The sequence below is a fragment of the Vigna angularis genome, chromosome 6 (genome assembly GCF_016808095.1).
Source record: "Vigna angularis cultivar LongXiaoDou No.4 chromosome 6, ASM1680809v1, whole genome shotgun sequence".
Taxonomy (NCBI): Eukaryota; Viridiplantae; Streptophyta; class Magnoliopsida; order Fabales; family Fabaceae; genus Vigna; species Vigna angularis.
The window spans coordinates 23,166,776-23,289,931 of NC_068975.1; the positions used below are offsets into that span (position 1 = coordinate 23,166,776).

Consider the following 123,156-nt stretch of genomic DNA (forward strand, 5'->3'; position numbering starts at 1 on the left):
CTATGTTATCACTTTCTTTCTTTTCTCTCACCACACAATAGATACATGCGTAAATGGTTTAAAAATTTAAAAAAACTAAATATATAATTAGTAAAAAATAATTAATGTGATTTTAAATTTTAAAAATCACAAATGAAATAGAAATAAATTTTCAAATTTCATTTTAAATAAAAACACCTGATTTTCTATTTTAAAAAGTTTAGTCTTTAATTTTGCATGTTGTTTGTTATATTTATTTCGATTAATTCGACTCCAAACTTAATATACTTATTTAAATAATTATTAAAATAAGTTTAATTGATTGAAATAAAAAAAAAAGAAAACAAAGTTAAAAATAGACAAAAAAAGTGTAGATATTTTAAAATATCTACGTCTATTTAAAACATATAGAAAAAAAACTGTGGATTAATATATAGAGAGAGGTGGAGAGATAGAATTTTTAACACCATAAACACCCTAAGAAGAGAAAGAAAAGTGATAAATATGATAAGTAATGTATGATACGTAAAATGCACAAAAAGATAAATATAAAAATAACAAATGTTAAGAAAGTTTTTCACATTATTGTTTGAGTCAACGTAATGGGAAAAAGTGATTTTACATTATGGTTGTTGACTAATCATTTATCTTTTAATCGTAATGTTAAATATTTTAAATTTTAAATTACTTTTATTAGTTTATTAATTAATTTGTAATGTCTTGTGTTTATGTAATATCATGGTTAACATAAGTTCTTATTTTTTCTTTTATCTTTTTATACAATCATTTCACTTTCATTTCTAATGGACTTAAACTTATAAATGCTAAATTATTAGTGTAAAACCAAACTTATTTAATGTCAAACTAACTCTATAAAAAAAGCACAAAACAAATATAGATTTACAGATTCAAACTAATAAAAATATTCATGTTTATCAGCTAGTTTTGAAGTTTTAAAAGCTACACAATCATTATTAAGCTTAAGATAAAAAAAGTCTATATATTATATATTAGCATTTGACTTTTGCTAAAATTTTCATCCCACGCGTTTTTTCTCCTTTGCCTTTGTCCCTAACACCAAGTCCCAGTTTTCTAATAATTATAGTTAATCATGAACATATACGAAAAATTCTACGTACGAAAATTGACTGCTTATACGTCACTCATACGTGGATGATTTTGAAAATTTGTATAGAAGCATATACAGAATTATTCTGCCATAGATGTTAAGCCTAACTTTTAGAGTGATGGTTAACTTGTTATCTAATTTTTGAAATGTGAGTGGGAGATATTTGAATAGTATCATTCTTTCATATGTTTTGTAAATCTACCTAAAAGATATGCTAGAGACATAACCTTTCAACTTTATAAACTTTTGCAATATTACTAGTTCACGTAATCTTGCAAGTATAAACTAACCAACATTAATTATTCATTACTAAAATAAATGTTTAGTTTATATAAAATTAAATTCATTTTCAATTTAAAATTTATAAAAATTAGTTTTCATTCCTCAAAAATTTAAAATTTTTCCTTATTATTTTAATAGTTCAGTAAAATGGTATTTGCACTCAAATTCTAACTTCATATATATTCTTCTTCTTCACATGGACAAAATTAAATATTATATAAAATAAAAGACTCATAAGTTTATTATTTTAAGATTTTGAATTAAAAATAATATCAAATATTTTATATGTGTTAGACTCAAGTTCCATATATGTATATGATGATTCTCATAAGAAAAAATCAAAATCAAGTGACTCTTTTAAATAATATATGATAGTGATTAGGACTTAATTTTAAAATACTTAAAATAGAAACTATTTATCCCCTGGAAAATGAATTTTGAGAATTATAAATAGTGATTTAATATTCGAGAGAGATATTAACATTAAATGGGTTAAAAGTCACATTTGTAAAAAAAACGAAAAAGTCAATAAATTTATATTTTAGAAGGATAAAACGTGAAAAACAAATTATATTGAGCAAATACAAAGAAACTAAAAATGTAGTTAAATCTTTAAATGGATGATGAGCTTCCTGGTAGCAAAATCCGTGGGTGAGTTTTTTTTTTTATTTATTTAAAATGAAAAAGGGGTAGTTAGGTGTTAATTTTTTGCCTAATTAAAATGTTGTCCCTATCATCCACGAGTGGAACATGGAGAAATAGGGCAAATGAAATTGATGGAGTGAAAAACAAGTAGGAACAAGATGTTGGGGTTGGATGTAGGAATGGGATGAAAGTTTTATACCAATTAAAAATAATAATAATTTATAATATATATGTAAATTTCATATTAAATAAAATAGATATATATATTGAAAGTTTTGTATCGATTAATGATATATAACATATTATTCTTTAAATATTAGAAAATATTGTAATTGGAAAAAAAAAGAAAAAATTAGTTGAACATTTAAATAAGATAATAGTTGAAATTTTATGAATCCACAAATTTGTAATAAACAATAAATGTTTAAAAGTTATCTTTTTCTTTTTTAGTTTTACATATGTTTTTCTCTTTTAGAAAAATATATGTTTTTGGCACTCAAACGAAAGAGTAATTATCATAAAATATTTTAACAAATTTATTCAGACACCCTAGCTTTTAATTAATGAATGTTCTTTTAATATTTTTCTGCAAACACTATGACATAATAACAATTCCACTTTCTTAGTGCCGAAAAACCAGCTTCACAACGACATCAGAATTACCAAGAAATTGATGCTCCACCCTGTAAATTAACTGAGTAATTAAACACTAATTAACCTAAATGAAGGTGGTGATGCCAATTTTTTTATAGCAAATAAAGATTAATTCTGTTCCGTTGAACAAGCCGTTCCCAAGCAAGATTAAATGGACCATATTTTATATATGTTTTTCTAGATTTGAAAATAATCTCTGACCCAAATATAAGAAAAATAATTGATTAAATTAGTTAATGCATTTTAAGTTCACTAGTTTAAATTTCAAAATGTTTTTTTCTCTCTCTCTAAAGTATACCTAATTAAAAGTTGACTTCGTAAACAAAAGTCAGAGAAAACAGAAATGTATAAGATTACATAAGATGAAATCGATAATATTTGCTAATAGGTCTACCATATATAATTACTTTTTTTTATTGTATTTGAGTTCAAAGAGAACATAAACTTCAACATATGTAACTATTTTTTAATAATGAAAAAAATATATCATGTTGTTTCCAAATAAAACTATTATAAACACAGTAACATTTTGCCAACCAACTAATACAATCTCTAACTAACAAATCCATGAGTTTTAACATGTGCAGTTTAAAATGTCTGAGAGCCACAAAATACAATAACGTGATGAAAATTTGTCGGTGAAGCATGTTTAATTACTTAATTTACTAATTAATTAATTAATTAGTGTTTATATATGTTGATGACCTTAGTGGATTTATCAGCGAATGGACAAGACAACCTCTTTGTTTTAGCAGAAAACGGCATACAACCTGTTCTGAATGCGTCGGCGTCACGTTAAGTTATCTCCACTCTATAGCCAAGTGCTTGCATTTCCATCACATCAAATTATTGTAATCTCAACATCATTTTGTTTTATATTTGTTTTTAGCTAGGAACAATATTATGCAGCTTGAGAAACCTTAATTAATTTCCTAACTAACACGGTTTGAATGTTCTAGTGCATCAAAATTTATTTATACAAAATTGATATATTAATTTATTAAGTCGTTGCATGTAATAAAAAGTAATACTTTAGCTTATGATAGTAAGGTCAAATAATTATTACAAAACACCTTTACAGTTTTTTTTTAAAGTCTTTTAGATAATTTTATCTTCGTTCTGTCTTCGTCTGCACTCTAACATATTCGGGTGTACCTGCCAAAGACACTCCGATACTTAAGTCAATAAATAGTTCGTACGGGATCAAAACAATAGTCTTAAATACACAATAAATACGACCACCTACCTCTTACCTTTAACCTCTAGAGAGCTTCTCCCTATACCACCACATTCTTCTCCCTACACCACCACATTTCTTATTTACCCTTGCATTTACTCTCTTGTTAGAGAGTTAAAAACGGTGGTTAAAAAAATTTGCTTTTCATCCAACTTTCAACCTCTTAATAAAAGTGGTCCCCACTATACATTCATATGCACCCCCACAAACGGAAATTACATTTGTTTCTCCTTCATTGTACTATTTTTCCTTCACTGCGTGTTGTTCGTTCTTGTGCTTCTCTGCTTGTTTGGAGGTACCAGCTTCCTAGAAGTGGTGCTAGAAGGTGGTCCGGTGGTAGTGGTGATGGTGGAAGAAGAGGTCTGATGGTGGTGGTGTTGCAGCAGGAGGAGAGATTCGTCTCAAATGCGAAAGGAAGAATGAAGAACTCTTCAGCGGGTATGAACATCCGTTGACGAGAAAACGAACATCAGTATTCGTTAAAGGACCTTCAGATTCCCCATTTTCGTTCCCCATCTCCGTTGAGGCCTTCAGCAGTTTCTCTTGTTTGTTTTCATTTTTACCGCACTACAAACCACATACAACAACAACACACCACATAACAACACATACACAGAGGTTAAAAATATACCTAAAGCAAACCTACATTAACGATCAAAAACCAAACATACCAATCAAAAACGAAATTATAATAACATGCATTAACAAAGAAGGAAGAACACACCAACCTGGATCGCAGTGTTTGTAAGTGTGGAACACACAAACGAAGCACCAAGCACCACACTCCTCTTCGCAAACGAACGAATGAATTCAATGAAAATGGGAAGGGATGGAAATGGATGCAATTGGAAATAGAAGAAAAGATGAAACAGATATGAAGAAAGGGAGGAAGAAAAGGAGAGAACGAAGAGGGAAAGAGAGAAATGAGCGAATGAGATGTGGGGTTGGAGTTGGAGGTGTGTTGTGGCACATGTGAAGAGAGAAAGGTAAAGTGAAAAAGTGAAACATTTTTGGGTTTTAAGGTAAAGTTAAAAAAGGTAATGGTAAAAGTAAATCATATTTTACTAAGGATACTTTTGGAAAAAAGAAAAATTGGGGAGGTGCAAGGAGAAGGATGTGGTGGTGTAGGAAGAACCACCCTAACCTCTATTTATAATTTTTGAGGTGGGCCTAAGATTAACAGAACCTTAATCACGGTCCAACCTCGGTCCATTACACTAATTAATACTTACATGTAAATATGCTTCTTAATGTCTCTTTAGTGAGAATGTTTTTGGAATAGGTCGTTCGGCCTCTGCTCATAGCAGGTCAGATGAGTCTTAAGTTTATTTTGGTTTCGTCTTGAGTATCTACTAAGTTGGGTCGTCCGTTTCTCTCTTGGCATGTATTGTCAATGGAATTGTCTTGATATTATTTCGTTTTTTCGAGAGTTAAACAGAATACCCTTTGGGTATCATATACTTAACGCATTTAGCTTCAATTCTTTTAGACGTTTTTTATTTAACAATCGTTTAGCATTGTGTCTCAGCGTTTTGACTTAGTTGTTTTTATGTTTCCTAAAATCTTAAGTGTTTTCTTAAGGTTTTTCCATGTTGGGGATTTTGGTTCTGAGTCTTATATTTCTTCCTATGATATTTCTAGATTATTATTTCGTTTAATGTTATTTGGTTAAACTTCAAAACATGAAAACGTTTAAGTATATAGATAATTTTGTCTTAAAAGACCTATGAAATGAATTCTCCTAATCTCCTCATCAAGTAAAATGAAAGGGATCTGATGGGGTCAAGGTTTGAAAGCAAAGCTATTGGACATATTTTGAACATCAGTGTTCATTCATGGAACAAAGCACCAAACCAATTCAGAGTATAGTACATAATACTACATATATTTAACAACGACACAACAAATTCTTCATCAGCCCCTTCATCAATAAATTCTTCATCATTCAAAAATACACAACTTACCTCCACAGCGGTCGCCTCCAATAGCCTTCATCACGATAATGGAAGCCTTCCTCATGCAACGACAACCCCTTCTTCACACATCCTTGGAATAGCCTCCTCAGATAACCGAAGCCCTTCTCAAGTCACGACAACACCTTCGTCATGCTTTGACAACACCCTCGTCAAGCAGGCCCTTCAAATACCACCCCTCCCTCACGAGACACGTCAACCATTATCTCCCTCAGATGCATTTCTTTCCCACGACAAATGCGTAATGGAGAAAGGAGAAGACTGCGATTGAGGAGAAAAAGAAACCAAGAATGGGGAATGTCGGACTTCAACTCCAATCACTAGTACAAAAATAATGTACAACGTCGAATATTTTTGGTCTTTCACGTCGAATTCGAGAACGACGTCATATTGAGAGACGTTAAATTGACGTCGAATTTAAAAAATTCGACGTTAATTTAACGTCGAATTTTGTCAATATACAACGTTAATCAATTTTTTTTATTTTTTTTTTAATTAATTGTAATTCTTTTTTACAACTCTACGAGACCTGAAAAGCATAACTATGAACGGTAATATAGAACCAACAACAAATAACAATAACAAACAACAAACAAGTTCAATCAAACAACAAACAAGTTCAACAAATAAGTTCTTCAAAACAAAAACAAAAACTAACATTTAAAAGGTGGGTTCATCGGAATAAAGTGTTGACACCAGTAAGAGAAAAAGCAGAATGCGCCTATGAAAGACAAGAACACGAAAATAATCGGTGAAAACAAAATAAGAATCATACCTAAAGTAGTTTATTAACATGCATTTGTATCAAATGAAAGAAAGATTACATGTGATGGTCGTCAAACTTCATTCGAGAAAAGTTTGAGCAGAGAAGAGGGTTCCGCGCACTAAGATAAAGTGAATGAATTTTCAATCTCCCACTCAAATTTTTATTGAATTGACTAACCTTTTGACGTCTAACTGATAACTTTTTGGCAAGTATACCAAATCGTTCCAAGTAATATATAGTAACTTCAGAGTATCGTTCTCCCAAAGGACTTGTGCAACACATGACAATTCTTCCTTTTATAACTCAATTAGACATCAAAATGCACAAAACAACACAAGAAACTTTTTTTGGTATTTTATCAAACAGTTGGTGTGCAAGGAATTATATTTAAAAGAAACTTTGTTGGAATTGGGTTTCATGAATCATATGAAGATAAAACTTTATACAATATATCATTATTTCATTCAAACATTCACATCAAGGCATACTAGCCCTAATCCCTTAGCAACTAGTTCTAAATTTATATATCAAAATGCTTCTCTTAGTCAATTTAACATACAATTTGCATTAAGTCTGATGCTAAAAATGACCAAGTTATTGAGTCTATCCCTAGATCCCAAATCACTTAGGTGCTTTATCTATGTTTATGTTCATGTTCAAAATTACTTTCCAGTAATTAAAGACATTCAAATAACATTATATTTCCATACAATGATAGTAAATTCAAGAAAGAGCATATGAACGAACAACGATATATTGAACAGGAAAATTACATTATAGTGAGTTCATTACATCCAATTCCAACGAAAGAAAAACTACTCCTAGTCATCTAAACATACACATTTGAAGCAATCCCTTGCAAAAATGGTGTCTTGATGCCTTGAAGTAGTCTCCGGAAGTTCCTGAGATGTTTTCATTTCTTTCTTTTGTCCGAAACTTCTGTCAGAAGAATGTTTCTGTCTTTCTGTCACGTCTTTTAAAGCCACTTAACTTCATTAATTTGCTCAGCGCACATGTACTGGTGCGCTATGCGAATTTTCTTAACTGCTGCACTTTGACTAATGTTATTCGCTCAGCGCACAGGTACTAGTGCGCTATGCGAATTTTCTTTTTCGGGCAGTGCGAATTTTGGCTTTCGCTTTGCGAAAATTGACTGAAAGAGTCCAAATAATACACTCTTTCCTATACAATATTTTACATAACAATCTACTCCCTATTACAACTTTTAACTGAGGAACAACATGAATAATTACAAGATTGAGCTCATTTATAAGTCTTAAAACAACTCTTTTTCACACTTATCACTAACGTTGAGGCATTCGACTTTTATATCCTTTTACGTCGAATTATAATTCTAAACGACGTTTAATAATTGCATTAATTTACAAAAATTGTCACCAGTCATTTTTAACATTGGCTATTGAGTGGTTAGACGTTGAACACGTGACGTTATATGTTTTTTTTCACTAGTAAATGGAGGAGTGTGGAAGACAGAATCGCAATGGTAGTAAGGGCAAAGGGTAGTAAACGAAAGAGAGAGATTACGGAGGAGAAGTTCTCGATATTGTGAAAGAAGGATATTTACTAAACTGAAATTGAGAGAGGAAAATCTTAATTTCTGATTTCATATACTTGATGTACATACCGACGATCACATTCCCTCGGTAATGACTAATGACCTTTACCGACTGTATTACCGACAGATATATTCGCCGATAACTTACCTACACTATTACCAATGCATATATCCATCGATAAGAAACAAGTATCATCGATAAATCTGTTGATAAATTGATTTAAATGTGGTTCATCATTTGGTAACTATCTATTGAAAATTAACCTCTTTTTTAGCAATGTTTGTTTATAAAAAATCATTTATCAGTTTTGAAAATAATATAAGAAAAAATATAATATTATTTATTTATTTAAAGAAACTAATTCAAATGATAAAAACAATTAGACTATATTAATGTTTGTCAAAATTGGTTAAATACTTTTAGATCAAAATTAATTAAAACAGAAGAACTCGTGAACATTAATTTAAATGTGAATTTGATTTTTATATTGAAAAAGTTAAATAAAATACAATAAAAAAATTATAAATGTTTTATATTGAATTAAAGATAAAAAATATTTAAATATTAGAAGAAAAATCATAAATTGAGAATAGTAAATGGGAGAAAGAAAGAAATTATAAATTATATGAATAAGTATTTCAAAATAATAAAAAAGTTATTTTTTCATTAGATGAAATTAGAGGCATTTTAACGTTAACTTAATAAATTTTTAAATTAAATTAATTTTATTATTAATGTAACATCCCAAAAATACAGCAATAAACTATATAATAGAATAATTACATTTAATAATATTTCAGTTCAGTCTTATACTAAAATGGAGCGAACGCTCATGGCCGAACGGCCTTACATAACAGAGTTATAAAAGTAACTAAACATGTTAAGAAAGTTTAACCGAACGGTTTACAAAACTCATATCGAACGATCAAAATGAAAACAAAAGGAGAGGTGATCGAACGACCACATTTCTATACTAAACTACTGACCGAACGTCCTATTGTTCGGTCTTCACTTCTACCTCTACCAAATTTTCTTCTTCCAGCAGCTCGTCGCCTTCTACTCACATCCACGCGGATGATCATTGCAATAATAAGGACGGACGTACAAAACAAGACATGACAAGAAAAACACAGGGTAAACTTATGTAATTTAATTCATGCATAAACATACATTTCAACCAATTCAACACACAAAGTACATTTCATCATACATATCATACGAAGCCTATTACTAGACTGACTGTCCGGACTGTATGGAATCAGTGTAGCTACGACGTTCGTGCACCCGGGTGATGTAGTAACTGGAATACCCTCATCAGTTGCCACCCGAGGTTAGTCCTATCTGTCCAAAGTAACCCTAAGGATTAGGACCCCTTGTCGTTCCCACACATGACCTACTCCCCTCTACGTGAGGACGAGTACTCACGGAACATCAGGATGAACTGCCAGCTTAGCATAACCACATTCATACTTTACCAATTTCAATATTCATTCATGAGTCGTTCCTCCCCGGAACGCTCGTCCAAAATCAACATTTTTCCATCCATATCATATTCTCTTTTATTTCATTAATTATCATCTCATTTAATATTTCACCCAAAAATTCGTTCGGATACAATTTACCGAACGTTCAATCCTGACTCAGAACGAGATCGCACAATTAGAGCTAGACCAAGGGGTCTCTAGTTCCAGAATGGATTTAGACCAAGAGGTTTACTATCGGTTTGAGAAAGAAACCGAGTACAATCATACATCACGAGAAATAAATAGAATGAACGTAAATTACAAAATGAGCCAATTAGATGAACTGACTCTTAAGAGTTCCAACCGAACACCTAAATAACTTTGCTCAGTACTAAGGCTTTAGGCCGAAACCAATGGACACAGACACTTCAAGATATTCAAAGAATAGTACGTAGAGGAATTTCCATGAAGAAACCGAACGCTTATGAAAACTTAGATTATTTAGGTTTAGTATCAAGAAATACGAATGCCAGTTAAAGACTGAACACTATAGTGAGCGAACCCTAGTGGGCTTGAACGAACGCTCTTATTATGAAGTTTAGCTTGAGGAGTTAGAACGAGTGTCTGGTGTAAGACCAAACACTTGTTTAGGACGAACACTTGGTATAATACCTAGTGCTACTAAACCTTAAAGAAAGGGTCTTGATAAATATACCAAAATATTATTGAAGTAGTGTTTAAGAATAACTAGAATATACAAATACATATATATATATATATATATATATATATATATATATATATATATATATATATATATATATATATATATATATATATATATATATATATACTTAAGCTTATCACGGAATATCGAGACATAACCATGTTTTGGCCGAACGCTCAAACATAGTATTACAACACGAAGACACTCGCACTTAACTAGGATTCTTCCCAAATGAAAGAATCCAATTCTAACCAAGTTCACTTAGAAAACCGAACGGTCAAAGACTGTTCAGTAACGAACATATACTATCTTAGGGGAATTTCATATTCAGAATTCATATATATTCAAACTCATTTCTTAACATATAACTTCATAACTTTACACATTCATATCATAATCACTTTCATATTTCATACCATCCAAACATAGAGATTTCATACATTTCATGCATCATAACATAACTCAATCATTTTTCATATCAAATCATCTAGTCAACGAACGTTCATACAGTACATAATCATGTAAATTAAATTAATAAGCTTCTCTTACCTCTAGCGTGAACGAACGTCCTAAAGACAGATTTTGGTTCGCCTGATTACAGATCTTTCTACTCTCAACGCTCAACAACTCTTCAAACTAAACCAAACAACATAAAATTAATAATGGTTCAGACCAGATGACAGCATGCAACCAGAAATTGGTTTGCATATACCAGAAAACGATCGGCTCAGATAAGGAGACTTATCGGTTTCAGAACTCGAAACTGTTCGGTTCAAAATGAAGCTCTGGACGTTGGAAGTGTTTCTACGGTGCCTAAACGGTGATCGGAGAAGAGAAATGGTGAGTTTTCTTAGAGAGAAGGGAGAACTTTTAGTGAGAAGGAGGAGAAAATGAGAAGTTCAGTGTTTTTGGGGAAGGGTGCATGCAGAGAGAGTGAGACGGAAGTTTCAAAAAATTCAGTTTTGTTTCCCACGTCAAAACGAACGTCCGCTCATCTACTGACACCTATCTTCCACTATCTGATTTCCAAATCCTCGTTGCTTAACACCTGGCGTCCGTTCAGAGAGGTTTTGGATGCGTTTTAATGAGGTCTGACAATTAGAATTAGTTTAATTGACTTAAGTATAAAATAAATAAAAAAATTAAAAATTACGAGTTAGCATCAATTAAATCGATTTCGATAATAAGTAATTTTAATTTTTAAATTTTATTAAATGAGTACCAAAACAATTCTAAGTAAAGTCTATTAAACATTGTAGTAAGAGTTCATTCTTGGTGTAATCATTACTATTATCATCCTGTTAAAACCGATTCTAAATTTTAGAAATTAATTAACCGGATTATTGTAGTGAATTATTTAGAATAACGTCTCACAATTTGTTTTTTAAATGAATACCCAAAAATTAAAAAAAAAAGGAAAAGAAAATGTCACACCAAAACTCTTCCCCAATTTTACGTTTTATATTAATGTAAAATCTCTAACACAATCTGATTATCTCATTCAGAAAAACACACTCTGCTACAAAAACAATCTCTGAAACATGTTCAAATGACAAGAAGATGCATCCGACAAAGATTATGCCTCAAAAATGTGCAGACAAGTTTTCTAAGTATTGACAAAAGCACATCTTTACACACTCAAATAGAAAGAAATAAAGCAGCTTCGAAAACGAACCATCCAATCCATTAACACTTACAAGTTATGAACTATATCTACAAGAGATGTATAAGTACCGACAACAGCAATAGTAACCCCCAATACTATTATTGAATAGTTGATGATCATTTCAGAGCCAAATGTCTTGTATGCTCCTGAAATCTTCAAGTAGCACACTGATGGTACTAAAATTGAAGCTGACACACTTAGCAATGCCCCAATCAGTGACATCAGATATCCAAACATTGGTATGGCCACAGCTACAATTAGAGAGCTTACGAGAATGGAGGTGCTAACAAATGTGTGTGTGAATCTTTTGTTGCAGTGCCATGAAATCTTGTTTTTCACAGCATTTATTACTGGGGTAAGCATCAATGCATACTTCGTTATAGGATTCACCAAGGTCGTGAATATTGCCACATGTGAACTGAACTTGCTTGTTGGTAGGTTCAATGTCACCTGTGATTCAACCTCTTCTCCAAACATTAGGTACCCCAAAACACCTGCTGCTGCATAACCAAGAGTGCATACTGAAAAGCACGTAGACAGAACCTGCAAAATCAGATAACCACTAATTCGTGTTTCTTTAAGAATGTTGGGTCTTCCAACAGAACATTTATTTAACATGAGAGTATGTAAGTGGTGCAAGAGAACTACCAAAGTTGTTGTGTTCTTACCTTGGAGAACTGAGTTTTGTCTCTCATGGAATTGTAGAGAGTGGGAAGAATAGGATGTGCACTATAACAGAAGGCATATAAACTGGCAGCAGCAGGTATTCCGGTGAATCTGAAGAGTTTTCCCTTTGCATGAAATCCAGTGCCATCAATGGTACCATTCCAAAACAGAGAGAGGAGGAAGATGGAAGAAGCCAAAGCCCCACTTGCAGACACATAAGACAGCATGCTCAAATCCTCTAACAGAAGACTGGGAAGAATAACAAGGGCAGCAACTATGGTAAAAATTGTTGCACCACCAATTGTAACCCCTGCAAGGTTAACTTGGATATTTGGTACTAATTTGTTAAGATTGTCACCCTCTAATATCAGAAAGCCTGTTACAACCAGATAGAGCTCAGAATTCATGGCGATCGATACCATTAGCCTCCCCTTGTATCCAAATGCACGTTGACCTATGTCAGGGAAGGTTCTGATATCAGGGTCCATGTCCATGCATCTTTTCACCAACATCCCAGTGTAACAACAAGCAATGGCTATCACAAATAGTAGTGATATGCTTAACCATCCACCAGATGCCAGAGCATAAGGCATCGAGATAATACCAACCCCTGACACCATCGCACCACAAATCACTCATGTAAGCTTCCATAAAAAAGAATGATACTTTTCTACACATTATCATTTCTCACTTTTTCTCTCTTCTTTTCTTAAAATATACAAAAAAGTTCATTTTTTACTAGTATTTAATTATCACGGTTTTCTTCTTCTTCTATAGTCCTTAAATTATTGAAATTTAGTCGCTCTATTCATACATTTTATCAGCATTGATTGAGTTTTTTGGATGCTTATGTAAAGTTTTACACTACAATACATTGAGCTTTACTTTGTCCACATCATTCTTCATCTAAAGAGTGTTACTTGACCAATAAAATTAAATATAATTTTGAAAACAATCCTTATAAAGACCATAAATTTATTCATAATATAATAACATATAACTAGATGAGAATATCTTTTAAATAGATTTGATTATTTTACGATTTTGTTTTATTCATTAACACGTTATACTGTATGATGAATAAAAAAATACATTCACATGGATGTAAATTCTTGTACCAAAAAATGGGTATATGTTAAATTAATTTATTAAAGAAAAAATATTATAAATATAGTTTTTACACTATTAGTCAATAAAAATTATTATAGATGTAATTCTTAAAGTATTTGATAAGAAACAAATTAATCATATATATACAACGTGTTAAATAGCACGTGGTCTAAACATGAAACGTAATTTGTTCACACGGAGAGATAAAATTGATATATTAGTTTTTTAATTTAATTTTCAAACACACTAATAATACACATAATTGTTTACAGTCATCCAATTATGAAATGTTATGTATTGGTATTTCTAATTTCTTTTTAAAGTCATATTTACAATATGTTATGTATTCATATTGAAAGGGATTTATATTATCAGTGTATTTAATTAATTGTCTGTAGTTGGAAGGGGAACTTCACAAATCCTGTCCATTTAATTTATTATAAATTTATATCTAAAATTAAATCTAATAAAATTCCAACGGTTGGATTTGTAACTGTACAGTGTGCAGCATACTTCAAACTTTAGAGATAATGGAAAATAGCATTTATGTATCACTGAAACATCTGTAACACAAAGTCACGTGAGTGCTTATTCTGTGCTAAATGAACACATAGAAAAGCTACATGTGTTACATGTATGGACAAAAGTCAAAACCAGAGCAGGTATATCATAAAACAAAATTATTATAATTTTTCTGTAATATTTTTTTATTAATTATTGTATTTACTATATACAAATATTTTATGTTTTAGAATAATAAATATTATTATTTTCATTTAATTCATTTTACAGCACTTATTAAGATGATATTATGAAAGGATTCTGCATTATTTAATAACTTTAATTATCAATTTACACTTTTTCTCAGTTTAAAATTATTACACATCATATAATTTTAAGTTTTATAATAATTATTTCAAAATTCATAAATTACATTTAATTATTTAATTAATAGTATATAAAAACTTAAACTATAACATTGTATCCAGATCAAACTCTGAGTAGGGATAAGAATTTATGACATTACTCAGATTAACTTAATCTGACTGAATATTTCTTATTATATAATTTAGAGTAATTTTTTTAATTTATAATTCAACCAGTAAGTTAAAAAAAACAAACAAAAATTAAATTTTAATTTATAAGTTAACTATTTAAGTAAATAGGCAAAAATATTGTTTATAGTATATTGTTTTACTGGATTTTTAAAGTGATGCGAACCAAAAATAAATATACTTTAGTGCCTATGATTGAGGCCTTTAATATGTTCATCAGAATGTATGTTTATCAATTTACACTTAAAGAGTACCTCTAGAAAGATTTTACATCTATTTTAAATAAAATTATATACTTTAAGAAAAAGTCAAGTTCAAAAACTAAAAGCAGATGCCATGTAAATAAATAATCATTTATTGAAATTTTCATAAACAATGTCTATTTAGAGTTCTCCAACCCAATATTCTTTCCCTTATTATAGTCAAGTAGTTACAGAAGCAAAACTTTCTAACCCAGAATCTGATGATTTTTTTTTCCCAGATTAAAAACTTCCAAAAGCAAAACTTTCACACCTCCTTCTACTATTGGAGAAATCTTAAGTTTTAATTATAATTAGCAATAGTTTAATATACGTCTAAAATCTTCAGACGTTTTTAGACAGAAAAAAGATGCTCACCCAAGATGCATTTTCCCTCACTGTCAGACAAATAACCATGAAAAACTCTAAAAAATGTTATCAGTTTTTAAGGCATTCATGTAGCAATAAGATCTTCGATCCTTAAAGAAAGCAAGATACCAAAAAGGACCAAAACTCAAGAAAAAGAAAGAAAGAAAGAGTGCATATGTATCATCGTGTATATATGGTATAACAATGATTCTGCAACCCACCAAATAGAATCTAACAAGATTCAAACTTTCATTAAAAAGGAGCATTTTTTAATACATGTGAAACGAAGAAAGAAAGAAAGAAAGAGAGGGCATGCAAATTACCTGAGAGGGCATTAATGAGATTGAAGCAGGTCTTGAAAAAGGAGGTGTTACCCTCATGAGATGTGTGCAGATCCCAAGTTTTGGCACCCAACACCTCATCTGAGCCGTTCAATCGGTGCACTCTTTCATCTTCCAAAAGGGGTATGGTGATGATGGAGGAGCATCTGTCACCTTGCTCAGTACTACCAGCCATGGACATGAAAACCAGCTTGTGTGTGTGTGTGTGTATATATATATATATATATATATATATATATATATATATATGTTTCAGTGTTTGTGAGTACAACGAGATTGTACTCTCCCTGTGTTTCTGGTGAGTCTCACGCAGAGAGTTCAAAGGTTTCTTCTCTTCTTTTTTTTCTTCTGAAAATGTTTACACAAAAGGCCCTTTTAAAATAATTCTTTGTATCTATCCAAGAAAATTCTGTGATGGCTGGTCTGTTCATAGGGACTCGAGTTTCAAAATTGTTTAACTTTTATGCACTTGTGGTTTAAATTTATCTCTTACATTCTGAACCACTGAAGAGTGTCTTTAATTATAACTTTTTAAAGTATTATGGCATTTAATGAAAAATTATCATGATAATAATACTTAAGGAAAGTATATGAATATTGGGTGACAATATTTCAAGACTAGAAATTATATTTTAACATCATATATTAAATAGTTACTATATTTTAATAATATAATAATGTGTATAATTTAATTTAAAAAATGAAAATATAATTAAAATACTAATTATGTACAAAAATTAGTTGTTTCCTTATAATGGGGCGTCAAGATGGGGAATGTTCTCACAAATTTGATTGATCTGATTTGTCTATAAGGAAGTATTTATTTTATATCTTTTTATTTATTTTACTTCCCAAAATTGTTATGGTTCCCTTGTCAAAATATTAATGTTCTTTAAAAGATTTGATTAATTTGATTTTTTTAAAATTACTTTACAAAATAAATATTATTCCGAGTAATATATTTTAATTTGGTTATTACCATATTGAACGGGATTCTTAACTTAACACTGTCATAAAATGAGTAAAGACTAGACTTCGTATTGTTTGAAAAAACACATTAACATTGTCATAAATGTAACTTTTCAAAGACTAAAGTTTATGTTGTTTGAAACAGATCATGAAAGATACCGAACCAACTAGAAGCATCATGCAAAGTTAATCACATGTATGACTTGGACTTACTTTTTTTGTTAACTACATACACCGGAAAGTGTAGAGAGAAATGAAAGAAACATGTTGCAAAAAGTAGAATGTTGATTTAAACAAATTAAGTCTTCCTTTTTAAAATGCCTCATGAAAGATAAGAAAAGTTAGTTAAGTGGATTCTACCATTGTGGAGATAACCTTAAATGGTGATGGGTATGTGGAAGATGCAAGTGCATAGGCCTCTTATGAGGGAACCATTGTTGATAATAATGATGTGTTTGTATTTGTGGTGAAGTTGCTAAGATCTTATACTATTCTTAGCAATGAACAAACCATTTAAATTGATTATATATTTTTGTATTTGTATGACCGTTTAAACGATTAACCATAGTTTAGATCATTTAATAAGTTATTTATAAACTTAAATAAATCGGTGACGAATCAGAGTATATTATTTTTAATATTGATCAATTTAAAAATAAAGTATAATTATATACAATTAAGTTAATTAAGTTTATCTCAAAATTTATAAATAAAAATTTGAAGTAAAAATGTAAGTTACCATTTGTTGTTGTATTGATTGTTAACAATCAATGTTAATCTAATTTTGACGTCAGGATGTCTTATATAAATATTTTCTAAATCCTTTAGTACAATATTTAAATTTCTAGACATAATTCAAACTTTGAAAGAAAAAACATAACTAACTTAAACCGTTAACCTCGATCCATTCTCGAAACAATTTTGATATGATAAAATGTGACATATATTAATGAAAATTGGTTCATTTTATGTCACATTTATGAGGTGCGTGCATTCAACATGAAGGTGGAGCAATGTGAGGACACAAGAGTGATGAATCGAATGTAAGGTATGTAGGTCCTATTCTTTTTATTTTCGTCTTCTTTTTCTATGTTCTTTCTTTTTCTTGTCCTCCATTTCTCTATGCTTTTCTTTATGTGAGTTTCATCTTTTCACAAGTGATTTGGTGATGATTCAACAAGTCTCTAAAAAGTCTTAATGTACTGTTGTTGGAGACATAAAACAACATTAGGTAAGAAAGTTATTTTGAACGAAATTGAATTATGATTATAGACAATCATTTTTTTCTCCCTATTTTACTGTCATATGCCATTTATTTTATTTTATATTTCTTAGTATGCATATTTTAAAGTCTCGCATATTAGTTTAAAATCAAGGACAAACATCTTTTTCCTCTTAATTTAGTGAGTAAAGTGATCAAATTTGAAAACATTTATGATTAATCTAAATAAACTATTTTAAATAGTTAAGTTTTCTTCTTAGTTTGTGTCTCTATAACATGTAATGAAAGGTGTGGATATACTTTTTTCTTATCACCAGTTGCAGCACCTTTCCCTTTCATTCTTTATTTTCTGGCAGTGGTGCAGAGAGCAAAGCCAAACATGATTATTTCTGATTTTTTATTTTTCTTTATGCTTGTTAATTATCACGTCAGAATGTATGATTAGCTTTTACTAGTCATTTAAGGGCTTGTTTGGTTTTACTTTATTTCCACTTTCCTAATTACTTTTAAAGGAATGCTTCTGACTCGTTTCGCGTGCGCCCGCCGCACTCGCCAATCAAAAGAAAACTTTTGAAAATAGCTTTTTATAATTTAAATTTCGTTTATATTTAAATGTATGTAAATTTTTAATTAGATTTAACATAGTTGTATATTTAAAATTATAAATTTAATTAAGTGATATTTGTGACTTAATTTTTGGTTTTATCTTAGGTATAAAGTGTGTAATAAAATGGATAAGAGAATCCAGTCATTGATACGTTGTGGTTTAATGACGTATGGGATTTCTCTTCAGAGATATGAATTAAAGAATTGAGTAATAATATGGAGACATTTTTACAAATATTTCACATAAGATAACAAAATATAATTTTTTTTAATAATATCAAATAAACGTAAAATATTTATGTGTGTCAAAATATATTAATTTAGAAAGTTTTATAAATTAAATGTAAAAAGATAAACATTTTCGAATTACACTTTATTTTTAAAATAATTATTTTATATTGTATCCGTAAGTGCTGGATCAAACAAAGTTGCATTAATCGGAGAAAAAAGTATAATATTTTTTATTTAAAAACTATTTTTTTTAAGTTTACGTAATTTCTTAACCAAAAAATTCTTATATACATAACTTTTACACAAAACAATATTTCGCTGTGCATTCTCATATTTAAAAATATTACGCGATTTTTCATTATCAGTAAAGTAAAAAGTACATCTTTAATTGAATAAAACAAAACAATCATTCAGTATTTCTCTTACAAATGTGCATTAATATATTTTTTCTTTTACGTTTAGTATTTGAGAATAATAAAAATTAAAAAGTATGTAATAAAACTGTTATTAATTAATTATTGTGTGTCTTTTTTAAATTATCTTACAAAAGACAACACTTAATATTTACGGAGGAAAATATTTATCAAGTATATTTACGTAAAAAAAATATAAAACCTGTTACAAAAAAGTTATTGCCATTAAATAATTGTCGTTAAAAAATAAATTATTGTTTTTGTGTAATAATAATAATAACAATTCAATATTCGAAAATTCAAAACAAAGGAACGTGGTGAAATAAAAAGATCTCTATATTTGACGAAAGAAGGTTTTTTCAAAAAAATAAAGTAAAAATAAAAAGTGGAAGAAAAATAAAAATATAATTTCTTTTCCTACAACGCTAAATAGTCTTATATTATTAAAGAATAAAATCATAACTAATTTTTATTTTCAAAACAAACAATATCTTAAATATAAATTTTAATAATCTCAATTAACAAACTTAAAATTTATATATATTTTATATTGTTTTGTCTATAAAAATTGTTCTCATAAACTTTAAAAAAAAATTATCATCCATCTTATTAAAGTTATCTAAAATATATTAAGAAAAATTAAATAATAATGCGACTATAACTTAAACTAATAATCGCATATTAATTAATAACTTTATTCACATTTTTCTTAAATTCTAAATCCTAATTATAGTGATGTACGTGTGTTAGGATATTATATGACTTAGCAAATTTTAATATTAATGTGTTCTCTAAGATATTCCTTAACATAGATTAATGTTGATGTTAGTGGAAGTATTAAACATTCTTCTAGTATTTGATATATACCTTATCAAAGACTATAAACACTAATAATATATATTAGTGTATATCTTTCTCGTAAGTTGACTTTGCATTCCTTGGTTCGTATACGCAATCTGAGTAATTATAGTTTTTTCACAGATGTCTTTATATAACAACGTCCTTATCCTACACAGAAAAAATAATACAGACGAGTGCAGCTTATACCTCTTTCCCTTTCGTGATTCCATTTGAAGACAGCACAACCTATGCAGACAATAAAAACAAGAAAATGAAAACTTGGCTATCATTGCATTGGTATATGCTCTTGAAGAGAAAACTCCAAACACATAGATATTATAACCCTGCATGTTTCTACCACAACATTGGGTTAAACTTAAAATTAATTTATTATTATTCGTTCAACAGTGAAAATATAAGCTAAAATGACTGTGCTTAATGATAAAATTTTGGTACAGGCTCTGCTGAGATTAAGAAATTCATGTGAAGAAAGTGTGATACATAGGTTTTGATGAAGAAGTATAAGTGTGAGTTGGCAAACACTGTATATGCACTTTTGAGTGAGGGCTTCATGGTGATTACATTGTTCTGTTGTGGTACTCACCACTGACAAAGCATGTGGAGCCTCAAAGATTGAAGCTCAGAGGGAGATATGCTGTCATTGGTTATTCCTTCTGTGGTGCATTTCAAGCATTGTATAAAGAATAACATCTTTAATAATGGAGATATAAACTTATAACTCATGCTCATATGGACCACTTTTATCATGTTCTTCTGTCTTTTTAACTGTAATATTGATCAAATCAATGCATTCATTATAGAAATTCAAATTAAATTGATTCTCCTAATAATAATATTGCTTACCAAGAACACACTTTGAGATTATTTCGTGTAGAATCACTTTAAAAATTTATTTATTCATATATTATAAATTATTATCTTATTTTTAATTTACATTGTATTTCTAACATATGTGAAAACATATATATCATATTATATATTGATGAGTAATTCTCAATAGTAAATTATATGATAAATTTAATAAATAATAAATCTGATTAAAATAAATTTTGAAGAGTTATGATATTATTTAAATGATAAACTTTAAATAATATTATAAACTTAATTTATCAAAAAAAATTGGCCTAATTAAGTTTCAATTTCCTTTGTTTATTTGTTTTTTTCTTTATTTACTGAGTGATTAGTGATAGGATTGTTAAGTGACTAGATTTGATTAGTGATGGAATTCTTAAATGACTAGATTATTATATTATTCTTTTACTTTGTTGAGTTGTTCATTACGTGTTATTTTTTTTTTATAATTTATAAATTTATAAAATCTACAAGTTTATAAAAAAATTTAAGTTTACATTTTAAAATATTAAAATAATAAAAAATATGTGACATTAATTAAAAAATATGATCATTTCAATCACTTAACAATCATATAATTTATTTACTAGAAAAAACTAAATTTAATAAAAAAATATAAATTTAAATAATCAATAAATCATAAAAATTTATTAAAGAATCAATTAAAACTTATCAAAAATTTAAAAATTAATTAAATCAATAAAATTTACAAAGTTTATATACTTTACTTAGTAGTCAATGTAATATCTTGTTTGAGGTTTGAGTTTGAGCAATTGTGGAAAGGTTTTGCCACCTTTCTAAGTGCCTCAATTATTAATCCTCTTTTCAGGAAAAAAGGGTCTCTGCGATCTTTCTAGCACTTTTTTCTCACCAATAACTAATTTACAAATGTTAAAAAAATATTTTATTTAATTCTTAATATTAAAATTGTGTCTATGTTTTTTAAAATTACTCCTAAATAGTAATGTAAAAAAGATAATATAATGATAATCAATTTTTAATTTTCAAAACTGAATAGCTCTTAAATTTTTAATCTAAGAGAAAAAAATAAAACTATAACATTTATTTGAAAATTACATCAAAAAAATAAAAGCTCACAAATATCTCAAATAAATTTTTGTTTCTCAAACAACTGTTTAATTTTTTTAAAATAATAAAAGTTGAAAAGAACATATATTTTAGTTATGATTAGAAGTTATTTCTAAAACTTCTTCGTTAAATAATTTACCTCTTTTCGAAATACTTAATTTTATTATTGTAAACAGATATACCTTGTTTTGTTATGAAATGGTCATTATAATTAGATAATTATAACACTAAAACCCTTTTTCCTAATCCTCAAGAAACTGATTCCACTGTCTCACGCATATTTTCTTTATTAATTTCCTTAATAGTGCATATTATCATTTATTTGACACTCTTCCTTATCTTACCATACATGGATTTATAAGAGTACTCTTCATTAGGATAACCTTAAAAAAACATTGTGCTAATACTTTCTCATTTCAATAAAATAAAACACATGTACAGTACCAAGGTTCACTACTTTTTTTCTAGTGTTGTAGGTCCACATTTCAAAGTAAACATATCAATGCAAATGGCAGACAAAAAGTAAAGAATATTAGAGAAAAAGTCATATATGGGTTTTTATACATGCATCTTTTAAAAAAAATAGTATTTTATAATTATTTGATGAAATTTATTTATTGATATTGAGAATAACAGCATGTTCATCATTTGGATGAAGACACGTGATGATGAAGAGAATACAAATACTCACACACTTTATATGTTTTATCCTAAGATAATGTAATAATGAATACTCTTTATCTACTGTCCAAAGAGAATGGGTCTTTTTAACTTATTATAATAATTAAATTTGGAATTATTTCGAAAATTCTCATATTGATAGTTCAAATATGTTAGCCAAAATATAAAATGTTTGGAGTTTTTAGAGTTTACAAAAGCTTAGAAAGTTATTGAATTAATAGTATTTAAGGAATTAAATGTTAATTATAATAATTGAGGAAGTAGAAGTTTTAATTATTTTATCAGCAAGTTTAAGTTTTAATGATTATTGAATGACTAAATTTATATACATTAAAACGTGCTGATGATTTATTAATTTTCCTTCAATTCCGTGATGCTACACCCTACCTCATGCAAAAGATAATCATCTTCATTTGAAAGTTCTGTTTTCATAATACAACAATAATAGTTTTAAAAATCATATCTCAAACTTGTCTGTTTGGTTTCTGTTCTGATTAAAAACTATTGTTTTTATGAGCCTATGGTCAATAAATAATCTAATGAAATCAATCTAATAAAATCAATAAAAAAAAGTTGGTGTAAAGATTGGCTTCAACTGATATTTTTTATTTTAATGAAAGGAATTTTATCTAATGAGTGATTTGATCTCTTAGAAACTTAACACTATAATCCTTATTTAAATATTTGTCTAAGGAATTATGACTCACTAAGGAGTACTCATATTACAAAAGTTCTTAAATCTAACTCAAAAAAATATTTCTCGTCAAGTAGGGTTATTGTACTCCATGTTAATTGAGATCTCTAATGAACTATATTATCTTAAAAAAAATAAACAAATTCGTGAGAATCTTAAAAAAAAAAGTTAAGAAAGATGATAAATTGTTTAAAATAATCAACTTTTTTTATTTATAAACTTTATAATTTTAATAATAAAGTATGCAAACTTCATCTCTATTCTTAATTATTTTATATATCCTTATAATTTTGTTTTACCTTTAGACTTCATTTTGTATTTTAACATTAAAAATTATAAAACGTTATTTTAGTTTATTTTTAATATATTATAAAATGATGATATTATGTTTAATTAACATATTGCATATTATTTCATTAAAATTAATTCCATTACAGTTTAATGTTGAATTATCAAATTTTGAACTAATTATTTATTGTTAGAAAATTTGGAAATAATGTAATCTAGGTCACGTCTCTTCCATTCTCATTCCATTTCATGTAAAGAAGTACAACATTTCAAAGTTGTGAAAGGAAATAAATGGGAACATGTTTTTCTTTTCTAGTAACCCTACCATTCTTCACTATTATTTCATTTCCCCACTTGCTTATGTCCAATCATGAATAGTACATACTATTATGTAATTATCAGATCCTAATACTTTAGGACAATTACAAACATAATGGCATGTTTGTAACGAAGAAAACAAGGTAGAAAACAAAAAAAAATATGTAAAATAACTTATTTTTATTATTTAATTGAAGATAAAAAAAATATCGACAAAGACAAAATTTCACTTTAAATGGAAAATAAGTTAGATCAATTCACTATCAAGTGGACAATGTAATTTGAGTGAAGAAAGAAAAAAAAAAGAACGCTTCAACTATTTGGAGAGAAGTTAAAGGATTTTTAATTTTAATTAGGTAAAAGGTTTTAGAAAAATAAAGAATAATTTTGTTTTATATTATACAATTTCTAAAGAAATAAAATATTTATTTTCAATTTATTTTAAAATTTCACATCTATATCCATAAAAATATATCTTTACACATAATCATACATTAATAAGATATATGATTAATATGATTTCACATTTATATTCCATTTTCAATCCAACCACAATATTATTTACTACTTTCACAACCATTTTACATGTCACAAATTAAAATCATAACATTTGATTAATTTATGAAAAGATAATTTCATCATTTTTTATTTTTGAAAATTTTATATTAAAAACATTATAAGACGACACTATTAGTGGTACAATGAATGTGGTGAGCTTTTTCTTTAAAAAAATAAAAATAAATAGAAATAAAAAAAATGTAAAAAAGATACGAAATGAAATAACAAGAAAAAAGAAAAGAGGATTGAATAAAGTTTGAAAACTTTTTGCAATTAATGCTAGAGCCTATTTGCAGGAGTTAGACCGTTTGCAAACACTATTGAATATTTAAGATTTCTGAAGGCATTTAGAAACACGACAATAGATAGTAGAGATGAAAGCTCATTTTTATACTAGTTTACTCAACCCGAGTTACATTCAGTTTTCTTTTAAGCACTCTTAAACGATTCCACTAACTTTAACAAGTTACAACGAATTTCACCAGTCTTGATTTTACAATAACCCAATTGGCTAAAACCGTTTAAATCTCTCGATTAAATAAACCAAGTGTTTAAATCACTTCCGATTATCAAAAATAACAAAGTAATTTTAAAACAAGTACATATGAAAAGCTCTCTACTTAGAAAGGATATTTATCAATACAAAGTAGATACGGAAAGACTTGTTACAAAGAAATGTTCTCAAAGTTAGATGACGGATTATCGAAGACAGAGAACTTCGACAGTGTAAGAACATGTACAATTAATTCTTGTTTCTTGTTGTTTTCTCTTCTTCATGCAGTGTTTTATTTATAGGTAATTTTGAAAAAAAGATTCCTTACTCTGGAGCATTGACTTTGAAAGAGATGTTATAGCCTTTTGTACATTGTCAAATGTTACTTTGCTTGTGCAGAGAAACTATCTTGTTGTACGAATTGGTCAAGGCAGAAACATTGAATAAACATTCTTAAAATGTCTTTATATTTCTCACGTCTTTCTAAATCAACATTGAACTTTTGAATAAAACATTTGTTCTTGAAAGCATTGCACATATAAAGGAAAACTACACATCACAAAAAAAAGAGTATCCATACATTGGATTTAAAATGTTAGACATTTATTATAGTTTTTTGCATAACTTATATACTATAGCGTTTAGTATGGTCTGTTCTTTATATTGTTTAGGATAACCGTATTATGTTTAGGATAATGTATTATGTTTAGAATATTATTTAGAAAAATATGACGTTTAGCAAGTTATTCTATATGATTTTTTAATAAAATTTATATATGAACTCTCTGACAGAACAATATTGATAAAAAATACTTCCAAATTTACGTAGTGCATATTGTAAAGACAATAGAACTTTTATGTGTATTAAAATTAAGGAGTTATATATATATATATATATATATATATATATATATATATATATATATATAAAAGTTTATATTTCTCTTCTGAAAAAAACCAAGTATAATTTAATTATCCTTAAATAATAATAAAATAAGAAATTAAAGTATTTTACCATAAAAAGTTTTTATTTATTATAAAAAGTTTTTATTTGACGAAAGAATTTCTACCGATGAAAAAAATTGAACCGTAAACTAAAAGTTACCGACCAACTTATATTTTTGTCAATAATGTATTTGATGGTCTATTTTATTAGTAAATTGCGTCAATAATTTGTTATTTCTATTACCGATGTGACAATCCAAATTAATAGATAATATACTATTAATTACATCATTTTATAAATTATCATTTCATAAATTTTAATAGACATTTTATTTATATTACATATGATAGTTTTCACCAAATCCCTAACTCGGTATAACCAAGTTACTCTTAATATTCAATACATAAATACATTTCTAATTTTTAAAATATAATACATGTTTACAATATAACAGAAAATTATTTTCACTGTCCTTCAAGATTTCCTACAGGAACCTCCATCTGATTCTCTGCTAGCATTTTTACAAATTTATATAATCATTGCATATGAAAACCACATCCACAAAAGTATAAGGTAAGCAAGTGAATTTTGTTCGAAATTCCAACAATAAAAGACTCAACAATTCCAATAAATATCCAACATATTATACAATTTTCATAGCATAAAAAATTAATAAAACAATTAACTTTACTTCACACATAATATTCGTCATCCACTCTTAGATTAACAATTCAACAACAATCACCATATATCTATATAATACAATCCTCATGGCTTAAAAACACAAATAATTTATAACATAGACATCTGATTTTTTTTTTTTTCTAAAAGGCCAATGTATTGAATGACATAGAGATTCTACACCTTTCATGTCTCGCTCCTACCTTATAGGAGTTATAGTTATAGGTATGAGAATTTGAATGACAGAAATTCTACACCTTTCATGTCTCACATAGTTTACCCTACCATGATATTTAAAACAAAAGTTTATTGTTTAAGTTCTGACAACATGTTTTTAAGATTAAGACTACGAGACAAATATCTCCAACCAAAGACCTTTAACTAACAATATCAATGATTAAAGTAAAGAACTATGTATAAAAATTTAAGCCTAATTCAACAGTTGACTAAGTAAAAACAGGAGTTTTACCATGACTAAACAAAGTTACCTTCATATTTCTCTCAAAATTGTGAAAATTATTTTTCTAACCACATACCTCTAATTATCAATCACAATGATTAGATTGAAGAAATATGTGTTATGGACTATGTGTAAAAATTTCAGTTTTCTCCAATAGTTAAAAGTAAAAAAAAAAATTATCGAGATCACACACAAATCAATATTTAAGATCTCATTCCATTAATGCATCAGGATTACTAAAAACAGGTTTTACTATCACATTTTTTTCAAGATAACTCATAACTTCAATTAATTGAAATATTATGCAATATAAATAAATAAAATAAAAATATATAACAAGAATCAAATAACACTACAATAACTCACACAATACTGATTAAGAGAAAAATATATATAAAAGCATATAGATATCAAACACATTAGAATATATCGAATAAACTTAAACATGTATCATATGATATTTCTAACTTCTCCTTAACTTAAAATAATTTTCCCAAGTTAAAACTTTAGAGTCATTTCCAAACTATTTATGAATTTTGACCAGTTCAGAATGTTCCTTATTTTTTCAGTTTTAACTTGATATAACTAGTTTTTTTAACAAGAGGAGTAGAAACAAAAATGAAATAAAAAGAGAAAGAGAAAATACATTTCGTTTATGTGATGGCACGTTAGTGGAAAAAAAACTTCCCTTAGTAACCTTACTTCCTACCACTACTTATATTATATTAATTTATTATTATATGTTTACTGTACACTCATGAAGAATTTGGTAAAGGAAGAAAAAATAATTTTATTACATTATACTTATTTTACTATGCATACACAAGAAACATTTGACGTAACTTCATATGACAAACTATACTGAACAAATTATTCTCTAAGAATCAGGTTTAGATGATCTTATATAACTTCTAACATCAGTTGGATGATTCATTTTATTTACATAGCATTATTGGAGTGTGAAGCCTTATGAAAATAACTTTATCTCTGTATAGTTTGGAGGATTTTTTTTGTGACATTAAATTTAGGGAGAGTTTAGTAGAAGTATAAGTAAAAGTTTAGGTAAGGAAAGCTATGATTTACTCTAAATTTAAATTTCAAAATTTAGAATGCCCTATTTTAGTTTTGATGGATTAAATTGGATGCAAAATTATGGAATATGCAATTCTTTAAAAGAGTTGATATTTTGATTTGATTAATTGTGCTATGTCGGAGTTTGAAGTGATTATATCAAATTTCTTTCAAGAAATAATTGTTAGATAAACATTTTTAAGCTCCAAACATTGAAGTTGCCAATTATTGTAACTTCTAAAGCTTTTCCAACTTCCAGCAACATCTGTAAATGATGTCAAAAGTGTCAACTGAAGCAAAACTATTCACTTTTAAACAAGATAAATGAATAGCTTTTAGTACTTATAAATCAGTTTAATTTATAAATTAATAAACTTGATTCGTTTTTGTTTTCATTTTTTTCAAATAAATACCAAATAATTTATTTTATCCAAAGAACAACTAGGAATTTTTTAGAAAAGTTTCTTTATAAATATTTTAAAATAGACTTCACCATTTTAAAATCTCGAAAACCCTCTTTTGACCACAAAAAATGGAGATTTCCGTTTCTAATATTTACAAATAAAAGTAAAGTTAAATTAAAAATATAAAAGTTGTCAATAATTAGAAATCCTGTAGAAAGAGTGCCTTTGCTTATATTTTTCTAAATTCTGTCTCTAATATGCATTGTTTGATTAGAAATCTGCATTGTTTTTTACTTGCACAAAATTCAATTTTTTTTAGGATGACGTAAATAGCTTACCGCCAGTATAAAATTATATAATCATTGAGTTAAAAATTATAAAAAGTTACTTTTCTTTATACCTTTATGAAATTAAATTTAAAAGAGTTAGTCAACCTATATATTAAACTTATATAATTTGCAAATAGAGAAGGTTATTTTCCGTCCCTCTCCACTTTTTTCCTTACACCTCTACGTTCCAAAAATATATATCTTCAACGAAAATTCGTTAAAACTTTCAAAAAATCACTCAACAGATTTCAAAATCTGTTTAAAAAAAAAATATTCTAACATATATCAAAATCTGTTAAAAAAACTTCTTTAATAAATTTCAAAATTCGATAAAAATTTTTTTTGAAAGATTTAACCAATTTTAAAATTCACTAAAATTTAAAAAAGAAATTTAACAGATTTTGAAATCTGTTGAAAACGAATTTCGAAATCCTTTTGAAAAAAAAAGAAATGTATGGTCTTTTTGAAATATAAGAATAGTTTTGGAATGTTTAGAAAATATGGAAGTGTAGGGAAAAACATGGTGGTGTAGGGAGTAACACTATTAGTACACTTGCCAATTAGCCTCACACAGATAAATGGACCCAACTCTTCTTTATTTTGGGTCTATTGCTTCCTGTAACCCCATTATTATTAACAACACCCCATGATAATTGGAAAAAGTTCAAATACTTTCCTGCCGCCATTTCCACCTTCACTGCTATAAAGAAAGAAGAGAAAATATGAAATAAAACTCATCCTGAAAATTCTCTTTTTATTTCAAAAACCTTTTCTCGAAATATATTTGCAAATGTTTCGAAAAAAATATTCAGAAAAATATTAGTCTAAAAATCCTTTCCCAAAATATATTTCATACGCTTTGAAAATTTTATTTCAAAAATATAATTTCAAAAGTGCTGTTTCAAAAAAGTGCGTAGAAGTTGTTTTGGATTAGTTGAAGCCATTCTTCCTTGAAAAGATCGGTCTTTCAGGACATATTAAAATTAATTAAAAGAATACGGCAAATTTTTCTTTTAACAACTTAATTTTAAAAATAAAAAAGTAATTTTAAATATTAAAATAACAACTATTATTATGTATTATTACTTCGTCTAAATTAAAAATATATAAAATTGAGTTGGTTAAGATTTTTTTCCTTAGAACATAATTTGTAAAGCTTATATGACTTCAACATTAAAACAAAATTTGTAAGAATATAATATGAGCAAAGTAAACGATGTCGTTTGCGTACAATAGCCCATAGTGTTGACTAAGGACCGATTTGAAGTTTGGAGTATAGTGGTACATTATTCTTAGTTTCTAAAACCATAGAAATAAGTAAAAATAAAAATATCACTAACCAAAGATAATCACTTATTTCTTTTATTCCATATATTTAGTTCATTTCCACCCTATAAAACCCAAACTTTGGTTAGAACTTCTAAATAATCTCTCATTTTTCTATTAATTGTATACATTTGAGGATAAAAACGAAATCATTTATTAGTTGTTACATACATAAACTTAGTTTTAGTCCATTTTTTGATTTCTATTCGAAGATAACATATAAACGAAGGAAAAACAGAATGTGATTACGTAAAGTAAACAGCATAGTTCAAGTTAGCAAAAAACTCCAATTTCAGAGGCAGAAAACTCAAATCCCATTCATCTACACCTATTGGGCCTAGACATTTCTTACAAGCCCATAAGACTATAAAACTGAATAAGATAATCCACAAATCTACACATAAATGTTAAAAAAAATTGATTTATTATTTTTTGTTGACATAACTGACACCTCCATTCTCTATTTTGCTATTTTTTTAATTTTAATTATTAATTAGGTGTCACTCCCTCACTCACACTGGGATGAGAAAAAGATCATCATGAATCATGAGGGAGAAAAAGAGAAAGAGGTGCAGGTGCACATGGTCAGCAAGAACAAGAGATGCACCTGATCAGGCCACTCTCGTTGCACGCCGTACACGTCTTGAACCCACCTTTCTCCGCGTATACCTTGCGCGCACCGGAACATTCCCCGCACAGCAGGAACCTGTGATCGTCGCACACGTGGCAAGCGCGCAGATGAGAATCTGTTGCGGGCAGACCTTCGAGGAGCTTCCTGAGCTCGCCATTCTCGTGCAGCCACCGCACCTCCTCGGCACCACCCACGTACCTTCCGTTGACGAACACACGAGGAAGAGTCAGACCCGTTTTGCGACCCGTGACCCGACGGAGCTCCGCGAGAAAACCCGAGTCCATTGAAACGTCGCGCTCGTCCAGCGCGACGCGGAATCCGCGCAGGATGGAACGCACCGTTTTGCAGTCCTCAAACGTGCCGCGGACGACGCGCAGGCTCGTGAAGTACACCACTACGCGCTGCTCCGAGCGCGGGATGGACGGCAGGGGTTGCGGCTGGGCGGCGCGTGGAGCCTCGTCGGAGGCGCGTGCGGTAAGTTTGGGGTGATTTGACCACGCTCGGAGGAGCTTGTTGGCGAGTGTGACCCGGTGGAAAATTGAGGGTTTGGGTTTGGTGGTGGAGGGTTCATCTAATATTAGGGTTTGAATGTCTTTGAAGGAAGAACATGAGAAGGAAGATGAACGTGGTTTGTTCCAAGGTTGCCACATTGAAAGTGGAAACTAGAATAGAACAAAGGTTGCTTTTTTTTAATTAGGGTTGTGTTTTTGTGGAGTTTGAAGGGGAAAGGTGGGGTTTTGAGAGGAAGGAAGAAGTGGGGGTGTTGGATTTTGTTTTGTTTGTTTGTTTGGGAAAAAGGGTAGGATTTAGTTGCTCAAAAGTTTGGATTTTGGTGAATGAGGAAGGAGATGGAGAGGTGGGAGACTTTGCATTTTGTTGCTTAGGAGAGAGAAAGAGGAGGGTGAGAGTGAGAGAAAGAGGAAATGGTGTGAAAATGGGGAAGAGTGGAGAGGGAGATTGTGGTGGTGGTTATGGTAGTTGAGAGGTTGGTTTATTTTGCTTTTAGGAGAGGGTTAAGAGGGAAAAGGAGATTCATTGTGAGAGATATTAGGATGTTCTTATTTAATGTTTGTATTAATATGATTTAATTATGGTGGATATTTAATCTCCATTTGTGAGTTTAAAAAATATAATAAAAAAAAATTAAAGCATATTCTAATTAGAGTCACTAGTGAGAACACCTGTTGCAGAAGCAGTTAAGTCTTTGTCACATCAATTAGTATGAGAGTACATGTAGAGTTACTCCCTCTGAGGAACTTCCATTTATATTATTATTACGACCTTCACTTGGATAAGCTTTTTATCCATAATAGTGAAAGTGTGCAATCAATCAGCATGGTATAATGTTATTGGCAGTAAATTTTAATAGCATCGTTAGAAAATTGATTTATATGTAGAAAAGTAATAATAAGTGTTTTCGTATAAGTGAAAGATATAAGTATTTATATGTGATGTTAATTTTATACCTATAAAAATGTTTGAGAGCATGTATAGTGAATTTGATGTAAAAAAATGGTAAAAACATGCTCTAATTATCTGTGCCCAGAAACCTATTATGTGTAACATGATTTTAATTTTGTTTGTCAAACTTAAAATTTTATTAAAGTAATATGTATAGTTTCTTAAATTAAAAATATATAAAAAATTATGATAATGATGAAATTGAGTATTTAAAAGGGTAAAAGATATAGAAGGGAATTGCTGGAGGGTGAAGCAAAAGAAGAATGACTTTGGTTTGGAGGGTGATGTTTTGTTTTGTTTTGTTATGAATTGTGGATTCATTAATTACAGAGATGAAGACTTGCTTGCACCATCCTCTCTACCAGCAGACACTGGCAGTGCAACCAACACCAATTACGACAGCATTGATGTTCCCTTTTCTCATCAGATCTCTTCTTATTGTACTAACTTTCACTGAGAGAACATAAATACTGCAAAAATAAGTCACTCTTTAGCAAGCATATACATAAATTAAACAGTGCATCAAATTCTATTGGTAAAAAAAATTGCTAAAAGTACATTTTCAAAACTCTTGTTAATCTTACCATAGCAACATTACATTATTAGAATATAAGATTGAATTATATTTAAAGTTGATTTTTGTAAAGAATATACATAAAAGGGTGACAGAGTTGGACCATATGCAATTATAAGAAGATGAAGAAAGGAGCATGCTTGATAGTACATAATGAATGGGTTGGAAAAGATAAAGGGTTTTACTGAAGAAAGAGGAAGTGGGTGGAGGATTCTGAAAAGTTCCACATGGTAAGAAAAAGTGAAAGGAAGGATCCAAGAGAGATATAACTAACTCCAAACCACATGCCATGTTACAATCCCTTTTTCTTCTTTTTTTGTTCACTCATGTCAACCGATGTTCTGTTCTTTCTTTCTTGATTTGGGTGCAGCATTTCTTTCCATCACATACCCTTCATTTTCTTCTCTCACTGCTCATCCACTCTTCTGTATGTTTTTCACATTTAAAAATGCTTTCACACTCAACCACGTTAAATTAGTAGTGAGACTGAACCGTGACAAAATCTGTCTACCACTATTCACTGCACAACCTCGTTTCCTGTTCGAATCACAACCTGTCTGCACAATAATGTTTAATTTAACTTTCATTAATTAATTATCATCATTTACAAAAAAAATTCATTCAACTTTTTACCTTTTATTATTGTTCAACTTTTTGTTTTCACACATTGTCAAAAAAATTAAATGACTAATTCCTTACTGATCTTTACGAAATAATATTATTTTCTTTATGTATTTTCCATGGCATGTTAACAGGTCAACATACCGTTGAATATTCAACTAATCGATCAAATATATCATAATAAAAAATATATGATGAAATTTTGTGAAATTATATAACTGAGTGATAAAATGTGTAATTAAAAGGAAACTTAAATTACACTGTTTTTCAAGAGTATAAAATTTTTATGAGATTAAAACCGAGGAATATCACAGATAATTTGTTAAGAACATTGCGAGTATAATTTGTTTTTCTATTCTTCAATTCAATATCAGACCTGGTTTTCCTTTTTTTTTTAATTTCAAATTTACTTTTTTTTCTCAGGTTTTTGTTTTTTTTATGGCAGCTCTTTTGTGTTTGGATATGGATGTTGGATTATGGGATGTTTTCAGCCCAATTGCTAAAAAAAGAAATAAAAGTACAATATTATAGTGTACAAAAATAATAACACAGAGCAATAAAAAGAAAAGAAAAAAAAATTATTTCTTCTTTCTTTTTTCTTGTTTAAACTCTTTGTTATTCGATTCTTCTCTTTAATTTAAATTCATGTTGTAGAGTTTTTTCTTTTTTTTTAAATTCTTAATGTTCTTATTCCTCTCTTCTATTTAAATTCATTTTGTTTGTCTTTTAAGAGATGTTACTTTTGAAATTAAATATCATTAATTCATATAATTAAATGAGTTTGTGAATTTTTATTTTTAATATTATTTATTTTGCTCATTTCTAATTGGTGTAGAACTTTTAAATTTATATTTAATTCTTCTTAATTTTTCTCTTTAACATGAGGTATTTATACCTTGTGATATGTAGTTTGGAAGATTGAATTTCATTAGTCATAAAGTGACTCGTACAAGAGGTATAATGACACATTTTACTCAAAATCATAAAACAATTTTATTTTTTATATATTGTTCAACTTTTATTGTTTTTAGTTAATGTAAGATCTAAACTCATACTTATATTCTTAACTATCTTTATATTAAGTATCTTCTATATTAATTTACTCTTTCTCGATTTTGATCTTTATGAAACTTATATATTTATTTAATAAGTTGTTTAGTACTTTTAAATATTTGTTTAGTGAAATTCAAATTCGTTTTGATAAATTTCATTTATAAGAACTAATTTTTTTCAAGCTTAATCCACAGAGATGTTAAACAACTCAGTGGGTATTTCTTTTTTCATTTATTTAGAGCAAAAATTATTTCAATAAGCAACTTTTTAATCTAATAAACATAATTTTTAAGTAAATTTTCTCTTTAAATATCACTTCAAATTCATTAAACCATTTTTAGAATTTTAAATAGATTACACAATTCAACCCGACCCACTTCCAATTCAACCTACTATTCAGTAAGTTAAATTAAGTTGGATCAATTGAGTTAAAATTGTAAAAATCTTTCTCTTTTCCCTTTTGTTAAAAAAATATAATTTTCAAGTGTTAACCTAATTAAAAAAAATAACACTACAAAAATTAGTAGAGTTAATGTAAACACAAAAGTCAATTTATAATTGTATAAACTAGTTTAAGACATGAAAATTAAAACATAACACAATTTGTTCACGTTAAAAATATACAAATGGGTCTTAAATCACATATACTAAACTCATCGCATAACTCAACAGTGAATTAATTTGAATTGTGTCATATTTGACCTAACTATAAATGAAACTTAACATAATCTAATTGGATTGGGTCTGATTAGATAATCAAATAAGATAAACTAATAAACAACCTAGCTATTAAATATCATTTTTCACATTTTAATAAAGAGTTAAATACTTTTTTTGTTTATATTTTCATCGATTTTATTTAGTGTGGGATTCTTTTTAATATGGTTTCAATTTTGGTAATTTATGTTCAATTTAGTTTTTTTTCATGATGTCGTCAAAATTATCAACAACAGACTATACACATTGGCAGTGTTATAATGAGTTCAATTTTTTCTTACATGATCTGTCCAACACAATGTACACATTATTGCAACATCATCTTAAACCTCCCAACGCATCAGAAACCCTAGTCACCATGCACCTCCACTACACAACGTAAACAACGCGTCATCTTCATCCAAAATGTAAACCCCGCACTTGTATCTTTCTAGAACGCGCAATATCAATCTCCACCACAAGTCTAAATCTCTTCACCTTGAAAACGACCTCACTAACCATTCTTGCGCACCATCATGATCATTCTCACTAAATCACCTCACAAACAACGATGAAATATTTGCATAAAATTTAAAGTTCAATAAAATAACCAAATTTTAAAACTTATATGATGCATAAAATTCAAATTTCAACAATAATCTAACTTTTCTTACCATAATTATTGTGCTCAATAATCACCTAAGTTCATCCGAAAGAACCTCATTTACAAACAAAACGAAATACAAATTTTTACCAATCACCAATTCCATGAAATAACCAAGGCAATAATATCGTAATCATAATTACTTACACTTTTTTCAACCAAACATCAAGATCTACTTAAATATTAAATCATTATTTCTAAACTCAATTTTAAGTACAACAAAGTAATTTCCTTACATAAAATTAGACTCGTCAATTTGGTCCCTCTAATATGGTTTGGTTCTCACTCACGTGGGTTGGGGCCAGAAAAGTCCACAGACCAAAAAGTCACTCATAGAAAAAGCCCATAGGGCCAAAATATCTATAAAAGCCCTGTGGGTTATGACCAACTCATGGGCCTTTTTTTTAGAAATTTTTTTTATTTTAAATACAAGAAAAAGTGTAATTAATTCTAATTTGTTGCAAGTTATAATTTCTAAAAATGATTCAATTATATTTGATAGACCAAAATTACCTAATTATATTTTTTATTATATAAAATAAATATTTATTTTTCATACTTAAAATTCTATAAATAATCTTGTTTGAATATATAAACTATATATTGAATTTAAATTATGATATAATATTTCATTTTTTTAGAAGTTCTAATCTTCGATAACAATTCCATTTTTCCACATACATTGTTTCACACCTATAATAATCCAGATTTCTTCTGCCAAAAATTAAACAAATAATTAATTTGGCCCAAAATACAAACAATAAAAAGATAATGTAAAAAAACAGAAATTCAAAGAAAACTCATGTTGAAAGGCAAAGAAATAGAAAACTCCAATAATTTAAGTGACTACTAATTAAATTCTTTCAATTTATTTTATACTTTGCAAAAAAAATTGTCATGAGAATTATCTTATATCATTAGCAAATCAAATAGAAAAATGCATTTGTACAAGCCAAATTAAGACTAGAAATCATCAAATATATATTAGAGATCCTTATTTGAATTACAACTTATCATTTACTATAAAAAATGTATTTATAGAAAATAATTATATCTATCATCCATGAAACTCATATTGCAATGAATATAAATAATTTTTATGAATTTTGTAAATAATTGTTTGTTATAAATAATTATTTTAGTTTATCAAAATAGTAAGTTTTAGAAATAATTAAATAAATAATAACATTTAATTTACAAAATATTACCAACATAATGAAATTAATAAGATAATTATTTTAATTAAAATATATATTTAATAAGATAATCACTTTTAAGCTAATTTTAATTTATGAAAAACAATTATTTTTACTTCTCTATTTTATAGGTATATATATATATATATAAGTATTCACATTAGTTTAGAAATAAGTAAAAATGTAAGAATAAACTGCTGAAAATTATTAATGAAAAACTGATAGATATTAAATGAATTGTTTATAATTAATTAACATATTTCTGTACTTGACTGGCTGTTTATAAGATTAAAATGTAAATTTCCAATATTAATTTTTTATATCAGCAAGTTTAATTTAAATAAAACCTCATTTTTTATCTTTTTAATGTGGTTATTTGACCAATTTGATTCATAAATATTTAATATATATAATATAATATATATAAGAGAGCAAAATTACAATAAATTATGTATATATAAATTATATTGTTTCTAAAATTTAATTAAAGTTTTGCGAGACCTTAACGTACTTGAGAGGGAGTTTTGGGGGTTGGAACTTTTTTTCTGACCCCTACTTGGAGGACCTCTTAAAATATGGCTTTTTCAATAATGGGTTGGGGCTAATCCTGAGATCATGGATTAAATTGACATCTCTGAATAAAATTATACTTATTTCAATTAAATCGCCAACAAGTTTTGTTTAGCGGATAAATCTCTAACATGCTCATGAAAAATACTGATTAATGAAAATAAAAGTACCACTACAATTTTTTTACTAGCATACATTCACATCTGTCCACCAACTTAGTTTATTTATTTATTTTTAAAAATATTAAAAGCATCATTTCAACTTGTTTTTGTAAAATTGAAACAGTATATTAAATTAGTATTTATATCTTTTAAAAGTCATATTTTAAAGAAAAAATTATTCTATTTTCTAAAAAAGTAAGACTTACGACCTATATAAAATCCTAACATTTCTTCAATCATTTTTACCTGTGAAACGCTTGAAAAACAGTTACTCACTGCAGAATCTATTGTCATTTGAATCACTCCTTCAAAATCCAACAAAATCATATAATTTGTGAAATTATGAAGCTCTTTAACTTCCTTCGTAGTACACGCTCTTCGTCTTGAAAACACTCATAGCAGGAATCGATGAAATGGAACCTGATTCGATTGCCACCACCATAACCGTAAACGTCAAGTTCAATGGCGTCAACATACCGGTCTCAATTTCACCCAACTCTACCATCAAAGACCTCAAGTCCCTTCTTCTACCTTCTACCAATGTCCTCCCTCGGGGCCAGAAACTCATCTTCAAAGGTTTCACCTTTTGCCCCTTTCTCTTTTTCATTGAACACCCTTATGAAAGAACCCCCACCCCTTTTGAATTCGTGTGTGAATCAAATTAAAGAATGATCTTACAGGTAAGGTTTTGGAAGACCCCGTGACTTTGACTGCATCCAACTTGACTAATGGATCCAAACTCATGCTTGTGGCTTCTCAAGGTTTATATCAAGGGGTATTGTATATTGCTTCATCAATCTCTTTCTCTGTTCTGGGTTTTGTTAGCTACGGAGATAGTGTTCAATAAAATTAGTTTTTATTTTCTATCAGTGAATTTAAAATGCATACATTTTACATGAGAAATGCTAGCAACATAGTCCCTAAAAAACACTTTTGGAGAGACTCTTGGGAAATTTATGCAATTAATGAACCCTACTTATATTCTTTTAGTTTTCAATAAATTTTAACAAACAGTGAAGAATTTGTTAGAGAATGTATCATGGTGTATGGTAAGATTGTTGGCTTTTTAAATTGGCAAACTGTGTAAAAATCTTAACATGGTGCATGAAAATTAAAATCAAAATCTTAAGTAAAAAAATCTACTTTATTGAAGCATGACGGGTCGTTAACTCTGCTGTATGATACTATGATTTCATCATTAAGTTAAATTGTGGTTTTATGGTTATTGGGTAACCCAAAGGAAAATGTTTTATACGAATGCCTTGCCAAATTGGTATAGACAAACTAGATGGATCCTTTCGAATAGGAGATGAATGGAGCTACTTAGAATGGATATTATACAATCAGACAAGTTTGATGAGGTTTATCATGCTTCTCATTGAAAATAAAAATTATGTTTAAAGATGTGCCTGTGTAGAGTTTGCTTGTTTCTATGGCAAACAGAAAAATGTAGCTTGAAGATTTTGATTCTTTTACAGGATGGACCCATCTTGAAGAAAGCTCATGTTGTTCCCAAATCGAGGAAAGATAGTCGCTCAGGCTCTAGCAATGACGAGAAGAAAATTCCTATTAAGAACAGGATGGAACGGTGGAAAGCAACCGGAGTTGTAGCATTATCTGAAAGCAACTTAGAGGTAATAATATTTTTTTCTTATATTCAACTAGACGCTTGGTTTTGTGTCAAATGGAAAATTAGAGATGAGGAACGTGGTAAATTTTATTCAATGGCATGATATGAAAGTATCCACTTTTGTCTTCTTTTTTTCATGCCATATGTGCATATGGAATCTATTTTGTAGTTCACATGTTAGGAATGTGTAGGTCGAGCCAGGCTATAACATCATTTACAAAACAATCCATCAAATCATTACAATTCAAAGCAGATTTCTTTTTCAAGTATAAGAAAGTTCTTGGTGGAAGGGAAATTTTCATTCCAAGGTTAAGGCATGTCACAATACTAAGAGTTTGGAATGACGGTTATGACAAAAGAGTGAACCCAAGACCTTTGCATCAATGCTGTTTGATCCTAGCAATTTGGCCAACTGCTGTTGTCTAATTCATAATTCATGGTAGTTTCATATGATTGTGTATAAGTAGGTTTTTGGTGCGGAGCAAGATGGATCACTGATTATTATGATTAAAATTAAAATAATTTTTTTGTTTTGTCTTTTTTGTCCATGTAATTGTTGGTTGTCCATGTCCAGACCAGAAGAACTTCATACTGTCTTGTTCATCTTTTTTGTCTCTTCTGTCCATTATTTAACCATAAAATCTTATTGAACAACCACACATGTGGTATGTGGTTATACCACAAAACAAATCATACAGGAAAAGGAGATTCCACACATTACCTCTCTGAAGACAATATGCCAGAATAAATCACTGATTTCATGTTCATATCTGATGTGACTCTCAATTTTATGTCAAATACCTGCTGAGGTCAATATTTTTTATAAGCAAATAATTGGAGTTCCAACTCTAGTTACTCATTTTGGATTAGGCATAGCGTTAGACAACATCATAGAACTTGGTTGAAGCTACATATGCAACTCTGCACATTATACTTATTAAATTGTTATTAGCTGTGTAATACACGTGTTTTAGTGGAAGGATAGGCTCCAGTATCGCTGTTCACTTCAGTCTTGCAAACTGTAAAACCTATCATAACCTAAGCAACTTAGTGTGCCAACAAGAACATGTCAAGTTTGGGTTACAAAATAGGGAATTCTAACAGCTCAAGTTCTAGGCTTGAAATCATTATAGAAATTATTGCTGAAAATCCAATAATAATGGTGACTGGTCCTTTATTGTTAAACGTAGCCTACATTAGTTAGTTCTGATAGCATGCTCTGTGCCTTGGTGAATCTAGAAAAGAAGTATTTAAACAGCCAATGGAAACAGAAATCAATGGAAAATAAAATAAATTTTGGTAATATGTAATTATTATCAGTTTCGGAAACACTCATTTTTTCTAGAAATTTTTATTTAAATAGGCCATACCTGAAGAAGTGTGGGTTTGTGGATCTTCTGCAAGAGTTCTAGATTGCAAAACCAATTCAATCAAAAGTGTCCCTGTCGAAATTGCACGTCTTACAAGTCTAGAGGTAAGCTGAATGTCTCTATAGGTTTAGTTTCTGCTACATCAAGTTGTTTTCATTGAGCAATAATTAACACTGCTTGCTTGTTTTGAAACACTGCAGAAACTATTCATGGATTCAAATGAGATAGAGGATGAATCAATTAAGTGGGAAGGACTAACAACTCTGAAGCACATAACTGTATTAACATTGAACTATAACAAGTGAGCAGATGTTATCATTTGTAATTTCAATGTGTGCCTGCTTGGATTTAGTTGCATAAAACAACAAATGAATTTATATAAATATTTCTTTCAATATGGATTTTTGTTAGTCCCTCTAAACCATCATAATTTCAATAGTTGGTTCCCGGCCCAAAGATAATGGGATGCAGTAATTATATTTCTTGTTTATGTTTCCTAGCATATTGCTTGTTGAGTTTAATGTAAAAGGCCAAAGGTTACTTGCTTACTAACCATTATTTCAGGTTATTCTGGTTTAATGTTAAATCTATAAAACAAATTCTTTGCATATTTGAAAGAATGACTTCAAAGTTTTAACTAACCTTAGCTTCTTGGTCTTTGTATTGAAAGTTGATCAAGAAGGTTGTTTCTTCACGTAATTTGGTTGTTTAACATGATTTCTATGCAGTTTAACTACTTTGCCGTCTGCACTTGGGTCACTTACCTCTTTGAAGGAGCTGCATGTTTCCAATAATAAATTGGGTGGCTTTCCTGATGAAATAGAGCATCTGACTAAATTAGAAGTCTTGCAAGCCAACAACAATAGGTATTATTTAAAATTTAGTACTTGATTAAGTATGAATATATTATTGCAACACATTGTAAGTTTGGTCAAATCACTAAAACCCTGTTTAAGGATTGTCCTGCACTTGGCTCGTTTACTACTTAGGTAGTTGAGTTTACTACTTAGCTGAACAAACCAGTTTATTCAAAATCCATCTACTTCTTGCAGTAATTACCACTAACAAATTGCTAACTGATGTTGATTAAAAAGTTGTTATTTTTATTGATGTGTATCATCTTCTCAGGATAAGTATCATCAGTGACACTATTGGGAACTGCCATTCTCTTGTTGAGGTACAATTGCTGGTCTTCTTCTATCCTTTCCTTTCTCTCATCTTTGTTTTCCTTTTTCAGATGGGACTTCCCAATTGAGACAGGATTGAAAAATTAAAACGCCACTGAAAATAATCATTTTTCTTCGATAATTTATACTCTTAAATATATATGCAACTTTTCTTGTGACGCAGGTTGATTTGTCATCAAATTTTCTGTCAGAATTGCCAGAGACATTTAGTAGTTTGAACAATTTGAAGGTACCCTTTTCTGACCCATCTTATCTAACATGAAAAGAAAATGTAATGTGGGTTTGTTTCCCATCACAAGTTATTTATTAACGATTTGGTATGTTATCTTTAAATGGTTTTGAAGTTTAAGAACTGTAACTATATACTGTTGCAATTTCACTCCTCTACCTTAGTACTACATGAGGACTACTTCACATTGATGTATCATTTTAAACACTATCACTTTAATCCTATGTTTTTTGGATGTTGGACTAATCTGATTGTAGATTTACACATTCAAGTATTTGTTTGAACTTTTTTAAATTCAGAGACTAATGTGACAGTTTCAAATTCAGGGGCCAAAGTGAGCATTTACTCAATATATTAATCTCCCATACTTGGTCACTCATGTCTTGGTAAAAATGGATATAACTTTTCCTACTCATTACTCCATTTCTCTGTGAATTATGCAGGCACTGTATCTCAGTAACAATGCCATGAAATCTCTTCCATCAAAACTATTCAAGACCTGTTTTCAACTCTCCACATTGGATCTCCACAACACAGAAATAACAATTGATCTCCTTCGCCAGGTGTGCACATTTTTTTTCGTCAGAAGGGTTGGTTTATCATGGTTATGTCAGTTCAACTGAGCATGTAATTTCTAAGAAACAAACTGTTACATGACAGTCAAATATACATTGATTGATTTCTTGCAGTTTGAAGGGTGGGACAATTTTGACGAGCGCCGGCGTTCAAAGCATCAAAAACAAATTGATTTCAGAGTTGGAGTCTCCAGAGATTTTGATGAAGGTGCTGATAAGAACTAAAATTATTTGTTATAAATAATGCAGTTCATTCAGATAGTATTCATGAAGTTCATGTCTTTGGTGGCAAATAGGAAAATGGAAATTTGTGATACAATGTTTTGGATCTGATGTCTGGTTTGAGTGACTCGTGCCATAAACAACGCTATAACTGTCGCTGTTTCATCTAATGGATGTTTTTGTCAAGGTGAATCAATTTATTATAACAAAAATAGTTAAAACATAAAACGTTACACCTTCACCCTTTTTTCTTTTTTCATTGCAAACTATATAATCTATTATGGATCCTTGGACTAATCAATGATATGTTTCAAAGTAAATAGTTTTGTTAGTATAGATCATCCCCTTACACTTCATGGTTGTAGTTTTAGCAAGAATAAAATTAGTGAAAAAAATGTGTAATATTTTTTGACAAAAACAAAGTATGTTACAAGGTAAGAGATACCTTTGATTAAGGTTTAACGAGGTAGAAAATGATTTCTTATATTATCATGGAAGTAAAGCTTTCTCACCTTCATCATGTTGAAATAAATATAATGTTGTTAACTTACTGCAAATGAACAGTACTCCGAAAATAATTTCTAAATTTTAAGCAAGCAATGGAATGTTAAATTCTCAAACTTATATTTTTGAATTGAATCTTTAATCACAAAATCAATAATTTTGTCATCCATATAAATCTAATTTGATTTTCTTTTTCGGTAAGTCCTTATACGACAAGAAATGGTCAGGAACTGTAGTGGTCAGGATTTTTTTATTATATAATTTATTTTATTATACATTCAATTTATAGATAGTAGATTTGTTTTACTTGTATTATTTTTAGATTACATTTCAAGATATTTTAAATATTAATTAATATAACAAAAGCGTGATAGTCATTTAAAAATGTTATTTTACTTCATTTTAAATTGTAAAAAGTATTGAAAATATACTATAAAATTTATAAAAACAAAATATAATCAACAATTGAAAAAATATGAATGTGATTTAAATTATTTATCTATAAACAAAATATTATAGAATTGAAAATTCATTAAAAACATTTTCGAAAAGTATTATCAATAAAATAAAATTGAAAATTATATAAAAAATTGTGTATATATTATATATGTCTAATGTGCTTTTACGAATAATTTCACTAAACATCTCTTAACAAAACCATAGCTCCTTCCAAGCTACTCTCATTTCAATGATGACGGGACCATACTGTAATGTTTAATTTATGAAATACAACAAAAAAAATTGCTTAGACTGACATAATTTAACTACGCATATTAAAGATGTAATTATATTATTACAGTAGAAAGTTATTTTAGAAGTATCCACAATTTATCTTAAAAAGAAGTGCCTAAACTGAAATATAATCTCAACTCTTAACTTAATAAACAGAGACCGTAACAACATAATAGTATATGCAAATAGAGAAGAATGAGAGGAGGAACAAAGTTGTTTTCTCAATTCACATGAAAATTGACAATGTTTTCCTTTTGTATGAATTATGAATATGATGCATAAGTCAAACATGGTGTCGGTCTGTGTCATTGACCTAAGTCTCAAACACGGAATAGGGCTCTATCAACGGAAATAAATGGATATTTGAGGGATGTCAATGTCATTATCATCATCATCCTCACATGCCACAACAACATCCAAATGACGACGGTATGAAGGAATGTCCAACTTGGCTACATCCCTTCCCAGATCTGCTACCTTTTTGTCCATTCGCTCTTTATGCTTAGGGAACATGCTATTATAGAGCAGGCAACTTCCACAGGAAATACTATAAGCATTCAACCCCTTTGCCTTAAGCCACTCAAGAAGTTCTCTCAGGGTAGGATTATCTCCAACAATCCATCTATCCCAAACTGTCCAATTCATATCTTGATGCTTGATAATCTTCGGTGGAACTGGTTCAGCCATTGAAAACAGAGGCAGTGCCAAATTAGAAAATGTGTTTCTGTAGTCTTCAACTTTCTTCCCTCCATCCAAAACTTTGTAAAGCTCCAGGCAGACAAGACCAGTGGCCATGGCGGTCGAGGTTGCAATTGCAGGAATGATCCGTCCAGCAATAAACTTGGCTTTGAGCTTATCCACCTCAGGAATGCTGTAATTCCGGGCCCTCATGTTGGCAAGCCCAGCAATCACGTCCATATGGTAGTTTGTATCATCATCCTGTAGTTAACATGGCAAAATGGTTTGTTCTCAATTGGCGAAAACGACTCATTAAAATATATAAACACAATGCAGAAGAGTCACATCAAATAAATATAAAGGCAGGATCATCGAACATAACTACAAAATATACAAATTGATGAGATTACATAACTTTATCAAGAGAGTGAAACTAGAAGGAGCGTCAGAGAAAAAAAAAATCAATCGAAGTGACAGGAAATGCAGTACCTTCTCAAACTGAATTGGTTTCATCCTGAACTTTGACGGCAGAGTAGCGCGACATCTCTCTAACTTGACTATTAGATCATTAATAACTGCTGCATCATCTATAGAAGCTGTGGAGAGACTGGTAGCCTTCTCATCTGTCACTATTTTCACACCTTCCTTGGGCTGAAAGTCAGGTACTATCACCCTATCCACAGCTTCGGCCACCTTCCTAGTGTTCTTAACCCAATCAGGGATTGGGATACCAAAGGTTTCTGCACGCAAAATTGAAGCTGCCAACACAAAATTTAGATGACCTAAATCAGACGATGAGAACTGCAGGGGATGAGGGAATCTTTTTGGCGCGGACCAGAAAGGAGCTCCAGTACTAGTAGAAGCATCTTCGGGGAAAGTGTAGATCAACTGCTTCAACCGGCTAGCAAAATAATCCTCAAACCTGTGGAGAAATATGTGTTTATAAAAGGACACAAAACTAATATGCTCACACACCATTAATATAAAAGTTAATAGAGAGTAGCATATACTGTCAAAGGCACGTACTTTAGCCGAGCCCAAGTGATACAATCTTCAAAAGTTTCACACTTGTCACTGTCCAGGCACTCAAGAACACGCTCCAAGTTATCCCTTGCTTGAGCATCTCCAGCGTTCCTCATTGAGGTGGTATATTCACTTGGGTTAGACAAATATGCATTTACTTCAGCTGGAGTTTTCTCTAGCAAACCCTCAAATTCAGATCGTGCCCATGTCAAGCAATGGTCAATGTTGTGTGGAAACGAGTGTACAGTGCACATTGGTGCCTGCTTCTCAGGAGGATCTCTTGATGCACCATAGTTTTCTGTCAGGTGAGGAATAACCATCTGTGTATTGCATTTGGCTCCAAGAGTTCCAGACTCAAGAAGAGGCTTTTGGAAATACAAGCATCTCTGATCAACATATAATCTTGCATTAACATTGTCTAGGGCATTTATAACAACATTCAGGTTTTCCCAAAAGGTATCATTGAACACATTTTCAGTTTCTGTGCCAACCCGATTTTGTAGAGCTTCAATATTAAAACCAGGATTTATGGATGCAGCAGCTGAAGCAGCAACTGTGGACTTAGCCTGTCCAATATTCCAATCACGAAAAAGAAACTGCCTGCTTAGGTTACTCTTCTCTATCACGTCATCATCAGTAATAGTGAGTTTACCCTGACTTCCACACGAAACTCCCATGAGAGCAAGATTTTTTAAAAACTCACATCCCAAAGCACCAGATCCAACAACAAACACTTTAGCATCCTCTAATTTTTTCTGTAATTTCCGTCCAAATACTGAAATCTGTGCATCATAACGGCTATTTACTGGTTTGAAATCATTTGGGTCCACTGGTTCTGAAGGGAGTGATTCAACAGAGTCAAAGTAGAAGAACTGCAGAGGAACCAGAAGTTAAAACCATAACACATACCAAAGACCAGTGTTATTAAGTGCCAATTGTTTTCTATTCTTGAAAGCTATGTTCTGTTACTTAAAGAAAAAACTGAATTGATAAGTATAATTTCTTAATACTGCTTTTAAAAGTAATACCAATTTCTTCCGTCTTGAAAATAAAGAATTCAGAATAAATTGTATTGCCTTACCCTTACTATTAGTTATCTATCCGGATCCGAAAACTATTTTTAAAATCATTTGAAAAACCTGTAAACTATCAGATCCTTCTTCCCTAGGATACGATTCTAATTAAAGAGGCAATTAACAAAAGTTTAGAAAACATCAGTTCCACAGAACAAATAAACAACATATTTATACCAATAGCCTATAAGCCTATGTGATTGCTGAGTATCATGACAAACCCAACTTCAAAACAGAAAAATATCAGGGCTACTTTATCTCACTTCATATTTATTCTTTAATCTTAGCTACTGTATATCTAAATTAGCCACTTGGCTAGCATTGATTGGAATATACGCACATTATCATGTTTCTACAATGATACGGATTCTAAAACTAAAACATACAAATGTGAAAGAGGGTGAGTGATCACAGAAATTATCCTGGAAAAACAAGTGGACCACGACTTAAAAGGGTGATGAAAACATGAATTTCATATCCCAGAGTTGTGTATGCTATATAGAGGCAATTTATCAATATTGACCACATTGTGGCTTAATCAGCACCAGCTTCTTCCTCTCCCTTGCTCTTTTTAATCTTTGCATTAATCTTTCATTTCTGATTGACACTAGTCATATGATTATATCACGGTTCTTACTGGTACATAGTTGGCCAGGGTTCAAACCAATGTTGTAAAATTTGAGGATCTGAAGGGGATTAAAGATCATAACTTGACTCATATGAGCTATGAACATACAAAAATAAATCATAAATATTAAGATCTTATAATACAACTAAGAATAGGTTCATATGTCATAAAATGCCTTGAACCACCTTCATTTGACTCCAATTTTTCTTCAAATTTTAAACAGAACAAAACACTCTACAAGTCTAAATTGAAGCACGAACAGAAGAAAATATCAAGAAAAATTATAGAGACGAAGATGAAGGCAATTATCAACAACGATGAAGGGAGAACCAGCAAGGATCATGAGACTCAGATTAAAGACCAAGCAAGTGTTGAATATAGCAACATGAGCGCTGCCATGGCAGACAATGATGATGATAATGGGAGATTGAGCATCATCGTGCATAGCTGTTTAGCTCTTATATTTTTCTGCAATTAGGAGCCTAGGAAAAGAGAGCAATATTTCCTAAATTAATAAACAAGGTCTTCAGAAACCCACATCGAAAAAACAATACTATGGGTCAGTTAACTAGAACCCCAAGCTCTGCACAAACAGACTAACACAGTGCACAATCAGAGGTATGATTCTTCCCATCTACCTTGTGTCTAAGCTCGCCACTGTCTCCTTCAACAGTAGAATCACACAAGTTCGCAAGTATGCTGACAATTTCGACAGCATTGGTCCAAACTTATGACAATCGTTACTTTTTAAATATTTTTGTATGACCAAAGAAGAGTAGGATAGAAGCTAAGATTTTTTTTTAACTACAGGTTACTTAGCTTTGAATGTTGTGCATTAGAAACTTTTTGAAGTCGGGTAATACCAAATTGTAGTCAAGATCATATATCATTATAAGAGTAGAGTTCACAGGTCTTGTTCAACCAATGGGAAGGGAGTTAATCTTCAGAAACTAGATCGGTTAAGTAATTAATACTATAAAAGAAAAAACAAACTGAACAGACAACATCAATCAGATAAGTACTTGAAAGGGAAATAAATTTATCAATAAATGATATTACACAAGCTTGGTTTCACCTTGCACAACACAATTTCAAAACTAAGAAAATTTCGAGCCACAAAATATTCTCACCTGAAAAAGTGGATGAAATTTCCCAGAGCACGCTTTAACAACCTCCTGTCCAACAATTCCACCAAACATAGCAGCCATAGGATTCAATACTGCCCTGGCACCAAAGGCAAAGTTTCTTAAAAGTTTTGGATTAATGTCTTCTAATTTCCCATCAGTAGTGTTGTCATTAATTTCACTGACAATAGATACAAGCTTTTGTGCATCTTCCTCCGAACCAGCAACAGGTAAGCGACCTAGCTCAGATATGAATTTATCCAAACCCTGGAATGCTAAGTGAAGGAGAGGAGGACGGTCAAACTTAGAAAAATCACTTAGAAGAAAATCACCAGGATCACTGAGTGCTTCCCTAAGTGATTTAAAGTTCAATACCTTTGATTGTTTGACCTGTGTAACAATTCCACCTTTCTCATACATACCATAATTTGTAGTGTTTTCTTCGAGAGTAAACGAATATGCTCTAGCATTTTTAATCTTTCTAGGCTTTCCATCATTCAGTTCTTTCATACCATGAATTTCAGAGAATACAACAAGATCTCCATCCTGAAACTCAAGCCTCTCATCATCAACACATGATACTAGAGCAGGGTTGTCATTGCTTATGGATGCTATTATGCCACTATGGGGTTCTTCCCCATCAACATCAACAACAGTAAACTCAGGCCCAAAATCACAGAACACGGAACCAAAAAGTCCTCTAACTTCAGTTTTAATAAAGGCAATAGGAGGCTGCTGACTGCGGCAATAATCATTAAACTCACAGGCTTTCTCAAGACTGATATCAGTAAAAACAACAGCCTACAAATTAATGAAATAAAAACAGTAAATATATTATCAAAACTTCCATACAAATGAATTTATAGTTAAAAATATGAAGAATCCAGTTTATTTACATCAATGGAAAACAAACATGAAAAATCTCAGCATTAAATTACTACAGAATTATACAAATCAAACAAGGACGTAATTTATGCAAAGTTACAAGAAAAAGGACCTAGAGGAAGGTGAGTCCATCTCTGTGATTCGTTTACTAATAGAAATTTATATTATAAATGCTATACAATAACAACAATCACTATTACAAGTGTGACCTCATTTGTAGCTTTCAAAATCTATGTTCATAAGAATTAATTATTGAAACAGTATTCTTTTATGAAAGTGAACTGACTGGAACTTACTAGTTATTAACAAAGTGTGACATGACAACCATAAAAACAAATACATTGTAATAGAAAATAAATAACATGAAAGGCATTTTGAAAGGGAAGATTAGACAGCAGAAGTAGGTACTTGAAAATTAGAAAGCTGCTCTTTTGTCAGATTAGTAGTCAAGCTTTGGACAATCACAGCATTGTTGAGCTCCTGTAGCTTACTAACAGAAGATGTTGCCCTGTTTTTACCAACATCATTCTCTGAAAACACAAAGTTACTGGATAGATCCCACAGCTCCACAGTCCCCTCATCATGCAAGGTCACAGATTTGACACCAGCAAGAATGAGATTCTTTGCTGTAAGCAGTAAACTTCATTAGAAATCCAAAACAAGATTTAAAATTTCAGAGCTGATACTAACTTCAATCCAAAAATGCACCACCACTAAATACAAAATCAAATCACACAACAAAATGTACGGTTGAAATAACATAATTAAATTATCTCTCGATAAATCAATGTAAATTATATTTTACAAATCTCTAAAAGAAATTACAACACTGATTCCATCAGTTGATGATCAAGAGGTATCTAAAATTCGGTCGGCAACATCAAGGTTTTTGGACACATCACAGGATGCGACAAAACCTCAACTGCGATTGCAATTTAAAGATTGCTGGTGATCATTTTTACGACAAATATATTATGACCAACAACAAAGCTACGATATTACAAAAACAGGGACGATTACATCAGTCTGCCTACAGTTTTTCCAGATGGCAGTGGACGGATAAGGATAAAATCACCAGATGTACTAACATAAATCCCACTATTTATCAACTTAACACTCTCTTCTGCCAGGAAAATCAAGCAGGGCAAGAAACATCAAGAAGAAAGCTCAAATAAAACTAATATTAAGAGAGTTTCACCATCAACTGAGGAAAACCAGATAAGATCAAATCTAAATACGATCTCAATTCAAGAGAAAACCCAAACAGCACAAATATTATTCAAAAGCAAAGTGTTCAAAGATTTTACCAATCTCGACGCCAAGACCTTGCATCCCGGAGACCAGAACGCTGGAACCAAACAGCCTCCGCATGGTCTCCCGACCATAGACGGCGAGCTGACGGCTGTGGAGATCCTCATCGATGTCCGGCGGGTTAGAGTCGCCCAAAGCCATGGCCGACGCTCCCTGACTAGTGCTCCCGCTTTTATAGCTGCTGTTGTTGTTGAAGCTCAGGACGGTGGTGTCGTCGCTCTTCACCGTGGAATCGGTGGTTCCGGCGGCGATCCGATTCCTCTTGGAAAAACTGCTGCTGCAAATGTCGCTGTTCTCGGTCTCCTCTTCTACTGCAACCGGTACTTCGCAAGGTCTCTTAGTTGGAAGCATATAGTGCAGTAAGCTGCTGAACACGCCACACAGCGCGATCGTAAGGACGACGACAAGAACAACAAAAGAAATGAAGAACAAGGGAGAATTAACAGCGCGATGATCGCGAAGAGGATCGAAGTCAAAAGCAAGAAACACAAACCGCGAAACCACTAACGGAATCACGGCGAGGAAAAACCCTAACCCTAGCTTACGTAGCATGAGCACAATTATTATTTTCGTAATTGTATTTGTAACTGTAATTGTTCGAGTAAAAGAGAGTTAATCGAAGGAGATTAACGAAGAGAGAAGCAACGTACCGATTTGAACTTCGGTGCGAAGGAAGAAAGAGAATGGAACCTGATTGCAGAGAATCGGAGAGAGAGTGTTTTGTTTCGTTTGGCTTTGTTCTGTTTCGTGGAGTTTGGGATTTTATTGCGAGGGTGGAGAGAGAAGGGTATTTATGGATTTGCAAAAAGAAGGCGAATGCGATGCTACTATTCTAGGGTTTCGCTTCGAGTGAGGACCTGACAGGTGCTACTCCATTTTTTCTCTCTTCTCAGAAGAGAGAGATGAGAGAGGAAAGAGAAGACAGGGCGAGAAGCGTGAAGTGAAAGATAAAAAGTCAGAAAGCGAAACAGAGGACTCTTGAGTGATTGCCACGTCGTCGTTTTGGCATGTGGCTTGTATCAACGACACTGGCGTTGGGTTGTACCCCGCGTACTGTGCTCCAGCAGGCAGTGCATCCAGAGGAGGAAAAATCTAGAACAAGCTAGAAATAACGAAAAATAAGTTTTGTGCTTTTACATTTGTTGATATGTTTTGACAAAATATGATTATATGGACATTAATTAAATAATTAAATATACTAAGAGAAAACCCTAATTATGAAAGCAGAAAGAAAAATATCTCTAAGAACTGTCTTTGTAATATGACAGCGTAGTGGATCAGAAAAAGCGACAGAGATTCCAACTTAACTTATAATTTTACTTTTCATAAAATTTCAAGTAAATTATATATTAAATTATTAATTATGTTTTAGTTAAGAATATATAATAAAAAAATAACACGGGATTAAAAAAATTAATGACTGTATTATATTTTATGTTAGCTGTATACTTTTAAATTTATTATTTGATTAGTAGGTTAATACAAATTACTAGCTATTAAAATAATTAAATTCATGTTTTAAGAAATTATGCAAAATGAAAATAATAATAAAATGTTACTCATATAGAATTAAAATTTCTTTAAGTGTTTGAGATTTTTTTTCGTTAACATTTATCTGCATCCCTAAAACTAGTAACAACATTTCACATTAATAGAAAAAGATTGAACAATATTTCGACATTATAGCATATATCATGCTGTTGTTGCAAAAGGAGAAGAAAAGATGGAGAACGAAGTAAGAAAAAAAAAAGAGGAGAACGAAAAAAAAACTTGATTCGAAAAGTTTTTAATAAAATAAACGTATTTTATGTATTTTCTCGTTCTAAAAAGTATTATATGTGTCTTAAAAATTTTATTTCAAAAAACTTGTTCTTGAATGCATTTTATGTATTCCAAAATTTCTATTTCTGAAATTTTGTTCTAAAATCTTATTCATTAATTTTACAAACTCTGGAGAATTTTCATAACATGTAATCTGAAAGTACTTTTAAAAAAGATAAAATAATCATTTAAAAAAAATTGGGGGTAAAGAAAGAAATTGTAGGGTGAAGGAGGTAAAAGCATATTGGAAAATTCGTGGAAAGGGTAGTGGGCTCTGGATTTTGAAAAAAAATAATAGAGTAATTGGGCTCACGATAAATAACAAAATATATATATAAAGAGTGTTTCATCCTTATACGAATTTTAGGAATGGATTGACTTCTTCTACACGAACTGGTTGCAACTCCACCGTTCAATTTTGACGAAGTTGAACGTCTTCCAACTCCAGTACATGAGATGAGTTCGCTATGTACTTTCGAAGTTGGGAAACGTGGAAGACTGGGTGAAGGTTCGACAGTTGAGGTGGTAAGGCCAGCTCATACGCCACTGGCCCGATCTTTCTCAGAATCTGATAAGGTCCGACGAACTTGGGGGATAGCTTCTTTGGACGAACGGCTCGGCCTACTCCAGTAATCGGGTTGAGTCGAAGAAATACATGATCTCCTGCAGCGAACTCCAAAGGTCTTCTTCTCTTATCTGCATATGACTTTTGCCTACTCAGGGACGTCTTCAACCTTTCTTGTATTAACTTCACATTCTCAGTCGTCTGCTGGATAAGTTCAGGTCCGGTTAGCACGTTCTCTCCTTCTTGAAACCAACAAAGTGGCGTTCGGCACTTTCTACCGTAGAGAGCTTCAAACGGCGTCATTCCAATGCTAGACTGAAAGCTGTTGTTGTATGTGAATTCCACTAGCGGCAAGACTTCATCCCAAGCGCCTAAGTGATCTAGGACGCACGTCCTCAGTAAGTCTTCAAGCGTCTAGATGGTCCTCTCAGATTGGTCGTCTGTCTGAGGATGATAAACTGAACTCATCTGCAACTTGCTTCCCAATTCACCTTGCAAAGATTGCCAAAACCGAGATGTGAATCTCGTGTCTCGGTCAGAAATGATGCTCGAAGGTACTCCATGTAGACGAACGATCTCCTTAATGTATAGCTTGGCTGAGTTGGTCATCGACATCTTCAAATTGACTGCCAGGAAGTGGGCGCTCATCGTTAGCCTATCCACGATCACCCAAATTGAGTCATGATTTCTGACTGTGCGTGGTAGATGGGTCACGAAATCCATGGAGATGTTGTCCCACTTCCATTCCGGAATTTCCAACTGCTGAAGTAAACCGCCCGGTCTCTGATGTTCAACCTTCGCTCATTGACAAGTCAGACATGATGCCACAAAACGAGCGACATCACTCTTCATTCCAAGCCACCAGAAAGACTGTCGGAGGTCTTGATACATCTTAGTCATACCAGGGTGTATGCTAAGACGACTGTGATGTCCTTCCTCCAAAATAATCCGCTTCAGATCTCCATCATCAGGAACGCACGTCCTACCCATGTAGCGTAATAGGCCGTCCGTTCCAGCACTAAACTCCTTGGCTTGATCTGAACCGAGCGTGCTCAAAATCTTCACCAGTTCTTCGTCTTCTCGCTGCTTTATTTTGATCCGGTCAAAGACATTGCTAGATATTCTAAGGTTACAGCATTTGATGCTGTTCGGTTCAATTCGAACTGCAACCTTAGATCTCTAAAGCTCTCAACCAAACTGAGTTCTTTCACCATCATAACCGAGACATGAACTGCTTTCCTGCTTAGGGCGTCCGCCACTACGTTAGCCTTTCCCGGATGATAAAGTAGTTCAAAATCATAGTCTTTTAAGAACTCTAGCCAACGCCTCTGCCTCATGTTCAACTCCTTCTGGTCAAATAGGTATTTGAGGCTCTTGTGATCACTGAAGACTTGGAATGTGGATCCGTACAAGAAATGCCTCCAAATCTTCAGTGCGAAAACGACCGCTGCCAACTCCAGGTCGTGCGTTGGGTAATTTCTCTCGTGAATCTTCAATTGACGAGACGCGTACGCTACCGCTCGCTTCTCTTGCATCAACACACAGCCCAAACCTTGATGAGAAGCGTCGCAGTATACCTCGAACGGTTTAGCTGTGTCTGGAATAATCAGAACTGGAGCGCTCGTCAATTTTCTTTTCAACTCCTGGAAGCTCGCTTCACACCGATCGGTCCATACGAACGGTTGATGTTTCCTGGTCAACTGAGTTAGCGGAGCTACTATCTTAGCAAAACCTTCAATAAAACGTCTGTAGTAGCCCGCAAGTCCCACGAAGCTACACACCTCAGTGACCGAACGCGGACTCTCCCATTCCAGCACCGCTCGTACCTTCGCTGAATCTACAGAGATACCACCAGCCGATACCACATGGCCCAAAAATTGAACCTCCTTCATCCAGAACTCACATTTTGATAACTTGGCGTACAATTCCTTTTCCCTTAGTACGCCAAGTACAATTCTCAGATGCTCCTAATGTTCGTCCTGGGTCTTGGAGTAGATGAGAATATCATCTATGAAGACGACCACAAATTTATCCAAATACGGTCTGAATATCCTATTCATGTAATCCATGAAGATTGCTGGTGCGTTCGTCACACCGAACGGCATCACTACATACTCGTAGTGTCCGTAACGAGATCTGAACGCAGTCTTCTGGATGTCTTCCTCCTTAACTCTGATTTGGTGATACCCAGACCGTAAGTCAATCTTTGAGAATACAGTCGCCCCATGCAGTTGATCCAACAAATCATCTATCCTTGGCAATGGGTACTTATTCTTGATGGTCAGCTTGTTTAATTGCCTGTAATCTATACACAACCGCAAGCTGCCATCTTTCTTCTTCACCAAGAGTACAGGCGCTCCCCAAGGTGATACGTTCGGCCTGATGAACTGCTTGTCCATCAACTCTTCAATCTGCGTCTTGAGTTCAGCTAATTCCGCAGGCGACATTCGATAAGGTTGAACAGAAATGGGTGCCGCCGTTGTCACCAAATCAATCGTAAACTCGACCTCGCGAGCCGGAGGTAGTGCAGGTATTTCTTCTGGAAAGACGTCCGGAAACTCATCCACAACCGATCGTCCATTATTGTTGCTAATAGACGTTCGTTCTTGCCTCAGACTTCCGAACCCCTTATCTTCGTGTGTCATAATCAGGAAACAGCTGGCGCCCTCCATAATGTCTTCTTTCAATTGGCCGAGCGTCACTGATAACTCTTCTTCTGCTTCATCAGGAAAAATTAACTCCTTCATACCACAATCTATAAGAATGCGATTGGTAGCCAACCAATCCATTCCTAAAATCATCAAAGACCGGACAGTTTACTTCAGCAGAGCCCACTACCCTTTCATCTTGTATCTCCATACTTTTAACCTTTCATCAGAGACCGGGCGGTTTACACCTTCAAGATTTCATCTTGTATCTCCATACTTTTAACCTTCTCACATCTCATCCTATACCTCCAATTTTTTCAAACTTTCATTTTTAACTTAAATAAATATTTTTTCATTTTCTTTTTTTTTTATTAAAAACAATCTTCAACAACTTAATAATAATTTAATTTAATTTAAAATTTAAATATTATTTAAAATAATTTTGTATTTTAATAATTATTAAAATATAATTTATATTATAATAATAGTTATATTAAAAACATAAAAATAATAATAATAATAATAATAAATAATAATAATAATAAATTTGATTTAATATATTCAAATATATTAAGTTATAATAGAATATTAAAATAAATTAAATAATTATTAAATTTTAAATAAAAATGAAAATTTTAAAAAATTTATTTATATATTAAAATCTGTAGAATATGTTAATACTTTTGCTTTTTATTTAAAACTTAATAAATATTAAAATTAAATAAAAATTATAATATTACTTATTATATTTTTATATTTTTAATAATTAATATAATATATTTTATATTTTTAAAATAGTTCTATTAAGAAAATTAAAAATAATAACTAAAATAAGAATAAAAATGAAAATAAAAATAATACTTAAAATCATATTTAATATATTTAAATATATTAAATTATATTAAAATATTAAGTTAAATTTAATAATTATTAAAATTTTAAAAAAACAAAAGTTTGAAAAATTTGTTAATCGGATATACATATCCGATAACTTAAGAATCGGATTTCCATATCCGATAATGGTTTTTAAAATTTTTTTATATATAAATTTTAATAATTATTTAATTTAATTTAATATTTTAATATAATTTAATATATTTAAATATTTTATTTAATATAATTTTATTTGTTATATGATAAATAATTGTTTTAAAATTTTATTTTTTATTTAAATTTTAATAATTATTTAATTTAATTTAATATTTTAATATAATTTAATATATTTGAATATATTAAATATTTTATTTAATATAATTTTATTTTTATTGTTATTATTTTTATATTTTTAATATAACTATTATTATAACATAAATTATATTTTAATAATTATTAAAATATAAAATTATATTAAATAATATTTGAATTTTAAATTTAGTTATTATTAAGGTGGTGTATACTCTTTTTAACAAGAAAAAGAAGAAAATAAAAATATATTTATTAAAATTAAAAATAAAATTTTCTATAAAGGTAGAGGTGTAGGATAATGATGAGATTTTCTAAGGTTAAAAGTGGAATTTTTGGAAGTGTTGAAGGTATAGGATGAAACACTCATATATAAATAGTTTTCGACAGCTTATTGCTGTACCCTGTTTTGCTTATTACAACCCATTATTTTCAAAATACCAATTTATCCTTTGATCAAAAGTAAATGAAAACCTAATTTAATTATGTGTGTTGTTCCATTGGAAAATTCATATACTCTAATAAATATTTGTGTTCAATGATTTCAATATATATTTTTCTAACAAAGATAAAACTCTTTAAGATTATAACTCCAACCACAAACAATATATAAGACTCTTAGGTTCCTCGTATGAAAAAAAGAACTTAAGTAAATTTTAAAAAGATCTATGGCTGAAATATTATTTTTTGCAATAATTAAATCATCTACATAGGCATAAAGATGTATTTCTCCCCCGTGTAATATAAATAATAAGTGAAGAGAGGCTAGATTCAGTTTATATGTCTTAGATGCAACTGTGATAAATTCAATTAATACAATAATGTAATTCTACTTTCCTTGTTTATTTAATTACACAGATCATTTAATATTTTGGGAGTACTCTTAAGTGTAACTTTATGTCTATTCTTGGTACCTAAAGTATAAGATCATCAAACTTACGTTAAAATCAAGACTTTGTAACCAATCAAAGTGTGTCATTTATTCCTAATATCTAAAAGCAGAATGTAAATTGATTAGACTACAACTTGAAACCAGCTTTCACTCAATCTTACGTCAATGAAATAAGATAAATGATCAAGTCATCAAATAGCAAATCATAAATCAACTCATAAACATGTAAACGAAAGCATATATAAATATACTAGAGGTAAGATGATGATGGATAGAAAAGAAAGCATAAAGCGTTACTGCTCCATTGATATCACTATGGAGAAGTCACATACTCATGGAGTAGAGTGTTGCAACAAATTCAACAACATATAGACATATTATTACAATAATAACATAATTTGTCTACATGCATTTACAATAAGAACACATTTTATAAATAAGAACACAGAAAGAACATGCATATGGCTCAAGCTCAATCCCACCGCTCAACCGCATTAGTCACAATTTGTCATTTGCATGATTTTCATCCAATTTCTCTATTTTTTTCACTTTAACTCTCTTATGAGGCATAAAGATGCAAAATAAGATAAATAGGAGTGAACTAAGCAAAATCTAAACAAAATAAAAAACAAGATATTATTAAGATTATTTTAAAATTGATTTAATTTGGACATTTATCACCGTACAATGACGTTTTCAACCTACAAACTAAATTTGGGTCAGAGTGTTGAAAACCTAGAGGAACTTTCATGTAAACCTCTTCAATCAAATCACCATGGAGAAACCCATTATGAACATAACCATTGCCAAAAAGATATGTACATTCACCATTTTTGTCATTGGGGCAAATATTTCATCATAGTTTATGCCTTTTCTCTTATGATGTCCAAATATGTCGAGTCTCACTTCCAAACTTCTATGCTTTCGTATGAGTGATGTTTTATTTTGTATACTCATTTACTTTCGAGAACTTTCTTTCCAAACGGGAGTTTTTGCAGAACCCATGTCTCATCCTCTTCCAAGACTCCTATCTCGTCGACCATTATGGTACGTCTATCAGAACCCTTTATGCTTTTCTTAAATTTTGTAGGTTATTTTCATGCTGTCAATAATTCACTATTTACAAAGTGAGTAATAGGATAAAGAGTACCTAAGAATTGTTGTTGAACTGATAAAATTTTTTAGGACTTTACTTTTCTTATAACATGAGTGGCAAAATCCTTATATTTTGTCAATGGAATTTCGATTCTCATCCCCCTTGCCATCTTTGTCTCTTGTTTTGTTTTTGCACTGCCATAAAATCATCCCCATCAACTTCATGTGGAAACACTACCTCATCATCCACACCACTTATACTTTGTCTCTCATTTTCATTACAGTCTCCATATAATCCCCCTTGAAGTTGTGATTGTTCTTCTTCTTGTAAGGCCACAATGCACCCCCATGAAAGGGTGATTCATCACGAGTCTCTCATATAACATCATTATCATCAATACTCAATAATAGAATTAATGTAAGGAGTATAAAGAACATTCGCTCGTGAATTAGCAAAAGAAAATTCATGTTTGTAAAATTTCACATTTTGGGAGACAAAGTATTTCTCGGATTCCAAATCATACAATTTTCATCCCTTTTTCCCATAGGGTACCTACAAATATATATTTCCAATTTCTACTGCCAAATTTATCTCCATCACGATGTTGATGATGTACATAACATAAACAACCCAAAACTTTCATGTTAGTGAACCAAATAATTTTTCATAAAGTGTGAAATAATGAAACACTTTGAAGGATGTGCTATTAATTAAATGACATGTTGCTAACACACATTCACCAGTAAAACTACATTGGTAAATTATCTTTAAATTTGAGTGTTCGTGCCACATTCATGATATGTTAATGTTTTCTTTCCATTCTCTCATTTTGTTGTGGAGTATCCACACAAGATGTCTCAAACACAATTATACTCTTTAAAAAGATAGTGCAAAAAGTTAAATTAAATGTCGTTGTCACTTTGTATTTTCTTTATTTTTATATCAAATTATCTATTAATAAGGGCAACAAAGTTCGTAAACATAAACATAAACATAATTTCAGTTTTGTTGGGGAGTACCCACAAACAAGATGTCTTAAACACAATTTTACTCTTTAAAGAAAGATCATGCAAATAGTTAAATTAAATGTCGTTGTCACTTTGTATTTTCTTTATTTTTATATCAAATTATCTATTAATAAGGGCAATAAAGTTAGTAAACATAAACACATAATTTCAGTTTTGTTGCATAACAAATAAACTCAAACATAAACACATAATTTCAGTTTTGTTGCATAACAAATAAACTCAAACTGTACGGTAATAATCATCAACAATTGTTAAATAATAATATGTCATAAAAGATGAAGGAGTGCAATAAAGCCCCCATAAATCACAATGAACTAAGTTAAAGAAACTATTTGTAGTATGCTCACTTAATGATAAAGTATTCCTATATTGTTTAGGGGGCATATATCACAAATTTTTGTATTATTCCTTTTACTGAATTGACTCACATGAGGGGATGAACCTTAACACCTTTTCTGACAAGTTTCACATATCAATTGATGAATCCTGTCAATTGTTAATGAGTGTATCTTTGGAATACCCAAAAAAATAAAGTACATCGATCCTTTCGCTTGCTCTAATCAACATCCTCATCTTTCAGTTATGTATTACACACAATGCATTTATAAATTGAACGATACAATTTGAGGCATCAATTAATGAAGATACAAAAGTTAAGTTGTAAGCCTATGACACAAAAAGAACATTATGAAACTACAATTCACCTCCAAAATCACATTGCTTTACTTTGCAACGGTGACATCTTTCCTATTCAATAATCCCCGATATAGTTAAAATATTTTTTACATTTATCAAACAAATAATTTTTTTTGTTACATGGTGTGAGACTCCCATGTCAATAATCCAAAAAATGTCATTCATGAAGATAATCCTTGATTTTGAAGACATTCAAAATGTCAAAAAGTTATTGTCATTATTGCCATTGTACTAAAGTGATTTATAATTATGTCCATAAAATAATATTCATAATTATGTTCATAAGTAAACTAAGAATGTATCTCGTAATTAATGATAAATAATATCATAATAGTAATATGTAAATAAGTTATATGGTTGACAAATATTTCAAAATTAATCCTAACTCATCTTACATTGAGCTAAAAAATAGTCAACTCAACCCACCCCACTTTTTGGTCAATAAAAAAATTCTTAATCTAACTTGATCACCATAGTTCAATATATAGTGGATTGACTTACTTACAAATATTTTTTTTATAATTTATTTTATATATTTATTACCCTACATTGAAAGTTGATTAACTCAATTATTTTTTTATAATAGTAAAATCAAAATGTTCACCCAATTATCTAAATATCATTGTAAAGAAAGTGGTTGAAAATGAAAATATCAACAAACAATTAAATTAAACATTCAAATATTATTCAACAATACTATATTATTTAAAAAGATCAAATTGTATAATAAATAATTATAACAAAATATTTTATAAAAAATAATAATAAAATTAATAAAATGTTGTGATAGATGAATTATAAATTAATTCAAATAATCAATCCCTCAAATTTTCTTAACTTAACTCTCAAACCTAGTTAATTGAGTTGACTCATGAATTAAAACTTAATTTAACACGTCTAATTATAAATCACATATAATATTTATTGAAATTTCACCAATAATTTGAGTTATTTATAAATATAATCCAAAAGTAATTTTCAACTCCATGGACCTATTCTAAAGTTTGGATTTATTGTAAATTATATTTGTACGTAAATAGTTTTTTTTACTGTATATAGCTACAAAATATATTTAAATTAAATTATGTACAAAATATATTTTTTTATAAAAAATATACTTACATAAAACATTTTATGTAAAAAGAAAATATGTACTGTAAAAGAAAAATATTTTAAATATTTTGGATTAAATAAAATATGTAACTTTGGATAATGTACTTGTACTTAGGTATACAAAATATTGTAATGTGCAAAGAGTTCAAATATAATTTGTACTTATAATTAATAAAAATAAGACCATAATATTTTAATAACTTTTTTAATAACTTTTTGTCAATAGACTACGTGTCACTATTTTATTGGTTTGTATATTTTAAATGGTCCAAACACAAGCTAACATGTAAGCGGTTGTAAAAAAATTGTCAAAAAAAGTTGTTAAAAAACTTTTTCGGATAAAAATATATGTACAAAAGAAAATTATATTTGTATACAACATTTTTGCATAATGAGCAAATCCATCAATAATAAATTCAGTTCATAATATATGCATCAAATGATGTAAAAAAGAATATCAAGTTCATCTTATATTATGTATGAAAAAGAAGTAAAAAATATATGTAAAAAATATTTCATATTCCATTCCATAAATAAATTTATTCCATAAATTTATTCTAAAATATATTCTAATTTACCCAAATATACACAAAGTTACACAAATATATTTTTGTACATATAAATATTGACAATAAATATAAAGTTACATAAATATAATTTTATGTAAAATTTTAATATACACATTATAGATGTCACACTTATCTTATGAGAGTTACTCTCTCCACTACCACACATTACTCCCTGCACCTCCTCATTCCTCTTTTATCCTTGAGTAACGACAGATATCGACATCCGTTGAAAGACAAACGGAGGTCGATACACGTCCACGGATGTTGACATCCGTCTAAGAACTGAGAATCCATGCATGTTGACATCTGTCCGTCCAAGGAAAGGTTATTTTGAGGTGTTTTGCCTTCTTTTATGGGTGGTTAATGGTGGGGCCGTGATGGCCCACCATGTTGAGAGAAATGAGTGGAGCGTCTGCTGTCATGGAGTGAACCCCACTTCTCTCCTTTTTTTTTTTTTCATTTTTGCTTTAGAAAGAGAAATGTGTGTTGCTTTCATACTAATATTGCATTTTTTTTGTGGGCCCCATGAGTGCTTTTGTTGACCAATGGGAAAGAGAGTAGATGTACTCATGATGGGTTTGGTTATCATTGGAGGTGTAAGAATGAGTTGTGAGTGTTTTGCCTAGCGAAAAGGTTAAGGAGTTTAAAAGGGAGAAGAGATGGTCTTGGGTTGGGTTTCATGCATGAAAAGAAAAGTTGGGGTGGTGTAGAAGTGAGAGAGGTGATGGGAGGCAGAAAAGGTTTAATAAAAAGAAAGGAAAGGTAGGAATGAGATTTGGTTTCGGTTTAGAGTAGTGGTGAGAGGGAAGAAGGTTTTGTATGGGTATAGAGATGCTTCTAATACTAGTAGGGTTGAGTGTAATGCATGGGGTTACATGTGTTAGGTTACGGAAGGAGAATGAGAGTTACTAGGAATAATGAGTTATAAATGTGTGGAAAGAAAAGGAGGGTTGTTTCTAGTATAAGGGTTGAGAGTTGGGTTGCGTATGTAAGGAGTGAATGAAAGTGTGTGTGGTGTAACTATGAGTTGGCGTGTGACAGGAAGGGCACTGTTAAAAAGAAAAAGAGAAGAAAACATGTTAATAAGTAACAAAAGAAAGAAATAAGGAATAAGGTTGGAGAGAATGAAGGAAAGAAGTGAAGAAAGGTGTGTGTTTGTAAGGTTAGAGAAAAGGAAGAAATAGGAAGGAGAAGGTAGCAGAGAGTATCGGGTTATGGTGATATGATTAGTAGGTGTTTTGGAGAAGGTCGCGGCAGTGAACGTTCATGTGGTTGCCGAAAGCTTGAGTGGAGTGGAACTCCCTTCTACGGTATGTGCAGCGGTGGATGTTTATGTGGCTGCCGAGAGCTTGGGGGAGCGGACTCCCTTTTGTGGAATGTGCAAATGCAGGAGCGTGGAGGTGGGAATCTGAAAAGAGAAAAAGAGAGTTGAGAGGTGAGGCTGAGTGAAAAGTGAAAAGAAGAAATGGGTAAGGTTTGAGTTTATAGTAAATAAATAGGATTAAAAGTAAAAATGATTATTTTTGTAATTAAAATATTTTTTCAAAAAGTTAAGGAGGTGGAGAAAAAAGGAGTAGTAGTGAAGGGAACAACACCCCTTATCTTATTCATACAGCTTCGGACACATATAATATGTATAACGACGATGTCACAAAAAAAACAACTTTTTATTATATAATTGAATATAAATTTTTAAAGATAAATCGTAAAAATTAATTCAAAACTTTTTCAAATATCCATAATTAAATTCAAAACAAATTGAAACATTAACTCGTTAAACACTTGTAAAAATATGTGTAAATAAAATTTACAAGGAGATAAAATTCCCTGTAACAAAGTAAACTATTGTCAACAGAATATAAGCATGAGCCCCTCCGGCCATTATTCATCACTCAATAATACTTAATATAATCACAATACGACATTCCATCTTCAACCTACTATCTTCCTAAACATATAACACTTATAAAACATACCCCTCAACGACACCCAATCCGTATTTGACATTAGTGTCAAAAAGAAGATGAACAAAACCCTATCACTTAATAAACACTAGTTCCCCTTCCCTGATAAGTTTTCTCCTTCTTTCCACACGTCTCTTGTTCCCTGGTTCGTTTTTCTTTTTCAAATTTCTCTATTTCTTTTTTGGATTTAACCTAATCTTTCTCCCCCAACATATATACCCCTATAAATCCTCTATCTTGTTTGTTCTTAACTATCTCACCACCTCCTCTTTGTCATGCCTTTTCTCTTTCTTTCCCACAAGGGCCGGATTCAAACATAGATCTAAGCACATCCATACTAAACCCTTCATCTCTAAGCCAATCAGAAATTGTTCATATATAACCACCATAACTAATATTTAATGTATGCATCCTCCACATATAACTGAACAACAACTATTCTTCTTTTATGCACAACAATAACACACTAAGATGGTAAGAAGAAAAATTAGAATTCACTCAGCTGAAAAAGTATTTTAAAAAAAATGGGTACAGTCTTATTTTGTCCACCACCTCTCTTTTTAATTATGGTAATAATTTATAATATAGATGTCTCTCGTTAATTAATAGTTATTAATATAAATTATTTTATTTTTATAATTTTTTTAATTTATCCTTAAATTTAATTAAATGATTTTTATAAAATAACTATCTAAAATAAAAATATAATTTTAAATGTAGTTTCTTATAAATCTAATAATAATATTTTATTTTAATAATAAGAAAAATAATTATTATTTATTTTCAGTGAACATAGGTATAAAAAGAAAATTTCTACATGCTCATATAATTTATGAGACCGAAATATATTTACCCATTTAAAATTTTATTCTTAATTATGCAATCAAAATTTTGAAAATATATTTAAAATTACAAAATGAAAAACTTATTATTCTTAAAATTTAGAATATATTTTTAGGGGTGGAAATATATTTTATATTTTATATTATACAATCCAAATACATATTTGTAACAAAATATATACCACATAAATAATTTAAACTTTTTTCCAAAGGAGATGAAGGTATATGAAAAAAATAGTCCATGCATTTTCATTTTTAAAAAAAAAACTTATTGTGTATCATCACACATATTTAAATTATATATTTTGATTTCCTAAAAAAAACTTAAAAATTTATTGAATTATTTCTGTAGAATCAAGTTCTACGGATTATTTTACTCAAAATTCTTAAATTACTATGTTTCCTAGGATAAGTCATACAAATTGAGTTTAGTCAATATCTGATCAAAATAAAATTTAGTTCTAATATTAGTTGTAAGTTGTCAAATATTGAGAATTAATATTAGTTGGAATTAATTTGACAAATGCCTTGATGAGTTCTTTACAAATCTAATACAAAGTGAATTTCAACTCCATGGGATCCTAATACTTTTGTTCTGCTTATAAGATTTCAGAAGAACGCAAGATGCCTTCAATCACATGACATGTGTCAGAAGCCATATGAAAAAGATAACAAGTCTATGAATGGATTTTAAACAAGAATTTCTATGGTTTTAGAAGTGAAAGTATAACAATTCGAGTGGTATCAGTTCACACTTTACTCATATATTAATATGTTACACATGCCCAATAGTAAAAGGTTTAATATCATAGTATTTTCTTATTGGCCACCCTAAAGTTAGCAGTAAAAACATAAAAAAAAAATGAAGGAAAACAAAGGAATGTGTACCTGACATAATATCACATTCACATGCAGCATGTGCTTCTTCCAGTACATAATATTAAATTTGTAAATAATTATGATTTATTTATAACGTAATCTTTTATATGATTTATTAATGAATCCATTAAAATTTTTGTGTCAAAAAGAAACATCAATGATAAGGTACAACATCATTTTCTAACTATTATACTCCAACAAGCAAGTTCAGCATATGTTCTCGATTACCTCATCTCTCAAGATTGAGTTAAATAATGATATTTTTACCAACATCATTGATATGATAATTTCTTTTCATGGAAAAGGTTGTCTCCATTAATATATGTAAATTCAAATAAATGCCATATAAGTAGAGTTCCTCCCTCTATGTATATGTCTTACATATGAATAGTTCATGATAAGATATGTGTGTGGTTGTTGCAGACTTGTATCACTCACTTCAATGTGATAATTGTAGCAGATAAGCGTAAATTTCTATGTGCCCAGTTAAGAGTGAGAATAGGTTGCATCGATCTGATGCATAAAAGATGAAAAGGTTGGATATTTCAAGAAAAATGGGGACAAGGTGTTTGACATTTTCACAACTAAAGAAACATAATATCAAATGGGACCCTTTGGATGGTCATGAAAGGAACAAAAGATCCTAGTAGCCTAAAAATGATGTAGGCACTAAAATTGATTTCTCTATTCCTTACCGAATAATCTCAGTTTTCACCAGGGAATGTTGTCCCGCTATTAAGTCACAACGCTAATAAGTCATAACCAAACAATATCAAACGAATTGTAATATTTTCATCATTCAGGTTGCCATCATAAGAGGAAAAAAAGCAGTAGATTCATGATGGCAAAGGTAGCATTAACAGATGGTACAAATTTGTCAAAAAGAAAAAGAAAAAGGAAACTTTACACCTTTCATTACTGATATAAAAGCGTGGAGGACTCATGTTGTGTATAAACTATGAAGATGAAGATCCCTTGAGACTGGGATGTTTGGTATCAAATTACTATCAACACAATAAATTTACCTATTGTAATTGTTTTGTCGTAGCAATATGGCCAAAATTTCAGAGAAGTTAGGGCGTTTTGAAGGGGTGTTGTTCCAGCACTTTATCATGAGAGACTTTAGAGTTTGAGGGCAGTCCTTGGGGATTTCAGGTCTTAGGCCACAAGCAGCAATGCCAACTGCTGCTTGCACGGGTGAATATGCAGAATATGCTGCCTCACCAGTTACCATCTCCCAAATAATCATTCCAAAACTATAAGCATTACTCATCCATGTCTCTGTTACACTCTCTGGATCACTAGCAATTATCTGTTTCAACAAAAAAGAGGGCACAAAAATCCATATATGTTATCTCATTTATACAAAATAATTTAGTAAAATTCATACACTATCACAATCAGACAAAGCCAAGGTGCATGAACTTTATTTATTTCTTATTGAAGCCTTACCTTTAGAATGTTATTTTCTCATTGAAAGAACGATTTTAATCAATAGTTTTCATTCATTATTTCCTTTCCGAACACAAGGCTTGAAAGGCTCCAAGCAGCCTTATCGATTGGATAAAAATAAGTACAATAGGGGGACAGATCATGCTTACGGTTTAAGGTGTGTGGGCTCCATTTGAAATCAATCAAGGTACAATTGGCATTTACACAGCACAATGCTGATTTGTCTAATGATATACAGTGGTGTTTAAACAATGGCATACACTATATAAAGTGAAAGTACACAACAATTATTAAGCCATGTTAAGCATGCTCAAACAATGATGCCAAGACAAGTGACATGAAATCTTGTTTTTAGATGTCTAGTTCAGCATTGCATTTTACATACAATGGACCTAAATAACATCCTCCAAGCAATAAATCTAACAGATTGTTACTTTATGCTGCTATAGATGAGCTCAAACACATGAATTAGAACTTTAGTTTAAACAAGCTTAAATGACAATAAACAAAACAACCAGCTATGGTGTTAAAAAGAGAAAAAAAAATCACATAACAACTTGATCCAACCTCAGACACATAAAAGATGATACTCACATATATTAAGAAAAGCTGTTGTCAGACATTGCAACCATAAAAATTATTTTTCTTTGAAATGCTGGTTACAATTGAATCTTACAACTAAATCTGATTTCTATACACGGTGCTAGAGTAAGAGAGTTATTTAAAAACAAATCATGACATGTTAAAGCATGATCTGGATCAACAACTTAAAAGGCAAAAACACATTTCCTAAATTTGATGCAAATACAGAATTCGAAAACATTATGCAGCCTAATGACCTGACATATTTTTCATAATTTTAGTGATTACATTTCTAACTTGATAGGAGTTTGATAGGGACAAACCTCTGGTGCTAGCCACCGATAACCATCAGTTTCATACTCCATTGCCTCTCCAACACTCTCGCAAGCAGTGACAATACCCATATCACCCAAGAAAGTATTCCCATGCTTATCCAAAACAATCTTCTGCGTATTAAGGTCTCTGTATGCAACACCGTGATCATTCATAAACTTCATCCCCTCAGCCACATCAACTGCAATTCTTACAACATCCTTGCTCGAAAGCTTCTTATTCTTTAACATTAAGTCATGAACAGATCCACCTTCCACAAGTTTTGTCAATACACATAACCCATAGTTTTCATCCACACAAACACCAAAAAATTGCATAATATTTCTATGACCACAGGTCATCAATGCCAGCAGGTCTTTCCTGAGCTCAAACTCGTAAGAGTTCCCTTTATCACACCCTCTAAGCTTCTCGATGCCAACTTTTCTTCCCATGTACATCCCCTTATACGAATTGGGCCCAATCTGTTCTGCAAACTCAAGACGATCTGAGTTCAACAACCATTTTTCAATATCATTCCCACCTGATTGAATAGTCTGCCATTCATCTACCACTACAAGAAAAGATGAACTAGGTAATGGCACCTGAAGCTGAAACTTTTGGCTCAAATTATCAAACCCATTTCCACAACATGCATCACAACCATCTTCCTCGATCTCTCCATGTCCTCTCCCTTTGGTGTTCTCTTCTTGACATCCACAAAGACCAAAGGGAAGCTTCACACCGCTGGCTTTAGGCCTCTTCATGGATATCTTGAGAGCATTTTCAACCTGGGTCCTGACCAACTTATCATGCTGACCACTTGACAGTACAAGAAGAAGCACAATCCCAAGGGTGAATCCTTTCTTCTCAAATATCTGAATCTTCTTGCAGCAAATGGAGTAACCATCCAACGCTCTTGACATTGCGGGCCATGAAATAGGAGAGTTGCAAGCGAATGTCAACTTGAACAAAGACCCCTGAAGTTGAATCTCACCATCACCCTCATCTTGAATCAAAATCGCAGCCTGCTCATCTTCCAAAGCTTGCTCCATCAGCTTCATGTGAAGAAACACATCTTTTACATCAAACCCTGCCTGAGAATAACTGCCAAAAACAAAATAAATAAATAACACAAACTCTAGAATTTTATAATTAAAAAAAAGAGCAAAATCCATCACCGAAGGAAGTGATTGCCAAACACAGTGCTACTAAACCTTCGGATTCACATTCATGAAAATTATTACATGATTTGAGACCAACAGTATCAATTTCCAAATGATGGTCAACTAGTATTATTAAAATTTTTTCATCAATAGAAAACCTCGGTGGGGTGTGACATAGAAATCGACCATACAATAATTTCTCCGCATTCACATTCAGATTAGAACACAACTTCTAACACAGCAGAAGCAAAACCCATCTCCCATAGGAAAAAACACAAAAATAAAATCGTTGAGCGTCCAACTGAGGTGACCTTAAAAACAAGGAAATTAGCATCAACACGCACATTCATACTGGATCACCTCTAAGTTGGAAACTTTAGAGCTTCCAAAATTAAAAAAGAAGTAAATCCCATTCCCAAAAGAAAAAAAGAACAAAACTTACAAACACTTCATAAATGTATTTCATGTTGTACTCCCACCAGAATAAAAGTTTCACCCCTGTAATCTAAGTTGATCTTTAATGCAATGAAAACCTTTATTACGAAATAAAACTCCAGTTCGGATTTAAGAATAGCGCCAAAAACATTAATTTAATGCATGTCCAAAAAAAAAAACGTCACCGTACTAGGTGACCTTAAGCACACCAAAAAAGTGCAACTGAATCTTCACTCTTCACATTGACATTCATTCACAAACCCATTAGTTGCAACCGATGCAAACGAGCAAACTGAGGTTGGGATCCGAACCTGAGAGGCAGGGAGTCATAGTGCTTGCGAATGTTGCAGACAAGCTTCTCAGGGAGATGGGTCCCGGGGTATATGTGGCTGAGATTTCGCACGACGGCGGTCCACACAAGGTTGCGAGGTGCGTCGGGTTTGGAAGAATCATTCATAGTGGTAAGGGAGTTTCTGAGGGAGGAGAGAGCCTCGGAGACGTTGCGCGTGAGTTTGAGGAGCTTCTTGTGGACGAGAGAGGAAGAGGGGGAAGACGAAGAAGAAGAGTCTCGGGGTTGCGAGGAATGCGCGGTGAGGAATGCGTCGTCCTCGTCACTGGTGGTGCGGCGCGACCAGCACTCCATCGCTGCAGCCATTGAAGTTCGAAGGAAAAATGATGAGAGAAAGAGGATTCAGAAGGTTCACGCTTTGGAGTCTGTGAGAGTGACCATGTTTTTGTTCTTACAGTGGGAAAGGGAGGAAGAAGAAAATACCTGTGCTTTTTGTTTTTCTATTGCTCAGCAGAGAGAGAGAGAGCATTTGAATTTCCATTACTTTATCAAGGTGATGATATAATTTTTTAAGAATGATATTAAAAATATTAAAATAATAAAATTTCAAAAAATATATAATTTTGTAAGTATTGTATAGAAATAATACACAGTAGTTATTTTTAGATAATCAATTTACAAAGTAGGATTAAATATGTTTTTAGTCCCTAAACTATTGGCCGTTTCTGGTTTTCGTCCTTCTTTCAAAGCAAGGTACGAAAACCAGAAACGGCCAATAGTTTAGGGACTAAAAACATATTTAACCCTACAAAGTATAACTAAATGTATTTTTTCATGTGATTTATTCAATAATCTACTTATTATCGGATAAAAAAGGTTGGAATGGTGAGTTTCAGTATTTTATCTTCATTTTCGTAAAATTTTGTTTTCACTTGTATTCTTATATTTAACTAGATTTCTACAAATCTAGATTTTTTCTTAACGTTGTTTTGTTAGTATTATATTTTCATTCTAAACTTAGTTTTATTATGTGATTTTCAAATGGTGATATCTAATAGACAACGACACTCTACGACTGTGTATCATTAACTTAGACATCTTTGACCTCCTTTGTGATACTTTTTTCTTGCTTTTTCTTGTTACAAGAATGTCTCAATACTAACATTTTATTTATAAGAATAAGATAAAAGAATATGAAAACATAAAAATAAAAAAAATTATAAACTAGAAATAAAATAAATGATGATCATATATGTAAATATAATATTACAAGATAAAAGAATGATAACACATAATTTAAATTAAGTTTGAATGATACATTTTTATTAAAATAATTTTTTAAAAAATGTGACTTTTAATTTAAAGAAATTATAAATTTGAAAACATATTAATTATTGAAATAAAATGAAGTAAACAAAAAAATGATAATAATTTATTCAAAAGAGTTTTAAAGTTCGTAAATTTATTATTAGAGACAATGCATATGCAATGGACCTGCTGAAACTTGATAGCTAAACTCAAATTAATCAAATCATTTTCCATTCATTTAATATGTTTTTGAATGTTTTGAACACCCTCCAACATTTGTGATAATGTCTCAACATCACAAGGGACTCCTTCATGCTAGACCAACTAATGTTAGAGAAGGCTTTGTGGTCCATTATCAGTCACATTGTGGATGAGAATTGTAGGATTTTCATTGTTATCGTCTTCATCTTAGTGGTCTACCCTTTCATGTTGTTATTAGGGGTGGGCAAACTGTCTTATAGTGTACTGCACTGTAAAAGTTTATAGTTAACTATAAACCAATTTAGGAAAACTGCAGTGAACTAAAAAATAGTTCAGAGTAACTGAACTGAACTATTTTTTAGTTCACTTATAATGCAGTGCGGTTCAGTTAACTATTTTTATAATGCAGTATATTGTTCACGGTCCAGCCAACTCTTTCAACACATTAAGAGTTTTCCTTCCTTTCAAGCTCAGTTCTTTCTCCAATACTGAAGTCTGCTCCTCTAGTTTTTCAACGCTGAGCTCTACTGTGGGGATAAGTGAGATACTTAAAAATTTAACTCAACCAAATACTTAAAAAGGAAATTTAACGAAAAATCAATATTAACAGATAAAGTAAGTATAATGCCAAGGACAAAACATAGATAGAAATCCCTTAGTGCTTTTGGTGTTCTCTGATCAAAATTAAAGTTTCAATTTAGTAATTGGCATAATATAGGTTTGGGTTAAAGATCAACACAGTTACTGATGTATTTAAATTTTTTCCTTAAAACACCAATAGTTTCATTCCAATTTACCAATCAAGAAATCAATACAAATAACATTTTTTATCTTTTTTTCCTTAGATTTTAACAATATTATGCATAAATGACTTAAACTACAGTTCATGGGATCCAATCCTCATACAACACAAATATAAAAACAAGGAAGGAGAGAGAGATTTGAATAAAATTTGTTGTTTGCTTCAAAGGTTTAGAGGGAAGGGAAAATGAGGAACTCAAATACCTCCCCTCCAATTAAGAGTTCTCTTATAAAAAAAGATGCTTTTATTTTTTTCTAGTTCCTCTCCTCACTTGAAACTAAACCATAAGTCCAAGGTTCTAAATTGCAACTACAGTGATGGTTTTGTCACAATCCAAGACATTACCGAAAACTAAATAAATAGAACAAATGCGACTCCATTTATAACTGGAAACCCCAAAAGGCCTTGAAATTGTGGCACAATTGCAGCTGCAAATCATTTTTGAAACCTTGAAAGAGTCTGTAGATCTTTTAAACCTTGAACAAGATTTTAAAAAAATAGTCCACAACCACGCTGCAATTTCCTGCAATACCAAGAACTCAACAAAAATAGACTCTGCGACCCTAATTTAGAACCTTAATCTTCAAAGAGTTCCTTAATCTTAATCCACGAGCCAAAGGAAACAAAGAGAAACAACCTAGAATCACAAAAAAAAAACAATTTTTCAACAACAAACATTAAGGAAACAACACAAATGGGTCCATACACTGCAACATATCACAACTTACCACACGAACAGAAAAAAAAAAAACAAAAGAACCCCAGTTTCTCCCACTCCACACAAGTAAAACAATAGAGACACTCATCAAAATTCCATAAAAAAAGGTACCACCTTTTCCACTGAAAAGGGAGAGAGACATACCAAAACAAAGAAATGGCAGCATTTCAGCTTGTGCGGTGCTATACGTAGCAATGCCACAACATTAGAGAGACAGCGGCAAAACTTCGATGGCGGCAAACCTTCGACGGCGACGAACCTTCGGTGATGGTGGTAGAGCCGACAGTTCGGCGACGACAGAATGCGGAAAAACCTTCGGTGAGTCTTCAACGGCGGTGAGCCTTCGACGGTAGAGAGCCTTCGACGGCGGAGAGCCTTCGACAGCGGCGAACCTTGACGGCGGCAAGCTTTCAACAAGGCGAGAGTTGAGAAAGCAATGTAGGATGTAGGAGAAAAGGAGAAAATTGTGATAGAAAATGACCTAAACCACAGTTCACAGTTAACTATACTATTAAACAGTATAATTGGGTTTTAGTAATTGGTTTTTAAACTGAACTATTAAACAGTATAATTGGTTTTTAGTAAAAATAGTTTAAGTTTTTTAAGTACAAAATAGTATAGATAAACTGTAGTTTAGAGTTTTTAAAGGAACTGTGCCTAGCCCTAGTTGTTATATGTTGTTCACATTTACAACATTCAATTTGCTCAACATTTTATAACAAAAGTAATGTAAGCAACTAATGAAGATGCAAGACTCATAAGTAAAATCCACCTTTAAGTAGGTCATTATCTGTGTTATCAAAATGGAATATATGGAACATGCATGAGATTGTACCTGCATTTCACCATGTGTTGCATAATGTGATGCAGTCTATTAACCAAAACATTATGTTTCAGGCCTATGACGTAAAAACGTTTTCCTAGAGTAATTTAACAAAGTTAGTGACTCGAGGAGTCAGTGTATTAACAAGGACATAATGTAGGAGTCTCTCATTGATATTGAAACTTCCTTCATTCTTAACATTGTATACTTGGAGGTGTGGTCTAACCACGAAGCTCAATATTGTTTGTTGGTCACAATCCACATCTATAAAGATAATAGAAAATTATAGTTTTTGACATTGATACTTTAGATTGCAAAAAATTAACCAATTTGCATATGTGATTATGATCTTCGTCATATTAAGCTCATTGTACAAGTACCTCCGCTTCATGACTTTGAGACTTGTGAAAAAAACTCAAACGAGTTCATCATAGTAGTACAAAATATGTAACACAAGGAACTGTTGCACACTTTGGAACAATACAAGATGATGGAAGTCTAACATTGATTGTTCAAAGTAAGAAAAAATCATTTACTTTTAGGGAGAAAATTTCCTTGTAATAAATTTGTCATTATATACTTCCATATGATCAAACATGTTGAACCAACGTGCCTGATTTAATACGGTCTCATAACGACACTAGTGTACATGATCAACTTACTATCACTCACATGAGCTTGCACTTTAGTACTATATTGACACTTTGTTAGCTTTTGTACGAAAAAGAATAAGTCATGTCTACAAAACTTTCAACATATGAAACATCGATTAAGTGCATATTAGATTTAAAAAGTTTGAATTGAAGCCTTACATTAATCACAATGCAATAAAACATAACCACAAAATTAAGTAAGTTAAGACATAAGTTGAAATGAATTAGATGAAATAAATATAAAATGAATTAATTCTTACACTCTATTAAATTACATGTTTAGATAAATACATCAAAATTCAAATATCATCATTTCAATAATATTCAAAATAGACACATAATAGGTAAAAGGTTAACTCAAAGATAGTGATGAAGTATTTGATCATTACTAGTCTAAAAATATAAGTCACATACAAAAATAAGATATTTCATAATGTTAAATATTATTAATTATAAATAAAAATTTATATTGCCCAATGATCAAGTTATCCCAAACTTCATTTTCAACCATGAAGAGTCTCAATTTACTCCATGCAAACCCACGAAAAAAATAGATCATGCCATTTTTTATCATTTCTTTTACAATTGTTTCGATTATTTGATATTTATTAAACTTTTATGTTTATAATATTTATTAACTTTTATGTTTATAATATTTTCTCTATTATTATAATATATTAATCACATATATATTTTTAGTTTCTTTTGAATGCATTATAATAAATCACATATATACCAAATTAGATAATTTATATAGAACAAACATTTACTTATTTTTAACTTTTTTTAATGTTTTTTATTTTTATGAATATTTAACTATCACTTTCAATTTTAAGTGTTGATATGATTACTATTTGATATTTTATTTTAAGGTTTATGTAATTATAACTATTTATTAAAATTTGGAATCCATATACTTCTACACTTTATTCTTTTATTTATTGTTAAAAGATTTTTTAACAGACATAAAAAAGTTTGAGTGCAAGTAAAGTATAATGAAATAAAACACAAAAAATCATTAAAATAAATATAACGATGTTACTCGATTATTCAGTGTGATCAATCATTTATAGGTTGATAAACAATTAGAGAGAACTATCTAACTTTGTGGAATGTAGAATTGAAATTTTACTCATAGTATGATTTGTTTACAATGATTGTTAAGCATAAATATTGGTCTTTAGGAAGTATTATATAGAAAGATATGTGAAACACCTTTATGATACTCTTATGCAAGTGTGATGATTGAACTAAAGTTAATACAACAGACTGTGGAAAAAGTTAAAAATTATTAAATAAAAGTTGCAAATGTCTTCAAGTACGTGAAACTCTTATAAAGATCAAAGAAAAAAAACCTTTAGAATAATTTTGTTGGTGACCATGTTTTAAGAGAATTACACTATTCACAAGTGTGAGATCTTGTATATAGTGATTTTACCTAAAAACATGAAGAAAGGGATAAGAGAATTAAGTTTTGATGTTTGTTATTGTAACACAAATTTTGAGAGTGAAAATTTTGGTTGGTAGGGAAATTGTAACGTATCTAATAAAAAACAGAGAGAAAATGATAATAAAGAATAAAATAACTTTATAGAGTAGTAAGAATCTTAAATAATGATATATATCATAACTTTTATAAAGAGAAATGTTTCTATTACGTTTGAATGAGCTCTACTTTTAAGTTTTGTTATAAATAATTTATAAATTGTGTTTATCACTAAATAATAATATAAGGACTAAAAATTTTAGAATGTTTCTCTTAACATTATAAGTAAATTATATAAATTTATCCAGAACTAAAAGTTTAATTAAAATATTGTTTAAAATTTTACTTAAGCCATATAAAATATATTTTATGTTTAGTTATCATTATAATTTAAATTTATGAACTTATCATCCGTTACGGAGTTAAAAGAGAAACTTAATTATTTTATTCAAATGAAAAATTAAAATGTAAAATTCTTTAATTACATTGTTTAAATAAAATATTTAAAAAAATAAAAATATAAATAATACATAATTAAAATATTATACAGTTTAATTTCTATGAATTATTGAAATTCTTTGTCCAACACAAAATTAAAATAAATGAGATAAAAGTGAAGTAAAGTTATAATTTTAAATAGGAAACAAAATAAAAGTTAGGTAATTATAGAGCTCTCAAAATGGGTCACAACTTGGGGGCTAATCCGATTCATCATGGGTTTAAGTCGGGTTGGGTTTAAAAAAATTGTATTTTTTATGCGGGTTAGATTTCAACCCGGTCATTTAAACTCGACTCATGCGGATTAAACCCGTGGTGGACTAGGTTGGCCCACCAATCTACAAACCTAATTTTATTTTATTAAAATTTAATTTTAATTTTATAAAAAACATTTATTATTTTGTTTTTGCTTAAAAAAATTATTTTAGTTCTTTATTTTCAAAATTAATTAAACACAAATCTTAAGGGTGAAATTTGTTTAGATTTAAATTATAAAAAGTTTGTAATTTTTTTTATTAATTCTTTTTATCGAGTTTGTTCGAATTTTTCTGACTCGCTAATAAATAAATCAGATTAAATTGAGTCATTAAGTAACCAATTTGTAGTGAGGAAGTGGGACTCTATCCACATCGTCACAAAATTACTCAATTTGAAAAAAAAAATACTATTTTTCTTAAACTTTTTATTGTTGCCTCCTCTCCTCATAGGAAATAATTTGTGAACCAAAAAAAAGAAGTCACATCTTTATCAAATCCCACCAAATAAAGGAAAACTATTATACTTTAAAGAAGTTGGGTTATGACTCAAAGGATAGATAGATTCTGGCTTGATTTAAAATTTCTACACATCACACACACACAAAAAAAGAAATTAATTATTATTACTATTAAAAAGTAAATTTGGTTTGATTGATTCAAGTTCAGATCTCAGGGATGCTTGCAATGCTTTGATCTCGTCGGAGAAACAACGAATCGAATCGTTCGATTTTGGGGACGATGTTTCGCATTCTGTGAACCTTGTGCTAATTTTTGGATTCAATGACGTCCTCCAGCTCTAGCAGGAAGATCCACTTTGATACCACTGAAGATGAACTCACCGAACATGAAGAAGAAGAGGCAGAAGTAAGTGTACATTTTCATTGCAAAAAAATTAATGAATCTAAATTATTTTTGGTTCCTCAATTTGAATCGGATTTAGACGTGCTGATTCGTTTCCGTGTTGATGAATTCCCAGGTTGAGCACTTTGATGATTTCACTGTCGCTTCTTCGTGGGAACGGTGTGTCTCTGCGTTTGGCTGTTAATTAGTTCACATTGTTGTGTGTGTGCTCTTCGAATGCATAGATAGAAGATGCGATTAGTTTAACTTAAACTTAATTTAAGTTTTTGTTTCGTGCTTTTGTAGGTTTATTTCTGAAATAGAGACAGTTTTACGGGCATGGATGTCTAATGCACCAAATAATTTGTTGGTAAGTGTTGGAAATAACAGAAGCTGGCATAATTTGAATGCTATTGGTGTCAAATTAGTCTTGCTATACAAGTGTACATGCTTGTTTGATATGATATGATTTCTTCAATTATGTTTTTGCAAAGGTGTTTAAGGAATGACATGGTGTTGATGGAGGGGTTTGTGTTGATTTTGAAGTTACGTTCTTTTCTGTTGGAAAATAAAAATTTATGCCATTTTTGTTTTAGATCGGAGTGATCATCTTCATTTATTTTTTCCCCTAGGAAAAAGGTGCAATTCTCCTGGAAGATTCCGGTAATTTGTACAAGGTGAAATCTGAAATGAAGTATGCCATGAAAAGTTACAGCATGGAGTTCTATTTCAAGACTGACCCAGATGGTAATTTTTTCTGGGGTTGGGTAGGAATGTCTAGTAGGTTGATGTTTAGGCTCAGGAAAGTGTTTTTTTTTAATCTATTGTTTTTATCTGGTTGGTGCAGGAGAAATTGCAGACTGGAACTTTGATTTGCATGATCTGCAGTTATGTTTTGGTGTAAAGGAGTTTTTGGTATGTTTAATGCTGCGCGTTTCCTTTCACTGGAATTTAATGGTTCTACTATGGATAAGGAAACACTACTTTACATGTATTTCACTAGGTAATTGCTCCTCAGAGTGCAAGTGGTGTGGTTCTTGATGCTCCAGAGGCTAGCAAGCTCTTGAGTGCTGTTGCGATTGCTTTGTCTAATTGTTCAAGGTAATCACTGTTCATTGCTCTTTAACGATTAGGGAGTAGTGAAACTTTAGAATAACTTATGTGCATACCATATTTATATTGCATTTTTATGTATGATATTTGCATGTGATAACCACTCAACTTGTTTCACATTAATACTTGGGTTTGTGTTGTCTCTCGTTTTTTAGTAGAGAAGTTACTGTGTTATGGGATTAAAATCTTATTATTTACAGGGTTTAAATAGTTTTTGTTGAATATCCAGTTTAGTTTAGGTCATTAAAGTGGAGATGTGCTTTCTCATGACATTGGGTTCATAGTTTATGGCCAGCATTTGTTCCAGTTCATGATCCATCTCGGAAAGCTTATATTGGAATTCAGAGCATGGGCACTGTTTTTACTAGAAGATTCGAAGCAGATCGAATTGGTAGTCAGGTTCCAATAAAACTCATGCATTTGGAGGGGCTGTACGAGTTATTTGTATCTAAGTTTGTGAGTTTCTCTCCCAGGTTCAATTTAATATCTATCTGATTTTACGAAGTTGGGACACATTCATTTTTTAATTTTGTATTTGCTCCCTGCTTTGTGCTTCTATACTTGGTCCTCTTATTTTAAACCGAGGCAATGTATATAGTGCACTGGTACAAATGGTTTGAAATTTAGTCTAACCTCTTCCCTAAGGGATTGGATACTGTGAATTGAAATAAGTGATTGGTTACATGAATGAATAATGAATAATCATTCTGTAAGAGGGATATGAAAATGGACACAACTTAGGAGAATCCCATAGGTGCTTTTGGTATTGTTTAATCAAAATAGGATTTCCAGTTTAGTAACCTGTGCATGCATTAAAGGTCAGCATGGATTACCAAGATGAGCTTTATTTCTATATAACAGTTTTTCTAAATTGTGGATGTGTTTCTTTCATTAATATTTGGATGAAAGAATTAGCAATTCTTTTCATCTTTCTGAGAAAATTATCTGTGTTATTTGTTCTTTTTTTCCCATTATATATTCTGGCTTACTTTACAAAGTATGTTGATTGTAAACTTTGGGTACACAGTAAGCTCCTCCTGTGATTTATCTTATATCCAGCAGCTCTATATAAACTTTTGACTTCATGTCTGCACTGTTCTTCTGACTTTCACTTTTAATGATTAATTTCCATTTCATACTGAAGGCCTACTCCACATTGGATCTGTCTGTTCATAATTTCAAAGTCCGATTTGCAATGAAGTTGACATTCAGAACACTTCCCTATGATGACGACAATATGAAAGCTGCCAAAATTAGCAAATCTGAAGAAAATGTTACTGGTGAAATGTCTGATGGGATGCAGTGGGATGATGATTGTTCTTGGAGTGAGTGGTATTCTGCAGAAGATCCTGTTAAAGGTAAATTCTAGAATGTAGGGTTTTGTAGGTAAAAATAGCTTGGCTTCTTGATTGGATGCTTTCATTAGAGGTATTTTGGTGAATTTGATACTTAACCATTCACAAACAGGGGCTTTACTCTATAACGATTCTTCCATGTTCAAAGAATACACATGGGACTTTAGAGCCAAAACATATAGGATTTTCAGAGATTCAATATAGACTATAGATATGCCTTAAACAGAATCTGTATAGACTAAAAATTTATCTTAAATAGAGCTATAAATTGGGTAATTCTCACCTGTGTTGAATTAAGTCCTGAAACCCAAACTCTAAGAGCATATTTGATTAGTTTTTCTTACTCTTTTTTCTGTCTATTTGCATTTGTCCCCCAGAGAAGTTTGTTTGGTGACTATGGGTTTATTTTTGGGTGCTTTTAGTCTAGGTCTTGTCTTTTTTAGTAATAAAACCTCTCCAACTTTCATTATTTTCATGAAGCTCTCTGATCTGATATCAATGCCAGTTCCATTTAAGTTACTCTTGGGCCGCATGCAGGTTTTGAACTGATTGCAATATGGTCAGAGAAGATGGTTGAAAATTCTATGGAAATGGCTGAACTGGAAAATGCTTCACCACATGAAGCTGAGAAGTGGTTGATCTCTTTAAGGTTTACACCAAATTTTAAGTTGTTTGTGTCACAGAAACCAAATTTCTCTTGAACAATTGCTGCTTATTTTATTAATTGATATCTGTTGCTCAAAGTGTTTTAATAAATAATTATAAGGTTCAATGTGGTTCGAAGCGCTGTTCAATTTACAACTGCCAGAAATTTCGTTTTCTTCACCATGTTCATAACACTCAAGAATCTTTTGGCATTCATCAATGTTTTGGTGACTACGGATTATTTTGAGAAAATAGGTCAGGCTTAGGCTTTTATGAAAAAGCTTTTTAGGCTTATAGGTCAACCTTTTTAAGTAAATATGAATAATAATTTTTTGTTGTATTATTATTATTTTAAATTTGTTATATGTATTAAAACCATATATTATTTTTTAATTACTAAACATGATTAACTACTCCGTAAAAGATCATAAGACTATTGAAAGATAAATTTATACTTTATTTAAGGGCCTTATAAAAAATTAGATTTTTAAATCAGTAATTTATTTTTGTTGTGTTGTATATAGATAATTATATATGACAAAGTCAACTATACATATTAAATGTGAAAATTGAAATTATTAATTAGTTTATTTAGCCTAATAATACAATAATTTCACTAGCCTTTCAAAAGCATTTAAAAAGACAGTTTTAAACAGGTTTATAGGTCAGGGCAGACTTTCACAAATCAAGCTCGACCCTTAAAAAAAGGCCCGTAAGAGGTAATAGACCAGATTCATACTTTGTTTTTTAAAGAAGGTCAAGCCCAGGGCTAGTTAAGCTCGACCTATTTCCACCCCTACTAGCAATATTTAATAGATACATTTAATTTGTTATTGACTTCTTATGCTTTTTAATTACTTCTAAAACTCAGTAATATTGACTTGTTATGCTTTTAAATAATTAATAAAATTGAATAATGTGGTATTAATTTTTACATATAGACTTCAAGGTTCCAGTGGGAATCCGGTTGGATTTTCTTCTGAGTTGCGTCTTCTGGTTGATGCATTGCAAATGTCATTTGAGGCACAATTTATGGAAGATTTTGTTTCAGGTTTGAATTTGTTTTTGGTGCATTCTATGGTGTACTAGTTCACTTATTCATGCAGGTTTGTGTTTCAAAGTTAGTAGTGCATTTTGGCACATGGTTCATTATTTCCCCTTTTTCTGGCCCTTTGCAGTAGAAAATCCAGGTTCTGATAATATAAAATCGGCAATGGTTATACCTTCACCAACCGTTAGAGATCGTGTGTTGAAAGAATTGTTTATTGATGGTATGTGAAACTCTACTTTATTTACCTTCCATTTTGGGAAAATACTCAAGTACTTACACTGTTGTTATTTCATCAATTGTTAAAACATGAGCACCAGCCTACTTCTTATTAGACTTTGTCAATGTTTTCCCGAGTTTGCTTTTTGGGATTGTTCTTGGCACATCCTTTTCTAATATGGTATCAAAACCTATTTTGTCATGCTATTGGGCTTCTCACAGATGTGTCATTCTACAAGCTTTGTGCTATAACGGAGGGGTGTGTAAGATATCCCACAATAGTTAGGTATATTGAGGGTATGTAGTTGTTACTCCTTTATTTGCCTTCCACTTTGGGTAAATACTCAAGTACATATGCTGTTGTTTGTTAATTCATTAATCATTAAAATAAGACTCTTACTTATAAGGCTTGGTCAGTCTTCTCCCACCCAAGGCTTTTGGGATTGATTTAGGCAGTTTCTTCTAAAATGCTATCAAAACCCATCTTGTGTGGATGTCGGGCTTGTCATAGATGTGTCATTCTACAAATTTCATGCTATAGGTGTCTCGTCTTGGGCATCAAGGGGTGTCTATAGATATTCCTTTATAGTTAGGAATATTAGGATTGTACTCCTTACAAGAATTGATCCTTCCCCCTCCTAAGATAGTTGTTGGAATTGAGTTAGGCTCGGTCCATTAGATTCTGTATCTACATGCAATCTATCATCAATGAATCTGCTAAAAGCAACCTAGTTTGGGACACTGAATGACGAAATGGCCTCCAACGTAGTGTTAAATTTAATGTTGGTACTTCACATTATTTTACTATAATCAGTGATGTAATGTCTGCAGGTGTACAATTCTCAGATTTTGCTGATGGTGGACATAAGACTTCTCGAGCAATAAAAGGCGCACCTCTTGGTTCACTGTTTGCACAATTTTGTTTACATTCTCTTTGGTTTGGCAACTGCAATATACGGGGTATTTGCCAATAGTAAATATATTTTGTTTGTTGTATTACCTAAACCTAATTAAGAGAGTAGGAATAAATTGTTCATCTATTAAGAATTTATTTTCGGAGATATCTCATTTGTACTTATAGTTATATTATTCATTTGTATTACCCAATTTTGGTCTGTCAGCTATTGCTGTGCTATGGATAGAGTTTGTTAGAGAGGTTAGGTGGTGTTGGGAGGAGTCACAACTATTGCCCAGGATGCCAACTAATGGATCAATTGACCTGTCCAAATGTTTGATTAATCAAAAACTTCAGATGGTAATTTATTTTTATCTATAAGGAATCTTTACTGAAATCTACTCATTGTGTGTTTGTTTGCTTTGTTTATATTTTATGTGCAAATTTATGTTGCATAAATATGGTTGTTGATAATGTCATATGTACTTCGTTACAAAATAGAAACAAAAATGTAGAATTGAAGTAGGGATAAACAAGCCACCGGTATTATCACATAAATGCCACTGCAGGGTAGTGAAAATAGAACTCCAGGATCTCTCAAAGAGAGTCGCCTCTCAACTCCTATTGACAGGATATGAAAATAACCACGTCCTCTACATGTCATCCACTTTTCTAAAACAAGGTTCACATGTGAGAATGGTAACTACCTCCAAATATAGGTCACCCTTTTCCTCTCCTCCTATCATGCACCCTCAACGCCTTGGTCATAGTTGGTATCGTGTGATTCATGTTACCGACTTCACCTAGTGAGATAAGGCTTTTGTTGTTGTGGAGTTGTACCCTAGATCAGTTATTATAAGAAAAGCTAGAAATATTTCAGTGAGCTCAGATGTTTTGGCCTTTATATATTATATAGCACATATTGACAAAATTGATACATTTTCTGCTTTGTTATTTAGCTTGCAATATGCATTGAGAGGAAGTGCCAGCTGAATGAGGAATATCAAGACTGTATTGGAAGTTTGGATCAAATAGATTCCATGAGTGAGGTCACAGACTAGTTTTATCTCTCTTGGTTTTGGTTTAGATCAATTGTTGTATTACTGCACTGTATTCTCTTTACAGTATTTTTTTCACTGGGTGTTAATAGGTCTTAATTGAATAACAGGATGAAAGTGTAGTTGGGGATGACTCATTCAGTATACAGACCTCCAGTGATGACTTTTCTGGGAAAGTTGACAGGTGAACTTAGCAAGTGAGAGCCTGCTCGGTTGTTATTGTTTGTATCTCTCTTCTGACTGCTTATATAAACAACTCACTCTCTTATAGAGATTTCGTCCATTTTTTTTGTCTCGACTTATTACTGGTCTTAGTTAAGTTAGTTTTTGAAGTTTCTATATCTGTATATCCATATTTGTTTATTTATATACCTAGAGTATATTGGTTAGATAAGGGGACCTTTTGTTCCTTTTTTTGTTTGATTTTAGAAGCTGATTTCTTCCTCTATATTCTAAGAGGGGAATAGAGAGAGGTTTGGTTTTATTTATTGGGCATGAAAACATTCTCTGGTCATGTCAAGTGATAAGAAAAAAGTGGCTATTGTAACTAATTTAGATCCTTGTGAATTATTTATTTTTCTAGATGAAAAATTCAGCAACCTTAGTGTTCCCTGAAAAAAGGAGGGAGGGTCTCTTTTTGCTTTAAAAACCAGTGATTTTAAAACTATGTTCTTTTTATCCAGTAGCTCGTTCTTTAATCTGTGCTGGTTTAGGACTCTAATTGGTTTAGGCTGACTGATGGAAGGCACATAATATAGCATTTTCTTTTTATACTAGTTTTAGTTAGTTCACATTTAATTGTATTCCTTTAGTGATATTCGGGTTTTGGAATCTTTCACTTCAAGACCAGTTTGGCTTTGACTTGGGGGGATCAGATGGTCTATCTTAGTTCTGGTACAGTGTGCAAACTCTCCTACTGGCCAACTTCTGGGTAGTGAAAATTCAACTTCACAACTGTTTTTTTTTTTTTTTCTTTTGTGTGACATCTGCTACTAAGAATAATTACGGATTTGTACACTTGTAATTCATGTCACGATTGTATACTATAATATCCTTGAAAAGTTTTCTAGCACAAATGGTGTCTGGTTCTATGTTAATGCTGCATTTTTTCAACTACTGATGATTTATGATATTGTGGAAAAAAATATGATTTTAGCAGAAAGCTCGAAGATGTGCAGCTGTCAAATGACAAAGAAACTTCAGACTTGACCAGGAGAGGTTCTGCTGGTATTGTTGATTCTATGATGCTACTCAAGTCACATCAAAGTATGCATGCCCCATATACACAGGTTGTTCTTGTATCCAAATAATATTTGGCATTTTCATGTAATATTAGTTCACCAATTTTTGAGCAATACAATGTCTTTATCTTTTTTGCTATGCCACAGGAAGCACCACTTATGACAGAAGACATGCATGAGGAGAGGCTTAAAGCTGTTGAAGCCTTTGGTGATTCATTTGTAAGCTCAAACGCATGCAATGCATAAAATAATTGCAATCATGTGTTATAAAAGTTAGAGCCTTAGACCTCATAGACCTTATTTACATTTCACACACGGGTAAATGAGAAAACAAGATCCATTGAATAATGAGGTTATATGTAAGGAGTATAGCCTGTTCTTTGTCATCATTGTTGCTAAAAGTTAGTATCATTTTTCTAGAAGAAGGCTGATATCTATCGCTCCCTATCTTGACCCTGATATGTTCGTTTGATCATGGATTAAATTGTCCTATATTCTATATGCAAAGTAAGATGTTTAAAATTTCTTTTTGGATAGCTGAATCCTGTTACAGGAGGTTGACTAAGTAAAGTGAAAAGACCAAGCTGTGGAATTTGTTGTACATAGAAATTGATGGCTGTATCAAGTATTCAAGGAACTACGATGTGTTAAAATATGAATCACAGAAACAATATTATGACATGTGATGTCTAGTTGGGCTTGGGATTTTGATAAGCACCCCACTACTTGTGGAACTCATCCTCAAAAGCTAACTATTAAAATGGGTGAACCAAATACTTAAGTACTTCCCCAAACATCTCATATTATTCGTTGTGGGGGGACTTAGACATCCCATAATACCTAAGTTCCTAAAAGATTAAGGTTTTTCTTATTCTTTTCAAAGGCAACTCTGAAAGTCGCACAAGAAAAAAAATCCAAACACCAAATATTCATCTCCTTTCTTGAATTTTTTGAAGCTTCATTATCATCGGATTAATTTATGCATATTTCTGCTTTCAATCTAAAACTAAAAGGGGATGCAGCAGGACTGATGGATGTTCCACACTTCTATTTCATATATTACACCATTAATTAGCAATTCCTTTTTATTTTCAGAATTTCTCTGCTCAGCTGGAAAGGGATATCTTAACTTCAGGTAATAATTGCATATATTTGTTGTTGGTAATGGATAGGTAATAAAAATATATGTTGGTAATAACACTGGGTAGTTATTGATAATGTCTCAAGTTCCTTTTTGTTTTCTAAAAGAATACAGTTAATTCTGATTTCTGAAGCAAATGCATGAGATGTTAAAAAGTAAGTTAAATGTATAGTTGCATATTTACTAGAAGATGATGTGCACAATGCTTTCTAATTTGATGTATCTGCCTCATCAGTATAATGGAATGACGTTTTCATTAATCTATTCTTTTCACTCATGAGGTTATGTTCACCATGCCATACTCTTAGAATCTGGGTTTGGGTCTAACTCAATCCCACATAATTGACTCTAAATATGCTTGGTAGCGTTAGTTTAGTTTACTCTGATCCAAATGGAACTGTATGTATGTGTGTGGGTATAATGAACTTTTTTCATGCAAAAATTCTCTTCAATATAACAATATATGATGTGAGAGACCAATAATGGTTTTGTTACTAGATATGTCAGCATTTAAGGCGGCAAATCCAGATGCTATCTTTGAAGATTTTATTCGGTGGCATTCACCTGGGGATTGGGAAGAGTATGATGACCCTGAGAAAAGTAAATCATCATCGTCATCCAGTGCTCTTGACACTAAAAAGTCAAAAGATAGTTGGCCTCCACAAGGGAAACTTTCAAAGAGAATGTCTGAGCATGGAAATTTATGGAGAAAGCTTTGGAATAGTGCACCTGCTCTTCCTGCTTCTGAACAGAAGCCTCTTCTTGATCCGAATAGGGAAGGAGAAAAAGTAAGTATTGTTCTGGAAGTTTAAATTTATTTTGCTTTTGCTGTTACATATTTTTGGGCACCGGGTAATTTATACCAGAATAACAGTATTTTTGTTACTTGGTTTCCATATTGATGAGAAAGCTGACCCATTTATACTTTGCAGCTATTTCTTTGTTTTCTCATTCTAGTGGATCTATCATGAGGATCTTAATGATAATAGGAGCTTTGCCCTAATCGTTTCCCCCTTTTTGTTTCTGATGTGAATATGAAATGTGTCGTTCTTTTAATGACAACTAAATATGATGATCCGCTAAGGGATGGTTAAATCTTGAAATTTAAGTCAATTTGATACAGCTTCTAAATCCTAAAATCCGGTTTAATGAGAGGCGTGCTTCAGTTTTGAATAGGAGTGCCATGTCGTTGTCCCTGTTGATTTGTGACTCATGGGCCTGTGTCATTTGATGTAACTCTACGGACATTGGTAGGAATGAATGGGCATAAAAATTATATTAGCTTAAAGGTTGCTGGTCTTCTGGTTAGCAACCAGAGAATTTTCATTAGAAATAAATCCTTGAAGAAAATTCTACTTGTTCAAATCACCTTATCCAATTTTGTGTCATCTTTTTCTCAACCGGTATCAACCCAATTTAATTTTTGTACAATTAAAATTTGATATAAATAAATATCTTTGAATATATAGATTATATTTTAAAGTTAAAATAAAAATACATGCAATACATGCATCTTTATCTGATTTCGTGGGTCATTGCACTCAAAGTTGATGAGTTTCATCCATATTTATACGAGAAGATTTACTTTTGGAATGCAGGTCTATGTGTAAACTGGATGCCCTTGGTGAATTGAGGGCCATGAAAGACTGATAAACGTTTAAATTATTATTGTTCGATTCTAACATTTTCTTGTGATCAAATAATCAAATGAGTTTTCTTTTTTCAAAAATTGCCACTGTATATTCATGTAAAGAAGAAATAGATTACTATATAATAAGTATATGGATTTTGCTTGAGATATGCTGTTCACTGTGTATATTGTGTGGTATAAATTTTTATGCTTTCAATTTTCCAGGTGCTTCATTACCTTGAAACTCTGCAACCACATGAATTACTTGAGCAAATGGTGTGTACTGCCTTCAGAGCAGCTGCCGACACACTAAGTCAGACTAGTTATGGAGAACTGAAACAGATGGAGACTGAGATGCAGCAACTTTACCTTACAATGGCATCTGCTTTGAGGCCTTTGCAAGGTATCTATTTATTTTTCTCTTCATTGGAAAAGAATAATTTTTTAATACTCTTGCATGTTCTTGCAGTAAATCGCTTGTCCGGAGATAGTGAGACTATTGAAGACTTAAGACGACTAACTGGTACTCTTGAACGAGTTGAGAAGTTACTGACTCTTGCAGCTTCCCTTCATCGCAAGCTTTTAAAAGCACCACGACTTTCCAGAGAAATTTTCAGCGATTACTACAATTTTTATATTCAAACAACGGCAAAGGGTTTCACAGAGGACAGTGGTGAAAAGGTGAGATGCTTGCAATATATGCCTTGAAATACCCTTCCTGATTTGGGTAACGTTCCAATCTTTCTTAGCATTGAACTGAAATGCATTTCCGCTATCTTTGGTGCAAACTTTGTGCAGGAGTTTGACAAGAAACAAGAAGTAAGGGACGTTGAGAGGGAAGTGTTGTCAAATATGTTTGTTCCTCCTACTGCTAACCAATCTTGGAGAAAAGTGTTGAGCATGGGAAATCTTCTCAATGGCCATGAACCAATCGTCAGAGAGATTATTTTTTCGCTGCGTGATAGAGTGAGTGGTAATCACTATGCAGCTCGTAGTGGTAATGTTTCTCAACAAGAAATTCAAACTTACAGAATGTATATATGTGGGACGTCTAATGACCTACGTGTAGCACTTTCTGTTGTCTCGGGTGATTAATTTTATGGTCTTTTTTTGCTACAAATTTTTAGTTCTAGGAATTAGTCACATATGGTATCTGTCTTATAATTAAATCATTGCTAAATCTCCTCCCAAAAATTGAATCCTGCCCTAAATTGGAAAGAGGTTGTCGATTGAATTCTAAGAAGAGGGATCCAAATGTAATTGAAACTTTATACATACTGAGGATTTTACAATACCATTATTTCTGTAAAAAATGATTCAGGAACATTAACAGAGATATTCAATTGAAGAGCAGTTGTTGCAATAGTTAGTAGGATTGACATTCAGTATATGCATTTGGGGAAGTGAGAAACACACAATAAACACTCTTTATAATTGCTTAAGATGTTATTTAATTGCTTTAAAAGTGTATCTTATTACTAAATTTGACAAAAATAGCTTATTTCGCCTCTTTGTAATATTTCTTCAAAAAAGTCACTGAGATTTCATTTAGACTCATCTATCCTTAATTTTATTTTTTATTTTTATTAACGTGTCCCATTAGAATTTTTTTCTGTCTTAAAAAATTCTTAGAAAACACAGGTTGATAATTTGACCTTTCAGCTCATTATAACTTTTTAAATTGTTTAAAAATCAGATTGCATTTATTGGACTAAAATATTAACGAATGGTCAAGTGTCTATTTTAAATAAATCATAAAATTAGCTTGAAACAAAAACGATCAAAGAAAAAAAAAGCAAAAAACATTGGTAAAAAAATTGGCAAAACGGTATTTGCAACTGTTCAACCCTTTTGTCGAACATAGTTATTTTTTATTCTTCTTACTGAACAAATAAAAAAAATCCACATATAGTATTTTTTTTTATCATTGATACATATTGTTATTTATTGTCCAAATTCAATTACTATTATTATTATTTCTATGGCTTTTTCTCTTTGACTCCAAAGACCAAAACAGTGAATTTAATGCTCCCTTTTCCACTTTTCTCCTCTCTCCCTCCCTCTTTCTTTCTTTCTCATGAAAAAGAAACCAAAAGCCAGAAATCCTTTCCCATGAAAACATCAACCTCAAACCCTCTTCACCCTCTCATTCATTCACACTCCCCAAAAACAAAACTTGTTTCTTTCACTTCCATATACCCCAAAACAAAACCAAAAACCACACTCACCTAAAACCTCACTTCCTCAATCCAAAACAACAAAAAAAAACACTGTTCTCTCAGATCACACCACAAAACACACACTCACCTAAACTCAACCAACCTCAGTGTTCTACAAGCCCTTCACCATGGACTCATCATCAGGGGGATCACAACCCCAACCACCATCTACCACAGAACCCACAGCTCCACCACAATCTCAAGGATCATCACCAGCCCTACCACCACCACCACCACCACCAAGCCGCTACGAATCCCAGAAGCGTCGAGACTGGAACACCTTCTTTCAGTACCTGCACAACCACAAGCCCCCATTGACGTTAGCACGGTGCAGTGGAGCACACGTCATTGAATTCTTGAAGTACTTGGACCAGTTTGGCAAAACCAAGGTCCACATGTCCGGGTGTCCCCACTTCGGACACCCTAACCCTCCTGCACCCTGCGCTTGTCCACTCAAACAAGCGTGGGGCAGTCTCGACGCTCTTATCGGACGACTCAGAGCAGCCTACGAAGAAAATGGCGGTCGCCCTGAATCTAATCCGTTCGGCGCTAAGGCTGTTATGATTTACCTTAAGGAAGTGAAGGAGGGCCAGGCCAAAGCCAGAGGGGTCCCCTACGAGAAGAAGAAGCGAAAGAGAAGCACCACAAGAGTGTCTAAGGTTAGTGATAGTGGTGCTGCCACTAGTATAGTTCTTCAAGTGAGCGCCAACAATGATAGTAAGGTTGGTGTTGATGCTGCTTCCAGTGCTAGTTTACCTTCTTCAACAACAACCACAACCACAGCATAATTTCAATCATTGCTTATTGATTTTTACCATTTTTTAGGGTTACTTGCTATACCTATATTTAGCTTTCTAAATTACACGGCTTATTATAATTTAAGTTGTATATTATATTATTATATTATGATGCTTTTCCATAGTTGTCTCATGCTCAATCATTCTAGTCTTTATCAACTGTTCAACTAGAATTATTGGTTGTATTTCACATGGCACTTCATCGCTAGGTTTCTTCTCATTTGAGATATTTATTATTTTGTTTTGTTTTGGGGAGAAAGGGGTTAATTATGTTTATGATTGAAGAACTCAAATGAATTAGTCCATTGTAAAGGAACTAAATGCTTTCATTTTCATGAATTTAGATTCAGTTCTTTGTTTTTATTCATGCTTCCTTTCTGGGGTTTACTGTTCTTGCTAGTTTCTTTCATGATTCCATTAAGGAAACTAACAAGAACATCGACCATCTTTGTTTGAAATTACATTTCGTTTTTGTCTTGACCTGATGAAGCTCCATTATCAATCACATAACAGATTTGAAAAAAAAAATCACAATGATGTCTTAATCCATGATATATTGTCAAAGATATAGATATAGATAGATAAAGGGCTATTTCATAGGAATTGACCCTTCCTTTACGATAATATATAATCACAGTCACTTCAGAATTGAATAGTTAGATAATTAGATTTTTAATTTTTTTCTTTCCCTTTAGTCATTGTTGTGTTGAACAACAGAGAATGAGTCAATTAGAAGGTATAATCTTCTTTATAGCACTCCATGCAACAGTGTTTAATGGTCCCAGGCTCATCACCAGTGATACACACATGCACTTATCATTAGATTTTACACCAATATTTTTGTTTCAGGTGCCCCTTTTGCAACTTGATCTAAGATTTGGTGTGGTGTGATTTTGTTTTTCTGGTTTATAATTTTGGCTTATTTTTTTGTCATTGATTTCTGCATAGCATTATTTCATCATCTCCAATGCCTTATCCTTTCTCTCTCTCTCTCTCTCTCTCTCTCTCTCTCTCTCTCTCATATGATATCTATAATTGACATATCTTTCTGTGAAAACAACACCTAATAGAAAAGATATAGATGCATGCATCAATGGAAAAAAAAAGTAATGCCTTGTGATTGCTGCTAATATTTTATTTTGGTAACCACCAACTAAGTGTGAAAATGACCATTAGCCAACCCCTTTTATATGTTTATATATATATATTATATACTATCACTCATTCATTTCTATTATCATAACTATCAAATTCTATAATTGCAATGTTGCATTTGTTATTATTGCAGTATCACTCATCAATAAAAGTATCTTCTATCTGTCTAAGCAAAATCATCTTTAACAAAACAGATACGATCAATTGAAAACGACACCTCACTAAATACAACTCATAAAGTTCAAAAAGATAAATATACTTTCTTTAAACTATATAAAATAGATGCTTTTTAACATGTTAATAAAGAAAATAATAAACTAAGCAAATCCACCTTCTTCTTTTTTATGTTAATTGGAAATTTTGACCATATATATATCATTATTCATGTACTCATGATAATGTATATAAATTATGTCTTTGTATTACTTTTTGTTTGGTTCTTCTTTCGAAAGAAATATTTCACACGCTTTTGAATTTAACATGAACTTTCACTTTCTGTAGACTCTTGTGGAACCACATTATAATTTCGTGTAGGAAAATTTATTTCTCACTCTCTTTTGTTTTTTCTTTATTATTATTATTGTGTGCGGTGACCACTTTAACCATTTCAATTTCTGAAAAGTCAAAAAGAAAATTGGGATATGTCCCTTCTTTTTCTAAAATAAAAATTATATATAAACATTTCCTTTCTTTCTTTATTCATTACTCATTGCACCTCCTCGGTCTCTTCTCCTCTTCACCTTTTCTTCATTCTCTTTATATATATATATATATATATATCTCATTCCAATTTTACCCTCAAAACATCCATTAGGTGATAAAGTATATTATTTATTTATTATGCTATAATACATAGGTCAGTGAAATCAATATCATAAGGTTCACCAGGAGGAAAATCTCACATAGGTTCTGATTTTTTTTTATTTCTTTGCATTTGAAAAAGAAAAAGAAAACAAAATATGCTTCATTTATGAGAGAGATGGGGAGATGAAGAATTTTGTGTTGGTTGGGATTTCATTAGATTTAGGGTTTGTTTTTTCCTTGTTCTTAAGGCACATGCTTCTTGAGATGGTCCCAGACAAAGACCATTTCAAAAGGACCATTATTGAAGTTATAAATTGAAAGTAAAAATATAAGCTAGAAGTTTTCTATTAGAATATAACCTAAATTAATTTATTATATATATATATATATATATATATATATATATATATATATATATATATATATATATATATATATATATATACGTACATGTGTATGTATGTATTATAAAAAGTAATTGATAGTTGCTGTGAAATCCTATTACTTCATTTATAAATTAGAAATATAAATCTTGAAATTTTCATCATGACAGGGTTTACATATAAATGACTTGTGTTTAAATTTATATAATCTTTTACTTATATAATATGAGGAAATAATATATATGTTAACTGTGTAAATGTGGTCTTATAACTGAATTATTATTATTAGGAGCAGAAAAACATTTAGATTAAGGTTGCTACAAGAAATTTAAAACATATAAATTTATTGAGTATAAGAATGTAAAAAAGACAATAGAAGGGTTTAATTGTGTATCCAATAAGGAGGTGACAGCGCAATGTTACTCGGTTTTTGTAGTGACAGAAAATGAACATAAGGTGGGGTATAGTGTTCCTAATATGCAGCAATAAGAGCCATATATTTAACTTCCATACTTTGATCACAGATAGGAGCATTAACTTGTTGACAATTAATAGTGTACCAACATGGATAGAGATTGGTCTTTCTTCTGCAAAATTTTTAGGGGTCCTACACTGCTACATTGGACTTGTCTCTTCTTCTTGCCTTTGCATTCTAATCCTTTCATGATTTTTAAAATTGTGGACGATCATCAATTATTATCCTTTTCTTTCCAAACTTCCTCACTCACTTGTTGCAATCTTGGTTTTGCATATTTTATGGGTATCATACTTATTTTTGAGAGGTATTCTTATTAAGATAAAGTTAATTGGTTATAAATGATAAAAACAATTGGGTAGATTTACTTAGTAACTTGGTCTCGATTGTTTTTACAAAGACAAATAGAGTTAGTAATATCAAAGTTTCTTTTTGTTTATTGATCTTTTCAGTCTTATAAATTTTTTTGGTAATGTTTTTTTTATTGTGTTTTTGGTTCTTTCAAGTCATAGTCAATATATATAAAAGACATTCATACATTCAAATTAGATTTATAATTGCGTATGTCAATGCCAAATAAATAAGAATCACTTACCTCTTTCCAAACTACCTATATTTATAGGGGTGATAGGTCTAATTGTGCTTAATATGATTTTTGTCATTAAGATGTGGTGTTTAACATGTTAATTACTTCTTAATCTGTCATTACTATGGGTTGCTTCTAATATTATGTTCTCATGGGTTGGTTGAGGAGTTTCTCTTATCCATACATAAGTTGTTGAGAGCTTCAATTTTAGGGTTTGTAGGATGTGTTGTGTCGATAAGTTTGTAAGACCTTCTAGTGCTGAGGTTGTTTGTTATTGTTTTTGTTTATCGCTTTTAGTTAGTGATTTCATTTGTTTGGTTATCGTAAGTTTGTTGCTTCTAGTATTGTTCTCAAGGGGCTTGTTGAGGAGTTTCTCCTATCGTTACATTGTATGTTAAGAGATTTGTAGGACCTGGTGTCAAGGAGTGTGGACAGTATGTTTTGGTACTAAGAAAACATGACTGATACATTTATATTTAGGTATATAATTGTTTTTATATCTTTTTTAATCAATTTACTTAATTTAGTTCTAAGAGTCAATTTAGTTTTTTTTATTAAATTGACCTTAGAAAGTTTAATAATACCACATGTCAAAATTTAAATTATTTATACTTTAGAAGTATCACGTGTCAAAATATGAAAAAAAATCAAAGTTTTAACATGTGATATTTTCAAACATTGTTAATATCAATTTAATGAAAATATCAAATTAACTTTATTTAATAAAAAACTCAATTGAGTAAAAAAATATAGAGAAAATCATAAAAATAAATATAAAAACCAAATTATTAATTAAGTCTAATTAATTCTTATTAAATATATCAATATATACATTCTATTAGTAGTATTGTTTCTTGTATTTTTAGAATATTTTAACATTCTAAGTTTTGTCTTGTAAATCTTTTTTATTATTTCATAGGTATTTTTTAACAATATCATTTTTTTATTATCCTGAAAATGAAAAGAAAAAATAGAATGATAAAAGTAAGTATAATTCAAATGAAATACAAATAGAATGAAAGAGAGAGAAAAAGGAAATACAAATATTATTTGCCACTTTGAAATGAACTTAGGAGTGAAAACATAAAGGGTGGGATTCTATAACTTCGACCCAGGAACAATTTTCTAATGTCTGATTTGGAGAACAGTTGAGGTTTATAAAGTTTTTTATATTCTAAACTTAAAAAAGCCCATTAATCTACTTGGTTGCTGGGTCGACCAAAAACCTAATTATCGAAAACTATAGGAACTTTCTTCCTCACCTCCAATTTTTTTTCTTGCACTCCCAAATTATAATGGATTTGGATATTTTTTAATATTTTGCATGTACTAAAATTGGAACTATTAAAGATAAAAACGTCGACAGCAGGATTCGAACCTGCGCAGGCAAAGCCCAACAGATTTCGAGTCTGTCTCCTTAACCACTCGGACATATCGACCTTGTTGATTGTAGGCTTCAATATATTTATATGATACTAAATTAGTATCAAATTATTACAATTAAAGATGCACAACGATATGAAAAACAAGAAGATATATATAGGTATAATGACTTGACGTGAACATTTTATAACTTAACTTTCTTTATTTATCCAATATACATTAAACTAAAAATATTTTAAAAAACTCGACACGTATATTTTATTATTATTAAATGGAGACATTTTTAATTATGATGATGTATAATTACGTTGGCGAAAATTCTTACTAGCATACTCAGTGAATAAATATATTATTTAAATGCTATACTACAAAAAGTTCAGAAAAAAAAATATTTGTAAAAATATGAATATATTTTAAAAAGCATAAAAAAAAATAAGGAAGCACACACACTATCGTTTAGCTTGAATAAAAAAAACTATGCATCACTGCTTTTATTTGTACTGATAAGTTTTTTTAAATAACTTGTATTTGAGAGAGAGCAAATGACACTTTACATTGTTCCTCCACATTGAATAAAATGATGCTCATTAATGGGGAAAAAGAGTCAATAGATGATATTTAACTAATTAAATTATAAATAAAAGTAAATATTATGATTATATCCTCTAGTCAATATTATTATTATTATTATTAGTTGTATGATATTATAGACTAAATTTTTAACACGTTTCTTTAGTTTAATAAAAAAAATAATCATTTAAATACCTTTTCCTTGCCATTTTTAGTCTTTTATTTTAAGTTTTATTTCAATATAGTTTTTACTTATATTTTGATGTAAAAAATAAGAATAGTTATATATATGTTATGTGCAGAAAATAACTAAAAGTATACTATTTTTAAAATATATAATTATATAATGTAATAATATGGTAAGATGAGTTATATATGTTATTTGAATTTTGACTTTAAATTATATTCTTTAAAAAAAGAGTATGAAAGATTGTTGTTGGATAGTGCATCTAATGTCCTTAATTACCTATGTCATATGAGTTTTTCCAAGGTCTTTCTCAATTACCTATGTCATATGTAATACAACAACATCGAATGGGCAAAATAAATAGTAATCTTCATGTCACAAAATGCACTAAAATATGGTAGCCTGAACCTAGGTTGGGTTTGCGCATTGGTTTGCTGAACCCAAGCCAACAAACACATTGGTTTGTTGAACCTTGGTCACGACCATACTTGCTGAACCTTGGCCGACGAGCGATGACGAACACAAACGTTTGTTGAACTCATAATGCAAAGCAAGTTTGATGAATCATAACCTGAAATGAAATTAAGAAAAATTTGAAACATCTCACGCTTAGGTTTGGAAAATTTAGAAAAATCGGGAGAAATTTGGAAAGATTTAAGCATAAGAAAAAAGGTTGGAACCTGAAGTTTATCAGGATTTGTGGAGGTCTTAAACCTCTTCAAAAAAGAATTAAAATTGTCACAATTATTAGTCATCATACAACTCATTGTAACCATATTAAATAATGTTAATTTGTGGAGGATTTTTATAACCTCCACTGAATATCAATTTTTTTTATAGTGTTAAACATTTTTTTTGTTATTTAATGAATTATAATTATTGAATCTTTATAAAAAATTATATTTTCTCACAAGTGGATCTACCTAAACATCAAAAGGTGATTAAATGCAAGTGAGTGTTAAAGAAAAAAAGAAGAAATACCAGTAGAGAAAGAAATATTCAAGATGAAATTAAAGAAAAAAGGTTATGGACGTGTAGAGAATTTACTATAATGAGATTTTCTCATTTGTGATAAAAACTTTATTTAATAATTTTTTTATGTTAATTATTAATCAATACAATTCAAAGTTAGAATAATTGAACAATTTGGAGTACACAACAATATAGAGGAGATTTGGTGACTTTTTAAGGAATATAAGGTTTCAAAATTCAATTGTGTTAGTTTTGTTTACATTTTATATGACTATTTATTATTATTAGGAGTGATTTAGGAGTTTGAAAGGTCTAAAACACTCCTAAGAATTAGATCTTTTATTTAAAATTAATTTTTCGAGCTTTTAAATTATCGTAATTAATTTCATTTAATTTCAAATTGTTCTTTAATTCTAACTTGTGTTTATCATATTTCGTCTTCATTATCTACCAAATGACTAAATTTTAATCTAATTAATAGTTTTGCAATTCAATCCAAACAAAAGCTACATTTCCTAATAAAAATATATGCAAAAAAACTCTCAAAACTCATAAATCAAAAAATAGAAAACAAAAACAAATAAAATAAACGTATTTATAATCCTAATACAAATTCAATAAATAAAAAAATGAAATAACAATACAAATAAAAATAGCAATACAAATAAAAAGAAAAACATATTAAATTATTATAATAACAATCAAAGTGTCATGATTATAACTAATCATGAAATATACAAGGGAAAAAACTAAATACTTTATTATTATAAATATTGTTGAATCTCAAATAATAAAATTGTGAAGATAATTTTATAAAATGATTTACATATACTTTTAACAAGTCCTTTCCAAGATCTAAATTTAAACATGGTTCATAGTTAACTAATTTTTTATTTTAAAAAAATATTGACAACAAAAAGACTCTTTCATGATTTAACCAAAATGAAAAATTGTAAAAATAAACTTTAAATCATATAATGTAAAGAAGAACATAAGCGTACATATAGTCGTATTAGACTAAATAATTATCAACTAATATTTATAATTATGTCTAATAATACGAAAATGCATATAATGAGTACATGTGTCTAATGTTCGCATTAAGTATATCTCATTAGAATGCCCACCATGGTAAACTCTTATACAATGTATAATGTCCATTATTCTTAAACGATTTCATATTACTTAGAAGTCTATTTATAAAATTCTTTTTAACATTTTATATAGGTTATATATTATTGTGTTCGATCTTACTAATGTTGAAAAGAGTGTTTCTCTTTTCTCTCCTTTATTATTTAGAAAAGGCGTGTCTTTTTTTCTCTCTTTCTCTTATTTTCTTAAGTAATTCAGTGTTTTTAATCTTACTATTCAAGAAAAGAGTGTTTTTTTCTTCTGTCCTCTTATTTTCTTTTTGTGTTTTTTATAAAAAGACTCTTGAGAACATGATTTTGTTTGGAATACTGTAAGTCTAATTCACATAACACGAACAAACTTCTTTTACATTCAGCATTGTCACATCTAAATTGGATCACCAAGGTTCATCTTGTGCAACCATGAAGACAAGATTGAACTCACTTTTCGCCATGTTGGCTCTTCTCTTCCCTTGTCGCAATCTGAATGCTCGTTCTCTGCTTTCACTTCTGTAATATATGATACTTTGCTGCAACTTTTGGGTGTATCAGTGCCCTTATAATAAGCCTTACAGATATAGCTTAAGAAGTTTTCATAATCCTGCAACCACAAAATTTTGCAAGCACTATTGAATTTCCTGTACATTCATAATTTCATTGATTATATTATACATGTAAAGCACAAATTTCATTGTTATAAATTATTTGCTAATTAGAGTATATAGGAAAAAGTTCAGAAACTTAGAATAATACGTGTTTCATCCTATATAAAACCGCAAAACAGACCTCAAAAAGTGGCTCTCCATCCACAACTACCCATGGAACATACTTGTGAGGAGGCTTCAAAGCATCTGTTTCAGCTGCATATCGTAGCTCCAGCTGCATATAAAGATTGTAACATTAGCTGCATCTATATAACTGTTCAAGTTTTCTAATTATCAAGTTTCCACAACATAGTTTCACTTACTAATGTTAGTAAAATTTTCACGCTCCTCGAAAACAATATAAGACAAGAAATTAAAGTCCTATTTGGATAAACCTCCCCATATTAAACTCACACGTAATAACACTATCTCAGTGACAAGAAGGTAGCCCAAGAACAAGAACTAAATCACAGAAAAACACCAACCTGTTTTCCATGTTTACTATTATAACACTGCTTAATAGGTTCGGGATCCAGATGCAGTGTCTCATAGCAAGATTTCCAATCGTTGGCCCTTTGCTGATTCACCAAATCCTCAACACAGTAGATGAACTGAAAATGCTTGCCCTGTGAAAAAAAAAATGGAGAAGAAGCTCGAGTTACATAAAGAAACAATCACAACACAGATACACGTGCAAAGCAAATCACTGTTACAGTGAACCAACACAACAAGATTACTCCTTTTCTTTTTCAACCGACCCTAATTATCAGAGTTTTGCTATCCCCAATTAAAGCACTAATTGAGAAAATAAAAAAGGAAAGGGGCAAGAAAATTGTTACCAGTTCAGGCCAAATATCAATTGCACAGGCTTCAACGGTATTCAGGAAGCACTCATTTGGTCCATGCTGCAATGAAAAATAAAATAAAAATAAATAAATATAAAAAAATTAATAAAAGGTAAAATTGGGTGAAAAGGGTACCTGGCAGATGAAGGTGTGGTTGGGTTGAAGTTTCGCATTGCCCCAAGGAACGAATTTGAGGTCAACGATGGGGATGAGGTCAGTGGAGAAGATTTTGGTAAGGTGATTGACGATAAAGTCGACGCTGTCTGGGCACAAACTTTCATAGTACAATTCTAAGGAGACTTTGGGAAGGTGAGATTTTGATTCAGATTGGGAGAAGAAGGCGAAGAAAGAAACGTACAGGAGCAGAGAAAGAAAGAGGGCGGTGGAAGGAGAAACCATGGCTGAAACTGAATTTGGATTCAATGGGAACCATGATCCCAATTTGAATAGAGTGTTTGTGAATACAAACAAGATGTTCATTTAACAGCTACATCATATTCATTTAATCTTATTTGTCCCAGTTGATCAATCAAATTAATATTAGTCACGGTATTCCGATAAAAACGAAAAAGAAAAAATCGTTTCAATTTTTTTTCTTTTTTAAATTTGAGAGGAAAAAGAAGTGAAAGTTAGATTGATTGGATTAAAAAAATTGTAAGAAAATGAAAGAATTTAGATGAAGGTTTATAAAAGTTAAGAATGTTATAATATGTTTGGTAGATTAATTAAACAATGTTTTAATGGATAAAATAGAATAATTATCATTTTACTTTTAATCGTAAATTTTATTTAAAATAAATAGAAATAAAGTTAAATAAATCTTGTTTTTATATTATTATTATTATTACTATTATAAAAAAAATTAACAAATATGGGAAAGAAAAAAAAGTAGGATAATTGATTCCCATCACAATATAATCACTTCTCCATGCAACTCTCTTTAAAAAAAAGCTAAAATCCAATTTTTGTTTCTACTTTGAAAAAATTAATTATATTTTTTATTTTTATTGGATTTAGTTAAGTTTTTTAGTTTTAAAAATTATCTAATGATATTTTTTTTCTTTAAATTGATATTAACGTATGTCTATACATCACATGTCAGATATTTTCAATTTTTTATTTTTATTTAGTTTTCTTTTTCATAAAATATTGTCATGTATTATATTAATGTTGTGTGTAACACCCCGATTTAAGCGTTACAATTTATTTTCCACAAAAATACATATATAACTTTTCTTTAACAATTTTCAACACCAACAAAATATTAAGTGTTTTCTTACAACACAAGTCTTCTAAAATAAAATTTCACACAGTTCATAAACTTCTGAAATTTAAAATTCCACACAGTTTGAAATTTCAAAACATATTTATTTAGAAATTCCCCATGTCTCTTTTTTTTTCCCCACAGATCTCTCATCTAGTTTCTGCTCCCGTATAATATCACACATTATACGATCATTGCATTCACATACACAAACACAAACAATAGGGTGAGCTAACTGATTCAAGAAATATACATCATCCACAATCTTACTAACATCACAAGTGTGGCAATCAGTCCAATACATGCATCTCAAACATACTAAAAAAAAACAGCTATTACACTGATACTTTATAATATTTCTCCAGTCAAAATCATCAGTCGATTTACTAGAGTTAATACAACATATTATTAATCTGCCTACTTACCAAAGCACAGCAGTCAACAATCCTTCTGTCTACTTACCAAAGTAGTATAACCATGATATACTGATTACTTACCAAAGTAATCTAACAAGGTGATTTTTATTATCTACTTACCAAAGTAGTACAAGGAGGTGATATTGTCTACTTACCAAAGTAGCACAATAAGGTGATATCGTCTACTTACCAAAGTAGCACAACATGGTAATATTGTCTACTTACCAAAGTAATACAATGAGATGATATTGTCTACTTAACAAAGTAGCACAATAAGGTGATATTGTCTACTTACCAAAGTAGCACAACAAGGTAATATTCAGCCTACTTACCAAAGTAGTACGATTTATATTAAATTCACCTCTCATTTTCCCACCTACTTACCAAAGTAGTGTCCGGCTTCAAACCTTTCCCCTCTCGACTTACCAAAGTCGTAGGAAAATAAATAAAAATTCAAATTTACAATTTTGGCAATAATGCCTATACTACCCATCCAAATTTACTATCAACTTATTTACAATTCATGATTTAACTCAAATAATTATTACAACTCAGAATGTTCAATATAATTAAATTTTATAATATAGAATATATTATATTATTCATTCTCCAATCTCCAAAATACAACTACACATACAATTTAAGAATATAGTTATCCAAGTTTTTACCCAATACAAATAAATTTACTATTTCGTGAAGAGATTATTCTTCACTCATATCATTAATTACAAATCTGAACCAATCAAACTAATAACCAACATGTTTAACTCATACGGTAAAATTTTCAGTCCAATCCAACGGTTAATGAGGCGGAAATCATAATTTTTGTATAAATGATCCAAAAACATAAATTAAGCAATATTAAGATCCCTGAGAAGATACGAAACTAATATCTATAAATCTGTATCTCCGATTTAAAATCTGAACAGTCAAAGTATGACACTATCTTTTAGAAACAACATATTAAAATTTCAGGGTAATCCAACGGCTAACTAAGTAGATATGGAGGTTTTACCGAGGTAACTCAGAGACAGAAATTTAAGTGGTTCACGGTTAAATTCAAAATGCGGAATGAATTCCTATAATCACAGACATCGAATTCCAAATCTGAACGGTCAAGATCACTTAATATGTCTTATGAACTACGTACTAAAGTCTGGGCTCAATCTAACGGTAAATTAAATATATATGAAATTTTTACCATGATAACTTAAGAACAGAATTACATTATTCATCCGATTGTTTCAAACTTTCGAAATTTCTTTCTCTAAACATAGACCTTCAATTACAAATCCGATCGGTAAAATTGTAGTAATATGTCCTAAGAATCATAAATCAAAGTTTGAGGTTGATCTAACGGTTAAATAGGTCAGAATCTATATTTTACCGAGACAACTCAGTAACAGAACTGCAGGGGTAATTAATTTACTCAAACATGCAGGATTTATTTCTCCAACTACAGACTACTATTTTCAAATCCGAACGGTCAAAGTGTAGTAATAGGTCTTAGAATTCACATATTAAAATTTTAGCTAAATCCAACGGTGAAAATAATTAATAGAAATTTTTCACCACAGTAACTCGAAAATAAGAAATTATAATCATGAAAACCAAATTTACACAAGTCAATAGATAACTACCATTACCAAAATTTAACATATTCATACTCGTATTCATGATCATAACAAGAAAGGATTAGCTCCCCTACCTCTTTTCCAATGAAGATTTTCCAACTCTTGGTGCTTTAAATTTCAAGCTTCCTCATTTGCTTACTTCCAACAACAATCTCTCCTAAGTTTTAGTTTGTGTTCTTTTGTTTTATTAAGGTAAGAAACCATGTATTTAACCTTGAAAATCAGCAGCCTACCTTAGTGTTTGATGGTTCCTACCACAAAGAAACCACTCCCCCTTAGTCTATGCTTAATGATTACCACACCATCATTTCTACTTTTGTAAGTTTGTCCTATTTGGTTTCATTGGGTAGAAGTTTTGAGTGGAGTCAACATTTCAAAGTTGCTAGGTGAAAAGAAATGAATCATGAGTGTGTGGGAAAAAGAAGATAAAGTCTCATTATGGAAGAGAGAAAATTAATATGGTATATTTTCATTACTCAAAATAATGAGTATTTTTACTATAGAAAACTCATATACTAGATGTATATTCTAACTTGACAAAATATTGATATATATACCCTAGCTATACAATAGATTAAAATAAAATATTAAAATCATATATTCAATATTTTAACATCATATTATTATCATATAACAATAAATTTTTATTAATTATGCAACAAAATGAAATAACACATCTTATTACAATTAATTTGGGTCTAACAACTTTCACTATACATTTTTCACACCATAATTAATTATTCAAAACCACAACATATAAAAATTATTTTTATTTTTCTATAGGTCTTACATTGTGTCATATAATTGCATCATGTCAATGTTGTGTAACATGAAAATGTTTATGTCACATGACAATGTCAGTGACACGTGATAAACTTATATGTCACATGTCCATACAAATATCATGTATCAGTCTTTATGTTATATGATAATGTTTTGTATTTAATTTAGTGCATATATTTTAAATTTTGATTCAATATAATATCATTTTTTAAAATTTAGTCCATGAGACATTGCATCTAGCATATTGGTTATTGATATCCTATGATCTAGAATTATTAAGGTGTACTTGTAAATTTTTGGACTCTATGATCATAGTAGAAAATTTTCAAGTGTAAGTTCCTTGAAAGAAAATTAGATGTAAATTTAAGTTGAATCAAACTAGTATAAAAATTATATGTTTTTTCCTCTTTTATTAATCTTGTATTTCCTTCATGGTTTGAAAAAGTCTAAAGAATAAGCATATATGTGATAATTATATTTACATCTTTTATTTTAATGTATAAAATAAGAATTAGACGAGGAAAAATAATTTTAGAAAAAAAAAAGTCTACGCTAACCAATGAGAGATGGGAATCAATTTCTATGAAAGAAGTTAGAATTGAGGGCGATTCCTTTGATGCATGGATCTGAGGAAAACGGATTCTCATGTAGATTGTATTCAAAATATGAATACAAGAAAACCTACTTATGAATATGTATTCACATTGCTTTACATCAATTTGTTTAAAAAAATATACAACGAAACTAAACACTATATTATATAACACTTCATATATAATAAATGATGTGGAATCTCAAATAATAAATTCTGAAGATAATTTTAGAAGATGATCTGCATATATTTTTACCGACTCTTTTTCGATATCTAAATTTAAACATGGTTTATAGATAACTAATTTTTTTATTAAATATAGATATTGGTAACAAAATAAAAAAACTTTTTCATGATTTAAAATCAAAATTTTTAAAACTAAACTTTAAATCATATAATAATCTAAAGAAGAATATAAGAATACATCTAATTGTATTATACTAAATAATTATGGAGAATTTCCTCTAGGTTAAGTCCTTACAGATTTTCTTTTACCAATGAAGATATATTATGTGTATATAAACTCATGTTCATGTCTTATTTTATGAATGTGAGACTTTATTTGTAAAAAAAAACTCTTAAACTCTTAAATAATGTATGATGTCCATTATTCTTAAACGATTTCATATTACACTTAGAAGTTTATATGCGGAATTCCATTTAACATTTTATATAGGTTATATATAATTAACTGTGTCTGATCTTAGTATTGATGAAAAGAGTGTTTCTCTTTTCTCTCTCTTTCCTTTATTATCCAGTTTTATTAGTTAGAAAAGAGTAATTGTGTTAGAAAAAAACTCTTAGGGAGAACATGGTTTTGTTTGGAAAGTCTAATTTGCACTTTCTGAGGTGCCAGTCAACAGAACATAACACGAATAAACTGTTTTTACATTCAGCATTGTCACATCTAAATTGTATCACCAAGGTTCATCTTGTGCTACCATGAAGACATGGTTGAACTCACTTTTCGCCATGTTGGCTCTTCTCTTTCCTTGTCGCAAACTGAATGCTCATTCTTTGCTTTCACTTCTGTAATGTATGATACTTTGTTGCAACTTTTGGGTGTATCAGTACCTTTATAAGCCTTACAGATATAGCTTAAGAAGTTCTCATAATCCTGCAACCACAAAATTTTGCAAGCACTGTTGAATTTCCTGTACATTCATAATTTCATTGATTATATTACACAAACTTACATACATGTAAAGCACAAATTTCACTGCCATAAATTGTTTGCTAATTAGAGTATATGTATATCTAAGTGAAAAAGTTCAGAAACTGAGAATAATACGTGTTTCATCCAATATAAAACTGCAAAAACAGACCTCATAGAGTGGCTCTCCATCCACAACTACCCATGGAACATACTTGTGAGGAGGCTGCAAAGCATCTGTTTCAGCTGCATATTGTAGCTCCAGCTGCATATAAAGATGGTAACCTTATTAGCTGCATCTCTATAACTGTTCAAATTCTCTAATTCCCAACTTTCCACAAGATAGTTTCACTTACTAATGTTAGTAAAATTTTCATGTTCCTCGAAAACAATAAGAGAAGAAAAAGGTTGTTTAAAAACATTAACGCCATATTAGGATAAACCTCCCCATGTTAGACTCACACCCAATAACACTCTCAGTGACAAGAAGGTAGCACAGGAACAAGAACTAAATCACAGAAAAACACCAACCTGTTTTCCATGTTCACTAATATAACACTGCTTAATAGGTTCGGGATCCAGATGCAGTGTCTCATAGCAAGATTCCCACTCGTTGACCCTTCGCTGATGCACAAAATCCTCAACACAGTAGATGAACTGAAAATGCTTGCCCTGTGAAAAAAACAAACGGAGAAGAAGCTCGAGTTACATAAATAAACAATCACAACAACGGATACACATGCAAAGCAAATCACTGTTACAGTGAACCAACACAACAAGATTACTCCTTTTCTTTTTCAACCGACCCTAATTATCACAGTGCTGCTACCCCCATTAAAGCACTAATTGGATAGACTTGGAAAAAATAAAAAAGGAAAGCTGCAAGAAAATTGTTACCAGTTCAGGCCAAATATCAATTGCACAGGCTTCAACTGTATTCAGCAAGCACTCATTTGGTCCATGCTGCAATGAAAATTAAAGAATAAATAAATAAATACAAAAAATTAATAAAAGGTAAAATTGGGTAAAAAAGGGTACCTGGCAGTTGAAGGTGTGGTTGGATCGAAGTTTTGCATTGCCCCAAGGAACGAATTTGAGGTTAACGATGGGGACGAGGTCAGTAGTGAAGATTTTGGGAAGGTGATTGACGATGAAGTTGGCGCTGTATGGGCACAAGCTTTCATAGTACAATTCTAAGGAGACTTTTGGAGGTTGAGATTTAGATTCAGATTGCGAGAAGAAGGCGAAGAAAAAGAGATACAGGAGGAGAGAAAGAAAGAGGGTGGTGGACCGAGAAATCATGGCTGAAACTAAAACCGAAACTGAATTTGGGTTCAAGGGGAAATCAGGATCCTGAATTGAATAAAATGTCTGTCAATCCAAGAAGATGTTTATTTAAGATTTAAATTACATCCATTTCATTTTATTTGTCCCAATTGATAAATTCAAATTAATATTAGCCATAATAAAAACATAAAAAAAAATAGTTTCCTATGTTTTACAGGGCAAAAATAAGATATTTTAATATATTTTCATTGTTTAATTCAATTAAAGATTACATAGGAGTAAAAATGGTTACAGAAAAACACAGAATAATATCTCATGTCGGAATATCTTGCATGTTTGCCATCTACCGAATAGATTCAGCAGTCACAGTCTCTTACTATCACAAAAGGCCACGTGTCCTAGGTTTTTCTATCATTTTTTTTTTCTGTTCAGAAAAAATAAAGTATCAATTTTTAATATGATTTTAGTACGGCCACAATTTTATCTTTTCTGTTTCTTAACTGGCTGTGTACCGTTTTGCACCTGATTTAAAAGGGTTGTTCTCCCTACGTTACTCATAAGGGATGGCAAATAAATCTATGTATGCGGATAAACTCATGGATAGTTATTATTTATGAATATTTATTATCAACGAGTAATAGGTATTTTAATATTCATTTTTAAACGGGTTGGATGCGAGTATTATACTATTTAATATGCGAATACTCGTGGATAAAACCCACAATGGATAGTTATTATTTGCGAATATTTATTACTCGCAAATAACGGGTAATAGGTATTTTAATACCCGTTTTTAAACGGGTCGGATGCAGGTATTATATTATCTAATATGCGGGTATTATACTCTCTCTTGGTTCTGATTGGGGTTTTGTTTCGATTTAAGATTTGAAATTAGGGTTTTATTTGTTTTCTGTTTTTGGGGGTTTCTTTTTGTATGTTTTGATTCGCGTTTTGGGAATTCGTTTCTTGATTTCTTCCCTATTGATTGATGACGTGATTTTGGGGTTATGATTCGAATAAGTGTTGTGAGTTTTTTTGGATTTTAGTTCATTGATGCAGATTGGATTTTTGAAGACCCTGATGGTTATCGCAGTTTCTAGATTTTTGTGATTGCGGTCGTTTCCGAAATTTGGGTTTAAGGTTCCTCTTTGCGTTCTCTTGGAAATTCTTTATCTCTTTGTTTCTTGATAGGTATTTGTGGGTTAATCCTGTGACTAAATTGCGACTTCAGTTACTGAGTGTTTCTTCCTCATGTTTTTTTTTCAAAAGTTTTTTAGTATTTGTTTTCTTTAACTTGTTTAAAAATTATATTGTGTCTTTTTAATATGTAGCAAATATATTAAATTGTTCTCTTTAACTTGTAATTTAATTTAAACCTTATTTAAAAATTTACAAAATATATTTTTTAAATATTTGTGGGTTGAAAACAGGTATCAACCGAATATCCGCGGGTTGAAAAAAATCCGCGGATTTTTTTTATTCGGATATCCAGCGAGTAGCGGGTCGGGTAGCAGGTACGGATTTTTGCATGCGGGTCGGATTGCGGGTAGACATTATCCGTGTCCGACTCGACCCGTTGTCATCCCTACGTCTTTACACTTCACAATTTTTTTTAATTCCAACTATATCCTTGTTGAGAAACCTTCCTCTGTGGCATCTCAACTTTGAAACCCTACACCCTTTTGGACTCTTTCGCGCTCCTTCCCTGCTCTCCTTCTGCCTTCTCAACTTTGAAATCCTATCAACATATACTCCTAAAATACCACTCTCAGTTTAGAGAGGCTTAGATAAAGTTTATTATGAATGCAAATTCAAATTCTATAAGTAAAAGATTTCCCCATCACAACCATTCATTCTATCACAATAACACTATCACAATAACACTGACAGCAAGGGACAACAAAAAGGAGAACTATGCATAAAACATCATAATTTAGTACAAAATGGGGAGATTGAATAATCTCTGCCGAGAAAATCCATTAATCATAAAACATCTCAAATACATAGGGAGGTTAAAAAAAACTATGCACAGTAAACGAAAATGAACACCCAGTTCAAAGTGTAAAAATACAGTGAACCGCAGTTCGAAGTGCGCTACCATTGAACCACACTTCGAAGTGTGGTTAAGGTTTTTAAGATGCACAATGAAACCGCAGATTGAAGTGCGCCACCATTGAAGTGGTTAAGGTTTTTAAAATGCACAGTGAAACCACAGATTGAAGTGCGCCACCAATGAACCACAATTCGAAGTGCGGTTACGGTGTTTAACTATTAAACCAACCTCTTCTTCGAGCTTTCTGTGACCACTTCTTCAAGCTTTCTGTGATCACCTTCTTCTCGTCCAATATCCACAGCACCACCAACACGCAATACAACCACTACACTCTATAACCTCTCAACTCTCAACCCAGAAAAAAATCAAACACTAAAGATGCTAGTCTCATGCAAGTGAAAAAACTGCAAGAGAGAAAGGAGGCGCAAGCATACTAGGGTTTATACAATCAGGACAAAAGTTGGTGGTTAAGAGGATGATTAAGAGTTAAGACATCATTAAGTTATTATTAATTCTGTTTTAACTTTAATAAATGAAGGATAAATATATAAATTTGGAGGTGCATGTGTAGATGACGAGTATTATATATTTAAAATTACTAGAAAACTTTTTAAAATATTACTTAAATTATATCTGAATTTATGGTTTTAGTTCGAAGTAGGAGGTACTCACTTAGTTAATGATTTTGACTTTTTGTCATAGAAAATTGGCACTTATCAACTTTTTAATTTTTTTTTCGGCTTTTAAATTAAAGAAGAAAACAGTGATGGTTTAACTTTTTTTATAATAAAGAATTATATGATTTCAATTATCTTATTTACTTATTTTATGTATTTTATTACAAAAAATTTCCCACCGGACCGTTTTTGGTTTTCAATCTTTATTTCTGAACAAACTTTATTTTCTAAAATATCATCTTTTACTTTTCTTGGAGAGTTGAATTTGCTTCTTTGTTTTTTTTTCTTTTTTTTGCAGCACCATTTTCTTTGTTGGAATTTAGTTCTTCGATGGCCAAATTTTGGGTAGGATTTGAGTTTTTTTTTTTTCTAATAAGTTTGGGGAGAGAAAGGATTCCTGCTAGTTTTTTTTTCATTGGAATTTGTTTTCAGGAACAGTTGTTGTGGAGTAGTCAGGGAAAAGGAAAACGAAAAGTGAAAAGTGAAAAGAAAATTATTAAAAATAATATATTGAATGGATAAATTTAATTTAAAAAATATTTAAATTTGTATAGAATAAAATTTAATTAGTTTTAAAGAGAAAAGAAATTAAAAATTATGTAAACTGAAAATATAATATGATTTTGTAGATAAAAATTAATTGAGAATGAATAAAAAACAATTTAGGAAGAATAAATTAAATAAATAACAAAAACTCATAAAAAATAAAAAAACAATTTCAAGAGAGCATAAACTCATCCACAATAAAGTAAATCTTCATTTTATATTTGGTAGTTCATTTATAAAAACTATTCAAAATTATTTTCAACCATTATAGTAACAACAACAAATATCTAAATTTTTTGACAAATTTAAGACTTATTTCGGTCTTTTACAAAATTATATTATATTTCAGCTCACACAAATTTTTAAATTACTTTTTCAAACTAATTAAATTTTACTCAAAATTAAATATATTTTTAATTATTGAACTTTCACTATAAATTAAATTTTATTTCTGATTTAAATTTTGAATCAGTTTGGTCTTTAAACTAAATTTTATTAATAGTATATACATAGCAAAAATGGAAATAAAACTTTGGTCCTTACCAATAATAAATAGTTATGGATTTTTATTTTATATGTTGTTTAATTTTTCTGTGAATTTTATCAGAAAAATACTCGATAAAAAAAGTATATTGTACTCGTCGGTCTCTAAGATTTTAAATCTAATATCACTTATGAGTCTTTTTAAAATAAAATTTATTATAATTTCCAAATTTTTTATTTTTTAATATTAAACTTAAACCTACATTTTATTTTTTCTTTCCTATCTTATTTTTCTCTATCAACCACAAAACGGAGAAGCGCCGGACTTGCTACAATGATCCCTTTATCAGGCAAATGTATTTTGTTAATATAGATGAAAATCCAAAGTGGGAGTGTTCACAATTCGTGTTATGATTATCATCATAAGAAACTTGCCCACCTTTTAAATAAGAAAAAATATTATTTCACATACACAATTCTTTTACATTTATTTGATATTATATTTTTTAAAAAACTAAAAAAAATTACTTTTTAAAAATATTTTACTTTTATTAAATGTGTAAAATAAATGTCAATATTTCATGTTATCTTACTCTTTAAACAATAAAATAATGTTAGAGTCTTGAAACCAAAGAAAAACTGAAAAACCATTTCAGAAATTTTACAAAATAGAACACGTGTAAAATAGGTACACAACACAAATGTTTAATCAAAAAATCCCAAAACCAAGCTTTTACAACAGAATTAAGAATGAAGAAAATTAATTGAATAATACGAAATTATTAATTAACTGTATTACATATTGAACCAAAAAATTCAACTATTTATAATTAAAATTGAATTGTATTATTTTATATTTCAATTTTAAAAAATTGATCTCTAAAATTATAATTCAATTAATTACTGATTAACTTAAACTAATTTATTTTATACTTTTTTATCTTTTAAAGTTGTAGTTAAGTTGATTATTGCTAATTAAATCAAATTTGATTGAATTCAATCGATTTTTGTCTAAAGTTAATGTGCTAAATTAGACAAATTTTTGATAACCAACTCGATTAAATTTTAGTTAAGATTCACTTAACTAATTTTCGATCGTGTCTGACTTGATTGAAATTGATTGATTTTTTATTAGGATTGTCTTAATCATTCACGATCGTCCCGATCAAATTTTATTGATTTTTAATCAGTGTTAGCTCAGTTAAATTCGACTCATTAACTTATTCATATGGTGTTTGATTGATATATCCGACATCGATTAAGAGTTCTTATATCACAAACTCATTATTTTCCCCTAGGCGAAATTGGCCTCCTAGAGGAAGTGAAAGTTTAGAGAGGAACAAAGCCTAATAGCACCCAATTAAGTCTGAAATTTACTAGATGCAGGCTTTATTAGAAAAGTTATTGGAAAAGAAAGTGACAAAACTCATTGAAGAAGGCTATCCCGATTGTCAAAATTTGATCATGGCCACGTGGATAAAAGGATCATATGTAAAACTTGAAAAAGTTAATACGGAAGATTGCTTGTTACGTTGAAAAAAATATATTGTTAGATGATAAAGAATATAACCATTTATTTAGACAAAATTTAATTTTACATAAAAAATATAAAAACTAAAATCATATATAGTTTTAAAAATACTATATTTTCTATCATTGATACTGTTTAGTGATGTTTTTTAATTATTACACATAAACCTTAAATAAACAAAAAGTTTTAAAATGAAAATCATTAATTTATAAATAGTTATATCCATCTTTTCAAATTCAATAACAAACACTTATTTAATAACAAGGGTAAATATGATATTTTATAAAATATCAAATAACACTTATATATAAAACATGCAGTTCAATAAGAGGACACCTTCACACCATGATTCAAACGGTCCAATTTCCCACTCTTAAGTATTATATTTGAATAAAATAATTGCTTAACCAATTATTATAAATATTTCTCATCATGTGAAATTATGTGGATGTTTCTCTTTGGAGAATATTTATACATACTTTGACCCAAGGAAGCTACCATATTAAGCTAACTAGATGTATCCTTAGATATAAATTACACTGCCTAAATTCTATAAACTTACTATTCATTTGGTAAAAAAATCAATATAGATGTTATTATTATTATTTGGTAAAAGAATTCATCAGATATATCTTCCATTTTCCATTTCCATTAAATGCAGGGGCAACTCATCTAACTTTGATTGATGTGAAGTTTGGCTTTCTCCATGGCTAGATGTCATTTCTTCCCTCATATAAAAACATACATGAGGTGCCCAACCTACATATTTGCAAGAAGGTCAAGAAACCAGACGTGGTTAGAAATCAAAAAATAGTAAAATAGTTTTTTCTAGCATAAATAAAAAAACAAAACATGTAATTTTTCTAATAAAAATTATAAGCTTTCTCGTATAATTTTTATACAAAATTACAAATCGTTACATATAACTTTTTTAATAAAATTGTAAATCTTTTTCGTATAATTATGTTACTACAAGAATTTTCTTAATTACTAACGTACTTGAATATTTTTTTAGTAGATTTCATAATTTTTATTATCAATAAATATTTTTGTTGATAATTTATTGTTAGAGTTATTGATGAGTAAAGTCATCAACATTGCTCATTGATAAATTACAAACCTTAATACCAATAAATATTTTTTTCAATAACTTATCATTACAATTACCAACGACTTTATTCGTCAGCATATAGGTAAATTACAATTTTATTACCAACATATATTTTTGTCACATATTTAGGGTGGTCTTATTTCATCAAATATTTGGAAGGTGTTTAATCTAATGGATTTGTTTATATATTAAGGGGGAGATAAGTGAGAAGAAGAAGAAAATTAAAGAAAAAAAGGAAGAGAATGAGGAGGAGGAGGTGATGCAATAATGTTGATGCGGAGGTGTGCCGATGAAAAGGAGACACACCAATGACACCAATAAACGCTGGTGACACGAAAGTGAAGGACGCCAATAATAATGGTTATCAAAGTTAAAGAAGGAGGTGAATGAGGAAAAAGTAAAGGTGAAGGAAGAGAAAAAGGAAGACAAATATGAAAAGGAGAAGGAGGTGGAGGTGGAGGAAAAGGAAGAGGAAAGAGGAAGAAAAATACAAGCAAGAGAAAGAGGATGAGTTGGAAGTGGCAATAATGGTGTGACGACACGACGGCGAAAGGAGGAGAGGAAGAAGAAGATGAAGAAAAGAAGGAAAAGGAAAAGAAAGAGAAAGAAAAGGAGAAAGAAGAAAACATAATGACACATTTTACCGACGGATCTTGTCGACAGCCTTAATTTGTCGATAATTACCAACAAATATTTATCGACAAATTGATTTACCAACGAATTTTTGACTGACGATAATTCGTCAATAAACACGATTATTGACAAATTTTTACTATTACGGACATATTGTCCCTATCACTGATATGTGATTTTCTTATAGTGAGTGAAAAAAAAACACAATCCCTATCATACAATCTTTTTGAACAAAATTGTAAAACTCCAATGATACATAATTACTAAAGCCTTTATACACCTAAGAGATATATAATTTTTTTTATTTTTATACTACTTTTTTGTTGCTTCCTACTTCGTATTACTTCATGTGAGACTTTTTTTGAATATCCACTTGAGAACCATCATATATTCTCTTCACCAAATGTCTCACATGCTTTGAAACAAACATTTGACACACGACTCAAATCGCTCTTGTCACTAATAATCTGCACAAACTTATTGATGTTGACAATATTTTTCCAATATGAACCCTCATAGCCTTGCATATCAAACTCGTTTTTGACGACTTCTATATTATTGTCACTGACAACTCATCAATACTCAAGTGAAATATATCATTAACACCACCTCGATCAAACTCAACCACATATGCATTAACGAAATCATTGCACAAAAACATAATAATCTAGATTAACCTCTCTCCAAAGATGCAATAAGCCAAATTGCTAATCTTCTTCCCCTAAATAGAACATATCATGGTTGGAAATCATGCAATAAGCATTTCCACACAACATAAATTCAATGTTGTTTGACACCTCAAGGTCTTAATCCATGAATACTCAACAATAATATTATTATTTAACATGTAATATTTCTGGCAAAAATTGCAAACCTTCTTAGCAAAAACTGTGTTTTTTCTTGTAGAATTTGTATAGATAAAATTGCAAAACTTTCTCAAACTATTTTTTTGGACAAAATTGCAAACTCTTCTCATACAATTTTCTATAACCAAAATTACAAACTTGTAGACAAAATTGTTAGATAAACTTAAATGGTTAATGTAAATAGGTCGTTTAAATGGATAATCAATGTCTTAGCAGTTTTGTTAGTTTTTCAATTTTGAGTGGAAAGATCAGGAATAAACACGTCTCAATTTGTAAAATTAGCAGACTTTAAGGCCTAGAATTGGAAAAGCCAAATTCTAATATATATGTTCACAATTGTATTCTTTGAATATTATGAATGAAAAAAGGTGAATCAAAATATTCACACATAAGAATTGTTATCAACAAATTGGCATAAAAGCTTGATTGTCTTAGTGTTTGAAGAGATTGAGTGAGATGGCTAGCATTACATATAATGTGGTTCTGCATAGGTTGGCAAAGGCAGTCAACTATGATAATTGGAGTCTCCAGATGAAGACTCTTCTTAGGTTCTAAGATAATTGGAAGGTGATTGAAAATGGACACGTAGAACCAAAAAACACCACAAGTCTATCAGTAGCCTAGAATAATGCACTGAAAGCAACACATAAGAAGAATAAGACAACCATGTACATGTTTTACTGAGTTGTTAATGAGTCTGACTTTGAGAAGATAACAAATGATAAAACTTCAAAAGAAGCGTGAGACATTTTTTAGAAGGCATACAAGGGAGATGACCGAGTGAAGTAAATCCAACTTTAAACACTCAGGGATAATTTGGAGAGCATAAAAATGAAGAAGATAAAAAGAGTATCAAAGTACATCACTTGGGTTGAAAATGTAGTGAACTAACTCAACATAAATGGAGAGCAAACACTGATGACCAAATAATGGAGAAGATCTTGAGTGTTGTTTGCACAATTGAAGATTCAAAGTACCTATCAACGCTCTCAATTAGAAAACTAGCTAATTCTCTTAAGGCACATGAGCAATAAAAGAAAAAGAAGATAAGGGGGTCAATTGAACAAACACTCCAAACTAATGTGTCAATTAAATAAGAGAAATCATTTTATACTCAAAACACTTGAGGTAGAGGAAGAGGTCGAGGAGGTAGAGGAAATAGTCATGGTGGTAAAGACCATGGTTATGAATAACAGAAAGAACAATCCACTCAACAAAATTGGTGAGGAAGAGGATGAGGTCAAGAGAGAGGAAGACAATCAATGAGCCATATAAATGTCGAGTGCTACAGATGTGGTAAATATAGTCATTATACAAAGGAGTGTAATTTGGATAAATGTTACAATTATCGTAAGGTTGGGAATAATGCCAAAGATTATCAATATGAGGATAAGAAAGAAAAGACGACCAACTTTCTCACAAAAGATGTTGAAAAGAAAGAAGCCTTATTGATGATGACATGAAGCTCAGATACCGGTCTCAATTTTATTTATGAGTATCGTGCAAAGGAGCAGCCCAAACTGATTCATATTGTCCTATGTGGGTCGATTACCCGTGAATCATTTAATGGTAAAAGGTATTTCATTTTTTTCATGGATGACTTCTCACGAAAAACATGGGTGTACATTTTGAAAGATAAATCAAAGGTGTTCAAAGTTTTTAAGAAGTTCAGAGTGATAGTGGAAAAGGTGATGATCAAACACATAAAGTTTGTCTTGTCTGATAAGGGAGACAAGTTTGCATCAGTAGAATTCATGAAGTATTGTGAAGAGGAATAAAAGATATATAAATTTATGACAACACCATATTCACCTTAACAAAATGGTGTAGCTGAGAGAAAGAATCAAATGATTATTGACATGGAATCATTCGATCAATGTTGAATAATAAGAATATGTCAAAAGAGTTTTGTGAAGAAGTTGTAGAATGTGCCATGTATGTACAAAATAGGTGCTCACGTGCAAAGTTCAATGATGAAACACCAGAAGATGTATGGAGTGGACAGAAGCTGAAAATTGCTTATTTTAGAATGTTTGACGATGTAGCATATGGACTTGTTCCAATCTAACAAAGAATGAAGCTCAAAGATAAGAGCATAAAGTATGAACTTATTGAATATGATGGAAAGACTAAAGGCTACAAGCTATTAGATCCAATAAACAAGAAATTGGTGGTGAGTTGTGATGTCCAAGTGGATGAATCAAGTGAGTGGAACTGGAACAACTCAATGGTGGAACTACAAGTTTATTAATTTCTATATTTTTAATTATAGTAAAATTTGAAACTGTTGATGATGAAGAAAAATAACGAGAGCCCAAAATACGAAGCTTACAAGACTTGTACAATCCTAAAAAGAGGTACACATTGTATGTCTTTTGGTATATTCCAAGAATATAAGCTTTGAGGAGCCAATATAAGATCAGAAATGATGACTTCCAATGAGGAGATTGATGCAATTAAACACAACAATAGGGAAGAGTTGTCCGATCTTCCAAAAGGAGCTCGACTTATTGGGGTGAAGTGGATATATAAGAAGAAAATGGATGCTCAAGGTAAGATAGAATGGTACAAAACTCGACTTGTTGCAAAAGGGTATAAGGAAAATGAGGGAATTGATTATGGTGAAGGTTTGTGCCAATCACAATAATGTGAACCGTTTGATTGCTAATCTTAGTAGTAACTTAGTTCAAATAGTCAATACTACAAATGGATGTGAAGTCTTAATTATTAAATGAAGTACTGGACAAAGAGGTATACATTGAACAACCACTTGGATACATGAGAAGAGGGGAAAAGAAGAAGGTGATAAGAATGAATAAGACACTTTATTGAAGTAAGTTCCTTGGGCATGGAACGATCAGATTGATACATACTTTAAGAAGAACGAATATGAATAGTGTCTGTATGAACATGTCATGTACATAAAGAAGAATGGATGTAATGTGTTGTTATTTGTTGTTTTTTATGTTGATGACCTCATATTCATGGAGAATAATGATAAAATGATTTGAGAGTTTAAGAGTATAATGATAAAAGAATTTGAGACGACGAATTTGAGATTGATGAAATACTTCCTGACATTAGAAGTCAAGTAAAGTGAGACAACATTTTTGTGTACCAAAAAAAATATGTAGAAAAGATATTGAAAAAGTACTAGATAATAAGCTGTAATCCGGTTTTAACACCAATGAAACTAGGTACAAAGTTTTCAAAGTTCACAATTGTATTCTTTGATTATTATGAGTGGAAAAAGTGAATAAGAATATTCACACAAATGACTTGTTCTCAACAAATATTACAAACACTCCAATAACATAATTATCCAAGTACCCTGTACACCGAAGAGACTTGTTAAATTATGGTGAATACCTACTTCTTTTCTACTCGTTCTTCATATTACTTTGACGTGGAACTTTGATGAAAACCCATTTGAAAACCAACAAACATTGATATCCAATAAACATCTAAATGAATTCCAAACATTAGATTTGAGAATGTGACTTTCATGAATTCAAGTGGTACATGCAAGTGCCTCATAGATATAAGAAAAATAAATTGAAATTCAAAGACGAAATAATGAAGAACAAGAATACATACCATGTGGTTGAGTAGGCAGGGGAAAGAGTAGCAAATAGCAAATTGAAGACACTACAAGTCCTGAAGCAACACCAATCAAAGGGTGTTATTAGACGTTATTTGCAGAAAATGAAGTTTAAGTAAAATCAATGGTTAATGAGTTGCATTATTATGATAACAATTGTAACTACAAAGCAACCTATGATGCCTCCAGCAAACACATCAGTCCAATGATGCCAGTAGTCATCAACTCGAGTAACTCCCACAAGAGCAGCAATAAGCAAAGGAAGCAAGACTAGGCATAGTTTCCCAATATGGCCTCTACGATCAAACACTCTAATTTTCCCTGATAAATACCATGAAAGGAAACCAAGACCAGCAAAGGACCCTGCATTTGTTGATTGAACAATTTTTTTCATAAACACTTTTATGAAGAAAGAAAACTCTTCATAAGCTAATTTTATTTTATCTTGGTTCTGATATTTTCTTTTCATTTTACTCTATTTGACCAATGTGTTTGAAATAGATATTCTACTACTTACATGAAGTATGCCCACTTGGAAAACTTTTGTATCCTTCCTTTATAACTGCCTTAATCCCAGTACAAAGAACATCACCAGTGTCTTTGTCATACGCCTGCATGACCCAATTAACAAAGCATAACTAAGCAATCAGTATCAAACAAGTTAGAGACAAGAATATTAGAAGGATTTAAGCAATCACTAACGGTGTACTTGGTTTGAGAGAAAGTTCTTGGTTTTTATTTCCTGCATTCACAAATAACTACAAAGACGCACAATGGTTTTTCTTTGTTTATAACAAACATTGAAAACGAAAAAAAATCTTATTCTCAATATTACAATATACATATCTTTTGAAAAGGCAAAACAATGTGAGATTACTTCATAACTATTTGTGAACATGAAATGAAAACAAATGACATTTTCTCAAAAAGACCTTAAAGTTTACCAAATACTAAGAACAGGAAGGATAAGAAACACACAGGTATTTTGTCAGGGAAACACCGGTAGAAGAAGTTTGGTCGTGGTCTACCAACAGCATCTTTAATGGAATCTGTGATGACTCCGGTGATTAAGCTAGAAAACATGAGACCTACATTTTAGTAAGATACAAGTGAGTGAAGGGACAAAAGGCATAAAAGTCAAAAGTCATAAAACAAAAAGAAACTGAAAGAATACCTAATATGGCATGGTGTAAATCATAGATATCCTTTCTGGAACAGTAAAACCCAATGAAGATAAGAATGGGGAGAAAAATAGAGAGGATCTGTTACAAGAATGAATGGTGTAAGTTTACGCGAGAAGATATAAACAGATGATGTATCTTCATATATAGAAAAGCTAGGACACCCTTTTGAGCATACATTTTTTTATTGATTGAGATTTATAAAAAATTACATGATTTTTGTAATTTTCAATGAACTTTAACCATAAAGATGGAGTGTACTAAAAAGAACATGTTAAAGAATGTGTTTCTATATTCAACACTCCTTGTTAATGGATTATTTGCAGCAGATACGTACAGGGACAGCCCACATGGGTATGGTATCTTTTTTGAATGGGAACATAAGATTTGTCATCATATGTTCCCCAACATAGCGATGGAATGGTTCTATCAAATTCAAGAGTCCGTCAATAATAGCAAGAAGCACAAGAATCAGCCAATCATGCTTGTGAGTTAGTGCCAACTTGCTTCCTGGAGATTGAAAAGCCATTTTTTCTAAGTATGGCTGCAAAAGAAAAAAGCTCCGTCACCTTTGTATTCACTTATTTTGGCAGTAATGTTCACATTTTGAATTTCATTTTACAATTATGAAAAATATTCTATCAATTTTTAATTTGATTATCTTGTGCAAAGTTGATGCCTGCTGCACTTAAATAGTCCTTTTCATGGTGATTACATTTTCTTCTTATTGTTACATTTACCTAAAAATCTAAGAAAGCATATACCAATTACAGAAAATGGCAGCATGAAGTATAAGGATACAATGTACTAAGTGCTAACATGGAGATATATTGTTCACACCAGAAAACAAATATAAATAACATAAACACATTAAAGTTCTGAATAGAATAAGAATTCAATATCATTGAGTGGCATAACGAGGATATGTTTATACATAAATATATATGTGTATTTATACATCCTCTGACACAATAAAGAAATATCTAAGGTATAGAAAACAGATAATTATGTCAAATATACGACACGGGTATATGATAAAAAAAATAATGCAGCAACAATAAATCTGAAATCAGGAAATTCTTATGCACATTAAAAAGCTGAAGAAGAAAAACCATAAGAATATGAAGATCTAATAGGAAATGAAAAATGAACCTGCAGCTTTAAGCATAAATATTTGGAGAAAGAGATTCAGAAAGACGAGGACGTGCATTCTGAAAACAGCACGTCCAGTGTCCAACGTAAAAGCTATGAGTCATGAGAAAAACATCAGACAGATATTAGAGATTGATGAATGATTTGGGGAAGAATTGCATCTTCAGATCTAAAAGATGTGTGTAAATGTTTTCATTACTTGTTAATTAGTAATCTCAATTATGTATTTGCATTTGCTTTCTCAATTTTGTGTGCTTCAAGAATTTTTAGACCAAAGGTTAAAAAGTAGTTTCTTTCGAGTTATAAAGATCGCTAACTTACATCAATTTTGTTTCTGTTATTAAGACTTTTGCATACATAAAACTAAGAATAAAATCGAAGTTCGTTATGAATTTATTTGTGTATTAATTTCTCTTAAGTACTGTTAATTATATTGTATACACAATTTAACATTTAAAATACAGAAAATGTTAATTATGCTTTGGGTAACGTGAAGATAAATAAAATTAAGATTGTATATATTTTTTTCTTAGTAACGAGAGCATTTTTTATAGATAAAATCATATTGGAGGTTAACATATCTAAAACAAACAATTTCTTTGGTAATGTTATTATCTTACAATGAGAACTATATTAAATAAGAATTATTTCAAAACTAATAAAAAAAATAATGACCTCAATTATATTGTCATTTTCAACTTCACTCATTTAACTCAACCGAAATAGGTTAAGATTGGTTTGTTTGCAAACTAAGAATTTCAGTTTTTAAAATAAAAATATATATATTTAAAAAAATTAAAGCAATATTTTTTTAAAACATATATTATAATCTATATTTATTTGTATATAAAATATTTATTATAAGATCCAATTTATAACATTTATATTGTAAAAGAAAATGTCTCACATTTCATAATCAAGAACAGTTAACGGACATATAAACAAATATGTTATAGTCATCCAAAATATAATTATAATCAAATTTTTATATACAAGAGTTTCTATTTATGATAACATACAAACATTGAACTTAAGGTTTATCAAAAAGTACACAAACAAAAGCTAGTAAAACTAAGCGTCTATGCCTCAACATCCTTTACTCCTATTTACTCCCAGCACCTACAACCGATACTTTCTCCTTTACTCACACCAGTAAGATAATTATTGTCAAGGAGAAAATCAAATAAGAACAAACAAGACACAAACAAATAGGGTAAGCTAATTTTAAAGAGTTATTCATACTTTAATATAAATCACAAACATGCATTTCTAATATCAAGTCAATAATAACAAGCACAACTTAACACACACACTCCTAACACTAGACCTAACCATCCAAATACATATATTAGTGTTGAACTATAGAGGGAACTTGTACACGTGCGGTGAAACAACATACACTACTGCAAAAAAGGT

The 123,156-nt window shown here is 30.6% G+C and overlaps 10 protein-coding genes and 1 non-coding gene across 14 annotated transcripts; 3 read left to right on the forward strand and 8 right to left on the reverse strand.

Moving 5' to 3' along the window:
• Window positions 1-11,909: 11,909 nt before the first annotated feature.
• On the reverse strand, window positions 11,910-16,254 carry LOC108343444 (amino acid transporter AVT1I). Its single transcript, XM_017581739.2, has 3 exons — window positions 15,861-16,254; window positions 12,767-13,374; window positions 11,910-12,641 (listed from the first exon to the last, which is right to left on the reverse strand). Exons 1-3 carry the CDS (start codon window positions 16,057-16,059, stop codon window positions 12,126-12,128), a joined length of 1,323 nt encoding a protein of 440 aa, XP_017437228.1. The 5' UTR covers window positions 16,060-16,254; the 3' UTR covers window positions 11,910-12,125.
• Window positions 16,255-30,615: 14,361 nt separating this feature from the next.
• LOC108343445 (uncharacterized protein At5g39865) lies at window positions 30,616-32,054 on the reverse strand. The gene has a single exon (XM_017581740.2). It carries the CDS (start codon window positions 31,649-31,651, stop codon window positions 30,956-30,958), a length of 696 nt encoding a protein of 231 aa, XP_017437229.1. The 5' UTR covers window positions 31,652-32,054; the 3' UTR covers window positions 30,616-30,955.
• A 6,189-nt stretch (window positions 32,055-38,243) lies between these two features.
• LOC108341187 (LRR repeats and ubiquitin-like domain-containing protein At2g30105) lies at window positions 38,244-43,402 on the forward strand. Its single transcript, XM_017578848.2, has 10 exons — window positions 38,244-38,573; window positions 38,678-38,772; window positions 39,476-39,631; window positions 40,991-41,101; window positions 41,198-41,298; window positions 41,726-41,863; window positions 42,126-42,174; window positions 42,348-42,413; window positions 42,857-42,976; window positions 43,103-43,402. The coding sequence occupies exons 1-10, from the start codon at window positions 38,411-38,413 to the stop codon at window positions 43,211-43,213; spliced, it is 1,110 nt and encodes a 369-aa protein (XP_017434337.1). The 5' UTR covers window positions 38,244-38,410; the 3' UTR covers window positions 43,214-43,402.
• A 1,240-nt stretch (window positions 43,403-44,642) lies between these two features.
• On the reverse strand, window positions 44,643-52,112 carry LOC108342825 (ubiquitin-activating enzyme E1 1). 2 transcript variants are annotated; one of them, XM_017580654.2, is made up of 7 exons: window positions 51,819-52,112; window positions 51,165-51,532; window positions 50,266-50,483; window positions 48,979-49,773; window positions 46,151-47,019; window positions 45,614-46,046; window positions 44,643-45,385 (listed from the first exon to the last, which is right to left on the reverse strand). In XM_017580654.2, exons 2-7 carry the CDS (start codon window positions 51,517-51,519, stop codon window positions 44,789-44,791), a joined length of 3,267 nt encoding a protein of 1,088 aa, XP_017436143.1. In that variant the 5' UTR covers window positions 51,520-51,532; window positions 51,819-52,112; the 3' UTR covers window positions 44,643-44,788. The 2 variants fall into 2 exon arrangements, with proteins under 2 accessions (XP_017436143.1, XP_017436144.1); XM_017580655.2 differs by having other exon boundaries at window positions 51,165-51,535; window positions 51,819-52,097.
• Window positions 52,113-67,231: 15,119 nt separating this feature from the next.
• On the reverse strand, window positions 67,232-71,202 carry LOC108342209 (uncharacterized). Its single transcript, XM_017579934.2, has 3 exons — window positions 70,719-71,202; window positions 68,821-69,913; window positions 67,232-67,775 (listed from the first exon to the last, which is right to left on the reverse strand). Exons 1-3 carry the CDS (start codon window positions 71,060-71,062, stop codon window positions 67,485-67,487), a joined length of 1,728 nt encoding a protein of 575 aa, XP_017435423.1. The 5' UTR covers window positions 71,063-71,202; the 3' UTR covers window positions 67,232-67,484.
• Window positions 71,203-77,969: 6,767 nt separating this feature from the next.
• LOC108342989 (uncharacterized) lies at window positions 77,970-90,012 on the forward strand. 3 transcript variants are annotated; one of them, XM_017580965.2, is made up of 22 exons: window positions 77,970-78,306; window positions 78,419-78,462; window positions 78,589-78,652; window positions 78,915-79,029; window positions 79,130-79,197; window positions 79,286-79,383; window positions 79,680-79,851; window positions 80,540-80,753; window positions 81,288-81,399; window positions 82,337-82,446; window positions 82,574-82,666; window positions 83,494-83,622; window positions 83,784-83,917; window positions 84,517-84,606; window positions 84,726-84,799; window positions 85,772-85,904; window positions 86,004-86,075; window positions 86,952-86,991; window positions 87,496-87,785; window positions 88,853-89,030; window positions 89,097-89,308; window positions 89,426-90,012. In XM_017580965.2, exons 1-22 carry the CDS (start codon window positions 78,223-78,225, stop codon window positions 89,720-89,722), a joined length of 2,823 nt encoding a protein of 940 aa, XP_017436454.1. In that variant the 5' UTR covers window positions 77,970-78,222; the 3' UTR covers window positions 89,723-90,012. The 3 variants fall into 3 exon arrangements, with proteins under 3 accessions (XP_017436454.1, XP_017436455.1, XP_017436456.1); XM_017580966.2 differs by having other exon boundaries at window positions 85,775-85,904; XM_017580967.2 differs by lacking the exons at window positions 77,970-78,306; window positions 78,419-78,462; window positions 78,589-78,652; window positions 78,915-79,029; window positions 79,130-79,197 and having other exon boundaries at window positions 79,301-79,383; window positions 79,691-79,851.
• A 562-nt stretch (window positions 90,013-90,574) lies between these two features.
• Window positions 90,575-92,006, forward strand: LOC108342134 (protein LIGHT-DEPENDENT SHORT HYPOCOTYLS 5). Its single transcript, XM_017579847.2, has one exon. The coding sequence runs from the start codon at window positions 90,975-90,977 to the stop codon at window positions 91,632-91,634; it is 660 nt and encodes a 219-aa protein (XP_017435336.1). The 5' UTR covers window positions 90,575-90,974; the 3' UTR covers window positions 91,635-92,006.
• A 4,397-nt stretch (window positions 92,007-96,403) lies between these two features.
• On the reverse strand, window positions 96,404-96,485 carry TRNAS-CGA (transfer RNA serine (anticodon CGA)). The gene has a single exon. It is a non-coding gene; the product is annotated as a tRNA-Ser (tRNA).
• Window positions 96,486-99,604: 3,119 nt separating this feature from the next.
• Window positions 99,605-101,287, reverse strand: LOC108342208 (gamma-interferon-responsive lysosomal thiol protein). Its single transcript, XM_017579933.2, has 5 exons — window positions 100,913-101,287; window positions 100,772-100,837; window positions 100,418-100,558; window positions 100,075-100,167; window positions 99,605-99,889 (listed from the first exon to the last, which is right to left on the reverse strand). The coding sequence occupies exons 1-5, from the start codon at window positions 101,255-101,257 to the stop codon at window positions 99,677-99,679; spliced, it is 858 nt and encodes a 285-aa protein (XP_017435422.2). The 5' UTR covers window positions 101,258-101,287; the 3' UTR covers window positions 99,605-99,676.
• A 4,979-nt stretch (window positions 101,288-106,266) lies between these two features.
• On the reverse strand, window positions 106,267-108,009 carry LOC108342267 (gamma-interferon-responsive lysosomal thiol protein). Its single transcript, XM_017580018.2, has 5 exons — window positions 107,658-108,009; window positions 107,517-107,582; window positions 107,151-107,291; window positions 106,792-106,884; window positions 106,267-106,583 (listed from the first exon to the last, which is right to left on the reverse strand). The coding sequence occupies exons 1-5, from the start codon at window positions 107,919-107,921 to the stop codon at window positions 106,404-106,406; spliced, it is 744 nt and encodes a 247-aa protein (XP_017435507.1). The 5' UTR covers window positions 107,922-108,009; the 3' UTR covers window positions 106,267-106,403.
• A 5,694-nt stretch (window positions 108,010-113,703) lies between these two features.
• LOC108341494 (lipid phosphate phosphatase 2) lies at window positions 113,704-121,124 on the reverse strand. Its single transcript, XM_052879355.1, is given in 7 exon segments — window positions 113,704-113,955; window positions 119,404-119,463; window positions 119,582-119,770; window positions 119,925-120,018; window positions 120,386-120,495; window positions 120,582-120,743; window positions 120,922-121,124. Coding segments are annotated over 7 exon segments (948 nt in total). The 5' UTR covers window positions 121,118-121,124; the 3' UTR covers window positions 113,704-113,818.
• Between the last annotated feature and the right edge of the window lie 2,032 nt (window positions 121,125-123,156).

What these genes read in the sequence shown, in the direction of transcription:
- LOC108343445 (XM_017581740.2), bottom strand. Translation starts at nt 31,651, where the DNA reads ATGTGGCAACCTTGGAACAAACCACGTTCATCTTCCTTCTCATGTTCT.
- LOC108342267 (XM_017580018.2), bottom strand. Translation starts at nt 107,921, where the DNA reads ATGATTTCTCGGTCCACCACCCTCTTTCTTTCTCTCCTCCTGTATCTC. An exon ending in TTGATATTTGGCCTGAACTG is followed by an intron (nt 107,292 to 107,516) that starts GTAACAATTTTC and finishes TTTTTTTCACAG; the next exon opens with GGCAAGCATTTTCAGTTCAT. An exon ending in ATGGAGAGCCACTCTATGAG is followed by an intron (nt 106,584 to 106,791) that starts GTCTGTTTTTGC and finishes TTGTGGTTGCAG; the next exon opens with GATTATGAGAACTTCTTAAG.
- LOC108342825 (XM_017580654.2), bottom strand. Translation starts at nt 51,519, where the DNA reads ATGCTTCCAACTAAGAGACCTTGCGAAGTACCGGTTGCAGTAGAAGAG. An exon ending in ATCACTTGGGCTCGGCTAAA is followed by an intron (nt 46,047 to 46,150) that starts GTACGTGCCTTT and finishes ATTTCTCCACAG; the next exon opens with GTTTGAGGATTATTTTGCTA. An exon ending in AACCAATTCAGTTTGAGAAG is followed by an intron (nt 45,386 to 45,613) that starts GTACTGCATTTC and finishes TGTTAACTACAG; the next exon opens with GATGATGATACAAACTACCA.
- LOC108341187 (XM_017578848.2), top strand. Translation starts at nt 38,411, where the DNA reads ATGGAACCTGATTCGATTGCCACCACCATAACCGTAAACGTCAAGTTC. An exon ending in TTAACATTGAACTATAACAA is followed by an intron (nt 41,299 to 41,725) that starts GTGAGCAGATGT and finishes ATTTCTATGCAG; the next exon opens with TTTAACTACTTTGCCGTCTG. An exon ending in TTGCAAGCCAACAACAATAG is followed by an intron (nt 41,864 to 42,125) that starts GTATTATTTAAA and finishes TCATCTTCTCAG; the next exon opens with GATAAGTATCATCAGTGACA.
- LOC108342989 (XM_017580965.2), top strand. Translation starts at nt 78,223, where the DNA reads ATGACGTCCTCCAGCTCTAGCAGGAAGATCCACTTTGATACCACTGAA. An exon ending in TTGGTGTAAAGGAGTTTTTG is followed by an intron (nt 79,198 to 79,285) that starts GTATGTTTAATG and finishes GTATTTCACTAG; the next exon opens with GTAATTGCTCCTCAGAGTGC. An exon ending in TGCAGAAGATCCTGTTAAAG is followed by an intron (nt 80,754 to 81,287) that starts GTAAATTCTAGA and finishes GGCCGCATGCAG; the next exon opens with GTTTTGAACTGATTGCAATA.
- LOC108342208 (XM_017579933.2), bottom strand. Translation starts at nt 101,257, where the DNA reads ATGAACATCTTGTTTGTATTCACAAACACTCTATTCAAATTGGGATCA. An exon ending in TTGATATTTGGCCTGAACTG is followed by an intron (nt 100,559 to 100,771) that starts GTAACAATTTTC and finishes TTTTTTTCACAG; the next exon opens with GGCAAGCATTTTCAGTTCAT. An exon ending in ATGGAGAGCCACTTTTTGAG is followed by an intron (nt 99,890 to 100,074) that starts GTCTGTTTTGCG and finishes TTGTGGTTGCAG; the next exon opens with GATTATGAAAACTTCTTAAG.
- LOC108343444 (XM_017581739.2), bottom strand. Translation starts at nt 16,059, where the DNA reads ATGTCCATGGCTGGTAGTACTGAGCAAGGTGACAGATGCTCCTCCATC. An exon ending in TCTCATTAATGCCCTCTCAG is followed by an intron (nt 13,375 to 15,860) that starts GTAATTTGCATG and finishes CGATGGTGTCAG; the next exon opens with GGGTTGGTATTATCTCGATG. An exon ending in ACAAAACTCAGTTCTCCAAG is followed by an intron (nt 12,642 to 12,766) that starts GTAAGAACACAA and finishes CTGATTTTGCAG; the next exon opens with GTTCTGTCTACGTGCTTTTC.
- LOC108342209 (XM_017579934.2), bottom strand. Translation starts at nt 71,062, where the DNA reads ATGGCTGCAGCGATGGAGTGCTGGTCGCGCCGCACCACCAGTGACGAG. An exon ending in TATGACTCCCTGCCTCTCAG is followed by an intron (nt 69,914 to 70,718) that starts GTTCGGATCCCA and finishes TGTTTTTGGCAG; the next exon opens with TTATTCTCAGGCAGGGTTTG. An exon ending in ATCGGTGGCTAGCACCAGAG is followed by an intron (nt 67,776 to 68,820) that starts GTTTGTCCCTAT and finishes TTGTTGAAACAG; the next exon opens with ATAATTGCTAGTGATCCAGA.
- LOC108342134 (XM_017579847.2), top strand. Translation starts at nt 90,975, where the DNA reads ATGGACTCATCATCAGGGGGATCACAACCCCAACCACCATCTACCACA.